Below are 144179 nucleotides of genomic sequence, written 5' to 3' on the forward strand. Positions count from 1 at the left end.
CTAGAAACACGCTGCCTCAGTCAACGGTTTTGCCTGGTATATTCTTCGCAGCGCATTCGCTCTTCCTCAAAACTAAAAACTCAAACTCACTCTTCCTCACGCCAACCTGTCTTCCTCAAAGCTCTGTCGTCGCTGCCGCCGCCGCCTGCTGCTTGCCGCCGTCGCCGCCGCCTAGTAGTTGCTGCCGCCGCGCCTCTCCTGTTCTTTATAATCACATTGCATTGTTAGTACTTCTCACTTATTTGTTTTTAAAATTTAAAAACCTAGGTTAGTTTGATAATTATATACTACATTGTTTTAATTTGATAATGTTGTTGATTATTCTAAGTTAGTTTGATGTAAATTGACAATTATGTTGATAATTCTAAGTTAGTTTGTTGTAATTTGATAATTGTCTAGTATAAAAGCCCTAAATTGATGTTAGTTTAGTAAGAAAGTTTATGATGAAATTGTGGAAATGTTTGATAAAATTGTTGAAAATGTTGATGAAATTGTTGATAATGTTGATGAAATTGTTGTTTTAATTTGATAAAGTAGCCTACATTGTTGTTTAATTACGAAAATTATGTTATGTAAAATATGTTGGTTGTTATAGTGTGAATATGTTCGTTGTGTACTTTGTTTTGGTTGTTATGTGAATTGGAACAATGATGGTTAATTATGTTTATAGTGTGAATATCTTGGTTGTTATTGTGCGAATTGGTGGAGATTGCATGCAATTAAAATGTGTTTTTGGTTGTTGTATAGAATATGGCTGCACAAAACGCAGCTTTGTTATGCCGATGGGGGGTGAATTTGTGTCTGATGGACCGAATGTCCAGTATAGTGGTGGAAATATGGAACCATTGCCACTTGGACCGGACATGACTTTCAACGATCTGATGAACGAGGTTCATAGCATTATTGGCTTAAACCCAATGAATGTACAACTTAACATTCAAATGAGGTTTGAGACTAATAATGCGGTTCAAGTGTTACCTTGTTCTAACGATAGACAATTGAAAGCTTTGAGGAGCGCTGTTTTAATGAGGGGTTATCCACATGAGATATATGTAGAAATAGTGTCTACGTGTACGCAACAAAGTACTCGACCAGATCAACAAGCTACCTATTTTTCCGGATACACAGAGTCCTTCCGAATGCCCTCACAAGACATTCCATCAACTGAATATGGGATGGGGTCCTTCAGCAGACTGCTTCATGACGATCGGTTCCAGATGTCGTTGAGTACTGCAATCAAAGGCCTACGCAAACACATACGCTCCCCAATTCTGGCCTATCCCTTGTGAGACGGCATGGAGAGAGTATGGAGGGCCTAAACTCATTCCCGACAACAGCATGGTACGAGGACAAGGACACCCTAAGTCAAGGCGCATACGCAATGAAATGGATGAGACCAACCGTCCCGTGAGCAAATGCGGCCTCTGTCACTAGCAGGGTCACAACAAGAGATCGTGTCCACCTAGATCGACCGGGCATTGAGTTTTTTTTTTTGTTATCTAGAGTGATTGGTAGTAGAATAGTACGGTGATTGTATTTCTGCATTTCAAATGATTGTAACAGTTGGATTTTTAGATTGAAGTATGAGATTTGAAATTCTGTATTTTGTTATCGCTTGTCTGTAATTGTTACTTTTTAATTGTTGGATTATAACTGTTTATGAACGGATACCATGGACACCCGAGATAGGACACCCGGACCCACCGACCCTTATGTCCTTACACTACAGGACACACATCGTAGCGTTGACATTTGGACTCAGTCGGTTGATCCGGCGGGCATACTGACATGCAGGCACTACACTATCGCGTTCCTTGGCGATTGGGTTATCGATCCCCGCATTTTGCCTTTCGTGGAGTACGCTGGCTTCATGAGTATACATCGGATGACGTTCAGAGAGGTCGACCCAGCGCTTGTTACTGCGCTTGTGGAGAGATGGAGACAGGAGATGCACTCCTTCCATCTACCTGTTGGGGAGGCGACCATGACGTTGCGAGACGTGGCGATACTCACACGGCTTCCCATTCATGGGAGTCCGGTGTCTGGATCTGCGTTGGCCGATCCCCCCGGTTATGTAGCTCAGGTTCTCGAGGTTCAGCTAGGCCCGGACGATATCAGGGGCGGCGGATTGAGGACTGGTTGGATACGCGACACTTTTCGTGTGTTGCCAGATGGTGCTGATGAGGCCACTGTTGCGAGACATGCTCGAGCGTACCTTTTTCTGCTTATCTCGGGTGTGTTGTTCGGTGGCAAGAGTGGGAGCCATTTACATATCATTTACCTGCAGCTGTTAGACCACGACTGGGAGCATATTCGTGGCTACAGCTGGGGCAGTGCTTGTCTGGCGATGTTGTATCGCCATCTGTGTAGAGCATCCCGTCGGGGTTCTCGTGAGATCAGCGGTCCGTTATTTTTGCTTCAGGTAACCTACCTATCTGTTAACAATTTAATTCGGAAAGTTCTTACTTAGTTTATAATTAACCTAGTTTTGTGTGTTTGATGTCCAGTATTGGTCTTGGGAGCACATCCATGTAGTCAGGCCAGGTAGGCCTGCTATACATCGTCAGGGGCAACAGGATCAGGACCAGCAGTATGAGAGGTACATTCCTCCACCACGGCCTTCCGCTGGCGAGGCGTACGGTTGCAGATGGGCGATCCCCAAGCTGACATATGCGCATGCGGCGAGGGGCCTTCCGTACTACCGAGACGCCCTTGATCGACTCACCGAGTATCAGGTGATAACTTTAATTTATTTAGTAAATAGTTATTTATTATGTATACTCTTAACATATTTAATATGCACTAACCTGTTTATTATATTACTTTGTATGTGTTATCGCAGATGACATGGGACCCGTATGAAGCTGATTTAGTTGCTGCCATGCCTCCACATCTGCTAGATCATCAGGCGCAGTGGCATTCTAGGGTCCCCCTGATCTGTTTTGAGGTTGTGGAGGGTCACCTACCGGATCGAGTCATGCGACAGTTTGGACTACGCCAGCCTGTCCCCCAACAGTGTGATACTAGTGCCCGGCTACACCGCATTGACCGTCGGGGAAAGAGCGACAGGAACTGGCGGACGGAGCATGCCCAGTACATTGACTTGTGGCATCGACGGTTAGAGTTCGTCGTCACTAGTGACCCCATCCATGGCGTTATGGATCCATACGATCCATACATGGAGTGGTACATGCGGATTACACGACGTTTCATCAACCCCAGCTACACGCCGCCATCCTCACATTACCATCCATCCTTTGACGTGATCAGGGGATATGTAAGTGTATTTGATTAACTTATTTTTTTCATTTTTTAATTTGTATATCATGCAACTAACTCATCCATAATTACTGCATGCGTTGGATATGACGGCGATGGTTGACGCACTGTCGGATGTCCTTCCAGGCATACCTAAGCCGCCCAGAGCACAGGTCGAGCGGGTGCGAGATATGGGCATGGCTACCTTGCAGAGATATGGTCACGCCTATCTCGTCCACCCCCGGGACGATCATGGCGGCCACTCTAGTCACTCACAGTTCGAGGCTGGCCAGAGTAGCTGTGGGGGTGATCCTGCGTCATTCACGGGCGCAGAGGAGTACGACATTCGCAGTTCCGCGCCCCTACGTCATCCTGATGACCCATCGTCCAGCCAGCTAACTCCGCTGGTGGAGGAGGAGGGTGGTGGAGGTGGTGGATGTGGAGGAGGAGGGTGGTGGAGGTGGTGGATGTGGAGGAGGAGGGTGGTGGTGGTGGTGGATGTGGAGGAGGAGGGTGGTGGAGGTGGTGGGTGTGGTGGGTGTGGAGGAGGAGGGTGGTGGTGGTGGTGCATGTGGAGGAGGAGGGTGGTGGTGTTGGTGGATGTGGAGGAGGGTGGTGGATGTGGAAGGGGGCTGCTGGGGCTGCTGTTGGGGCTGTTGTTGCTGGTTTCAGCCAGCAGATAAAACGCTGACTGAGGCAGCGTTTTATACTAAGGAATAAAACGTTGCCTCAGTCAGCGTTTTTTTTCAGTTATGCCTACACAAAAAACGCTGACTGAGTCAGCGTTTTAGTGTATTTCCATTTTTTTTAAAATTTGTATTTCACAAAATACGAATTTTAAAAAAAAAAATAACAAAACCTCAGAAGCTCAGTTTCGTAAATAGTTTGGCCACACGTCTAGATTGGTAAATTGTTTGCCAACTAAGCTTACTTTCATAAAAAATCCGGTCGCTTTTTTGTCTATACCCCATTTTATGTGAACATTCAAGGAGGAGTGTTGAGAAAATGTCAAAAGTGAAGTTCACATGAACTTGTAACACAATAATTTGTAGTTCATCACATGAACAAATTTAGGACAATAATTTGTATAAAAATACAATTATGTAAAATATTTTAATGGCAATATTTGCCTATAAATAAGTTCACTGTTTTGTGAACTAAAGAAGTAAGAAGAAAAACAATTGAATTTCCTACTTACTCTATTTACTCTCTTCTATCTCCATTTTCATAAAATATCCAATATCATTCTATAGTTAGAAAAACTTTCATCTTTAACATGTCATCAACACTAATTCCTAGTTAGGTATATTTATACCTACTTCTCAAAATAACAAATAAATACTATCTACTTCTAAATGTTTTGAGGAGTATGCTCTATAGTTGCCCATATTTTGGGATCATCTATACCGGAAACTCAAACATTTACTGTATCATATATCACAAAAAAAAAAAAAAAACGGTGAAATTTATTCTCTTACTTACTATCCTCCCTTGTTTTATTCATGTTGGTATCTTGGTTTTTTGTTTGATTCATGCATGTTGATATTACATACTCACCTTTTATGTAAAATTTAATTTTAGTTATTATAACTGCTTAGTAGTAACTTTGCATGCATTATTAACTAAATTGACAAATAGAAGCAACCTTTTTTTTTATACTTATTATTTTTTTTCTTTCTTTTACGTAGCTTTTGTGTTTCTTTCCGTTTTCAAACCCCATGATCTTTTATAGATATTAGGGCTCTCAAACCACTATGGCTTGCATTCCTAGTGTGATAACCTTTTACAATTATAAATATTTATATTTGGATCATAATTTTGCCAGTACATTAGACTATTATATGATATTTTTACAGTTGTACAGAATAGTAACGGATAAACCTACCTCTATAAAAGACAGATTCCCCCCTCCCCCCTCGATTTCACCACAAATCCCTTATCCTTTTCCATTTTTTTTATCCAAAAATCACCCAAAATTTTTCACCCCTTCTTCTCCGATATGTTCCCCGACGACGACAACCAAAACACCCACTCCTTCGCTTTTGAGGAAGATTTAAGGAAGATAAAACAATATTTTCTTCTAATTATGGCGCTTGTAGTTCTGTTAGTAGCAATATTAATTTTTATCATGATGTACAAGTGAAATTTGTTTATTTGTCGTCTTAGTAGATTACAAGCATGTTTTTGTTTTATTATGTTGTTTTGTTGTTATTAATATCATTGTATAATATTATCGTTATTATTATAATTATTGTTACTACTGTTGTTGTCATTTTGCTATTTATGCGACCAATATGATTTAATTTTGCCTATTTATTTAATTACTCACAATAATAAACCAAGGGGGAGAAAAGAACTATATTATTTATGGTTTATTATTGTTAAATAAATTAATTATCATGTGTTTCATTAACAAACTATAAATATGGAAGAATTAAACCTATGTGTTGTACATGTGATTTATTATTATAAAATAATTATCACGTAATTTGTTGTAGTTAAAATGGGAGATCTGAAAAGACAATTCAGCATCCTAGATTTATCTGGAAAGAAATTTTTGGAATGGAAAGTGGATGCCATGATGAATTTAAAAGCTCAAGGGTTGGAGCACACTATTAAAGATAATAAAAGTCCCACTGGTCAAACAACTGATACTACCACTTCTACAATGACGGTTGTAAAACCGGTTACTGAACAAGAAAAGGCAAAAGCATTAGTGTTACCAAGACATCATTTACACGAAGGCCTTAAAACTGAATACATATGGTTGAAGATCCCAAAGAATTGTGGGATTGCCTTAATGAAAGATTTGGACACCACAAAAGGGTGCTCCTTCCTAAGGCATTATTTGACTGGACAAATTTATGGTTCCAGGATTTCAAATCTGTAATCAATTACAATTCAACCATACATGAGATAGTATCTATATTGAGATACTTTGATCATCCAGTCACCGATGAACAGATGATTGAAAAAACACTCACTACCTTTCATGCAAGCAACATACTGTTGCAAGAACAATATCGTGAAAGAGGTTTCAAAAGGTTTAATGAATTAATGAGTGTATTGCTTGTTGCGGAACAAAATAGTGATCTTTTGTTGAAAAATCATAATCTTAGACCAACTGGGTCTTTGGCCACTCATCATGAGGCAAATGCAACAAGTTCTTATCCACCCGAGGCAAATGCTACACGAAGAAGTGGACGTGGAAATTATTGCGGACGAGGCCGAGGACGTGGTAGAAATAATTTTCAAAGAAACAGTAATTTCAAAAATTCTGAAAAACTGAAGGGACAGTCATCTGGAAGCCAAAAACAAACTCCTTCAAAAGGAAAAGACACATGTTACAGATGTGGCATGACAGGGCATTGGGGACGTACTTGTCGTACGACCAAACATTTGGTAGACCTTTACCAGGCATCTATAAAAGGCAAAGAGAAAAATGCAGAAGCAAATTATGATAATGAAGAAAATGCTCCATGTCCTACCCTTGATGTGTCCGATTTTTTCATGGACAATGTTGAAATTGGAAATGATTTCATCTTTGGAGAAAATAACAATGCTTAGATAACCCATCTACTAATGTAATATATACTATGTTTTAATGTTTTATCTGTTATGTACTGTATTTTAAATGTCTAGTCATGTATTTTTAATTTCTATCTTCAATAAAAGTTTGTATGATATTATTCTAAACTAATCTCATATTTATTTTATGAAGATATGGATATGCGTGAAGTTGGTTCCGAATATCAGGGCCTTTTGGACAGTGGAACAACACACACTATCTTGAAGGATAGAAAATATTTTTCACAACTAAAGTTGTTTCAGGCAAATGTAAACACTATTTTCAGGTTAGCTAATTAATTGAAGGATCTGAAAAAGCTTGTATAATGCTTCCAAATGGAACAAAATTGATAATCAATAATGCTTTATACTCGAGTAAATCTCAAAGAAATCTCATAAGCTTTAAAGATGTACGCCAAAATGACTATCATTTAGAAACATGACAACAGGTCAAAAGGAGTATTTATGCCTCACGGCAGGAAAATATGGCAAGAAACACATTTATGAGAAATTGCCAGCATATTATTCGGGGTTATATCGTATAAACATACGACCCATGGAAATCAATATGATATCTAACCAGAAGTTAGATGACAAACATTTGATTATTTTACGGCATGATCGTTTAGGACATCCAGCAACTAGGATGATGCAAAGAATAAAGCGAATTCAATTGGACATTCAATAAGAAATGTCAAAATTCCTCGATCAGATGAATTAACATGCTCTGCATGTTCACTCGGTAAATTAATAATAAGGCCATCTATGAACAAAATTGCTACTGAATCTCCAAAATTCTTAGAAAGAATTCACGGAGATATTTGTGGGCCAATTAATCCGGCATGTGGACCATTTTCTATTTTCATGGTTTTAATTGATGCTCCTACACGATGGTCACATGTCAGTCTGCTTTCAAGGTGGAATGTTGCCTTTGCAAAATTACTTGCCCAAATTATCAAATTAAGAGCACAACTCCCAGATCATACAATAAAGAAAATAAGACTCGACAATTCTGGGAAATTTACATCCCAAACATTTAATGATTATTGTATGTCAATCGGAATTGATGTTGAACACCCAGTAGCTCATGTTCATACACAAAATGGTCTAGCTGAATCACTAGTTAAGAGATTACAATTGATTGCAAGACCATTATTAATGAGGTCAAAATTGCCATCATCTGTTTGGGGAAATGCTATAATACATGCAGCAGCACTAATTAGATTGAGACCTACAACTTATCATAAATTATCACCACTACAACTTGTTTGTGGTCAAGAACCAAGTATCTCACATCTGAAAATCTTTGGTTGTGTTGTATATGTTCCCATTGCTCCACCCTAACGAACAAAAATGGGTCCACAAAGAAGGCTGGGAATTTATGTCGGGTTTGAATCCCCCTCTATAATTAAATATCTTGAACCATTGATTGGTGACTTATTTACGGCTAGATTTGCTCACTGTCACTTTAATGAAGCAGTATTCCCAGCCTTAGGGGGAGAGAAAGTGGACCCACGCAAGAAAGAAATAGAACTTATTTGGAATGCAACACAACTGTGATGTTAGACCCACGAACAAATATGTGTGAACAAGAAGTCAAGAAAATTGTTCATTTACAAAGTGTTGCAAATCAATTGCCTAATGTATTTGTAGACATAAAGAAGGTGACAAAATCACATATACCAGCAGAAAATGCCTCTGCACGTACTGAAATCTCAACTGATAATAAGGCCATTGAGACTGAATCTCAAGCACGCAGAAAGCATGGGAGACCACTTGGTTCAAAAGATTCTAAACCAAGGAAATTGAAAAGATTGGATGGAATAGAAAATGAGACTAATGATGTTCCCCCGTCAGAAGGTCAAGAAAGACCAAATGTGGATAAAAGTAAGGAAAATGATGATAATCCAAAAGGGGACGAACAAGAAGACAACCCTACGGGGAATGAACAAGATGTTCAAAACATCGATAACAATGAAATTTCAATGAATTACGTCTCTACCAAGACTCAGTGGAATAGGAAAGATGTTATCGTGGATGAGATATTTGCAAATTCCATCGCAATCGACATTGTGTCTGATGAAAATGATGTTGAACCAAGAACAGTGGAAGAATGGCTACACAGGAGTGATTGGCCAAAGTGGAAGGAGAAGTCACTTGAGAAACGAGAAGTTTTCGGAAAAATAACTCTTACACCAGCAAGTGTAAAACCCATTGGATACAAATGGGTATTTGTGAGAAAACGTAATGAGAAAAATGAGATAGTTAGATACAAGGCAAGACTTGTAGCCCAAGGATTTTCTCAAATTTCAAGGATTGATTATGAAGAAACATATTCTCCAGTAGTTGATGCAACTACATTAAGATTTCTGGTAAGTTTGACAGTCACAAAAGGACTGCAAATAAGATTAATGGATGTAGTGATTGCGTATTTGTATGGGTCACTCGATACAGACATTTACATGAAAGTCCTCGAAGGACTAAAACTACCATAATACCACAAGCCTAGACAATTACTTTCCGTAAAACTAAAAAGGTCACTTTATGGATTAAAACAATCTGGAAGGATGTGGTATAACCGTCTCAGTAAATACCTTATGAGAGAAGGGTTCAAGAATAACCAAATTAGTCCCTGTGTTTTCATAAAGCGATCACAATCAGGATTCGCTATTATTGCAGTTTATGTTGATGATTTGAATATCATCGGAACCCCAAATGAACTTGAGAAAACTGCAAAATATATACTTGATGAAAGAATTTGAGATGAAAGACCTTGGAAAAACTAAATTTTGCCTTGGATTGCAAATCGAGCACTTGAGTCATGGTATTTTTGTCCATCAATCAAACTATACAGAAAGAGTTTTGAAAAGATTCTTCATGGACAAAGCAACTCCAATAAACTTCCTAATGGTTGTTCGTTCTTTGAGTATGAAAAACGATCCATTCAGACCACAAGAAGAAAATGAAAAAATTCTAGGTCCAGAAGTACCATACTTAAGTGCAATTGGAGCCTTAATGTACTTAGCTAACAACACTAGACCCGACATAGCTTTCTCTATGAACTTGTTAGCCAGGCACAGCAATGCACCAACATATAGGCATTGGAAGGGAGTCCGATACTTACTCCGGTACCTACAAGGAACACAAGACCTTGGTTTATATTATAAACCAAAACAAGATGCTGCCCTCATTGGGTATGTCGACGCTGGATATTTATTGCATCCTCAAAATGCCAAGTCACAAAATGGATATTTGTTCACTTATGGCGGCACTGCAATTTCATGGAAATCAACAAAGCATACATTGACTGTGACATCCTCAAATCATGCGGAGTTGATAGCCCTTTATGAAGCAGGACGAGAATGTGTATGGCTGAGGTCGATGATTAGTAATATCCAAGAAGAGTGTGGAATGAAAGCAGTAACAGAAAATCCAACCACCATCTTTGAAGACAATACAACATGCATCTCTAAAGTAACTGAAGGATATATTAAGGGAGATAGGACAAAACATATATCCCCAAAACTATTCTTCACACATGATCTGCAAAAGGATGAGGAAATAGATATCCAGCAAATTCAGTCTTGTGACAACCTTGCCGACCTGTTCACCAAATCACTTCCTTCCAAGAAATTTGAGCAATTAGTTCACAAAATTGGAATGCGACATCTTCGTAAACTATGCTGAAATCAGGGGGGAGCATTATATGCACTGCACTCTTTTTTCTTTCGATCGGGTTTTTATCCCAATGGGTTTTTCCTGACAAGGTTTTTAACGAGGCAGTATATTAAAGCATATAATATTTTTCTTTAAAGCAACCCATATCCTATTTCATGTGAACATTCAAGGGGGAGTGTTGAGAAAATGCCAAAAATGAAGTTCACATGAACTTGTAACACAATAATTTGGAGCTCATCACATGAACAAATTTAGGACAATAATTTGTATAAAAGTAAAATTATGTAAAATATTTTAATGGCAATATTTGCCTATAAATAAGTTCACTGTTTTGTGAACTAAAGAAGTAAGAAGAAAAACAATCAGATTTCCTACTTGCTCTATTTACTCTAGTCTATCTCCATTTTCATAAAATATCCAATATCATTCTATAGTTAGAAAAACTTTCATCTTTAACAATATTTGATTTTTTTTGGTGAAAAATATTGATATTTGATAGTGTGTTAGAAGATATACTTGCACTAATAGAAAAAGATAAATTAGCACCGCTAAATGCCCACCGGTTTTTAAAAACCGGTGCCAAAAATAAAAAAAAAATTGAGGGAAAGAGTATTCGCACCGGTTGAAACCAAACCGGTGCGAAATGATATAATTAGCACCGGTTCAAACCGGTGCGAATTAAAAACCAAAAAAAAAATAGAGGGAAAGAGTAATCGCACCGGTTCAAATTAAACCGGTGCCAAATGTTGTTATTAGCACCGGTTCAAACCAGTGCGAATTAAAAAAAAAATGGGTTTGCTTCTCTTCTTCTTCTTTCTTTCCCCCTGCTTTTCATTTCTGTTTTCCCTCGCAATTTTTCATTTTTCATTTCTCCTTTCTCTTGAATCCACCTCCTTCTCTCTCCATAACTCTCCTCCATTGAAGCGCGTGCTCTTAATTCTCCATTGAAGGGGATTATGAGCTTTCTCACCTCCATTGAAGTAGCTTCGAGGTAAGATTTTAGGGTTTGTCGTTAATTTCATTGTCAGTATATGTAGTAATTTTAGGGTTCTTGATTAGGGGATTTTTATCCACCAATCACCGTCTGACAAGTGGACCAACCAGGTTCCGCCACGTGTCTTTCACGTAGGCCAATAGGAGCCTGCCACGTGTCAATTGCAGATTCGTCCTCTGCGGACCAATTGAGACACGCCACGTGTCCACCCATGCCAAATGGGAAAACCGGCCACCAAGGCCCAATCCTGTTTAGAGGCCCGATCAGCCCTAGGTTTACCCTAAACCTAGAGAGTGGCACGCTTCTCAAGACTATAAATACTCCTCTTAATCCTTATTAAGAGAGAGAGAGAACTCTAATAACACACGGATTATACATTAAACACTCTCACCTAGAGAGACTAAACCACTTTAATTTCCGTATTAATTACTCCTTAATCAGGTACTAACTTGACCGTTGGAGGCGGAGCTCTCAGGAGTCTCCGTTATTTTGCAGGTACAGGCGGCCGGTTCCAGTCTCGGTGTTGTAACTCTCCCGCAAGACATCAGAAAACCCCGAAACATTTGGCGCCGTCTGTGGGGAGAGTACTTCTGAGATGGCATCCAAGTCTGTACCGACTCCTGAAGAGAGGCGTCCCCTAAACGACCCTCAAGTTCAGTCGGACCATGACACCGAAAGTGAATTTGAAGTGGAAACTCATACAGCTCCAGACGGGACCCTGAGGGCCCGACGTACCCGTCATACTGAAAGGAGGGAACGGGAGCATCTTCAAACAGGAAGCGAGCCAGCAGGCGCACCGCCTGCTCGGCAACAGCCGACTGATGGGTCTGCTCCCATCACAAGGAACGAACTCATGACCTTCATGAGGGACTTCAAGGGAGAGATTCAAGAGTTGATCAACAAAAAGCCGCCTGCTTCAGTCAAAGAGCAGTCGGCCAAAAAACCTTCCACTTCACTGAAGAGGAAGCCAGTTCAAGGGCGAGAGGCGACCCCTCATCCTAAATCCAAGAAGCGGGAGCCACCTGCTCTTGATTTCACAAAATTCTGTCATCCTACGGGAAATAGGAAACCTGTTCGTCACATTCAGGCGGACGGGTCGAAGAAAACATACACAGACGCTCGTCTGCTGTTAGAACAGAAGAAGAGTGACCGACTGTCAGAGTCGGCCTCTACTTTAAATTTTCAAGAAAGTTTACAAAATACCTCGATGAGGCATACCCAGTCGTATCATGAGAGTCAGTCAGGCGGCACCTCCCGTCAGTCAGGCTTTCATAGCGACCAGGCGGTACCAAACCTACCGTTTGTACCGCAACAACAGTATTTTATGCAGCCACCTCCATTTGGTGGACCTGCAGCAAAAAACGTCCAACCTATGGACTGGCAGCTACGGTTGCTTAGACTTGGTGAACAGCCGTCGGCCTTCTCCAAGGAAATTACTGAAGCCGCTCAGCCGGCCAAAGTAAAAAATGTACTAGTAGGCGCCTATGACGGCACTACTAACCCAGAAGACCATCTGATGACATTCACCAACCTGATGTACCTTCAAGGGTTGGATGATTCCACTTGGTGCAAGTGTTTCCCAGCGACTCTCAAGGGAATCGCACAGCAATGGTTCGGCAACCTGCCGACTGGTTGTGTAAACAGCTTCAGGACGCTTGCTTACTTATTTGCCTCCAACTTCGCCATGAATATCCCTGCGAAGAAAACGACCCTTGATTTGGGAACAATTCAGCAGGGCGAGAAGGAGGGGCTTCGTTCTTACATCAGGCGGTTCAACCTGATGAGAATACAGATTCAAGGGTTACCGGATGAGGTAGCTTATACTGACTTTTTTAGAGGTCTCAAAGACGGGTCTACCTTCAAATTTGATTTAGTTCGAAAAAGGGTGGCGACTCTTCAAGAGGCCTTGATTGAAGCAGAAGCATATATACAGGCGACTGATCTGTGTACGATAAAACAGTCAGACGGGAAAAGGTTCGACAAAAGAGAAGGACGACAGAAACAGTCGTCTAACAAAGATGAGAAAAGAAAAGAGGTCTGGGCGGCTGATTCCTCTAAACAGCCGGCCCAGAAAAAGAAAAAAGAATTCAAACCATACTCCCCAAAGTATGTGTTTAACAAGGATAACCAGTTTATCCTAAAAGAAATAAAGGGACGGTTCTCAATTGAGAAGCTGGTCCCCATGAAAGGTTCTGCAAACAACCGGAACCAAGACAAAATCTGTGCTTATCATGATGACGTTGGTCATCACACCAATGACTGCATCAGTCTCATGCGGTACCTAGACCGCTTGGCTGAGCAAGGTGATCTTGACACTTATGTCAAGAAATCTACGGGGAACACTTCCTCCAAAAAGCAGTCGGCCAAAAAGAATCAACAGGCCGACAGTTCCGATACTGATGATGCAGTCGTCTACACCATTGCAGGCGGCTTCTCAGGAGGTGGCCCCACTATTAGGGGCAACAAAGATAATATAAGGCGGTTAGATGTAAATTCCGTTCACCAAGAACGGCCGTCCAAATATACATTTCCTGAGATTGCCATCACTGAAGAGGATCTAGGAGGGGTAAGGGGGCCGCATGACGACCCTCTCGTTATCGAATGTAAAGTGGCCAACCAGAGAGTCGGCCGAATCCTCATAGATACCGGGAGCTCCTCAGATCTCATCAGCAGCAAATGTCTGTCAAAACTAAAATATCAGACGGACTGCATACATCCGGCCTCCCACCCTTTAATAGGGTTTGGAGGAGGAGTCGTCCACCCACTGGGACGAGTAGATTTACCCATTCGCCTGGGCGAAAAAGGGGAAGGACGACACATGGTAGTCCGGTTCCTAGTAGTAGAGGAACTCTCGGCCTACAACTTGATTCTGGGTCGACCAACCCTGAATAATTCCAAGGCTGTTATAATCCCGTCTCTTATGCTGCTTAAGTTTGAGAGGGATAATGGAACAGTCGGCTCCCTAAGGGGAGATCAGAGGATGGCCCGAGAGTGCTATCTCTCGGATGTCAAGCCCACTGTTATGGCCACTGGGTCAAGTGGAGAAAAAACAGACCTTGACAATGACAAGGAGAGTGCGCCTGTTCAAGAAACAGGCGACAAAAAGAGAAAGGCGTCCCAGACAGAGTCCGCAAGAAAAGCAAGAAAATAGCAATCATTGGCAGAGGAGCGGCCGGATGAGTTCCGCCCTCAGCCGGCTGGTGAGCATGCGAACCTGATCTTAGACGACTCACGTCCTGACCGAACAGTCAAAGTTGGGACGACTGCTCTGAGAAACCTTGGTGACGACTTTCACAACCTATTAAAAGAATACAAGGACATCTTTGCATTTGAAGTCCATGAAATGCCAGGCATTAGTCCTGATCTGGCAGTACATAAACTCGCTGTGGATCCGAAAAAGAAGCCGGTACGGCAAAAGAAGCGGAACCATGGCGAAGAAAGAAGTCAGGCGGCAGCCGCCGAAGTTAAAAAATTACTTGACGCAGGGTTCATTCGGCAATGTTACTTCCCAGACTGGGTTGCAAATGTGGTACTTGTTAAAAAGCCGAATGGTACCTGGCGAATGTGTGTAGACTACACAGACTTGAATAAGGCGTGCCCCAAAGACAGTTACCCTCTGCCTAAAATTGATAGCCTGGTCGACTCAACAACCGGCCATGCTTTGATGAGCTTTATGGACGCCTACTCTGGTTTCCATCAAATTCCTTTGTGGAAGAAAGATCAGGAGAAGACGGCCTTCGTCACTGATCAGGGGTTATACTGTTACACTGTCATGCCGTTTGGTCTTAAGAATGCCCCGGCTACCTTCCAACGAATGATAAACACAGTGTTCTTTGATCAAATTGGGAGAAACGTCGAGGCATATATTGATGATATGATTGTCAAGACTAAACTTCAGAAAGATCATCTGACGGACCTCCGAGAAACTTTCGCCACACTCAGGCGGCACCATGTCATGCTCAATCCCAAGAAATGTGTATTTGGAGTTGAGTCTGAGAAATTTCTCGGATTCCTTATCAATCAGAGAGGAATAGAGGCGAACCCTGAGAAGGTGCAGGCGGTCATCGACATGCAGTCGCCCCGTACCGTCCGAGAGGTTCAGAAGTTAACAGGTTGTCTGGCGGCCTTGGGGAGATTCCTAAGCCGATTAGGCGACAAATGCCTATACTTTTTCCAGGCAATTAAGAAAAAGGCAAGGTTTGAATGGGGGCCGGATGCTGAGGCCGCCTTCCAGAAATTGAAAGTTCACTTGCATTCCTTGCCGAGGCTGGTCAGCCCTTTGCCCAAAGAAGTACTTTACATGTATTTGGCCGTCTCTGATCATGCGTTAAGCGCTGTGCTCCTTGCTGAAAGGGACGGCTGTCAGCTCCCGGTCTACTTTGTCAGTCACGTACTGAAAAATGCCGAGTTGAGGTATCCCCTAGTGGAGAAATTTGGTCTTGCACTCTTCATGGCTGTTAAAAAATTGAAGCCCTAGCACATGCAGTCGTCGTGTATACCGACCAACCAATCAAGCGGCCCCTTACCGTCATGGAGTCGTCAGGACGAATGATCAAATGGGCCATAGAAATTCAGAGCCTCGAAGTTACTTTCGAGCCTAGAAAAGCAGTGAAGGGGCAAGCCTTTGCTGACTCTATTGTAGAGATGACTCGTCCTCCTGACTCTCAAGTTCCAGACCAAGTCTGGAAGGTATATGTGGACGGAAGCTCTACTTCAAATGGTTGTGGAGCAGGCGTCGTATGTCAATCTCCAGAGGGCGACAGGTTCGAGTATGCTCTACGCTTCAGTTTTCAGGCTTCAAACAATGAGGCAGAATATGAAGCTTTACTAGCCGGGATCCGCATGTGCAAGGCGGCAGGGGCAAGAAAAATAGACGCCTGTTCTGATTCACAATTGATAGTGAGTCAGTACAATGGCGAATACGAAGCAACCCATCCGGCCATGATCAAGTATTTACAGGCGGTCCGACAAGCAGTCGGCTCCCTTGAGGATTTCCATCTGATCCAAGTGCCGAGATCAGAAAACAACCAGGCAGATGCACTGTCAAAATTAGCATCATCCGCCTCCTCCGATACTCCCCGAACTGTTTTTTGGGAAGTAATGGAGAAGAGAAGCATCGAGGAAAACCCTATTGGAATCCTAGACAGAAGCTCAACCTGGATGGATTCAATCAGGGCATATCTGACAAACGGTACACTGCCGGATGATCCTCAACAGGCGGCAGCACTGAAAAGACGAGCCACCAATTTTGAAATTATAAAGGGAGAACTTCACAAAAGGGGGTACCTACAACCCTTCTTAAAGTGTGTTACTCCTGAAAAGGGACGAGAGATACTAGACGATCTCCACTCTGGTTACTGTGCTTCACATATAGGTGGAAGGACGCTTGCTCAACGGGCAAGGCGCCAGGGCTACTTCTGGCCTACCTTAGAAGCGGATGCAATGGAGATGGTGAAAAAATGTGACAAGTGCCAAAGGTTTGGCAAATTAATTCACCGTCCGGCTACTGACCTCACTACCATTCATAGCCCACTACCGTTTGCTAAGTGGGGCATGGACATTCTGGGTCCATATACGCCTGCTACAGGCGGCAGAAGGTATATACTTGTTGCCGTTGACTACTTCACTAAATGGGTAGAGGCGGAGGCTGTAAAGGGAATTAAGACGAAAGATGTAATTTCATTCATTTGGAAAAACGTCATCACTCGGTTTGGGGTTCCCATGTCTATGGTTTTTGATAATGGTCCCCAATTTGAGACGCCTGTTCTCAAAAGCTGGTTGGGTGACCAAGGAATTGCAAACTACTTTGCATCTGTCGGCTGTCCACAAGCAAACGGCCAGGTAGAAGCCTTTAATAAAATCATCTCAGACGGTCTCAAGAAAAAGATTGAACGAGGAGGCGGCCTATGGGCGGATGAACTACCACATGTTCTCTGGGCCATTAGGACGACTGAAAAAGGGGCGAATGGAGAAACTCCATTCCTCCTAACTTATGGTGCGGAAGCTGTCCTTCCAATAGAACACTACGAGCCGACTCTTCTAGTAATGCTATATGACGAAGAGGCAAACTGGGAAGCCATGCGCCTGGCATTAGACTCACTTCCTGAAAAGAGGGGCAATGCTGTTTTGCGCCATGAGATCTATCGCCTGAGAATGACTAGATCATACAACAAAAAAGTACACAGGCGTCCACTCAAAGTAGGGGACTTTGTACTTAGAAAAATGGAAGCAGTTGGTAGGGCTAATGAGTCTGGCAAACTAACTCCCAACTGGGAAGGACCCTACCGAATCTATGAGGAAGTCAGGGACGGTACCTACCGTCTGGAAACACCAGACGGACAACCGTTGCCTCGAACTTGGAATGTAGATAACCTCAAAAAATATTTCTTCTGAATGATGTAAAGTAAAGAGCTACTTAATAAAGTTTGCACTTACTATTCAATTTTGTATTACGAGGGGCATGCCGTCTGTACCTTTACAGTCGGCTACTCTCCATTGAGTTTTTTCACTATCTTCAGAGGGGCATGCCGTCTGTTCCTTTACAGTCGGCTACTCCCCATTGAGTATTTTACTCACAATACTTAGCTAAAAAGAGTAGGGCCTGGCCGACCCTGTGCCTACAGGCGGCTACCTTTCTTTTACTTAGCACCTACGTTCACCAAGAACTTACCAAGGCAACCGGCCGAATGATCAGACCAGGCGCCAAGCCACCTGATCAATTTACAAAACTAATACGACCTGTCCCAACATCATAGCAGGCGTCCGACGGCATCCCTCCGGATGAAATTCGTCGCAGAGAGCAGCTCCCTTTTGGGTGGAACATTGTTCTATAAACTAATTACACGGCACCTATACGACTGTCCCCAAGGGCAACCACGTAGCCGTTTTTGAGACAAGGATAACTCTATCACTAACCAAACCAGTGGTAGCAGTTGACATCTGAGTCAGATGACCGCCTGTATTACTTGGGATAAATGCAGGGGGTACCTATTGAGTTAATAGCCAACAAACATTGGCGAATCAAGGGGTCTAGCCGGCCTACGTCGCCTGGTACCTCTACTTCTCAAACAAAAGTGGCGGCGACTGAGTAACTCCAACGTTAACTCATAGTCACTCCTTCAAACTTGGTATGGAACCTAAAAAGTTGGAGTCGTCCGCCTGTTTGAAACAAACAAGGGCACTCAAACCCCTATTCCTACTAGGTAACCTATTGAGTTAATAGCCAACAAACATTGGCAAATCAAGAGGATCAGCCGGCCTCCGCCGCCTGGTACCTCTACTACTCAATCTAGATTGTGACGAAGACTAAGTAACTCTTATGTTAACTTAATAGTCACTCAAACTTAGTATGGAGCCTAAAAGGTATGAGTCGTCCGCCTGTTTTTAACAAACAGGGGCTCTCAACCACTACTCTTGCTAGGTTAACAAATTACGAGTTAAAAGCCAACATTGGCAATAAAGGGAAACAACCGGTACCCGCCGCTTGTTATCCTACTTAATTCCTTGGCGACTAGGTAATACTATTTACTTGGTCAGACCGATTGAATAAATGGCCGACTGATCGCCCAGCTTGGAAACAGACAACCAGTCGTCCAGGGGCATAGGCGGACCATCCGTACCTGTCTACAATCGGCCATGCAAAACAGTCGATATAGTGTACAATGCAATATCAAATATTCAACACTTAGACAAATTTCAAGCAAAGAATGATTTCATTAATGAAGATAAAAATATTCAGAACCCCGGCCCCCTGGCCGGGTAAATACAATCAAACGGCACGCAGGCCGTGGAAAGAATACATAAAGCTTAAGAAGGGGGCAGTTCAGTATTAGCAGTTGCCGCCTGGTCAGCACTCTTCTTGCTGGACTCGGCTTCAGCTGCATCCTTTTTCGATGCCTTGCCCCCAAGTGGCACAAGCGCCACAACCGGCTCATCCTCAACCAAGGCCTCCTCCAACGCCTCGTCCTCAGCAGCCGCCAGGATCTCTTGATTATATATTTCAGAACACTGGCGGTACGTTTTTTCCCACGAGGCAAAGTCGGCACTGGGGAAGAGGCGGCTCCAGGTCATGCGCTGGATCTGGGAAGAGTCTTCAATCATCTCTCGGACGAGCTCTCTCTTCTCTTGCTCAGCCTTCTCCGAGAGCTCTCTCTTCTCTTGATCAGCCTTCTCCGAGAGCTCTTTGGTTAGACTCTTCTCCTGGGTCACCAGGCGTTCTTTTACGTTAGCCAAGGATTTTTCCATGGCATCGTAGGAGAGTATCTTTTGGCGGAGAGGTTTAAGCTCGGCCTTGAGGTTGGAGACGGTCGCCTCCAGCTCGCTGTTCCTCTTCTGGGCCGCCTCTAACTGAGCCCGGATAGCGGCGGCAGCCTGCGCCTGATAATAAAGAATATCAATTGTCAGAACTTCATTTTGGGCAATTAGAAACATTGCCTTATCACAGTTAGAGGCGGCCATAGCTTTTGCAGCCTTTACCTCTTTGTTTTTCCGATCAAGCGGCTTGCGAAGGCCGTTCACTCGAAGCAGGGCCTAAGTAAAAAGGGAACAGACGTCAGTTTCCAAACAAGATAACAGGCGTCCTGGAACTCAAACACAAAAAATGCTAAGTATACCTCAGCAAGGACCCCTGCAATCCTATCAAGGTCAAGGGTGCCGACACCCCTGACCGACTCCCTTTCAGATGGAGGAACTGCTTTGATCATGGACTTGGCTACCTCTACCAAGTCAGGTTCCTGAGGGCCGGCTGCATCAAGCGTAAAAAAGCAAGTTAGACCTAGTCAAGAAGAAAGCAAGTGAAAGTTTTTACAAGTAATTGTCCATACTTCTAGGCGGCCCCGCCGGAGTTTTAGAAGAAGTGGCCGCCTGCTTTTCAGCCGCCACTGTTTTCCTGGAAGACCCAAGAGAGCTTGCAACAGTCGTCCTCCGGGCCTTGGGGTCCGGCTGTTGCGAGGAAGAAGCTCTTGGAGTGCCCGACTGAAAAAAAAAAAAAAAAAAGAGTTAGTATATGCATAAGCCAACTCCTAAAAGAGGAAGAGTTTCGAGGCCTACCAAGGGTGCCCCCTTGTTGGGGGAGTCGGTACAAGACTGTTGCATGAGAGAGGCCCGCAACATGGCCGCCGCAGTCTTGGATGCTGTTATTTTACTCATGGCGTCAGCTGCAAAAAATAAACAGCAAAGTTAGTAAAAATCTCAAGTAAACAAGGCGTGAAAAACAGAGTATTTGTCAGGCCAGCTACCTCTAGAGCACCGACTGCTGAGGCCACAGGCGGACAAAAAGTACTCGTCACAGAGCCACTTAAAGCTCGGGACGCAGTTCAGGGGTACTTGCTCTCGTACCCTTGAAGTAGAGTTCACCCTAGTCTCTACTTTGAAGAGTCCTTTGTCTAGGATCTCTTTTTTAGCCTTTGGGGGAACAGGCGGCATGCTGCGGCCGCCTGCGAGAAGAGGCGGATCCCTATTCCACTTGTTAAAGCGTTTGTTCAGCTCCGTGTCTGAACCCTCGATGATAAGGAAGGTGTTCCGCCAATCCTTCCATTTGTTCGCCTTACCTCTCGTCATGAGGTAGCCCCTGTGGCTTGTTAATTGATACCAGCCGGTACCGCCCGACTTAGGGGTCCGGTTGAGATAGTTCATGTGGGCGAAAGCCTCGAAGCTTGGCTCCACCCCGTACATTTCGCACCCGGCCACATAGCCGAGTACGTTTACCCAAGAGTTGGGGGCTAACTGCCATAACCCCAAATCATACCCATCTAAAATCCGCTGAACAGCCGGATGTAATGGGAAGCGCAGTCCAGCTTTGATGGCCGCCTCATAGCAGCCAAAGCAGCTGCTATCATAGCTGGTACCAGCCGGCCAGACGACAGTGTCTTCTGGATCCGGCACGAACAGTAAAAATCCGGGGCCCATTCTGTGGTTAGCTATAAAGCTCTCCACTTTGTCTTTCATGGCCGTGATCCGGCCCCGGGGTACCGTGCAGTAGTAGGGGGTGTTTTCCTCTCTGTAAGAGGCGGACGGCTCCGCCCAATTGCTCCCCTTCTCAACTGCATGAGAAAGCCTCGCCTCTTGTAGGCGGCTGTTTCTTTCTTCTGAGCCTGGAGAAGCGTGGCCAGAAGAGCTGGACTCGGACTCGTCCTCTGACGAGTTCGAAGAGGACGACTCCTCCCCTCTCCCAGAGGGGCCCGCCTCCTCTCCCTCAGAAGGAGCAGGAGAAAAGTTGGACATATCAACGGTAAAATGGGAAGGGACCACCTTGCCCCCTCCCTCAGAATTGTCGGCTTGGCAGCCGCCTTGTTTCCTTTCTACATCTGGCGCTTGGTCAGATGTTTCACTAATGGGCACCCTTTGGGAGGAGCCGTCCGAGTTTGAGATCCTAGCAGTCTTCTTTGTTCTGGCCATCACGTTCTGCATAGACACAGATACAGTCGGACTTTGTATAAAGGGCAAAGATGGGTCCAGAAAAGGGCAGGCGGCACTCCTAGTCCTAGATTCAGCCGTCCCCGGTGACCGGCTGATCACTAACTTAGGTCGTGTCGTGTGCTTCCATGGTGCCATTTCAAAAAATAATAATAAGAAAAAAAATTAAGAATAAGAGAACCGACGGTTACCTGAACGAGTGACGACTGATGAAATTCTGAAATCCCTTGCAAACGGCTTGTCAGAGCAGGCGGTAGGCAACAAAAGTGTCAGAGCAAGTTCAGGGGTCCGAATGTTCTCTCGCAAAGTTCTCAAATGTGAAAAATGACCGAAGTCAGCACTTCCTTATATAGGCAAAGTGAGAAGGCGAAGGGTCGCTTCCAAATTCAAAATTTGGGCGGGAAAATCTCTCGGCCATTTGCAAGGTGACACCTGCAGCAGGCCGTCGCCTGTCACCATGCGACACCTGTCACAGGCGACACGTGACCAGTCACGTGCCACCTGTGAGGGGCAAATGATTAGGGGATTTTTATCCACCAATCACCGTCTGACAAGTGGACCAACCAGGTTCCGCCACGTGTCTTTCACGTAGGCCAATAGGAGCCTGCCACGTGTCAATTGCAGATTCGTCCTCTGCGGACCAATTGAGACACGCCACGTGTCCACCCATGCCAAATGGGAAAACCGGCCACCAAGGCCCAATCCTGTTTAGAGGCCCGGTCAGCCCTAGGTTTACCCTAAACCTAGAGAGTGGCACGCTTCTCAAGACTATAAATACTCCTCTTAATCCTCATTAAGAGAGAGAGAGAACTCTAATAACACACGGATTATACATTAAACACTCTCACCTAGAGAGACTAAACCACTTTAATTTCCGTATTAATTACTCCTTAATCAGGTACTAACTTGACCGTTGGAGGCGGAGCTCTCAGGAGTCTCCGTTATTTTGCAGGTACAGGCGGCCGGTTCCAGTCTCGGTGTTGTAACTCTCCCGCAGGACATCAGAAAACCCCGAAACAGTTCTTGTACTAAAAAATTGCAAATGATTATAGTGAATGCCGCCACCTGCCGCCCCCTCAACCACTGCCTCCACCTGCAACAAAACCCCTTCCACCACAGCTGCTTCTTCCAACGACCACCGCGAAGTTCTCTAGTTCTTCGTTCCCGAGGTAACTGACTAACCTATAAATCCATAATCAACAAAATTCAAGTAAAAATTGAATATTAGATTTTTTATTTTGTGAATTTAATTTTGCAGGATCAATATATATTGCATATTGCAGAAGATCAGGACATTAGGCTTCCCCGCTTGTAGGCACGATATTGTGTTTTTTTCTTTTTTCTTTTATTTTTTATTTTTTATTTTGATATCATTTACCTCCATTTTTTAGTCTAATTTGTTAATTGCTTGAATTAATAGGAAGTAGCATTGATTATTACAGTAATTCTGATGAAATGTTCCAAATTTTAGGTGTTTTTCACGAATTTTGAATAAAATTAATAAGTTATACGAAGTACTATTGTTTATAATTAGGAGCTTTCATGTGATTCTCTGGAAATGAGTGTGAAATTGTGAACTATAAGAAGCTATTAAGAAGAACATTCGGCCTAAAGTAAACATTATGAATATGATTTTGTCACAAGTACCATTCAAGTCTTATGCTTCGTAATCTAGGGTTAGTTTTAATTTTTGTTGGGCATTTTGAACAATTATTTTCAATTCTCTACCTATATTTTATTTTGCATTTTGAACAATTATTGGGCACATGAGCAAACTAAAGTTAGCTAGGGTTTCAATATAATTTAACCCCAATTTTGATTGCTACTTAAATTGTCTATATTATATGTTTCTTTTTGTGAATTTTAGGTGGTTTAATGGGAAATTTTGAATAAATTAGAGATTAGTAACTTTGTTAGTTAGTTGAATTTTGGTATGTAAAATATAATGTGGTTGAATTAGTGATTAGCAATTGTGTTATAAATTAGTGAATAAATTAGTGAAATTACATTAATTACTCTAAAATTTTTTTAAAAAATTAGTGATAAGCAATTGTTAGTTTGATTAATGATGTGTTATACTTTAGCAATGTATGTAGGTATTAATTAATTACTAACTTTTGTTTTTATGTTTTTGTTTTTTTAGATTCATATGTGAAGCACAAGTTTAGCTTGAAGACTACATATTTAGCTCAAGTGGGAAGTTAGAAAGAGTACATCCATTGTACTTGCTATATTGGTAGTATTATAAACTTTACTAAGCTATATTTCTTTCTCTTTATCCATTTGATAAAAGTTTTTTCATGCTATTACAACTTGTGTATTGTTCATTGACAAATAAATACAACAATATATAAAATGCTTGCATCATCATATGCCTAGATACCCGTTCCAGGCTTTCTCATTAGGAGAAAGTCTTGAATAGTCCCCAGTTGGGACTGTTCTTGAACGTTTACTCTCACTTAGGTGGTGAATGTATGTCTTTTTTTTTCGATTTTAAGGAACACCTTGGCTTACCATTTCCTCACCATGTTCTCTGGGTACATGTGTGGGTAAGTAATTATCTACATCGTGTACTTGGAGAACTGGAGGAAATACTGCCAGATTTTCCTTAAAATTGGAAAGTCGACATACATTCACTAGTGAGATTAGACGTTCAAGGATGGGTTAGGTTGGAGTGATAAGGACTCTTTGGAAGCATATATGCATTTTTTTACTATATGATTGGTATATGCATGGTGTGTGTTTGAATTTGATTTATATATATAATATATGTAGCAATTATACATTATTCATAATATGTTGCTATGTTTAGAGACAATTTACTAAATGGAGAAGGATCGTGGTTGGATGTATGATAGACGTGATACATTGGAATTCTTTCACGGGGTTTAAGAGTTTTGCAAGAGGGCTTCATCTTATCAGCGCAGAATGGGTGTCGATTGCCTCTATTGTCCTTGTGTTGATTGTAATAATGTGAAGATGGTCAATAGTGTGAAATCATTATGGATCATGTAATTTGTCGTGGGTTTAGGCTTAAATACCATGTGTGGATTTGGCACGCGTGAAGAAGGAGAGTATAGTGGGGATGTTGATGGGAATTATGTGCATGATAGAAGCAATGGAATTCGTGTGGACAACGAATACAGGAATGATGAATATATTATTGATAATGGTGATGAGGATGGATTTGAGGATGATCAGGTGGATGAGGTCGAGGATGAAGGGGTGGATGAGATGATGTGTGGTGTTGAAGGTGGCGTGTTTGAGTCATTATCAGAGGCTTCTAAAAAGCCTTTGTATCCTGGGTGCAAAAAATACTCCAAACTATCAGCCGTGCTATCACTTTTTAACATTAAGTCGAAGCATGGGTGGACGGACACTAGTTTTACTTCTTTGTTGACTGCGTTAAGTGAGATGTTGCCTGACAGGAATGAAATTCCTAAGTCTTACTATTATGCAAAGAAGCTCATGTGTCCATTTGGTTTGGAGTATAAGAAGATACATGCATGTCCTAATGATTGTATTCTCTTATCGAAATGAATATGAACAATTGGAGGAGTGTCCACGATGCAAGAAGTCGCGTTACAAGCACATGAGTTACAATGCTGGTACGAAGGGACCTCCTGCTAAGGTGTTGTGGTATCTTCCCATTATTCCAAGGTTTAAGCATCTATTCTCAACACCAAAAGACGCTAAAAACTTGAGGTGGCATGCAGAGGGAAGAAAGAAAAACAGAATGCTGAAGCATCCAGCCGACTCCCCGCAATGGAAGAACATTGATATGAAGTTTGGAAAATTTGGTGATGAAGTCAGAAATTTAAGGCTTGGGTTGTGCACAGACGGGATGAATCCATTTGGCACTCTTATTACCCAACACAGCACATGGCCGGTACTTTTAGTGATCTACAATTTGCCTCCTTGGTTGTGCATGAAACGTAAGTATGTAATGCTTTCACTACTAATAATAGGGCCAAGGCAACCTGGAAACGACATAGATGTTTATCTTGCACCACTTGTTGACGATTTGAGAAAGATATGGGACGAAGGGGTCTCCGTTTTTGATGCTCATAAGAATGAGATGTTCACATTGCGTGCAGCTCTTATGTGGATCGTCAATGATTTTCCTGCATATGGCAACTTGTCTGGGTACAAGAACAAAGGAAAAAAAGCATGCCCCATTTGTATTGATGACATACCAAGCATGCGCCTTGATCATTCTCACAAAGAGGTGTACGTGTGGACCCGAAGGTTGCTCAGGCGCGATCACCCGTACCGTAGGTAGAAAAAGGCTTTCGATGGGACAGCGGAAGAGGGGCTGCGCCTAGCCCATTGACTGGTGAGGAGGTTTATTCTCGAGTTAAGGGTATACGAAAAATATTTGGGAAAACGGAAAAACCTGCGGACTCAACTGATTTCTTTAAAAAAGAATCAATCTTTTAGAAGCTTCCGTACTGGAAAGAACATGACGTTAGGCACTATCTTGATGTATTGCATATAGAGAAGAATGTGTGTGATGCTCTTGTGGGAACGCTGATGAATATTCAAGGCAAAACAAAGGATGGAAAGGGTGCACGGTTAGATTTGGAAAAGGTGGGGGTTCGTCCAGAATTGTGGGCTCAGGAAAAAGTTAGAAAGGGAAAGGAACAGGAAAAGGAAAATGAATGAGTTTGAAAAAAGGAAAGGGGAAGAGAAAGGGAAAGGGAAAGGAAAAGGGAAAGGCCACGAATGCGTCGAAGAAGAAATATGAGGGAAAAGCCAAGGATGAAAAGGCTTATTTACCTCCGGCTTGCTACACATTGTCAAGGGTAGAAAAACGGATGTTTTGTGCATGTCTGTACGGCATTAAGGTTCCATCAGGCCGGGTACACATCTAACATGAAAAGATTTGTATCCTTAAATGGAGAATTGAAGCTAACAAGTATGAAATCCCATGATTGTCGCGTTATGATGCAAGTATTCCTACCAATTACAATACGTGGTATTTTACCGAAGCACGTGAGGGAGGCTATTACAAGCCTTTGTTCGTTTTTCAATACAATATACAGCAAAGTGCTTGATCCTTGTACACTTGATGCTTTGTAGGCGGATGTGGTTGTGACTTTGTGCAAATTTAAGATGTACTATGTTGAACGGAGTATCAAGGAATCAGTGCGTGCGGGAGACAAGTTCATATTCGCCCCATGTTATGAGGAGTACGTCTAACCATGTCTAATTCATTTATAAGGACGACAATATAGTTTTAGATGATAGTAGTGATGAGACTAGTGAGTAGGAGGACAATGATATTATAGTTGTATTTGAGCCATTGGAGTCAGACTTCGGATATTTTAGTAAATGTTACTGTAAAATCTAACAACTTATTATAAATGTAATTTAAATCCTTCTTTTTGCCGTTGTCGTGTAATGTTTCTTTATTTTTTTTACATGATTGAGTAATTTCATGCACTAAACTTCTTATGTAACTTCAAGTTATCGTGACATCTTTGACTTATAACTGTTTCAGGTGGTCATGGCTGGAGGTAGAAAGGGAGAAGCGGTGAGGAAGAAAATACCATTGGTCACCTCAGCTTGAAGGGCAAGTGCGAAAGGCATTTGATTCTAGGGCCGGAAATTGCCTTCGTGACATGTTTTACACTCTCACAAAGAAGATGAAAGGGGTAAAGCCACAATGTATGATAAACAAATTTCACAAGAAAATGATGGCTATTCCTAACGCCGACGATACGTGTAAGAGGAGGTCCGCACATACAAGTTGAATAAAAGAGGCAATTCCATGGACAATGTGATTGAGCCGACCCACTTTCAAGGTTCTATCTCGGCGGTACTGCATGCGAAAAGGATGGTTAGTTTGTTTAGCATAATAATAAATATACGAGACTATACTTTTAATTTATGTATTATGTAAATGTTAATTTCAAATATTAATATACTTCTTTTGTGTTTACATTCAAAGGCGGTGAAGAACCTAGATAAGCTACCATTTTCTCCTGACATTTTCTTGCAACACACTTCAAGGACGTGCCGTAGAAAGGGAAGGTGCCTGCGAATGTCAAATCTAAGGAGATTGCGGTAATACTTACAACTTATAACTTAGTTTCTTGTTACTATAAGGTATGTAGTGTTGTAAAAGGGTGTCTAAAACAATAGTCGATAGAAATAAACAAGAACAAGGGAAAAGAGGAAATTCGGTGTGGTGTGATGAATCAGTGCCTTTGAAAACGAATTACGGCGCAACCGGGGTGCACAATCGCCGCATCGTCCCCTAAGGTTACACACCACTTTTACACTAATGCACTTTAGAGTAAGAGGTGGAGTCTATGAAAACTTATGCCCAAAGAACCAATGTGTTTTTGATATTTTTCAAGTATATAATCAGAAAAAACCATCCTTCAATTTATAATGATGAAAGGAGGAAGATAGAAGATCATAGACGAAGATAGATAATCAATGGAGGAACAAAAACAGAATAAAACATGGTGATTAATCACCATAAACAACCTCTTAAATGGGGGGTTACAAGAAATCATCCAAGAAGAAGAATCCAAGGAAGCTGTTGGAGTCGAACGGACGGGCTTGCGCCCGGTTGGGCAGACTCTGCTATTTTTCCAAACGTCCCCTCGTGCCCGGTCGGGCGGAGCTTACCCGGTTGGGCGAGCTACTAGTCAAAATCTGGGTTGCTCTCGCGCCTGATTTTACGATTCCTCTCGTGCCCGGTCGGGCACCCATATCAGTCTACTTTGAATTTCCTTTCTTTATTTCAACAATCCCCCACTAAAGGAAGGGAAGAAAAGCCAACAAAAGATGAGAATAAGCAACATATTGGGCATAAGAGGAGTTTAATACATAACACTTAGATATTACATAAGTAATTTGAAATCTTAGTGCTTAGTGAAATGAGGTAATGAGCTACAAGTACAAGGGTGGATAGTACCTTGAAACCCTGAGACTCTTGATCATGGAGTGGACTAACCTTGAAACTCCAAGACTTAACTCAAGACCCCCAAAACACATACATCACTCCAAAATTTACACAGACTCCGCGAAGAGATATGCTCTTTTATAGCCAAGCATATTCACCTTAGGTCTACTGGAGGCTCTAGAAAACCGGCCAAAATTTTCATAGAAGATGGCTAGTCTTCATAACCACATAGGTGAGTCCTTTAATCGTGCGTCTCAATAGCACAAGGACCCATTAAGAGTGATTAGGGGATTTTTCCCTACCAATCATCATCTGACAAGTGAACCAATCAAGTCCTGCCATGTGTCCGCCACATGGGCCAATAGGAACCTGCCACGTGTCAGGCGTTGACCTAGGCCCAATTTATGAGGGCAGCCCAGTCAGCCCTAGATTAACCAAAACCTAGGATTTGACACGTTTCCCAAGGTTATAAATACTCTAATTAATCCTCATTAAAGGGGGATTCAACAATTAAATTACTCTCACCTAGAGAAAACCTTTACTTTTTCCGCATTTATTACTCCTAAAACAAGTACTAACTTGACCGTCGGAGGCGGAGCTCCCACCACCCGGAGTCTCCGTTGTTTTGCAGGTACAGGCGCAAGGTTCCAGTCCCGGAATTGTAACTCTCCCGCAGGACATCAGAAAACCCCGAAACATTTTGGCGCCGTCTGTGGGGAGAGTACTTTCGAGATGGAATCACAGTCTGTACCGAATCCAGAAGAGAGGCGTCCAGTGGACGAACCTCAAGTCTAATCAGACCAAGATACTGAAAATGAGGTTGAGGTTGAAGCACACACGGCCTCAGATGGGACCCTAAGGGCCCAATGCACCCGTCACACCGAAAGGATGTTGAACCAAGAATTAGGGGCTAACTGCCAAAGCCCCACCTCGTATCCATCGAGGATTTGCTGAACGAACGGATGCAAGGGAAAACGAAGCCCAGCCTTAATGGCCGCCTCAAAACAGCCAAAACAGGCGTCCCCATAGCTGGTTCCCGCGGGCCAGACGACCGTGTCCTCAGCATCCGGCACAAAAACTTGATAATCCGGACCCATCGTATGGTCCGAAAGAAAAGTGTATATTCGTTCTTTCATGGCCTTGATCCAACCCTTTGGAACATGACAGTAATAAGGAGTGTTCAACTCCCTATGAGATACGGATGGTTCCGACCAGCCGTCCCCCTTTTCAGTTGCATGAGAAGTTCTCGCCTCATACAAGCGAGCATGCCTTTTCTTTGAGATTATAGAGAGGCGGCTTGAAGAGCTAGAGTCAGACTCACTATCAGAGGAGTCCGACTCCTCCTCTCTCCCTGAGGGGGCCGACCCCTCTTCTTCTTCAGGGGTCATCTGCTGTCTGGCCAGGTCAACAGTGAAGTGGGAGGGGGCTACCTTAGCTCCCTCCTTAGAGCTCTCGGCAAAAGGGCCGCCTTGGGTCCCTGCGGTATCAGGCGGCTGGTCTGACGTTTCACTAATCGGAACCCGGAAAAAGGAGCCATCAGAGTTTTCTATTCTCTTGGTCTTTTTTGTTCTTGCCATACCGTCCTGCGTAGATACAAAGATAGTTGGATTCCAGGACTTGCGCAAAGTTTGAAGTACCGTAGGGCAGTCGGCACCCCTAGTCCTAGACTCAGCTGGCCCCGGTGACCGGCTTATTGCTAATCTAGGCCGTGCTGGATGCTTTTGAGGTCTCATTTTCAAAAAAGAAAAAAAAGTGCAAAAGCAAAATGAATAAAAGAATAGACAGTTACCTGAAACTTAAGTTCTGAAGATCTTGATCGAGTAGGCGCCTAGTAAAACAGTCGTCCTGGCAGGTCAAAAGTTGCAAAGTGTCAGAGCTCAAGTTCAGGGGTCCGAGAGTTCTCTTGAAAAAGTTCGCAAATGTGAACAAAAGACTTGGTCAACATGCCTTTATATAGGGCAAAAGAGAATGCGAAGAGTCGCCCCCAAATTAAAAAAATGAGCGGGAAAAATGCTCGGTCCGTCATAGGGCGACACTTGTAGCAGGCCGTCGCCTGTTACAGGCCGACACCTGTTACAGGTGACATGTGAACAGTCACGTGCCACCTGTGAGGGGCAAATGATTAGGGGATTTTTCCTTACCAATCATCATCTGACAAGTGGACCAATCAGGTTCTGCCATGTGTCCACCACATGGGCCAATAGGAGCCTGCCACGTGTCAGGCGTTGATCTGGTCACCTAGGCCCAATTTCCGAGGGAAGCCCAGTCAGCCCTAGATTAACCAAAACCTAGGATTTGACACGTTTCCCAAGGTTATAAATACTCTAATTAATCCTCATTAAAGGGGAATTTAGCAATTAAATTACTCTCACCTAGAGAAAACCTTTACTTTTTCTGATTTATTACTCCTAAAACAAGTACTAACTTGACCGTCGGAGGCGGAGCTCCCACCGCCCGGAGTCTCCGTTGTTTTGCAGGTACAGGCGCAAGGTTCCAGTCCCGGAATTGTAACTCTCTCGCAGGACATCAGAAAACCCCAAAACAAAGAGTTAAACAACTCAACCTCACAAACAAACAAACACTATAAACATTATCACCATAGAAACTAGGATAAATGTAGCGTATCACATGGCCTTGAGTCCTATTCCCCTCGATGATTCTTCAACTTGTTTTCTTGCTAACCCTTTCGTCAAAGGATCCGCCAAGTTCTTTTCGGACCTTACATAGCCCAATGCAATAACTCCATTCCTGAGAAATTTCCTTACAACTTTGTGTCTCATACGCATATGTCTCTTTTTGCCGTTGTAGTTGTTGTTTTTGGCAACTCCAATGGCCGCTTGAGAATCACAATGTATGGACACCGGAGATGAAGACTTCCCCCACAATGGTATGTCGGCTAGGAGATTCCTAAGCCATTCCGCTTCATGACCTGCCAACTCAAGAGCAATGAATTCAGATTCCATGGTGGAGCGAGCTAAACATGGTTGTTTTGAGGACTTCCATGAAATAGTACCTCCACCCAAAACAAAAACATACCCACGAGTAAAGACAAATTCATCATTATCGGTTACCCTTTTAGCATCACAATAGCCTTCTAAAACATTAGGAAAGCGATTAAAATGCAAGCATACTTCCATAGTACCTTTGAGATACCTTAGTAGCTGACGAAGAGCAACCCAATGATCTTGACTTGGATTGTGAGTATATCTACTAAGTCTACTTATGGCATAGGCAATGTCGGGCCGTGTACAGTTCATCAAGAACATAACACTACCGATCACCCTTGCATAGAGCTCTTGTGAAACGCCAGATCCTTTGTTTTTAACTAACTTTGTGTTGGCATCATATAACACCTTGCTAGGAACAACATCAAAAGAATCAAATTTCTTTATAATTTTTTCTACATAGTGAGATTGACTGATGGAGAAACCATTCTCCGTTTTCTTTAGACGAATTCCAAGAATAACATCGACTTCTCCCATGTCCTTCATTTCAAGTTTAGTAGAAAGCATAGCCTTGGCATCATTCACCACATCAAGGTTAGTACCAACAATAAGCATATCATCAACATATACGCAAATTATAACACATGATGATCCAAACTCTTTAGAATATAAGCATAAATCCGACGAATTAGCAACATAGCCACAACTCTTAAGAGTACTATCAAACTTTTCAAACCATTGCTTAGGAGCTTGCTTAAGACCATAAAGAGACTTTCTAAACTTACACACTTTGTGCTCTTGCCCTTTCACCACGAAACCTTCCAGTTGTGTCATATAAATTTCTTCATCAAGATCTCCATTAAGAAAAGCTGTTTTGACATCCATTTGGTGAACCACTAAGTCATGAATCGCCGCAAGGGCTACCAGGGTTCTAATGGTGGCAATCTTAGTTACGGGAGAGTAGGTGTCAAAGAAATCTATACCTTCTTTTTGAGTGAAACCTCTAATGACAAGTCTATCTTTGAACTTTTCTATGGTCCCATCCGGTCTAAGTTTCTTCTTGAAAATCCACTTACAACTTATAGGTTTAGAACCCTTAGGCAAGTCACAAAGATCCCAAGTGTGATTGGAAATAATAGAATCAAGTTCACTCTTAATGGCCTCTTTCCAAAAACTAGCATCTATGGACCTCATTTCCTCATTATAAGTCTTAGGGTCTTCCTCTAAGAGAAACAAAGACACAACATTCTCACTCAAATAATTCACATCAAAGTCTTCTACCACAAAAGAAGTAAAAAAATCCGGTCCAAAGGAAGACTCTACTCTAGGTCTCTTACTTCTCCTAGGTACAACTTCTGCCACTTTGGTAGAGGAAGAGGGGAGACTAGAACTAGGCATAGAATCAACAAAAGGCACATCCATACTTGACTTACTAGCATGCATATTAATATTAGAAGACAAAGACTTATTCATAGGAAAGATATGCTCAAAAAAATACCGCATCTCTAGCTTCACAAATTGTTCTATCACTTAACAACATGAACCTATAAGCTTCACTATTATGAGCATATCCAATGAACACACAATCAAAAGTTTTATACCCGATGGTGGTTTTCTTAAAATCTGGAAAGGCCACCTTATCCAAACATCCCCACACTTTTAAAATTTTAATATTTGGACTATATCCCTTCCAAAGTTCATAGGGGGTTTTATCCAATTTTTTATGGGGCACTCTATTGAGTACATAACAAGCGGAAAGAACCGCCTCTCCCCACAAGTTATCGGATAAACCGAAACTAAGAAGCATGGCATTCATAGTCTCTTCAAAGATTTATTTTTCCTCTCGGCAATACCATTAGATTGCGGTGTGTAAGGTGGACTTGTTTCATGTATGATGCCATTGGCCTCACAAAAATATTTTAAAGAATCTTTACCATATTCACCACATCTATCGGTTCTAACTCTTTTGATTTTTAGGTCCAATTGAATTTCAACTTCGGCTTTGTACTTTAAAAATGCACTTTTGGCTTCATATTTTGTTTTAAGAAAATAAACTTTGGTATAACGAGAAAAGTCATCAATAAAAGTAATATAATAATTTTTTCTACCCCTACAAGTGCATTTTTTAAAGTCCGCTAAATCCGAATGAATCAATTCAAGTAATTTTGTACTTCTTGAGACCACTTGCTTAAAAGGTTTCTTAGTATGTTTGGCTTCAACACTAATTTGGCATTTTTCAAGTTTGTCATCCATTGAAAAAAGTAATCAAATTCATGTCCTTTAACCTTTTTTATGAAGAAGAATTTAAATGACCCAAACGATTGTGCCAAACATCCAAAGACTCAACAATATAAGAAAAAGAAGTACTTCCATTCTCATTCATAACATTCAAAACAAACAAGCCATTATTGAGGTAACCATTCCCAACAAAGTCTCCATTCTTAGTCATTACAATCTTGTCATCCTCAAAGACAAGTTTTAGGCCGGCTTTGTTGAGAAGGGCTCCCGAAACAAGATTTCTCCTAAGAGAAGGTACATACAACACATTATTTAAAAATAAAGTTTTTCTGGAGGTAAGTTTGAGATGGACCTTTCCTTTTCCAAGGACTACGGTGGTGCTACTATTGCCCATGTAGACATGATCGCCGTCGGTTACATCTTCAAACTCAGTCATCAAACCCTTGTTTTCACATAAATGCCTTGATGCTCCGGTGTCCAAAATCCACTCAATTTTATTTTCCACCAAGTTGGCTTCAACCACCACCGCCGCTATAATATCTTCCATTTCAACAATGTTAGCTTGGGAGGTAGTGCCATCTTTCTTAGCTCCATGCCTTCGGTTGCATTGGTATGCTTTGTGTCCTATGATTCCACACACATAGCACGCCCCCTTAGGCTTTTGGATTTTGTTGTTATGCATGAGTGAAGTTTCTTTTGGACTTGTTGTTTCCCTTCTTCTTGAAGTTTTTCCTGTTTTTAGACACATTTAAAGGAGACTCAACATGATTAGCTTTAGAAGAATTAAGAGATAAATTTTCAAACTTATCCTTAAGGCGATTAGCCTCTTCGGTTCTCATGTGACTAATGAGTTCTTGGAGGGTCATGTCCTTCTTCTTGTGATTCAAGGAATTACGGTAGTCATTCCAAGAGGGAGGGAATTTCTCCAAGAGGACATTGGCTTGAAGAGTCTCACACATCTTCATGCCTTCACTAAGGATTTCGGTCACCAAGTTCTCATAGTCATGGACTTGAGTCATGATAGGCTTCTCATCATCCATTTTGAATTTGATCCACTTGCCCACCACGTACTTCTTTTTCCCAGCATCATTCGCTCCATATTTCTTTTCCAAAGAAGCTCATATCATCTTGCTTGACCTGAAATTGACAAATAATAAATCAAACAAAGAGTTGTTCATGTGGTTGAGTAGATGGCCACAAACAAGCTTGTTGTCCTTGTCCTTCTTCTTCAAGGCTTCCGTTGTGGCCGCCGGGATTACGGCTGTAGCGGTTTTAGCCGCTTCTTCCACATTCTTGAGAGTCTCAATAACATCTTCATTCAAAACATAGTCTACTTCCAATTGTTCAAAGAAGATTAGTAACTTTTGACCATCTCTTATAGTTGTTACCATCAATAGGTTCCAACTTAGAGAGGTCGGGAAGGGTGTTGTAAAAGGAAAAAGAGGAAATTCTGTGTGGCATGATGAATCACTGCCTTTGAAAACAAATTCCAGCGCAACCGGGGTGCACAATTGTAATCGCCGAATCGTTCCCTAAGGTTACACACTACTCTTACACTAAGACACTTTAGAGTAAGAGGTGAAGTCTATGAAAACTTATGCCCAAAGAACCAATGTGTTTTTGATATTTTTAAAGTATATAATCAGAAAAAAACCATCCTTCAATTTATAATGATGAAAGGAGGAAGATAGAAGATCATAGAGGAAGATAGATAATCAATAGAGGAACAAAAACAGAATAAAACATGGTGATTAATCACCATAAACAACCTCTTAAATGGGGGGTTACAAGAAATCATCCAAGAAGAAGAATCCAAGGAAGCTGTTGGAGTCCAACGAACGGGCTCGCTCCCGGTCGGGCGAGCACCCTGATAAAATCTGGGTTGCTCTCGCGCCCGGTCGGGTAGACTCTGCTATTTTCCAAACGTCCCCTCGCGCCCGGTTGGGCGGAGCTTGCCCGGTCGGGCAAGCACCCAGTCAAAATCTGGGTTGCTCTCGCGCCCGGTCGGGCGACGGAACTCCATATTTTATGACTCCTCTTGCGCCCGGTCGGGCGGTGCTCACCCGGTCGGGCGCCCGTATCAGTCTACTTTGAATTTCCTTTCTTTATTCCAACATGTAGTTGGAGGAGAAATGTGGAAAATAGTTGTGTTAGAACTCATTTTGGCCTTTTTCACTTGTTTTTCACGCATATGGACCTATAACTTAGTTTCTTCATACTTAGGTGCAATTTGAAAGCATAAACACTTGTGAGTAGGTGATATAGGTATGTTATGACCAATTATAAGGTAGTTTGAGGAGAATTATGGAAAATAGGCGTGTTAGAACTCATTTTGGCATTTTTCACTTGTTTTTTTCATGCATATAGACCTATAACTTAGTTTCTTCATACTTAGGTGCAGTTTGAAAGAATAAACACTTATGAGTAGGTGATATAGGTATGTTATGACCAATTACATGGTACTTTGAGGAGAAATGTGGAAAGTATGCGTATTATAACTCATTTTGGCCTTTTCCCTTGTTTTTAACGAATATGAACTCATATGCGTGAGTTGTTATTTCATAGCTGCTTATTACATCTCGTGTATCTGTTGCAAGGTACCTACTAAAAGAAGTGTGATGAAGCACGCACTCAAGGGCTTCAAAAGAGTCCGGATGAGTTGTACTGGGAGATAATTGGCGGGCGTAGTAAGAAGGGCCGAGTTAGGGGACTTGGCCGAGGTATAGAGTTGTACTACGGTTCCTTTCAGGGTCGAGGATCCGGTGCATCCCAGCAATACACGCCGTCGATTATTTCTCATTTGCAAGATCATTTCGAGAAATAAAAGAGTGCAAGCTATACAAACTTCAATGAAGGCAGAGATCGAGTCTCGAGTGGCGGCTCAAATGGCACAAATAGAGAGGAGGAACAAGGAGTTAATGGATGAGATGTTGAGTCGCATGTTTGGATTCAGCACCAAGGACACTTGTTCTACAATTCAGCCACTGCCACGAGACCCTCGAGACGACCTAGATTGTGGTGGAGGCCAGGATTCCCAAGCTTGCGTCTAGCTTAGCATTTCCATTGTTATGTTGTCTGTAGTTTTTGGTACTAGTAGCATCAATGCACAGTTTAATTGTATATACTTGTTCTACATATTAATTAAAGTTCCATGATTTTGCTTGTAAATAGTTCGATTTTATATAACAATTGTAAATATATTGTACCTTACACAAATTGCATTGGTGGAAAATAGGTTATTTGCAAGATTAAATAATAAATAACAAACATTGGAAATAGATGCTTGACATGTATTTCGACGGAAATTATCCATTGGTAGGTTGGATATTTTTGACTGATAAATGTTCCGTCGCAAATTTCCGACAAAATATTCCGTCGAAAAGCTGGAATATTCCGTCGGAAAGTTGGAATATTCCGTCGGAAATTTAGAATATTCCGTCGAAAAGTTGGAATATTCCATCGGAAAGTTGGAATGTTCCATCCGAAATTTGCGATATTTCCATTGAAAATTTGGAATATTTCGTCGGAAATTTTCGAAGGAAAATTATACTGCCGAAAAAGATCCAACTTTCCAACGGATAAATTCCATCGGAAATAGGGTAATTTCCGAAGGAATTTCTTTCCGTCGAAAAATTTCAGACGAAATATTCCATCGGAAACAGAAGCCAGGACGACACATTTCATTTGATGAAAATCGCCGTTTCGACGAAAATTCCGTCGGAAGTTTGTCAGTTTTCGACAAACAATTTCCGACTGAAATCCGTCGAAAATCGCATTTCAGATGGATTTTCCCTGTTTTCCGATGGAAATATTCCATCAAAACTTCTTATTTCTTGTAGTGGTCCATGAGCACAAATTCATCCTTTGAAACCCTAGAAATCAAATCGCACTGTTGGTTACCCCCGGCGTCATTCCCATAACAACCACTATAGCAGCTCAAAGCACTGAGATTAAGTACCACAGAAACACTAACCTCAAATTTCTGAAATTTGGTTCGAAATTGATTCGATTTTGTTGTTGTTGGGAAAGCACATCGTATATTGAATTATATATGGGCTTGAAATTAAAGCTAATATTTATCGATTTGCATGAATTAAGGCTGTAATTTTTTTGATCTTGAGAAAATACGAACAAATTTCGTTCGAACTTGCAGCCCTAAAAGGAATTACAAATGACGCTGCTACAGGAAAGACAAAGACGATGAAGAAGAGCCACCATAGGAGAGACATTGACGATGGAGAAGAGCCGCCATAGGAGAGAGAACGATGGTGGAGAAAAGCTGCCTAGGAGAGGATGATCGATTGATTATTTTTGGGGAATAAAAGATAAAGGGTGGGTGTTTTTGTTTGGAATTAGATAAGGTAGCGTTGTATATTTAAATCGGTACCTTTCAAAGTTATGGGTACCGGTTTTTGTAAACCGGTACCTTTTAAGGGCCTTTTTTTATTTTTATTTTATTTTAGCCTCTAGATGAGCATTTTAGGTAGTTAAAAATTTCTGCCTTTCTTTTGTTATCTTTTTTCTTTTTTCTACTAGTGAGTTTGACCGGCACATTTGCTGAGACGTAACTTTGACCATTAATATCTTTAATTTTCTAATAGTAAAAATTGTAGCAAAATTAAAATTATGAAAATCGACACTGTAATTAATCTAATGATATATTATATATATGATAACATATATTTATTTTATAATACTACCTCCATTTCATTTCTGTGCAACATTTACTAGAAAGGGTTGCTACACAATAAGTGCAATAAATGTTTTCTATAAGTGATGTATGTAAATAGTGCAAAAGTCGAATTGGTTCAATTACAAAATTGAAAAAGTGATATAAGATGTTTTATCAAATATTATGTTAAACTAATTATGAAAAACTTTAAGAATAAACGTGCGTAACATGAGACCTAAAATAGTAGTCCACTAAGGCGTTAACCACTGTTTTTTGCTTTTTTCCCTTTTGTGTTGTATATATATTCTATAACAGAGTAGGTAATTTGACATTAAACTCCACAATAATACCTTGGTGGGTTAGTGAGTACATACAAGTATTTATTTATTGTTGATTTGTTCCCGTTTGACAGCGCTCAACAGCAGTAGTTGGTCTCTCTCTTCGCTTGTTGCTGCTCATCCTCCCTTTCTCTCGCCTGAATACAACCGCCGACCAAAATTGAGCTAGACTACACCGTAACCAAGGTAAACCCACATTGACACCTCCTTCACTATAACTCCTGAATTTTGTAAAAGAGTCCTCTTTTATACATTAAATAAAAAAAATAAAAATTGTCTCCGTATGTATTGATTTGGAATCTTTTATGTATGATATGATTTTTGTGAATGATTATATACTTCATTTTATATACCTTCAAATTCAATCGTGTATCTTGATTTGGATTGTTTTATGTAGGCTATGTTAAACAACGTCCTAAAATTATCTGGTAATACCCGAAAATAAAAAAACAAAAGTATAAAAATAACCCTAATATAAAAAACGGGTTTTTACCCACTTACTCCATCTACCTCTCATATACACTTCACTCCTTCACATCAAACACCACGACACTTCAAGCATCACTTCAATTCTAAATTATCACCACCATCACTTTAATCCTTCTCCATATCAAACACCACCACCACCACTTCAATCTTTCACCATTTGAAGATGAACAAAGGGAAGGCGCCTATGGAATTGCAGGTAATTTTTTTTAATTCGGATTAATCTGGAAACGATCAGAAAGTCATTTCTCCCATGAAGAAACGACTACCTGGGTCGTATCTCATGATTCCAGATCTTCGGTTTTTTTTTTTTTTTTTTTTTTTTTTTTTTTTTTTTTTCTATTATTATTGTTTTTCGTAATGACATTTTGGAAAATAATTTGATGTTTTTCCTTGATGGGACCGCGTATGTGTCATAAGTGGGAGCCTCATATCTTGACACATATTCCTTGAGTAACAAAACTTGTTTCTCACAACGAGAAACAGAGAATTATCCATTTTTTATTATTATCTTTCTTGTTGTTTTTGTTGTTAGTGCGGTTAATAACAATAACAATAATAATGAAAAAATAATAAAAAACAAAAAAAAAAAAAGAGCTGAAAACGATCCCAAGATAAGAAACTGGAGAAACGATTTATCAGGTCGTTTCTCCCATGATACGAAATTTTTGTAAAAAATATAGGGTCTGTACGCTCCGTCATATGCAACATTTGGGTTCCGTCATCGTCGCCCATATCCAGTAAATGTCAAGGTTTTTTATTTGCAATGGGTACATACAGTTGTGGTAATTTAAGTCAAAGTTTTTGATTTACAATGGATACAGTTGTGATAATTTGTCAAGATTTAAAAATCGTAGTCAATTTTCTCAATGAAAATGTCAGGTAAATGAGGTAAATGTCAAATAAGCTACCAATATAGGGGATAGGTTTGTCTTTCCATAATTTTAATTTTTTTTTTGACATTACTTGGTAAAACACGGACTTTGTTTATATTTTCAAGTCATTAGAAAACATGGAATGAAAATATGATAATGATTCCCAAACACGACTTTGATTGATTTATATGGTTTGAGTAATTGAATTTATGAAAATGATGATTGAACTTCATTTGGAATAAATCACGTGAGAATGTTTTGACGACGGTGTTTAAAGTTGTTAATAATTCTAAATTATTGTCTAGGGATATAATTACCTCTGTTTTACATTATATACAACAACGGAGTATTTATTGTGAGATTTATAAAATTCTATTGTTGCACGTGACGTGAAACTAACGTGGTAAGTTAAAATTTCCATGCTTCTAAAACTTAGAAAAAAAAAAAAAAATATCATCTGACCTATGAAACAATGAAATCATTTTCCAGATGTCTTACGCGGATGCATGCAGGAAGAAACCCGGGCCTTCACCGGCAGCACCCAGAAAATCTTCAAATTCCGAAGCTCCTTTGCCTCCTTACTATGTATTTATCCTGACGGTACTTATAATCAAACTTTTTACAAAATAATTATTTTAATTACTACAATGTTGTAGTCTATAGGTTTATAATTTAACTATTGTGCAGAATGCAAAAACATTCAATATATTAAATGGAAATTATAACGGCGAACATAAGAAGTTTGTGCTTCATTCATTACGTCTTTTTAAAGAACCCGAAAGCAGCAAGGATAGTGAACAAACATATAATGAAGAAGTAAGTTATATATTGCTGTGTTTTTTTTTTTTTTGATGATAATTTGCAAAAGCAGAGTTGTATAATAATTTCAATTTTTTGTTCATGGATAAATTGTTATATTTATCTTTTTTTTTTTTTTTATCAATAGGTGGATACAAAATACGGAGAGCGGTTTGAAAAAATTTCTCCTGGTTTGAAACGCAATCAAAGGGGTATTGAGCATCGGAAACATCAGTACCTTAATCACGGTTATCATCTTCAACTTCATGGTTTAGATCAGCGAAAATATTTTGAGAAAATGATTGAACTATATAACGATTTCAAATTTAATCAGAAGCTGAGTGAAGTTGCTAATATTCTCGGCCTCCCTAAATCTGGTGTTCCAATTTCAAATCAAAATTGGAAAATTGCTGATATAAAAAGTCATGATAGCATACTAAAAAGTAAGTTAGATGGCTGTGATCCTGGCATATGCTATGCACAAGACCAGCGTGGAAAGAAGTTTGTTTATGAGTATAGACTCTATTTAGACCAGAATTTTAAGATCGTGGATGCGCCTGTTGGTTTTAAGGTTGAATTCCTGCCATGCGTACTCCAACTGGAAGATTACGATTTTGAAATCGGTATGAACGAAAAGGCATGAGTAGCATTGCTAAGGCTTTGAGGACTGCGCTCGGGTGAAGGTTTGCTAAATTGTGTTTATTTCATGTCATATATGTAATATTATGTACTTGTATTGCTGTAAGATTTGGGTGAAGGTTTGCTAAATTGTGTTTATTTCATGTCATATATGTAATATTATGTAATTTTATTGCTGTAAGATTTTGGTGAAGGTTTGCTAAATTGTTTTTATTTCATGTCATATATGTAATATTATGTACTTGTATTGCTGTAAGATTTTGGTGAAGGTTTTCTAAAGGCTAACAGTGCCAGAGCCTAAACTTAGTTAATGAGCATTCTTTTAAGCTAATGGCAATGTCATATGGTCATGTAAATGCAAGAGCAAAATAGGATCATATCTAAATGAGAAGGAACAATGCATCATATGCTTTGATTCTGCAAGTTACTCCCTCCGTTTTTTTAAATGCAACACTTGTGTATGCACGGGATTTTAAAAAACAATAATTTGTTTTAATATCATATTAGGCTAATGGAAAAGTGGATGATTAATTTATTTGGATAAAGTACAATGGGACCATCTAAAGATAGTATGTGAGAGAATAGTTTTTTGAATGAGAATCATGAAAGAGAGATAAATAATAAAATATTTTGAGTGTGGCTTTATAGAGGAGAGAAATAATAAAATATAATATAAAGTTACCAAAAATAAAAGTAATACAAAAAAAAAAAAAAAATCCTTAAATGATAGGTGATGTATTTAAAAAAACAGAGGGAGTAATAAGTAAACAATGAAACCAAATGCATTTTAATACCTACCGAAAGTAAATAAATAAAGACTTAGACATTTACTAATAAATTGGAAACAAAGACAAATATATGCTCACCCACTAGTTAACAAGATGTTAGCTTAACAAATATATAAAATAACAATTGCATTTCATTGGCTGCACATACATTGCCTGTTTTGATCGATGTTTGAGAGTAAAGGGGAGGGTATGTGAACTCCGGATTCAATATAGTAGATTTAATTATGGGCAGCCCGGTCCAACCTGCTGGCCCAACCCTACTCGGCCTGAGTTTGGACAAGTTTAGGCAGCGTTTTTCTGGCCTAAATTTTTTTGGGCAGATTTAAATATGTATTTTTTTTTTTTACGATTTTTAGTTATTTTTTTAGCCCGATCCAACCCATACTTTGATCACCTCTATTATATAGCGAGTTCCCCACCATCCATAACAAACAAGCTTGGTTATGTTATATTATCTATCTACTAAAAAATTGGTTACACATGATAAATACTGAGTGATGTACTTGATACGCACATACATTATACATATGATTTACATATATGAGTCTCCTTTTATTATTGAAGGACTCTTGGCATTCAAAATAAAAAACTGGATGATTTTATAAGGCCCACCTAATTTATTTGATTAGATTATATGGGTCTTTGTATAAATTGTCATATGAATATATGGATCACCTTTTAAATACAATCTTTTAAGAAAATAAAAATAAAACAAATTAATTGCAAATAAATAATTAAATGAAGTGTGACAAAACACAACAGTAGTAGAATTGAAGAAACATGCAATTTTTACTTGATTTTCACAGTAGATGCTGCACCAAATGGACACACACATTCAAAATAAAAATTAAAATAAAAAAATAGTACATAGATATGTGAGGGTAATGATAAGGATGCACCCCAATTCTTAATCTGATGTTGTTCATCTTCAGTAAGGACTAACCGAGGTAGAAGAAGTTGATCGTTAAGCCAATTGTTTTTATCTTCACCTGCATCAGGAATAAGGGAGCCTGGTAGTGAAACTTGATCGATATCATCCTTAAAATGACGAGCATTATCTTCAAGGTCGCTCCTTTTTCTTTTCAGTTTCAACTGGTTCTGATTATGTATCCCCCGAATAGTTGTGTTGTAAGAGCACCCACAACTCCGGGTTGTCAGACTCTGAGGGGAGATTTAAACAACCATCCACGTTGAGATACCTTAGAGAAGTACTGAGGAGTAGCCCTCTATGTATGCTACTCAGATTCGGAAGCCTCAACAATTTTAGCCTCCAGAAATTAGGGAGAGCAAGTATGGATTCGGGTGCTTTGAATATCTGCTCTATCTTTGGGCAATCCACCACTTCTAGCTGTTGCAAAGAAGAAGAGAGGTGCAGGTCCTTATCAATGCTTCCCAACTAGGGTAAATTTCCCAAACTTATATCCTGCAATTTAGAATGAGCCAATATGGGATTGGGTTGTGGATTGAAAGCATTCATGGGATCAACTACTAGTGAAACTGTCTCATCCTGTGAAGTTGAATCTCTCTCGAATATCTCTTCTAACTCTTCACAGTCCCATACACAAAGCTTTTCTAGCTTAGTACAGAGATGCAGGTTCATGTCAAGTCTTGTAACTTCGGTAGATAACCTATGTTTAAATAAACCAAATTAGGAAGAGCAGGAACGGAGTTGGATTGACAGCCGTTGTTTGATACAAATATCTCCTCCAACTCCTCACAATTTGACAACACAAAATATTCCAAGTTTGGAAGAGAAAGATGTTTCTCCACGAGGGGAAAGGTCACTTTTATTTTTGGACAAAATTCTATTACCAGACGGCGAAGCTTGGAAAAAGTGCATCCCTCGAATTCTATTATCCCTCTTAAATCAGGCAGATCACGCATATTTATGTCCTTTGCTATCAATGATGATGGTGATGATATGTATTTTAAACCTTTGCAAGAACTTACAGACAACACCCTCAAGTCTATTGCCACACCCAAGGTGGGAAAAGCATCTCCCAGGTTTCTTCTGCTCACATTACATTCAAGTATCTCCAGCTTTTCAATTGTTGTAGGGAGCAAATAAGTGGTTTATCATCTCCTTCTGCCCAAGCTACAAACACTATATTCTCATCCTCCCAAAAATATTCATGGATCCAATTCTTTAGACAATCATAAATTGTTTTGAACAATTTCGGGTCATGAAGCCAAAATCTGTAGCAACTTAATGAAGATGGTAAAGATTGAAAAAGCTTATTAACTCCAGTGATGTCTGACACATCCCAAGGACAATAGCTTACCTTTTCTAAACATTTCAATCTTTCTATCCCCTTTGGTGCTTCTTCAAGCTTTAAATCATATATTAGATCGATCCAGCACCCTCAATTTTGAAAGCTTTGCTAAAGATGGCACATATGTTAACTCGTCACAGAACCAAGTAATAGCGCCCTTAGATTTTCCAAATCAGATACATTCTCTAGTAACCTCTCAATATTAGTTCTAGATAAATCAAGAACTGAGAGGGCTTGCATGTGTAGAAAGAATGATTTTGGGATCACTGTCAGAGGATTTTTATTGAGCTTGAGCAATGTAAGTTTAGTGTCGGAGGTGCCACACCACATGGGATATCATTGATTCTATTTTGACTCAATGACGCCTTTACCAGATCCTTGCTCCACTGCTCTTCTTCTGGTACTTACTTCAGTCGAAGTCTAGATTTTGTCATAAAACCAAGGATATCTTTTTGTGATCATAATAGACAGATCTCTCATCAAATCATGCATCTTAACACATTCATATCCACCATAACCCGTGCATGCTTCCAACAAGCCCAAGTTTATTAGTCTATTCAAGATTGTATGGCCCTTTTTCAATTGTTTTGATCTGCTCCCTACATCATCCAGCAATCCCTCTATAATCCATCCATGTATTAGCTCCTCCCTTTTAATCTCATAGTCTTCAGGATAAAGTATGCAACTTAAGAAGCAATTCTGCAGCATCCAGTCATTCAGGCGATTGTAACTGTACTTTAATACTGAAAACACGTAGTCTACCATATCACCCTGCTCACAAGCAGATTGTCTCAGCTCATTTAAAGCATCATTCCATACACGGACATCAACCACCTGAGTCATACTGCGAGCCATTGTAGCAATTGCAAGTGGCAAACCACCACTCTTTGGCAATTGATCTTGCGATTCCTTTTACTTCCTCTGTAAGTCTGTCATAGTGCCCAAGCTTGTCAGCAAACAAATTCCAAGCTTCACCTTCTGGGAGAACTTTAACCTCAATGAGAAAGTCTTTGCATCCCATTTCTTGACACACTTTAGATGAACGACTACTTAAAATGATCTTGCAACTGCTGCCTTCAATAGGAAAGTCGATATCCATTCCTGAGAATGGATTCCATTTCCACATGTCATCTAAGACAAGTACAGTCGAGCCCATTGTGGATAATCTTTTGTGTAAAATAGCTGCTCTCTTCCTATCATCACCTTCTTCAGAAAGATCAACACCAAGCTCTTTAGCAATTTCATCTTGCAGTTTGAGCTTATCACAATTTTGCGAGACAGTTACCCAATAAGGACGTCCAAAGATGTCTGCTAGAAATTAGTATGGAAACATCAAGTAAGAAAGCTAGAGAGGAAGAACAATGGCAGCCTAGGGAATAATAGTAGTATTATCAAACAGAGTGTTTAACAATACAGGCCTCTTTCGAGAGGAAGAAGCTCTCCAAGTACGACAACTTAATTAATTTCTTCCTTCCATTCCCCTTTTTACAATCCCCTATTAATACCCCAAAATTACTCCCTAAAATAGACTTAACACACCTTAAGCATGCCAGCTAAGAAAAATAACAAACTCATAACAAACTTATCTAGAGATTACTATTTTACCCTTCTCACCAAACTGAATTTAACAACCTTACAACTTAGCATTCTTCCAACTAATTCTTGGGCCTTCTAGCATAAGTGAAGCGAATATCAGGTCTAGGTTGGTTCCTTGCAATACCTCCCACCCAAAGTTTCACCTTGTCCTCAAGGTGGAAGCTAGGAAACCTGAGGTTAACCTCCTCAAAATGCTCCCAAGTGGCTTCAAACTCCTGCAATCCTTTCCAATGAATCAAGACCTCCATTGCAGCCTGTGAATTCCTCACACCCAGCACTGCTTCCGGCTCAACCTCCAGTACCAAGTCAGCTGACAACTCGCAGGGAGGCTGGTTGGACAATGTCCAGCACCCACGGCTTTCTTCAGTTGAGAAACGTGGAAGACTGGGTGTATTTTGGACCCTGGTGGCAGCTGCAGTTTGTAAGCCACCTTGCCAATCCTCTGAACAACCGGATAAGGCCCATAGAAACGAGGAGCCAGCTTGGTATTAGACCTTCTCACCAATGACCCGTGTCTGTACGGTTGTAGCTTGAGGTACACCAAGTCACCAACCTGAAAATCACCCTCACGCCTTCCCTTATTCTCATATTGCTGCATATACACCTGTGCTTGCACCAAATTAAACTTTAAGTCATCTAGAATAGCATCCCGTTCCTGCAGCTGTTCTTCTACCGAGGACACAACTGTAGTCAGCGGCGGAGTCAGGATTTTCAACTTGGGGGGACAAAATGCTTAACTTACGAAAAGTTTAACAAAAAAAAAAAAAAAAAAAAAAAAACTCACACACAAATTGGTTAATACTTAATATTAAAATTTCAAAATACAAATAAATACTTAGTCATACAATTCAAAATAATGAAAAAATTTACATAAACATTACATTAAAATTACAAGTTCATTCTTCGAGTCTTCATACTTTGAAATCGATCAATAATTTTTTCGTCGGAAACTCGTAAGAAGACATCCTTCTCAATAAAAGTGACCAAACAATCATTCATAAGTTGATCACCCATGCTATTTCGCAACTTGTTTTTAACACATGTCATTGCGGAAAACACTCTTTCAACACTTGCCGTGGCAACGGGAAGAATCAACATCAACATAACTTGATAAGCAAATGAATAAGAGGAAAAGTCTTATGCTTATTGGTTTTAACAAGCATCATAGAAAGAGAATTAAGGTCATTTAAACCTTGAAATCTTTCATCATTTAGCATATTCTCCATGAATACATCAAGTTGACATTCAAGAGCCATCAAATCAAACCTTGAAAATTCTTCGGGATAAAAAGAGGCAAGTTTAAGTACCTTATCTTTATCATAGAATGAGAAGTTATCTTTAGGACTTAAACAAGCCATACATGTTAGTAACTCCATATTCCTCTCATTAAATCGTTCATCAAGTTCTTTAAGATGCAAATCAATAAGAGGCAAGAAAATTCCAACCCGAAAATGATGTTCATTTGTTGCTTCTTCAACAAAACGTCTTGATCTTCCATGAGGAACATAAAGAGAATCCATAGTGGGAATAACAATACCATGTTTAGTGCAAAATGAAGTTACCTTGTTTAAGAGAGTATCCCATCCTCGCTCCCTCATTTTGTGCAACACCGTTTTTGTATAAGTAACAAGTTCCATGGCATTTACAATATCTTGCTCCTTTCTTTGCAAAGCAACACACAAATCATTAGTGTATCCAAAAATAGTCAACATCAAGTGAGCAACAAAAATAAAGTCAAATGACTCTAATTGTCCTAAAACAATTTGAGCTTTGAACTTATCTTCCGACGCACCATGCTTCCCAATTTGTACAAGCACCTTAACAATTGTAGGAAATAAGAGGATGACATTTAAAAGTGACTTGTAATGAGAACTCCAACGAGTATCCCCGGGCCTACTCAAACCAAGTTCTTGATTTAAACCCGATCCACTCACAATATCCCCAACATCCAAGGCTCGAGCAACTTCTTGAGCTTGATCTTGACGAATCATTTCTCTTCTCTTGCAAGAAACTCCAACCACATTCAATAAATTTCCAAGTATCTCGAAAAGCCAACCACAACTATCATTCTTTTTAGCAACGGCAACTAATGTTAGTTGAAGTTCATGAGCAAAACAATGTATATAGTAGGCACGTGGAGTATCATTCATAATCAAAGTTTTAAGGCCATTTATTTCACCCTTCATGTTGCTAGCTCCATCATACCCTTGCCCTCTTATCATATATGGGCTCAATGAATGTTCAACAAGTAAAGACATGATTGCATCTTTAAGAGTTAAAGCGGTAGTATTAGCAACATGAACAATGCCTAAAAATCGCTCCATTACCTTTCCACTGTCTCTATCAACAAAACGCAAAACAAGAGCTAGTTGTTCTTTTTGGGACACATCACTTGACTCATCGGCCAATATAGCAAAGTAATCATCACCAACTTCTTCTATTATGCACCTAGTTGTTTCTTTGGCACAACAATTAATAATGTCCTTTTAAATAGGAGGGGAAGTCATTTAACAATTTTTAGGTGCATTTTCAAGAGTATGTATCCTTACTTCCTCAACCTTTTCTCCTAACCACTTCAAAAGCTCAAGGAAATTACCCCTATTGTATGACTCCCCACTTTCATCATGTCCACGAAATGCCAAACCTTGCCCCAAAAGAAATCTTAAACAAGATAAAGATGCTTTCAAGCGGATAAAATATTCACTTTTAATCACATCACTTGCATTGTCAATCACATTCAAGATTGATTTTTTTTTTCATCTCTTAAATTCACATATTTCTCATAAGCAAGATTATGAGCACTTTTAATTCCACCAACATGCTTCTCAAATCTTTCCGGTTTATTCCATGCCCTAAACCCTCCATCAACAAATGCATCACCCCCCGGTTTAATACCAACTTCATTCTTGAACAAGTAACATACAAAACAAAATGCAGCATCTTTTTCAATACTATATTCAAGCCAATCCCATTTGTTGAACCAATGAACACTAAAGCGACGCAAACCAGACACTTGTCTTGTAGGGAAGTCATGAGTTTTTGGTTGGCAAGGTTTTTTAAGAATATAACCCCTCCTAACAGCATTTCGTTCATTTGCGGGGTAATCCATAATGTTTATTCTTTTTCCCGGATCATGAGGAAGAAGTTCAACATCATACACAGAATCTTCCTCTAATGGTACATTACTATTACTTGAACCACCCATTTCCATACTATTTTCTTGACTTTGAGGGGAGCTAAATGAAGGTGAGTTATTGGACTCATTTTCATTGGACTCATTTTCATTGAGTCTTGTTCTTTTAAACAAGAATTGTCGAAGATCGGGTTGTTTAGTTGTCTTGGATTTGTTTGAACTTGGTGAATCTTTTGATATATCCTAGTTAAATCGAAAATTATATATCAATTTCCACAAGACCACAATCCACATCATTACATAATAACAAAACCTAAGATTTTAAATTTCTAATTCAACTACACATTTCAATAATTTACAATAATTAATAATTTAAATTCACATTTCACAAAAACAACCAAACACTCAAACAGGGGAAACATTCAAACAATCAAACAAATATAAATCAATAATCATTTATCAATTCAATAATCAATACCCACAAGGCCACAAATGACAAATTCACAATAAAAATATAAATTATAAAACAATTAAACATTTAAACAAGTAATGAAATTCACTTAATTCAGATTTACATAATTACATAATCAATTAATCATACCTCCATTGAAATTCACAGTAAATCTATAAATGCGAAGTTGCCGACTTGCGAACTGCTGCTGCAAACACTTTACACTTGAACACCAAACGTCCAAACTGCTGGCTGTGCTGCGGTGGCGCGGTGCTGGGCTGCTGGCTTGCTACTGCAAACAGCAAACACGAACTCACGATTCACGAAGACACGATTCACACGAATTGAAGGCTCAAGGCTGTCCGCTGTCGTCTGTCGAACCTCGTCACTGGCCTCACTGCAGCGAACTGCCGGAGAACGGTGGACAGCGTCAGGCGACTCCGGCGAGGTGAGGGCGAATCGAAGAGAGAGAAATTAAAAATTGAAAGACTTAGGGTTTGGCTGCAAATGTCGCACAGAGCACTCAGTAATTGCGTTTTTTTGTTTTTTTTTTTTAAAATTTTTTTTTTAATTTTTTTTTTGAAAATGGGGGACAAGTGTCCCTACTCGTCCCCTTCTAGCTCCGCCCCTGACTGTAGTACCAGCTGAAAATCGCAGCAAGTGAGGAGGATCCCGTCCATACACAGCCTTGAAAGGGGTGTAATTAGTGGCGGTGTGAAAAGAAGTATTGTACCAGTATTCAGCCCATGGAAGCCAGCGAGCCCAAGTGTGGGGTTTCCCGTTCACAAAACACCTCAAATACGACTCCACTCCCTTATTGACAACCTCTGTATGGCCGTCAGTCTGGGGGTGATATGCTGTACTTCGCATCAACTGAGTACCCTGAAGTTTAAACAATTCAGTCCAGAAAATGCTCAAAAAAACCTTGTCACGATCAGACACAATAGACCCTCATATACCATGCAGCCTTACCACCTCACTTACGAAGCTATGAGCCACGCTCTGAGCAGTATAAGGGTGTTTAAGAGGGATAAAGTGCCCATACTTGGTGAGTCTGTCTACCACCACAAGTATGGTATCCCAACCCAAAGATTTGGGTAAACCCTCTACGAAGTCCATTGAAATGTCCTCCCATACTTGTTCCGGAATTGGTAATGGTTGGAGAAGCCCCAAAGGAGACAGGGTTGAATTTTTATTTTGCTGACAAACGTGGCAATGTTGCACATACTTAGTTACATCTTTATGCATCCCAAACCAAAACCACTCACTAGCCAGCCTGTGATAAGTTTTAAGATCACCCGCATGCCCTCCCACTAGAGAGTCATGGTATTCTTTCAGCAATTTGGTGGTCTAACTCACAATTGCCTCGGAATTACTACCCGGCCTTTGTACCTCAACACCCCATTCTCAAAGGTGAACTACTTGGGAGTATTTTCCTTGTTGTTAAGCTGAGAAATCAAGCGTTGCAGCACCTCATCCTTCTGTATAAACGATTATACGTAGTCCCAACGCAGGCCACATGAAGTGACCATAGAATAACACTCCATAACCGAGCTAAATTGGCGGGATAAGGCATCCGCCACCTTGTTGGCAAGACCCGATTTGTAGTGTATCTCAAAAGTATACCCCAACAGCTTGCTTATCCATGTTTGGTAAGCTTGACCCACTTCCCTCTGTTCCAGCACGTACTTGAGGCTCCTCTCATCAGTACGAACAATGAAGTGACGGCCTAATAAGTATGTCTCCATTTCTCTACGACAAACACTATAGCCATCAACTCCATTTCATATATAGGCTTGCCACGATTTCTCTCTTGCTGAAGTAAGCTATCGGATGGTCTGCTTGCAACAAAACTGCACCCAACCCATGCCCTGAAGCATCGGTTTCCACTACGAAGGGTAAGGAAAAATTTGGAGCAACCAGAATCGGGGCACTCACCATAGCAGACTTGAGGGCTGTGAAAGCTGTGCTAGCAGCCTCGCTCCATCCAAAATTGTCCTTGCGTAATTGATCAGTCAAGGGTTGCGCAATCATCGCATAGCCTTGTATAAACTTGCGATAATAGCCTGTAAGACCAAGAAAGCCTCGGAGCTCTCTCAAATTCGAAGGAGGGGGCTACTCTAACATTGCTTGGACTTTAGAAAAATCCACTTCCACCCCGGCTGCTGAGATAACATGGCCCAAGTACGCCACCTTAGCCTTTCCTACTTCACATTTTTTGAAGTTGGCATACAGTTAATGGTTTGCAAGAGTCTGCAACACCTGTCTCAAGTGTGTTATATGAGTATCCCCAAAAGGGCTGTAAACCAGAATGTCGTCAAAGAAGACGAGAACAAATTTCCGCAAGAATGGCTTGAATATCTCATTCATAAGTGACTGAAAAGTAGCAGGGGCGTTGGTCAGCCCAAACGGCATTACGAGAAACTCATAATGGCCCTCGTGGGTGCGAAAAGCTGTTTTATGGACATCCTTAGGTCGAACTCGAATCTGATGGTACCCAGATTTCAGGTCAAGTTTCATGAATACAGCCGAGCCACCCAATTCATCTAACAGTTCATCAATGATAGGGATTGGAAATTTTTCTGGAATTGTTTCTTTATTTAATGCCCTATAGTCCAAGCAGAATCGCCATGACCCATCCTTTTTCTTCACTAGCAATACGGGACTAGAGTAAGCACTGGTTGACGGTTGAATGATCCTAGCACGAAGCATGTCCGAGACTAACTTCTCGATCTCATCTTTCTGTGATTGCGGGTACCGGTATGGCCTGACACTAACTGGGTTAGTGCCACTACGGAGCACAATAGCGTGCTCAATCTGACGGTGCGGGGGAAGTCCCTCAGGCATGTTGAAGAGATGGCTGAACTCCTGAATTAAGGGCTGGAAGGCCACTGGGACATCTGGTACTAACTCCTCTGATTCCTCAAACATATTCAATTCAATTAATTACCCCTGACCTTCCGAACATGGCTTTCAGAGTGATCCCCGTCCTTCCCAAGTGAGGATCACCCTTCAAGGTGACCATATCACCCCCTAGTTGGAATTTCAGAGTTCGTGTCTTCCAATTGGTGGTGATTGTACCCAATTTTTCCAACTATTGAATGCCAAGGATGAGATCCGAACTACCCAGAGGAAGAATGAGAAAATCCTCTAAGATCATTACACCCTGAAGGTCTAACAACACCCCTTTACACACGCCCTCGCTTTGCACCGCCTCACCGGTCCCAAGTGTAACCCCGAAACTCTTCGATTCCGTAGATTGAATACCCAAATTCTGTGCTGCTAAAGTGGAAATGAAGTTGTGGGTCGCCTCGGGATCTATCATTACCACCACAGATTTTCCGTTCACAACACCGGCTAACCGCATTGTTTTTGGGCTCGTCAGTCCCATGACCGAGCTCAGGGATACTTCTGGAGTCGATTGCGGTTCTGGTTGAGGTGGAATGAGGATCCCGTCTTCATCATCCTCCAAGAGCAACACGCTCAAGCCGCGGCGATGACAACGGTGGTTCACCGACCACTTTTCATCACAACGGATGCCCAAACCCTGCTCCCACTTTTGTTGAAGCTCCTTCTCAGTCAACCGCCTTATTTCGTCGGTGTTTTTTTTGGTTGTTGAAGGTGTTTCGGTTCGGAAAAGGGTGGTAGGTGGAAGTCCGGGGGTTCGGGTTTGTGTTTAGGGTTGTGGTGGTTGAGGTTGGAGTGTTTGGGTTGGATCGAAGGTTTGGGAAGGGGGTACGCCAATTGGGCATGTTTCCAGTAAGTTTGGGCCGTGGGAGAAAAGGTATAATTGATTCAATTGTCAAATTAGGCTCATAATTTTCTATTCCAGCATCATAACCTAATAAAAATGACCCTCTTAATAATGGGATCAATACTGAGTAGTTGTTGCTGCTTTATAAAGTATATAACCCCAATAATAGGCTATCAAAAAAAGACACACTGTAGAACAGAATGATCCACTTCTTTGGTTCATCTTACACTAACTTGCACTCACAGGATCACACAACCAAATCTATATCTGCTACTTAAGGTAGACCGAAACTAATGATATCATGATTATCATCCTCCTGTATGCAAAGCTCTGCATCACCTTAGTCCTCTAACTAAGGCCATCAAAGAGCCCCTAGACCTTCAAAATCCAATAAAATTAAACGGAAACCATAATCATCTATGACATCTTCATCATCACTACTCTAATTGAATTATCAATCAAAATAATTGAAATTAAAGGTAGAATTTTTACACCAGCTAAAAAAATTGCAACCTTAATATGCCGAATTATTGCCAGGAGGAAGACGAACAGAGTCCTACTCGATTTAGGTGAGGTCCATAGTGAGGAATCCTCCCATATAGTTTGCTTCTAATCTACAACCACAAATTATAAAAAGTCTTTTACCCAAAAACAAAAGATAAAATCAATAATTGAAATCAGAACAAAGAAATTACACCAAAAATCAATAGAAAAGAATAAAGAAATTACACCAAAGATCAACATCAATCCGACTTCTAACTAACGAATATTCAAAGCTACAAATCTCTAAAAAAAAAATTTTAAGTGTGCTAAAACAAACGATGACTATAAAAAGTATAACTGTATAACAGTTGAATAACCGAACCTGTGCAGCCATTTGCTCAGAATCAGAATTTGCAGAGTCACCTGAATTCTCTCAATTCTTCAACAAACCCTGTAGTTAATTAAATCACAATAAGTACAATTTCAGCAATAAATAACTCAAAATTCAGCCCAAAATTACCAAAATACCAAAAAAAATAAAATCAAAATACCTGAAGCTCGCCAATTATGTTAGCTAATTTTCCGTTTTTGACAAGGACAGGTCCAGTATAACCTGCAAAAGAAAAATGTGTGATCAGAATTAAAATTAAAATTAAAAGCAAAATTGAAGAGGGATGAGAGAGAAAGAGTACCAGCTCCGATAATGAGGAGAAACGCCCATTCCAGATTGAACGCCATTATAAATTTGTAATGGAGGAATTTACCCCTTTCGCCGCTTCAACAAAATCCCCATTTTTCATCAACTCCTTCACATTCCCTAAATTCCCACTCAATTTCACAATCGAAGCTTTCTTCATTTTGACGGAATAGTTGAGAGGAAAAAAGATAACCTGGTCGTGGCTGGGTGGTCGCCGACGATTCACCACCAGAACTCTTGAGAAACTCTCGGAAAAATGGGTTGAAATTACTGAAAATAGAGAGAGTAGAATCCAGCAGCAAGATAGAGGTAAAGTAGAAAATGAAGGGCAAAGGAAAAGGTGAAAAAGGGGGCAAAGTGAGAAAATATAAGGGCAAAGCTGTAATTGAACATTTTGAAGGGGTAAAAGGATCCGCACACTGTTCATATGGGACTCTCGAAAAAGCGGAAACCATTTTGAATGAATTTGGCTTTTAAAGGTTATGGATTTTTCCAATTATATTCTATTGCAAGTATTGTACTTCCCTTTGTGTTTAATAAATGAAATGTTTCACCTCAATGTGAAATTTTTATTGATAATATTTTTAATTATCAATTTGTAAAAATTATAATAATAAAGTATTAATAAATTATTTATTGAGATGATTCTAACAAATACCTACAACACTATATTTATTTTTATGCATAAATCACAACAATAAGTCAAAATAAATTAGATAAATTTTGCAAAAAGTCAAAACGTTTCATTTATTTAAACACGAAGGGAGTAACATTTTCATTCTATGGTGTGTCGTAGTGGGGAGTATAGTTTTGTTATTCTTTCTGACTGGACTCGACAAGTCCTCACCAATCCTGGGTTTGGAACCGGGTACCCGGTTTTTTTATGCTAATTTTTCGTTGGAGGAGGCGCCAAAATATCCGATGGGCCTCACTCCAAAAACGTAAAAGAGGATAAGAAAACCAACATTCGTTCTTTCTTCCTCTTCCATTTTCTCTCCCCCTCCGTCCTTCCTTGAGCTGCTGCTGCTGCTGTCGTCTTCTCCTCCAAACCACCTGCAAAAATGGCGATTGGAGCCGCAAGCTGCTGCTGGCTTAACGGAACTACTTCTGTAGATGTTGCTCGCGCTTCTCTCGTCTCCCACTCTTTTTTCCCTTCGCCGCATCCTACATTTCGTGCACTCATTTCAATGGCCGCCAATTGCAAGAGTAATGGTGATTCTTCTTCAAGAAGAAGTGCTACTAATTCTTCCTGTAATAGGAATTCTGCTAAAGAGGTGTAAATCTAACCTATATTTTTAGAATTTCCATTTTTAATTGTTGTACGATGTTGCAGAATACTAGAATGTTATATTGTTAGTGAATTGTGTGTGTGTTTTGCTTGTTTTTAGCTTATAATGCTGGAAAATTTGGACAATTGAGTTAAGTATTATAGGCAGTAGTTGACTCGGTGCAATATGTTTATATATGCCTGGAACAATTTATAATTGCTTGGATATCATAATTAAGAGTTAGGTCTTATCATGAAATTGAGCTCCTTTGAAGTTGTTTATAAGATGTGAAAGATTTTAACTGAAATAGTTGATTGATACTCCGTACTAAGTTTGCTAGCATGGTGGCCATAGCTTGAAATCGATCTTCTTAGAAGAGTGCTGCCTGGTTTTTATCTTTGGTCTTTCAAGGAACTAGTACTTCAAAATGAGAATTGTCATGTAAGGGTACAACTTTAAGTGACTCGTCCAACTATTGATAGGTGTACGATTAGTCGATTGCAAGTAGTGACTAGCGCTCGGTGTGAGTCCTGAGTTTGGATTACCTTAAGATAGCAGATTAGCAATGGAAATGTATAACAGGTTAGCAGCATCTTAGTATTCTTGCCGAACAGGGTGAGTTATTACTCATATGATGAAACGACGGATGTAAAATTTTGGTTCATTTAGTAAGCTCTACTGCTCTTGTATATGAAAATGAAAAGTTCCATTTTACTCACAAAAAAACTCCTTATCCCGTGGAAAACATGCTCCTTTAATGCCCTAGTGCTGGACCCAAATCTTTTATATCAGACTAATGGTGTAATAGTTTTTAACTTAACTATGGAATTATTTTTGGCAGAAACTAGATGATCCATATGAACTTTGATTTCCATTAAAATACTAAATTTTTCATTCAGTAAAAAGGGTGGTCAACCTTATGTCAAGCAAAAGAAAATCCCATGGAGTTGAAAAATGTTATATAATGAATTTCAATTTACTTACATCATCCATTTATAAGTTTGTATAAGCAACTTATCTCATCCTGGTATTTATGCCTTTTCGTCAAAGTCACATAAAGAAATGCATGTATGATATGGGTGCCAACGTTCCATTCATTGGTTATTAATACCTATTTAATTATTTTATTTAGTCTATCTCTGTTTGTTCAATATAATACCTGTGGTGGGCTCATTGGTTGGTACTGTTGTAGATTTTGAATTTCTGTTATCATCATTCAGGCAGATGTTATTACGCATAAATTCTTTTTTGGGAAGCCGAAAGATAAAAAACATTCCTTCTATAGACATCATGATGACAGAAATAAAGACATGGGGCGGTCGCAATCATCAGGCATTCAGTCATTTGTCATGCAAAGGAAAGACAGGAAAGGCTCTGCCTTCGAATTGAAGGAGCAGCAGGTATTTATTCTTCTTTGACTGTTTTTTAGCAACTTCTAGTTATAATTCTCATGGTAACATTGCTGCCTTTGAGCGTTTCTAGCTTGGCACTGGATTATTATTTGCCTTCACTATCTGCCAAAAATTAGCTGCCTAATTTGTCTTATTCATTTGTTTTCCTTCATTATTTGTCTTATATGCATGATAGTATACCTCCTCATTCATCTTAGTTACTGTCAATCATGCTTCAAATCTGTTCAATTTCAATTACCAAGCTCTAAAAGCCAATGATAATTCATTGAGGATCATGGTGTGGTAACCGTAGTTTCATGATCCAATTCTTGAGTTAGGTGTAATGCATATTTCTCTCTCCCTAAAATTCCTTTTGTTTCTAGCTTCATTTGTCTTTGACAATTCTAATATTGATTCTCTTACAAAATTTACCATCTAGAGTTCCATCCAATAAGAATGGAATGAAAATAATTAATGTAATACATAAATTTATATAGTGGAGGTACTTTTCCACCCCAGCTTGTATAACTGTTAATAAATTAAACCATAATCAATTATATATATAATAAAAGCATATGCATGGAAAAAACACAGTCAATCTAAATCAACCAATTAAAAAGTCTAAACCCTCACATTAGGTATTTCACCCTTGAGCCACCGGAACATTGTGTCTCACCCTTAACCTACCCCACAGCCCATACACACCTGTATTTAATTAAAAAAGGTTATCCTTAATTCCTAATTATACTCAAACTGTATATATCCTTCATACATCCTTATATATCTACTATAAATAATGGAAATCCTGATGCTGCACAAGAAGCTAATGTAGTAGTTTTGTAGAACAATTGTTCAAATATGCCTTTGACGCACACTTTGAGATACCAGGGCTCATGATTTCAAAGGAGAACACCAGGGATGAGCCGGGTGACTATTTCGCAGAATAGAAGCAAGCTGTGTATGAGGAGTCATGGGTCTCCGGTGTTCCCTTTACTGTTTTGGAACTGCTGCAGATTCGTTTTGTGAGCTTTGGAAGGGCAAAAGCCAAAAGAGAATCAAATGTTTAGTATAATTTATGGTGTTTTGTGGTGTCTGTGGTCAGAAGACTCAGAGAAGGATAGCATAATTTATCAAGAACATAGGGTATAATTTCTTAATTACATCCTTTGTAGCCTAAGGCAGCTGGGGCTCTCGCACTTAATGTGTTGGAGAAATTCAATGAAATTGAGTTAATTTGTATTTTTGTTTCCTGGTTCTTTGAGGACCATTTTTCCTTTATTTTAAGGTCCATGATATCCACAATGCTTCTATCTAGGTCTCACACGAGCCACCAGCTCCTTTCATTCTTTCAAGCAACGTATCACATCTGAAAAAGATGCTTAACAGTTTACATGCAACAGAGCTTCCCAATGCTACTGCAATTCCGCATTCCATAGCAGCCCACCCACAGAACTTGGATTCTCCAAATTATCTTTCTCAAAACCTCCAAAACACCACAACTATATTGCACTTATTGTGCTCGTGCCCTAACAGATGCAGATAATAGAGACCTAAAAAGGAGTAGAAGATCCATAATATATGGTTTTAATTATAGATTTAAAATGTGGAGTGGAATTAAGTTTTGAGGAATCTTTCAGTAGGAAAGTTTATCCATATACTCTTGCAACAACAAAAACAACAGTGTAAGAATCTTGCTTAGTATATATTTATGTTGCCTATAGCCTTTATATGCTGATTTTTCCATGAGAACCCTATATATTAGAGACCCATAGTTAGTCCTTATCTAGCAGGAACATTTTGGGGATCTTATAAATTGTAATCTTCTAACTGTAACAGTCTGTTGGAAACAAAAGACCTTATTGGGTCTGGTATTGTTGTTCACTTTATCTAATAACTGTGGCTCATCCATTATTACATGCTTTGATGTGTTCTATCTAAGGAATAACTGGAAGCTGTATGTGGGAGAACAGGGGTGCAAATATATGTTTAGTATTGGTTGGTAACTGGAACTCCGCCAGTGGGTTTTCCACTACCAGTTCCTGGATAAAGGAGGAGGGTTACGGTAGTCCCTGTATAAAGGAGGAGGATTACGGTAGGCTGGTGACAGCCAGTGTAAAACTTTGTCACATCGCTTGAAATGAGCCACAATGATTGAGAGTAGTACTAGGATGGGCTACCTCCTGGGAAGTCCTCATATTGGTTCATGTAGCCGACCCCACTAATGGGATTAAGGCGTTCAAGCAGAAGAAAAAGAAGATTGGTTGGTAACTGGAAGGAAGTGGTAATTTTTTGCATGAAAAGTTAAATGCTACACCATTACTTGATTTATCTGGTTTGATCGTAGTGCCAAAAATTGGAGGTTTAGAAGTATTGTGATTTGAGGTGCATGAATTCAGCGAAAATAGGCTATTGCATGTTTTTTGTGTGCTATCTCTATTAGCCTCATTGTTCAAGGAATATACTCAATTGTGATTTGAGTTTGGCCCTTTGAAACCATTTTAAAGATGGAGACTGTGTAACTCCGAAATCCTCTGGAATATCAGCAAGTGCATTGAATTACTTAAAGAGGCAAAATGGTAGGAAAGCCTTGTGAGCTGGGACTGGTTGTTTGTATGGTTATCCCTTAGGCTATGTGGATGGAAAGGAATGGATGCATCTTTCTGACCAGGTATTGATGTTGGGAGTCTTTACCGAAATGAGTGGTGTTCTCTCTCTCTCTCTCTCTCATAAGCACAATTTATCTTATTTGAATCGAAAAACTAAAGATAATTTTTATATTTTCAAACTACAAAAGGATATCGTGTTTAAACACGTCGCTTTGAAGAGTTAGGAAACCCGCTAACATATCTTGGAACCCAACAGTAAGATTTGGTCCCAAGTCCCTAATCATTATTTTATGACAAGACTAGTACTAACAATTTGGATTTTGGAAACCCTTTAAAGAATTATAGAGAAATTATCAGTGCACTAACAACCACTTAACATAAAATGGTAATATTTGAAGAGTCTAATGAGGATCAAATTCCTATTAAACATCTGTGCAAGTAACTGAAGTTCTATTGTTGATTTGGGATTGATTTTATTGCAGGCTGAGGCAGCAAATCTTCAGAATGCAGCTTTTCTGAATGCTGTTGTAAAGGTATGATAGATTTTTGTTTTATTTTCACAATTTTCATTGTCATATTACCTATTACTATGCTCATGAACAAACTGGCTTTGCTCTAAGGAATCCTGTTAGATTGTTTATTCTTTGAGTAACTGTTGCAATTTGAATAGCTTCTTATGCTCTTTCTGCAGATATTCTGGAAAATACTTATAATTAAAGTAAATTTCCCTTTCCATTTACGTTAAAGACTTTCTTTTTACTAAATATTACAACATGCTTTTTACTGGTGAATTTGGAATAGAAGTCGTATGCTTTAACTTGTTACTCTTTTGCTGTTTTATGTTTGTTATGTGTTCTGTACTCATACTACATCCAATTATTAAGTCGTATGCTTTAACTTGCAACTCTTTTGATGCTTTATGTTCGTTAGGTGTACTGTACTCATACTGCACCTGATTATTCTCTTCCCTGGCAAAAGCAAAGACAATATACTAGTACTGGAAGGTATCTTTTCTGCTATTGGTACCCCTTTTCGCCTTCCTCCCAATTAAAATTTTAATGATATGAACTTAGAAAGTTAGAAGACTGTATGCAGTGCTTTCATGATAGGGGATGGAAAGCTCTTGACAAATGCGCATTGTGTTGAACATTACACACAGGTGAGCTCAGTTTATAACTTTATATGATTTTTAAAAAGTCCTTTATCTTTCATCAACTCTTCCGGTTTTATCTTAAAAAGATGCAGCTTTTTATGTCTTCTTGCTATCTTAGTTTTTTTTTTTTTTGAAGGGAAGACCATGTAAGCTTGACATTGACTTAATTGTATTTTTTACCAGAATTGGGTAGAGTTGCAATAAGAGAGCATATGTTGCAATTTGACTAAATATTGTATCTGACCTGGTTATGTTCTTATTTTGTGGTTAATGAATCTCACAAAGAGCTATACTTGAAAGCTTTGGAACATGATGATGTCTCTTTGGATCAATCTGGTGGCAGCAATGAAATGCTTGCATGTCATTGTTTGTTAAGTATCTTGATCATATTCTGATTGATATCCCCACCTTTTCCTTATCTATAGCCAGGTTTCCATTTGCCTAAATTATTCAGTTTGGATTATCCATGAGCTGTGAATAATACTTAGGTCATTGTTTGTTAAGTACAGTACCTTAATCATCTGTTCTGGCACTTCAGGTTTCCGAGAGCTTTAGTTTATTGCATGACTAAATGATTGAGAAAGAGAATGAAGACAGTTTGTGTTTAGTTTTGAAGAGGCAGAGATTTTCAAACTAATTGAGTTTTAAGAAATCACCAGACTAAAACAATAGACATTCATTGTGCTTTAATCATGCATGGAACTAAGGATGATAAAAGAAAGAAATGAGATTGACCTGGATGAAATGGCAAGTAGTGCACGTGTAAGCTACTACTCTTTTACATAATAACCTTATATCCTGTCTTTATCTGAATTTTATCGCCTCCTAAGCCCCTTTCACATGCATCACACGTGTGCGCATTTTTAAATTTAGCCTGCTTTATTAGACGGCCAACAACTTTTTGGGGTTTGTTTTAGCATTTTTAGAATATTTGTTGATTATTGATATTGATATCATTTGTCGCAAGTAATATTATAAAAGTAATCTACTAATTAGTCTTTCTAATTTTGTAATTATGTGTGTATGTGTTTTTTTCCTTTATTTTTAAATTTTTTTTAACATCAACCTACAGAATGAAATAGCTGCATCTTGTGGTTACTTTTAAATTTTAAGTAAGTATCTATTCAAGAGAGTTTATAATAGCTGTATTTGTGGAGGCGTGTGTATTTGCTAATCCTTGTTCATGACTCCTCTGTCTATTCTATATTCTTCCTTTATTTTTTAAACACTTTTGGCTGTTCATTCCCATTTCTCATTCACTCTTTTGGTTTCTTCTTCCTTCCTAAATTCCAGAGTCTTGTTGCGTGTGCAATGATCTCATTTACTTGTTGCCAAAATAATTTTCATTTCATATATTACCTTTGTTTTTAAAATGTGGTTTTAAACTTGTTTTGAAATCTTTCATGCTGTGGACATTTATTATTTTTCTTGTTGAGACAGAGCTACATCTTTGTTGGCTTAGATCTCATGTATATAGAAGGAACATTTATATATTCCTGCATTGCTTGCTGGGTATTGTCATGCACTCTGTGTAACTGATGAAATGCATCATTCTAGCATGTGTAACTTAATAACTTGACAAACAGACAAATTACTTCTTTTGGCTTTCGCTTGAGGGAATATTATTGCAGGCTTCATCCATTTTGTGTTTGGTTGCCATCCTCCTTGATGCTACTTGACCAATTAAAAGATAATACCTTGAAATTATGTGTCATTCCATGACAGTATGCAACATACTTGCAGCATGTTAACTGAAACTGTCAAGAGGTGTTGCATAATCTGGGGATGTAAATCGAGGCATGAGATGCAATCATTATGTGGGGATTTGCATGTATAGTTTCTTAATATGCTTTCTGACAATTCTGCATTGTTATCTTATAGCACTAATTTAGAAGCTCATAGAATAAGCAAATTCATAAGAAGTCTTTGACTGCGCCGTCCACATGTAGAATCCACTTTTCTGTCATACTGCTTATACAATTTTCACATCTGTACTGCTTTCTATGTAATGCAGGTGAAATTGAAGAGGAGAGGAGATGATACAAAATATGTTGCAAAGGTACAAATTTATTAGCTTGAGATCCTCTTTTATCGGTATTATAATCTCAAATTTTATGTTGTTGCTTAGTGTGTTTCTTCGTGGTCCACTCTAAGAATCAGATAGCATTTCAGCCATTACAATGATATGGCATATAGAGCAACAGCAGTGACCCACCTAAATTTTGTAGTTTCCATATATTCTTTTGAAATGCCTTATAAAGAACTCATTAAGGGCTCTACTTCCGTAGCTTGTAAAAATGGGATAAACCTGTTACTGAATGAATCCAAATAATTTTTTTCCTCCCCCATTGTGGTTGTTTCTTTGGAGCTAAATTATGAAAATATGTTTTGGGAAACTTAACTTTTGACTAGGGCCAGGAAATTTTAGATGAGTTGTCCCTGTTTATTTTAACTTTAAGACACTTCAACAACTTACTTTCCTCTCAGTTCATTTGTACAGGTTTTAGCCAGAGGTATTGACTGTGACATAGCTCTGCTTTCTGTGGAAAATGAGAAGTTTTGGAAAGGAGCTGAGCCACTTCTTTTGGGTCGGCTACCGCATCTGCAGGTGCAATTTTTTCTCCCCTTAACAATGTAACACAATCCTTTTTTAAATACTTTCTGTGGGAGATCCATGTATAAACTTTTCTCAATGGTTGTAAACTTAAAAAGCTATGCTGGATCTTCATTCCAGTGCAAACAACACTTAAAATTACGTATTTTTGGCCTATAACTACTTATAAGAAAGCAAATGGACTCCTTTTGAAAGCCAGATCCGACTTTTTGATCAACCTTATAATCTGTCTGACTATGTGACTCAGTATGATACCTTTATTTTAGGTCCCAAGGCTTGTTGATGTGTTTGTGAGTTCTTTGGACTTATATATATTTATATAACAAATACCTATTGGATGAAATAATTAAAAATGGGTGTCTAAATTATAGAAAGTATTTGGTTTGAAATGAATGTAATATGTAATTACTATTTCAGATAATTATACTCTATCCTTTCTATAGAATGGGGGCAAGAATTTTTGGTTTGAATTTATTTGTTTAGTTCAACTGATAAATAGGGTTTAAAATGCGCTGATATAAGTGAGATATTAGTGTAACATCTTGCAGAGGAGCAACCTTCTGAGGATTGGCTGAAAATATTCCATAGCTACTGAAGTAAAAACAAGGACACCATCTATATCTTTTCTTTTTTAAAAAAAGAAAACTGTGTTGACCACGTAGCACCTTTCCTAGTGCAATGGCCTTCACTTCAAAGTTACTAACTTTGGCAACACAAAGCCTGAAACCTGTGACATCAAGTATAAATTGCAGAGACTTATCGACTACAATCTTATGGCTTCTCTTCTCATATATGAAAATGATATTATTGGGTCTTAATGTACTCTATAGATTACATGTTCAATTTACACTGATAATAAGTACTCCCTCCGTCCCTTTAAGTTTGACCCTTATGGCCAAAATTTAGTCCCAAAATGATCATCCCATTTGCATTAAAATACTCTACAATTTGCAACAATATTAATGCAAAATTAGGTTCCTCATGTAAATTTTTCTTTCCCATGTACTTTTATTACTTCCTCTTTCTACTTTTTTGCAAACCCCATGTATATTTCACTTTCCAATGTACTTTAGCTACTTCTTCTTTCACTTTCTTAATTCCCATGAAAATTGCCCATAAGGTCGAACTTAAAGGGACAGAGGGAGTACAAGATACCTTATTTCATTCTCTTTACTAACATATTTCCACACCAAATTGACACTAGTCATAAATGAACACGATAATTGTCCACCACTTACCAAATGTAGGGCATGCATGCTTGAGGTATTTCCCAAACCAGCCATAGTGTGTGTGTGTGCTTTTTTTTTTTTTTTTTTTTTTTTGTTTCGATGACAAAACCAGTCACTAGTTAGTCTTGAATATATCGACTTTTCTACACATTGTAATTCAAGACAACATTATATGTGTGCAACAAGACACAGACAAGTTTTTTGTTTCGCTTGCATGTAAAGGACACAAAGAAAGAATTTCATAGATGTGTAGGAACTACTTTCTAAATAATAAATTATCTTTAATGCTTACCTTTCATATTATCGCTTTTAAAAGTAACAATAACTGCAACTGTACATTAGGCTTGATTTCAAAGGCTTGGGAGAAGATAAATTAAAGTCAATGTTATTATTATTGTAATAAATCACAGTTATCAAATTTATTCAACTGTAAGTTTAAGTCTTGTGTTTGGTACTTTCCAACCTGTATGTTGGTCATTTGGTTCCATGGGGTTTCAAGAGCCAGTTGTGAACTGCTTCTGCTTGTTTGTGTGTTGGAAATGAACAAGTGACCCGGTATGCAAAGATTTAAGCGCTTAACTCATACTTGAGTGTCCCAATGCTGTTCTTATTTTTAAATAACCATTGAAAATCCTTCCCAAATCTATCAAGTGTATATAATTATTTTGGGAGTATAAGAATCAAGTGTTTATAAAGTTACAAAGAAATAACCAAAAAAAAAAAAAAAAAAATCCTAGTCCAATTAGTGAGGTTATTGTACAAATAGCTATAATTGTGAGCAAATTGTTTCATTTGCACTTTTAGTGGTGTAAACAAATAATTATAAGATGATGAGATGATCTGATGAAAATTCTGCATTGACTGTTGAGCCTTGTTGTAAATGGTTGAGCAACTCACCCAGAAGGATTAAATACTTGATGAGCAAGAATGTGTGAATAGTTTGATATATAGTCTAAGGAATTCGAGATATAATGTCTGAATTTCCATTTGAATGGATGGCTATAAATTTAGGTGAAAAAATTTGGTATTTCTTGCTGTCAATAGAATTATGATAGTATCTAGAAATAGCATCTTAAAAAGCATGGTAAAGAAATATAATCTATCAATTTATTTTTCCTTTAGATTATTGCAAACTAATTATGATGTGGCCATTTTCATGGGCAGGATTCAGTCACTGTTGTAGGATATCCCCTTGGAGGAGATACAATTTCTGTGACAAAGGGGGTGGTTTCACGAATAGAGGTTTGCCTTTACTTTGAAGTATTAAACAAAATATTTTGCTGATGTCTCTCATGTACATCAGTACATATGAAACCTGTTATTATATACTTGCTGATAATCAAAGCATTTCTGTAAAAATCAGTGATTTATATATGCATCTGAATTCTCTTTTTCTATTATGTTTCTAGTTTTACATTCCTTAAGTTCCCACTTTATTACTACCTCCGTTCCATTATGCTGTTCTGAGTATCTGTAACCACACACACCAAATGCTAGAGGGTCCTTTAGTGGACCCATGTGGTGTTGTAAAGGAAAGTAAAATGAAAAGATTTTTCTTTGCCATTAAAAAAATAATGTGAAATTAGAAAACTTTATGGAATCGGCTAAAAGCCTTGAGCAGATAGAGGGAAGAAATTTATGGAATGATGTATGATTTAGATTCTAAAAGTTTTGACGTGCATAATGGAGATAAGTTCTACCTTTTATGAGATATATCATGAACATCTTAAATTTACTCCCCTTGTCTGTATCCTGGTTCAGTATTACTATTACTAAATTCATTATTAATGTATCGCTTCCTTGAAATAATATAGGTTTTGGTTGTATCCTATATACTTAATTGAGCAAGGGAGAGATGATAGGGATGTAAACTTATGTAAGAATGCACTTCCTTTATTTTGAGTGAGTAAGAAGATGTAATTATTGTTATTGGATGGTTGAGTTTATTCTTTGCTTTGCAACCTTATTACTGAAAAGTTGAAATGATTATTATATATCTGGTAAACATTGCTGTCTTTGTACAATGTAGATGGAACACCTCCAGCATAATGTTTCGGTTTATGTCTAGAGTCAAAACTTGCAAGAAAGTAAAATGCTAAATCATTGAGCTTCGTCATATAATTGTTATTATATATCTATATACTGTTATTTCAGATTAGCTTGGTTTCTCAATATCTGCAAGGAGTTTTATTTTCAAATTTGTGAATGTGGCTGCCGAGGAATGAATTCTGCTTGCAATGTGCTACATAATGCTACTGTTTTTCTGTCCTACTTGATGTATGTGAAGGCTTCGAATTTCTTATCTGTTTGTGTTCCAGGTTACATCATATGCACATGGGTCGTCTGATTTGTTAGGTATCCAAATTGATGCTGCTATAAATCCTGGTCAGTAACCTTTTTTTTTTTCTTTATTCCCAAAGCATTTTATACTATTTATAAGTGACGTCAATTATGCATTAAAATCCTTGTACTATTTTACTATTCTCTTGCACTATTCTGTTTCAGGTAATAGTGGAGGCCCTGCATTCAATGACCAAGGGGAGTGCATTGGTGTGGCATTTCAGGTATGGTCTATATAGTTCTTGTGCTTTTCTCATATGATACTATTATTGAGAAGTACAATTACTTTCAATTTAGCAGTGAACATGCATTGACATGTGTTTGGAATTTGGTTAGAGGTGAAGTGCAAAAATCTCAAGTATTGAATTCCGAAGCTGCATGAAAATTTGTATTGACCCATCTTTCTTATGCATGCAACAGTCATGCATTGTTGTTGATTTGATATTTATTAGTCTCTTATATCAGGTACTCAGATCAGATGATACTGAGAACATAGGATATGTGATTCCAACTACTGTGGTCTCTCATTTCTTGGAAGACTATGAGAGGAACGGGAAGTACACAGGTAAGGAAACCTTTTTTTTTGGTTTTCAAATAACAGTTTAAATTTTAGATTTGCATCTGATATTTAGAAATTATGCTTGGTCTGTTATTGGAACCCAAGTCCAAAATATTGTGGCAGTGAACCATTTATTTAAGCCTATTTGTTTCCCTAAAATGACTGGGAATGTAGAGAGGAGTAAACATGGAGAGAAAAGGAGAAAGAAGAGAAGGGAAATTGTATTTCTGGTTGGTTACTATGCGGAAAGTGAAATATAAGTACTAAAGTCCTTCCTGTTTGGATGATGCATAAGAAAACGACTAGGGTACTTTTAAATTTTTGTAGTTTTGAGGTTATTCCTGTCCAAATCTAAATCTGACCAATTAAATGATGGCAATATCAGAGTTTTGTGAACTTTCCCATCAGTTCTATTGCTTTCACTCTTTATTAACATAAACTATATTAAACTGGCCAATTCCATCAGTTTCATTGCTTTCATCATGCCAGAAGGATAGGAAATTTGTGTATCAACTGTCTGTCTTCCTCTCTTTTGCAGTATTACTTGGATAAGGAGTAGCTTTCATGTGAATATTAATTGTTCAGGTTTACAAAAATTATCTTAATCAACTTTGATTCGAGCTGGATCTATTTAATGAATTATTGCATACAATTTCAGGTTTCCCTTGCCTTGGTGTATTGCTGCAGAAGTTGGAGAATCCAGCTCTACGCTCCTGCTTGAAAGTGACGTCTAATGAGGTTGATCTTTCCACCAAGCTATAAGCAATCACTTTTGCTAAGATTTTACACCAAGTGTAGTTTTGTATTATAAATTTAAGATATTTCCTTTCGGAATGACCCCATCCCTCATAGATTCTGCTTTCACCGTGTTGTACATTTGTCATAGAGAAGAAAATAAAACTGTATAGTGCTAGCACTAGTGCAGATATAGTGTTTCTGGTTGCATAATCCTAGTATGACATTTGCACGACATTCAACAGATTATGTGTTTGACATTTACAATTAAATCCCAATTTTCAGGGAGTTCTAGTGCGGCGAGTTGAACCCACTTCTGATGCACATAATGTTTTGAAGGAGGTAAGCTAACTCTTATTTCGAAGGCTGCATTTTCCTGTGGAATTGATTTTTTGCATGAAGTGAAAATGGTTAAAAAAAATATTATTTTAGCCTTAGACATGATCCTGAATGGGTTGTGAGTGAAGATTAGAGTATTGCTATGAGATGGATATGGACTACTTGTTGGTACTCATACTTATTACTGAGTAATTTTAAAGTTGGACATTGGTTTAGGTCTGGGAAGCATTTGCAAGCTGTAATTTAAGGTTGTTTTACCACTAATCTTTTATTAGATTCACTTTTGGATTTTGCTTACTTTAGTGTCAGAGAAAGCAGGAGAATAGGAGATGCAAGAGTGAACAGGGAGAGAACCCTTTAGTTTGTCATCTAGACCATAATTGTAGAGAAATTTCAACATTTTTATACATTGACAATGAGCCTCATAGTGTACTTTCACTTTATAAACCTTGTGTAGGGTTCTCTCAAGAGATAAAACTAAACCTAAACCAATTGGTACTGAATTCGACCTTCCTATCCACACACTGTATATATACAAAACAAAACATTTGAATTTGAGCTTTATATCGTTGTGTATTCAACATGTCTTTGTAGATTACAGCACATTTTTGCTATTAGCTGCTTGTGCTCATGTGTTGAATTTGCTGCTGATCATGGTAGAGTAATGTTTACGAAGAGCTCAACGACAAAAAAACCTTAAAACTGTCAAAACTACAACTATGATGCTAAAAGGAAATGCTATATTACAGGGCGACGTGATTGTGAATTTTGACGGAGTCCATGTTGGCTGTGAAGGAACTGTGCCTTTCCGATCAACTGAGCGTATTGCATTCCGCTATCTCATTAGTCAGAAGTAATTTCACTTTTCCTCTTCTCTATTTTGTTAAACAAATGGATTGCTGGTTTAAGCTTCTTGCAAGTCCTATTTGGCAGAATCATATATCAGAGACTAGCACCTTGCAATTTAGGAAGGTTTCATTTCAATTTGCATTACTCAGTTTCCAGTTCCATTTAGTCACCTTTTTGTATAATATAAATTCTTAATTCCATAAATGTTCAAATTTTGTTATTTAAAAATTTACAGAAAAGTAATATACAGTGTAGTTCTGGTCCTCCACAAAAACCATCAGGGGAGAATTATTGAATCATTGAAAACCAGCTTGAATTAGCTGTTGCCTCATATTGAGACTGTTTGCAGTTAATCTTATAAGTATCTTGGTATAGATTTTCAGGTGATTCTGTAGAGCTTGGCATCATTAGGAATGGGGTTCATATGAAAGTTCAGACAATTTTGAATCCACGTGTCCATTTGGTATGTCTTTATTCGATTTCTTGCCAATGATTTTGAGCAACTTTAATTTATATACTTGTATATATTTTGTTTCATTTGATTTTAATTCCTATACTTCTGATCTTGAAGGTACCATTCCACATTGAAGGAGGCCAACCTGCATATTTGATAGTTGCTGGATTGGTGTTCACCCCACTTTCTGAACCACTTATAGAGTACTATTCTGCTAACTTTACGCTCCATTAGCTTATATTTGATGGCTCAACTTTTAAATGCTAACGAACTGTTTTTTTTTTTTTTTTTTTTCCTTCTTTCTGCATAGAGAGGAATGTGAAGAAGCTATGGGGGTGAGTTAACCCAAGAGAAAAAAATTGCTTTATAAGTATTGTTTAAAAAGTGCATGTTTTCTGTTACTGCGTTTTGGATGTTGAAAGTAGCTAACATCTCCTTTGGTCATTTTGTCAGCTGAAACTAGTGGCAAAGGCAAGATATTCTTTGGCACGATTCAAAGGAGAACAAATTGTGATCCTATCACAGGTAGCTACATTATACAGTATATGTCAATTAATTTTGTGCCGAAGTCTTGCAAAAAAGATAATTAATTCAAGTACCATGTAAGATGACACCAAGAAAATAATTATATTCACAGAAATGGTATTGATCTAATTATATTCTTTCTGCTCAAGGGTTTCCTTTTGGTGCCCTCAGTTTCCAAGTAGAAGATATTAAGTTAATATGCTACATGTAATTAAACATAATAATACTTTACAACAGAGAGTGCAAAGTATTTTAAAAAGCTTTTTTTATGCTTATTGGGAGATTGTGGTGTTAGGTCTTGGCAAATGAAGTGAATATTGGATATGAAGATATGGGAAATCAACAGGTAAGCTCTATCATACGTCCAACAGTCCCTTATTTGTTTTGGGTTTGTATACATAATTTAAGAGTCTGAGATTTACCAACTGCAGGTCTTGAAGTTAAATGGCAAACACATCAGAAACATTCATCATCTAGCTCATCTTGTCGATTGTAAGGACTCAAATTTCTTTCTTAACATTTTGATGCTAGCTAACCTTAAATCTTACATATCTCTATTGTCTATTTCCCAGCTTGCAAGGATAAGTATCTAGTTTTCGAGTTTGAAGATAATTACCTTGTTGTATTGGAGCGAGAAGTAGCTGCAGCTGCCTCAACTTGCATCCTGAAAGATTATGGGATTCCTTCTGAAAGATCTTCTGATCTAATGGAGCCTTATTTGGATAATTTCACAGATAATAGCGCTGTAGATCAGGATATTGGGGATAGTCCTGTATCAAACGAGGAAATCGGATTCGATGGGCTTCTTTGGGCATAATTAGTTTATTCTAGGTTCAAGTTTCAGATATTATCCAATCCCATATGCTCTGATTTTGCCATATATTCATCAATTAGATTTTCCAGTCTTCCAGAGCCCTCTTCCTATTTTTTGAGAGCACAAGGGCAGAGAGGCAAAGGCGAGGTTATTTAGATCATCCTTGTAAATTATTGCTGTAACATTATAATCACCATAATAATAGTAATAGAATGCATTCTTTTTTAGTGGATTGATCTACAATACCAATACGATGCAATGCATGAGACTGTCACAACAATGGAGATAGACGCGGATCAGAAGACGGAAGCTGCTGTTTCAAGGGAGAAAAAACAGGCTCTTGAATGTTGTTGTAATTTGTGCTGTTGTTTTCCTAAGTAGGCTAAGTTTGTATTCAACGATATCAGATACTAAACTCTACAAGTAGTAAATGTTCTGATGTATACCTTAGAGCTCCTTGTACTGGTCTTATAGTACCAATTTTTTGAGCAAGTTCCTTTAAAAAACAATAATTTAGTGTACTGATTTTAAAGTAGAAAGTTAGACACCAATTTTACAATTATACAAGTTGGAGAAGTATTGGCGTATAGGCCCTATGCGTTTTTCATGCAAATAGGATGACATTTTTGTAAATAATGGGAACCCGAGAAAAAGCATTGGTGGAAAATATGATGGCAAAAAGTACCACTACATGCATAATATTATACAAAAAGTACTATTCAGACAACTTATACTATAATGTTACATTTATACATGTATAATAGTACACAAAAATGTACCACTGTACCATTAAGAGAGAGAAAATGCACCGTCGAACTCCAAATTGCCCTCCTATGTGCCTACGAAATACATAGGACTTATGCATCAAGATGCACTCATACAAGTTGGGAAACTTACTTAATCAATCTCTGAAACACCTCCCTCTCTTTCTGCAATGAAGAGTAATTTGGGAAGGTGGGATGTGGATTGATACCTTTAGTGATCTATGCCAATTTCAAGGGGAAGATTTACAACACCTGTTCAAATTTTGCACATCTGCTAGGGAAGCTTGGAGGGGTGAAATTTTACAAATACAAGGGAAATAATTGCATACCGGTCAAAAATTGACTGAATTCTGTACTATGTCTGGCTATTTCAATCCAATCAATTTTTAAGTCAGGATAGAATTAGTGGTCGTAGGACTACTTTCTTTATTATCACACTCTAACAGTTGTGGGTCACTAGGAATAATACGTAGTAGAATTTTTGGGGAGCTAACTAGCAGTCACGTGTCAATGCCGGCTAATATTTTAGAAGGATTAAGGCAACAAAGCTTGTTACTAGCGGACTCAGGGGATAACCTACGATGTCTACATCCTCCAGAGCAAGGCTTGAATCATCCCCCGAGATTTATGCGGGCTATTTTACTAAATATTGGTGGTGCTTTTACAATGCCAATGTTGGTAGACGGTCGTGGAATAATAAACATACACATGGGTCCGGATTGGGGTAATGCCCGAAAACTTTGGAATTTGATATTCAAGGTATGTTTGGGGGAGTGACCCACGGTTGACTCAATCGCCCTTACCTGCAGAGATGAATGCATGTCTTGAAGGTCTTTGGTGGGGAGCAAAATGTTTATTGTAGGTTGCTACAATTTACATGGATTATGTTTTTTTGGTTAGGATGCTTCAAGATAAAATGGTCACAGATGTTAGTTTTGGATAAACGATGGATACTATTCGCCAAACTAAAAGCATCTACAAGGTTCAAAGGTAACGAGTAGACAAGCACAAGGCGCATATCCTCAACCACGACTAATTGTAAATTCTCTTTTTTTAATTATGTGGTTTGTTTGTTTGTTAAGGCTCCTGTTTAAAAAAAAATAAAAAAATAAAAAAAATAAAGCAATTGCAATATTTGTAGAAATGTTTTCACCAAATCCCTTGTTTATTCTTGTAGTTGGGTATTCCCTCCTACTTGGAAAAACAGCCTACTTTATTTATATGAGCTATGTTCAATCGAATTGTATTTTCCATGCGGGTCTTGTTCTTTTGGGCCCATGTGAAAACTTATTGCATTTGGTGTTATAAGGGGCTGACTTTGTTAGAAATAGCTATTGGAGAACCTTCTTAAATCAATATACACACTCACAAACAAAGAATAAAAGGCAGAGAGTGAAGTTATAGTTTTTCTCTTGGAGCTGTCAACGTTTTTTTGCTTGATCGGATGGTTAAAGTTTTCCCAAAAGACTCCAAATTTTGCCACAATGGTCCTGCCATCCCAACCTTTTTATCCAATAGTTAGATTGTTGTTTTGTGCTATCTAAATTAGTATTTTACCTATAGCCCTAAACCCCATTATTTGGTACTTTTACCACTTATTAATGATGTTTACGGAGTTGTATTGCGCCAAGCTTGTTGCTTGATGATTGTATGTGTCCTAAGTGTTAATTAGGGAAGACAATTGTGTTTAGTACCTATAGGCATCGACTGAAGCGCGCTTACTTAAGCATGTTGTGAATATGCTTGACAATCATAGGAATTGGGATTTGATATTATACGATAAGGGATAAAAAGTAGGGAGCCGCCAACAAGTTTTTTAAGGAAATTGTAAACCGTTCACGGATCATTAAAGGCAACCACGAAAAGGGACCATACGAAAGGCAACAATGCATGATTTGATCCATGAAGGTTACACCTATTCATAATCCATGAGACTACTAACTCCATATGTTACAAATCATGAATGAAGGATCGGGGATGATGGTACAACGTTGAGTCATGGAAGTCAGCTTCGCCCGTATTGGCCTCTACTTGATTCTTTTATAGTGAAAAATATTTCTTGCAATTTCAAAGGCATACAAATAAAGATTATATTTGCTCCAAACTAGATTTGGCTAAATTGGTTAAATATTAATGCGCACATAATTCAAAATACTAGTGATCACTTCCATTAAAAATAAGGTAAAGGTACCTAAACCAATTGTCCAATTTATCTTATTAGTCATGATTTCAATTACATTTTTCCATTAAACTTGCAAAAGGTGATAAAAAATACAATAGAATAGACCATAATATTGGAAGCAATTTAGCTATAAAGCATAACAATTAAAATATCAAAATCATGATAAAAAGTGTATAATCTATGTTACTCTTTAAAGGGAACACCCTTTTTTAGTTGGGAATTTTTCCTTTCCAAAAATAACCTTCTACAAAATCTTATTTCCCAGAAAAAAAAAACTTTCATCATAAAAATTTGGTTGTTTTTTTATTTTTTTTATTTTATTATTATTATTATTATTATTATTATTTTTAATTTAACATTTTTTTCTCCCTCTAAAATCTAAAACTGATTATTTATTTTAAAAAAACCCAAACCTTCAACCAGTATATATATATATATATATATATATATATATATATATATATATATATATATATATATATATATATATATATATATATATATATATATATATATATATATATATATATATATATAAAACAACAACTGCCTTAAACAGAATAAATCACCTTATATTTACGATTATCAATTGAAAAGGAGTAGTCAATTCCCTTGATTGTATATATTTCGATAAGTTCCTACTCATTTTTCTCAATAATCTATGTAAAAGGAAAAAAAAAATATACCAACCCCTGATTTCCATATGCACGTTTATCCCTACTCAAAGGAAAAATATATTATCTTTCATTGAATTGAATTTGGTTTATAATCATCCTATCCATTATCTACAAGAAGATTGCAGAAGAATCTAAAGTAAGTACAAGGTATTTACATACATTTTGGATTCAATATATAAGAGAAGTTTTTGCTTGAATAATGATTTCGTGCTTTGTATCGGTGATTGCACACAAGTACCACCCTTTTTCTCCCAAGTGCCATTGTCAAGGTGATTTATAATTTATTTGAATTTAGAAAGTAACTATAAATTTTGGCTACTTTAAACTGTACTTTTTGGCTAACGTCATAGGAATTTTAGTAACAACATTATAAAAAATAAAAAAAAACCCTTTTGTATGGTTACTTTGTATCAATCACGGATTTCGAATCCTTTTAAGTTCCTCTTTTCTCAAAAAATTACTCTGTATGTAGAATATCAATATATCATGTCCTAATATAATTATCTTCTCATGTCCCAATATAAGAGGGGCACCCTCCGTATCTTACTGTTAAAAAAATAAAAATATAGTACTACGCATATTGACATTTTCTTTTAATTCTCCCTCTATTTTAGGTCTTTATTATGTAATTTCTTGGTGTTGATTGAATTTTAACAGGGAGTAATATTTAAAAGTTATTTTTATTGAATTATATTTGGTATTGTTGCCATTAGTTTACACTATAGCCAATTCCATTAGAAGTCTTTTGGGGTTATTTTACGATTGTGAATAAATTGTGAGTTGCTCCCACCTTTTATATCATGTAATTCATGTTATATTCTTCGAAAACCTATATTATTAATCAAACTTTTGTGCAAAGACTATAAGTACATCTTTAAATATTATATTGCTATAAAGAAGGGAGTGTAATAAATGATAATTTGGCAAATAGAGAAGGGATAACTAATTTCAATGTCATAGTGTTTTTTTTTAATCAATATAGTACTTCATATATATAACGTCGTGATAATTTTTTTTTTTCTTATAATTAATATAGTATTCCATTTTACTAAATTTCTTTATTAGTGTCATAAATATTTTAAATGATGTAATATACAAAGAGGAAATATTATTTCTTATATTCAACAAAGCTAATTGAATCAAATCGAAGTCAAACACATTCAAACAAAGCTTTAGAAATCAAATTAAAGTCTTCACATTCAACAAATTTAATTAAATAAAATGAAGGTCAAACACACATTCAAACAAAGCTTTTTAAATCAAATGAAAGCAAAATGCATTCAACAAAGCTAATTGAATCAAATCAAAGTCAAACACATTCAAACAAAGCTTTTGAATCAAAAGAAAGTCAAATGCATTCAACAAAGCTAACTGAATCAAATCAAAGTCAAACACGTTCAAACAAAGCTTTTTGAATCAAATGAAAGTAAAATACATTCAACAAAGCTAATTGAATCAAATGAAAGTCATATAAACATCATCATCAAGTAAATGCAATTAGAGAGAGAAAGTCTAGAGAGAGAAAGTTTGCGTAAACACATTTTGCGTGGGTTTTAAGCTTGTCTTAGAGCTCTCTCCCATGGCGAAGGCCAAGAAGTGGGGCAAAAAGGTTTCCAACTCAAAATCAAAGAAGAAAAAGAAGAAAGACTCCTCGAATTCGAAGAATTTTTCAAAGAAGGAGAGGGATGATGGTGCCCCTATTGATGGCTCTGTCCAGAGTTGGCTGGAGGATATGCTAGTTGATGAAATCCCAGTTAAGGAGGTGTTAGAGGAGGAAAAGGAGCTTCATAAGACTCAATTTCAGCAATGGTTGGAGGTAATTCACTACAACTCCCCCATTATTGGTAGCAGGGAATTGCAGGATGAGAATGCTAATGGTGATTGCTCTGTCAATCGCAATACTTCGAATTCTGCTAATCCAACCCCAATCATGATGGTATGTGATAATCTTGATGATAATCTCGATAACAATTTGGATCCTATTTCTGTAATTGGTGATGTTATTCAAACCCCCAATTTGAGATGCCTTGTTTTTGGTGAAAAAAGTAATGAGAGTTTTCTGGGTCATTCTTGGAGAGATAAGGTCCGAAACTTTTCAGATGATCAATTAAGCTTTAACTGTGATGGAAATCATTCGAATCTTGATAATAGGGAGAGTAAAGGGTCTGGTGTTTTGAAATTGAGTATGGAGGATGTAAGCCGTGAAATTGATTACTGGAATTCTGCGATTGTTTGTTATGTGTTGTGTGATAAACCATCTCTATATGTCTTTTCTGGATTTTCTCGAAGAATGTGGGGAAGATTTGGGATAGAGAAGGTTTGTGCGATGAATAATGGTATTTTCATGGTGCGATTTAAAGATGTTGAAGGGATGGAGAGAGCTATGTTAGCTGGGCCTGTTGAATTTGATAGGAAGCCAGTAATTATGAAGAAATGGACTCCTGGTTTGAATTTGAAAGAAGAGAAGATAGACTCAGTGCCTGTTTGGATTCGATTGCATGATCTGAATCTGAAATTTTGGGGGCATTCGACATTAATGAAAATAGGTGGCCTTGTGGGTAAGCCTGTTAAAATGGACAGGGCTACTGCTATGAGGGAACTGATTGATTATGCAAGGCTCCTAGTTAAAGTCAAGATTGATGGAGATTTGGTTGAGAAGATAACTTTCCTGGATGAAAATGGGGTCCTGATTCAACAATCTGTGAGTTATGAATGGAAGCCAATAACATGCGTGAAATGCAAAGGAATGGGGCACATGGCTGACCAGTGTCAAGGTAATAGGAAGTTTGGGGCCAAGGCTAAGAGCATACCTGCTCAGGGGAAGAATGATGGGAGACAAGAAGTGAGGCAAGAGGTAAGGAAAGTATGGAGGCCAGTTGTGAAGACTAGTGTAATATCAGATAAGCATCCTGATAGTAATCATACCTCTGGCTTTGTTAATCCAAGGCTTACTTCTTTTACCAAACCAAATGATAGGAATGATAATAGGGGTGTTGGCATTATGGGAGGGAGATTCTCTCCACTTACTGGGATTGATGAGGAGATTTAGAATAACTGTGAGGACATGGAGAAAGAAGATCAGTCTGAGATAGAGGAATGACAGATGAAGGACAGAAATTGGATGACTATGAGGAATGGTAAGGTGCTATGTGGCAGTGTGGGGGAGGGTGTTTTTAACACTCCCCATGGATAACTTTGGTTTCTGGAATGTAAGGGGCCTGAATCAATATGACAGGATTTGTGATGTTCTATGGTTCCTAGGACATCATAAGATTGGTTTATTTGGGCTCCTTGAGACTAAAATAAAGGCTGCTAAGTTTGGTACAGTCTTTGCAAAGTTTGGTAATGATTGGTCAGTCACTTCTAACCACTCTCAGCATAAGGGGGGTAGAATTTGTGTGATCTGGAGGCCTTCAGTTTTCTATGTAGTAGTTGAGGTTGTTGACAGTCAGTTTATTCATTTGTCAATCCTGCATAAATCCTCAGGGAAACAGTTCCACTACACTGTGATCTATGGTTTCAATGAGGCTAGTAGAAGAGATGACCTATGGGATAAGTTGGTTGTGTTAGGTAGGGGAATAAAGGGAGCTTGGATTGTAGGTGGGGATTTCAATAATGTGCTGAACTTGGATGATAGAATTGGTTCCAGCGTAACTTTGTCTGAAGTTGAGAAATTCAGGTTGTGTATCAGGCAGAGTTAACTGAGAGAGTTAAAATGTGGAGGTCAGTTCTACACTTGGAGCAATAAACAGGATGGGGCTGATAGAGTTTGTTCAAAAATTGATAGAGTTGTTGGGAATGATTTCTGGATTAATAATTTTCAGAATAGCAAAGTTGATTTTTTACCTGAAGGCTTAATGGATCACTGTCCATGTGTGATCAACTTTCTTGATCAAGTTGGTAGTGGGAAGAAGCCTTTTAAATTCTTTAATGTCTGGCAGATTGTGCTGATTTTAGTAGGATTGTGAGGGATTCCTGGCAACAGCCAAGACAAGGAACAACTATGTTTCGAGTTGTGCAGAAACTGAAGGATGTTAAGAAGGAGCTCAAAGTTTTAAACTATCAACTCTTTCCTACTGTTGAAGATGATGATACTAAGGCTGCTCTAGGTTTACAGGAGATCCAAATCAAGCTTAATGCAGATCCTCAAAATGAAGCTTTGATTTCTCAGGAAGCTGAAGCTAGGATACAGTTCAATTTAGCTCACAATAAAAAACTTAAGTTCCTGAGACAGAAGGCAAAAGCTCTGTGGCTTAAGGAGGGGGATATGAATTCAGCATATTTTCATGCTTGCATAAGAAAACGAAGAGTACAGAATAGTATTTTTAGCATTCAGAAAAATTCAGGAGAGGTTGTTTAGGAGCCTGCTGCTATTGCTGATGCTTTTGTTGAGTTTTACAAAAACATGTTGGGTTCTGCTTCTGTACCAGATAGAACTATTCATATGAGTGTGATTGTTGAGGGACTTGTTCTTCTCTCTAAGAAGAAAGTTCACTTATGCAGAAGTTTTAGTAGAGATGATGTACAGAAAGCTTTGTGGAGCATTGATGAGGACAAGGCTCCAGGGCCTGATGGTTTTTCTAGTAAATTCTTCAAAGCAGCCTGGAATTTTGTAGGAAATGATGTGACTGATGCTGTGTTGGATTTTTTTACAACAGGGAAATTACTAAAACAGGTTAATGCTACTTAGCTCACTCTGATTCCTATGATTGAAAATGCTTCTCATGTGAGTCAATTTAGACCAATTGCTTGCTGTAATGTGATATACAAGATTATTTCTAAGATGTTATGTGAGAGGTTGAAGGAGGTTCTGCCTGGGATTATTGATGGGGTACAGGGACCTTTTATTAAAGGGAGGTCCATTCTTGATAATATTCTGGTATGTTAGGAGATGTTAAAGGACTATAATAGCAAGAGGAAATCTCTTAGATGTACTATGAAGATTGACCTAAGGAAAGCTTATGATTCAGTCCATTAGATTTTTATTGAGGACATGCTTGTGGGGCTTGGTTTTCCTGATAGATTTGTACAATGGATCATGTGCTGTGTTAGCACACCAGCTTTCTCTATTATGTTGAATGTTGGAATACATGGTTTCTTTCAAGGGAAAAGGGGAATTAGACAAGGTGACCCTGTTTCCCCATTATTATTTGTGATTGTGATGGAATATCTCACCAGATTGCTGAAGAAGATTGGTAAAATGAGAGGTTTCAGGTTTCATTCCAGATGTAAGAGTATTGGGCTGAATCATTTAGTCTTTGCTGATGATTTGATGTTGTTCTGCTATGGGGATCATAAATCAGTTGAATTGTTGATTAGAGGCCTCAAAACTTTTGAGAAATGTTCAGGTCTGATGGCTAATACAGACAAATCAGCTATTTACTTTGGTAATGTCCCTGCTCCTGTTCAGACTCAAATCACCAGGACCTCTGGTTTCTCTGTAGGCAAGTTTCCTTTCAGGTACCTGGGTATTCCTCTTAATGCAAGATACTTAAAAATTGCAGATTTTGATAGCCTAATTGACAAGATGCTTGCTAAAATCTCATGCTGGTCAAGTAGACATCTCTCATATTCTGCAAGAACATTACTTGTTAACTCTATGCTACTAAGTTTGCACACTTACTGGGCTCAGTGTTTGCTTCTCCCTTCTGGTGTTATGCATAGAATAGTTCAATTATGTAGAGCTTTTTTGTGGAGTGGTGATGCAGTACTAAAGAAGACCCCCCTCTAGCTTGGGACTGGATTTTTAAACCCAAAAAGTATGGTGGCCTGGGCATTAGAAATTGTATCAACTGGAACAAAGCTGCAATGGGTAAATATGTATGGAAGATTGCAATGAAGGAAGAATATCTTTGGGTTCATGCAGTTTATATCAAGGATTAGGATTGGCGGAGTTATTCTCCAAAGAAATCAGGTGGTTGGGCCTGGAAGAAACTATGTGTTGTGAAGGAGGAATTGAAGTTTGGCTTTGAAGAAAAGGGGTGGCTTGATAGCAGCTATAGAATTTCAGCAGCTTATGTTTGGCTGCAGGGAAGTATGACTGAAGTTGGCTGGCATAAGTGGATTTGGAATTCTTATAATGTTCCAAAGCATACTTTTATTTCTTGGCTAGCTGTTTTGAACAGGTTGAGGAATAGAAGTATCTTAGCATATATAGGGGTCTGTGATGACCCAATCTGTTTGCTGTGTGGTCAGGAAGAAGAAACCAGAGATCACCTGTTTTTCAAGTTCCCCTACAGCAGGAAATGTCTGTCTATGATTAGCTCGTGGCTTGGAATTCAAGAACAGCTATTCTCCATTGATGATACTTGGATCAGTTTGAGGGAACAGGTTGAAGACTCTATAAAAAAGAGATGTGTTCTGGCTGTTCTAGTTGCTGTAGTATATCATATCTGGATGGCTAGGAACATTGCATACTAGAATCAAGTACTAATTCATCCTAGGTTTATTTGTAAAGCTATACAGTTAGAGATAGTCAATAGAATCAGGAAATTTGTAGATAGCCATTGGATTAGAGAGCATTGTAAATGGTTACACCATTTAAGTTGTAATCCGTTTTACTTAGTTTAGCTAGTCTAGGTTTTTTTTTTTCTTAGACTAGTTTGGAGTTAGTTTGACCTGTGGGCTCTGTGTAGTTGTATTTGGAGTCAGGGTTTACCCTCTGTTTGGTTTTTTTTTTTGCCGGCTTTTGTGTCTTTTCCCCGCTTCCTTTGAGGAACCCTTCCTAGAAGGTGGCCTCTTTCAGGATAGGGGTGAGAGTTTTTGTACTTTTGAGGGCTTGCCCTCTCCCTTTTTGGTATTAATAATACTTTGCTTACTTACCAAAAAAAAAACGAATCAAGTGAAAGTCAAACACATTTAAACAAAGCCTTTTGAATTAAATGAAAGTCAAATGCATTCAACAAAACTAATTGAATCAAATGAAAGTCAAACGCATTCAACAAAGCTAATTGAATTAAATGAAAGTCAAATGCTTCAAAAAAGATAATTGATCAAATCAAAGTCAAACACATTCAAACAAAGCATTTTGAATCAAAAGAAAGTCAATGCATTCAATAAAGCTAATTGAATCAAATGAAAGTCAAATGCATTCAACAAAAAAGCTAATTGAATAAAATGAAAGTCAAACACATTCAAACATATTTTTTTGAATAAAATGAAAGTCAGATGCATTTTACAAAGCTAGTTAAATAAGATGAAAGTCTAATGCATTCAACAAAGCTAATTGAATCGTATGAAAGTCAAACACATTCAAACAAAGCCTTTTAAATGAAATGAAAGAAGAATGCATTCAACAAAGCTAATTGAATCAAATTAAAGTCAAACACGTTCAAACAAAGTTTTTTTAAATCTAATGAAAGTCAAGTGCATTAACAAAGCTAATTGAATCAAATGAAAATCAAACACATTAAAATAAAGCTTTTTAAATAAAGTGAAAGTCATTTGCATTCAAGAAAGCTAATTTAATCACATGAAAGTCAAACACATTCAAACAAAGCTTTTTAATTTAATGAAAGTCAAATGCATTCGACAAAGCTAATTGAATCAAATGAAAGTCAAATGCATTCAACTAAGCTGATTGAATCAAATAAAAGTTAAATGTATTCAACAAAGCTTATTAAATCAAATGAAAATCACACATTCAAACAAAGCTTTTGAATTTATTCAATGTCAAATTCATTCAACAAAGCTAGTTAAATCAAATGAAAGTCAAATGCATTTAACAAATCTAATTGAATCAAATGAAAGTCAAACACATTCAAACAAAGCTTTTGAAATCATATAAAAGTCAAATGCATTCAACAAAGCTTATTGAATCAAATCAAAGTCAAACACATTCAAACAAAGCTTTTTGACTCAAATGAAAGTCAAGTGCATTCAAAAAAGCTAATTGAATCAAATCGAAGTCAAACCCATTCAAACAAAGCTAATTGAATTAAATAAAAGTCAAACACATTTAAATAAAGCTTTTTGAATTAAATAAAAGTCAAGCACATTTCAACAAACCTAATTGAATCAATTGAAAGTCAGGCTTGGTGTGCTCCTGTTGTTGGGACCGAGATGTTTAAGGTAGTGAAAAGGCTTCAAAAGGTGAAGGGGGCTTTGAAAAATCTGAATGTGAGCCAATTTTCTTCAGTTGAGACTGATGATGTTGAGACAACTGCTGCTTTGACTGAGATTCAGATGAAGCTAAATGTTGATCCGTGCAATAAATAACTTATAGCTGATGAAAAGGCTGCTAGGGACAGGTACACCAAAGCTCATGCTGCTAGATTCTCTTTCCTTAAACAGAAAGCTAAGCTACATTGGCTTAAGGAGGGAGACTTAAATTCTGCCTATTTTCATGCATGCTTAAGACAGTGAAGAGCCCATAACAGGATTAGTGGAATCCAAGTTCATGATGGCAGTGTTGTTCAGGACCCTGATAGTGTAGCTGACTTGTTCATTTCTTTTTATAAGGGCCTTCTTGGAACTCAAAAACCAGTTGAATGTTGTTTTCACCCTGCTGTCATCTCTGAGGGGCCTGTTTTGACTGATGATCAGAAGTCCAGTATTTGTAGAAGTTTTGAGGTGGATGATGTGAAGAGAGCACTTTGGGAGATTGATGATAATAAAGCACCTGGTCCGGATGGATTTTCTAGCAAGTTTTTCAAGGCTACTTGGAGCATAGTTGGGTCTGATATTTGCAAGGCTATTCTAGGGTTCTTTGATCATGGTCAGCTTTTGAAACAGGTAGGAGCTTCTACCCTAACTCTTGTCCCTAAAGTTGAAAGTGCTTATCAGGTGGCTCACTTTAGGCCTATTGCATGTTGCAATGTAATCTACAAAATCATTTCTAAAATGATTTGTTCAAGGCTAAAGGAAGTACTCCCTAGTGTGATTGATGATGTTCAGGGGGCCTTTGTTTCGGGCAGATCTATCTTGGACAATGTCCTTATCTGCCAAGATATGTTGAAAGACTATGGAAATAAGAGGAAATCCTCGAGATGTACTATAAAGGTTGATATTAGTAAAGCTTATGACTCAGTTAGTTGGAGCTTCATCAAGGATATGCTGGTCTGTTTGGGGTTCCCCGCTGAGTTTGTGCATTGGGTTATGGCTTGTGTTACTTCTCCTGTTTATTCCATTTTGATGAATGGGGGAATGTATGGCTTTTTTAAAGGTGAACGAGGTGTGAGACAGGGGAATCCTATGTCACCTTTACTTTTTGTCAATGTCATGGAGTACCTTTCTCGATTATTAAAGAAGGTGGGTGAAAAGAAAGGGTTTAAGTATCATTACAGGTGTAAACAGCTGAAATTGAATCATCTAATCTTTGCTGATGATTTGATGATGTTTTCTCACGGGGATATGCTTTCAATTTCTTACTTGACTAGGGCTCTTGTAATGTTTGGTAAGGTTTATGGTTTGCAAGCTAACCTAGACAAAACTGCAATCTACTTTGGAAATGTAAGGGATGAAGTGAGACATACTGTTTTGAGCTCTTCTAGTTTTACAGAGGGTCTATGCCTTTTAGATACTTAGGCATTCCCTTGAATGACAAGTACTTAAAAGTTGGTGACTTTGATAGGTTAGTGGATCAGATGTTGGCTAGGCTTACCAGATGGTCTAGCAGGAACCTATCTTATGCAGCTAGAGCCCTCTTGATTAACTCTATCTTAATGAGCCTTCACACCTATTAGGCTCAGTGTGTTTTGTTTCCTAAAACTGTCATTCACAGAATAAACCAACTGTGTAGGGCATTTTTATGGTGTGGATCTGCTACTTTTTCCAAACAGCCCCCTATTGCCTGGAACTGGGTGTGTAAGCCCAAGAATTGTGGAGGCTTGGGAATTAGAGATGTGGAACAGTGGAATAAAGCAGCCATTGGAAAACTGATTTGGAGGATTGCTGGAAATAAAGAATCTTTATGGGTTAAATGGGTTCACAATGTGTATCTCAAGAATGAGGATTGGTGGACCTACACTCCTAAGAAGGCTGATGGTCATACTTGGAGAAAAATCTGTGCAATCAGATGAGTTAAGGGAGGGGTTCTCAGCTGAGAACTGGCAGAGTCTGGGTTACAAAATCTCAGATGGTTATAGATAGCTGAAAAGAAATTATGTGAAGGTTGTGTGGGATGACTGGATCTGGAATAAATACAATATTCCCAAACACTCATTTATCACCTGGTTGGCTATTATGAATAGGCTAAGAACAAGAGACGGGGTTAAAAAATTTTATGCTTGTGATACAGCAAATTGTCTGCTATGTGGTGACCACATTGAAGACCAGAAATATCTCTTCTTCAAATGTTCTTATAGCAGGAAGTGTATCCAAATTGTCAGTAACTAGCTACATATAAATGAGACCTGGTTTGATATTGACGCTTCATGGAAGCATTGGAGAAGAGCTAATAAAGACCCTGTTAAACAGAAGGTGAGTCTTGCTATTTTGTCACCTTGGTATATGGAATTTGGGCTGCAAAGAACTTTGTGTTCTGGAATAAAGTTGTTATCATGCCTAACAGATTATGCACCAACTTATGTGTGGAGGTGGTAAATAGAGTCCAACAGCTTATTAGTAGTAAATGGAAAAGGTCTCAGTGTAAATGGTTGTATGTAATTAGGAATAGTATTCCTAAGTAATTCTTTGTTGTTTGTTGGGTTGTTTTGAACTTTTGGTGTTGGTTTGGCCCTGTTTTAGGGTTGTGTAGTTTTGTTGCGAGGGCTTGCCCTCCTTTTGGTAATAAAATTTACTTACTTACCAAAAAAAAAAGAATCAAATGAAAGTTAAACGCATTCAACAAAGTTAATTGAGTCAAATGAAAGTCAAATGCATTCAAAAAAGCTTACTGAATCAAATCAAAGTCAAAAACATTCAAACAAAGCATTTTAAATCAAATGAAAGTCAAATGCATTAAACAAAGCTAATTGAATCAAATGAAAGTAAAATGCATTCAACAAAGCTAATTGAATCAAATCAAAGTCAAATACATTCAAACAAAGCTTTTTGAATCAAAAGAAAGTCAAATGCATTCTTCAACAGAGCTAATTGAATAAAATGAAAGTCAAACACATTCAAACATAACTTTTTGAATCAAATGAAAGTCAAATGCATTTTACAAAGCTAGTTAAATCAAATGAAAGTCTAATGTATTCAAAAAATCTAATTGAATCATATGAAAGGCAAACATATTCAAACAAAGCTTTTTAAATCAAATGAAAGTAAAATGCATTCAACAAAGCTAATAGAATCAAATCAAATTGAAACACATTCAAACAAAGATTTTTTAATCAAATGAAAGTCATTTGGATTCAACAAAGTTCATTGAATCAAATGAAAGTCAAACAATTCAAACAAAGCTTTTGGAATTAAAGAAAGTCAAATGCATTTAACAAAGCTAATTGAATCAAATAAAAGTCAAATTCATTCAACAAAGCTAATTAAATCAAATAAAAGTAAATTGCATTCAAAAAAGCTAATTGAATCAAATCAAAGACAATCACATTCTAACAATTCTTTGAATCAAATGAAAGTCAAATGTATTCAACAAAGCTAATTTAATCAAATGAAAGTCAAACGCATTCAAACAAAACTTTTTAAATCAAATGAAAGTCTAATGCATTCAACAAAGCTAATTGAATCAAATTAAAGTCAAATACATTCAAACAAAGCTTTTGAAATCATATAAAAGGCAAATGCATTCAACAAAGCTCAATTAATCATATCAAAGTCTAAAACTTTCAAACAAAGTTTTTTGACTAAACTATAAGTCTAATGCATTCAACAAACCTAATTGAATCAAAATCAAAGTCAAACACATTCATAGAAAGCTTTTTAAATCAAATGAAAGTAAAATGCATTCAGCAAAGCTAATAGAATCAAATCAAAGTCAAACACATTCAAACAAAGCTTTTTAAAATAAATGAAAGTCCTTTAAATTCAACAAAGTTAATTGAATCAAATGAAAGTCAAACACATTCAAACAAAGCTTTTTGAATCAAATAAAGTCAAATGCATTCGACAAAGCTAATTGAATCAAATAAAAGAAAAATGCATTGCACAAAGTAAAATAAATCAAATAATAGTTAAATGCATTCAAAAAAGCTAATTGAATCAAATAAAAGTCAAACACATTCTAACAGAGCTTTTTGAAACAAATGAAAGTCAAATGCATTCAACAAAGCTAATTTAATCAAATCAAAGTCAAACACATTCAAACAAAGCTTATTTAATCAAATGTAACTCTAATACATTCAACAAAGCTAATTGAATTAAATGAAAGTTAAACGCATTCAACAAAGTTAATTGAGTCAAATGAAAGTCAAATGCATTCAAAAAAGCTTACTGAATCAAATCAAAGTCAAAAACATTCAAACAAAGCATTTTAAATCAAATGAAAGTCAAATGCATTCAACAAAGCTAATTGAATCAAATGAAAGTCAAATGCATTCAACAAAGCTAATTGAATCAAATCAAAGTCAAATACATTCAAACAAAGCTTTTTGAATCAAAAGAAAGTCAAATGCATTCAACAAAGCTAATTAAATCAAATGAAAGTCAAACACATTCAAACAAAGCTTTTTAAATCAAATGAAAATAAATTGCATTCAACAAAGCTAATTAAATCAAATAAAAGTCAAACACATTCAAACAAAGCATTTTGAATCAAATGAAAGTCAAATGCATTCAACAAAACTAATGGAATCAAATGAAAGTCAAATGCATTCAACAAAGCTAATTGAATTAAATCAAAGTCAAACACATTCAAAAAGTTTTTTGAATCAAATGAAAGTCAAACACATTCTAACAAAGTTTTTTATATTAAATGAAAAGCAAAGCTAATAAAATTAAATCAAACTCAAACACATTCAAACAATGATTTTTAAATCAAATGAAAGTCATTTGAATTCAACAACGCTAAATGAATCAAACGAAAGTCAAACACCTTCAAATAAAGCTTTTTAATTAAAGAAAGTCAATCAACAAATGTAATTGAATCACATAAAAGTCAAATGCATTCAACAAAGATAATTTAATCAAATAAAAGTCAAATGCATTCAAAAAAGCTAATTGAATCAAATAAAAGTCAAACACATTCTAACAAAGCTTTTTGTATCAAATTAAAGTCAAATGCATTCAACAAAGCTAATTTAATCAAATCAAAGAAAAAAAACATTGAAACAAAGCTTTTTAAATCAAATGAAATTCTAATGCATTAAAAAAAGCTAATTGAATAAAATGAAAGTCAAACACTTTAAAACAAAGCTTTTGAAATCCTATAAAAGTCAAATGCATTCAACAAAGTTTATTGAATCAAATCAAAGTCAAACACATTCAAACAAAGCTTTTTGACTCAAATGAAAGTCAAGTGCATTCAAAAAAGCTAATTGAATTAAATCGAAGTCAAACACATTCTAACAAAGCTTTTTAAATCAAATGAAAGTAAAATGCATTCAATAAAGCGAATTTAACCAAATGAATGTCAAACACATTTAAACAAAGCTTTTTGAATTAAATGAAAGTCAAATGCATTCAACAAAGCTAATTAAATCATATGAAAGTCAAACGCATTCAACAAAGCTAATCGAACAAAATGAAAGTCAAATGGATTCAAAAAAACTAATTGATCAAATCAAAGTCAAACCCATTCAAACAAAGCATTTTGAATCAAATGAAAGTCAAATGCATTCAAAAAAGCTAATTAAATCAAAAAAATGTCAAATGCATTCAACAAAGCTAATTGAATCAAATCAAAGTCAATTACATTCAAAAAACGTTTTTTGAATCTAATGAAAGTCAAATGCATTCAACAAAGTTAATTGATTCAAATTAAAGTCAAACATATTCAAACCAAGCTTTTTGAATCAAATGAAAGTTAAAGGCATTCAACAAAGCTTATTGAATCAAATGAAAGTCAAACACTTTCAAACAAAGCTTTTTGAATCAAATGAAAGTCAAATGCATTCAACATAGCTAATTGAATAATATGAAAGTCAAATGCATTCAACAAAGCTAATTGAATTAAATCAAAGTAAAAAACATTCAAAAAGTTTTTTGAATCAAATGAAAGTCAAATGCATTCAACAAAGCTAATTAAATCAAATGAAAGTCAAGCATATTCAAGCAAAGCTTTTTGAATCAAATGAAAGTTAAATGCATTCAACAAAGCTAATTGAATCAAATCAAAGTCAAATGCATTTTTCAAAAAAGCTAATTGAATAAAATGAAAGTAAAACATATTCAAACATAGCTTTTTGAATGAAATGAAAGTCAAATGCATTTTACAGAGCTAGTTAAATCAAATGAATATCTAATGCATTCAACAAAGCTAATTGAATCATACGAAAGTTAAACACATTCAAACAAAGCATTTTAAATCAAATGAAAGTAAAATGCATTCAGCAAAGCTAATAGAATCCAATCAAAGTGAAACACATTAAAACAAAGATTTTTAAATCAAATGAAAGTCATTTGAATTCAACAAAGCTAATTGAATAAAATAAAATTCAAACACATTCAAACAAAGCTTTTTGAATTAAAGAAAGTCAAATAAATTCAACAAAGAAAATTGAATCAAATAAATGTCAAATGCATTTAACAAAGCTAATTGAATGAAATCTAAGTCAAACACATTCTAACAAAGCTTTTTGAATCAAATGAAAGTCAATTTCATTCAACAAAGCTAATCATATCAAATGAAAGTCAAACACATTCAAACAAAGCTTTTTAAATCAAATGAAAGTAAAATGCATTCAACAAGGCTAATTGAATCAAATAAAAGTTAAACACATTTAAACAAGGCTTTTTCAATTAAAAGAAAATAAAATGCATTCAACAAAGCCAATTGAATCAAATGAAAGTCAAACGCATTCAACATAGTTAATTGAATAAAATGAAAGTCAAATGCATTCAAAAAAGCTAATTGATCAAATCAAAGTCAAACACATTGAAACAAAGCATATTGAATCAAATGAAAGTCAAATGCATTCAACAAAGATAATTGAATAAAATGAAAGTCAAATGCATTCAACAAAGCTAATTGAATTAAATCAAAGTCAAACACATTCAAAAAGTTTTTTGAATCAAATGAAAGTCAAACACATTCAAACAAAGCTTTTTAAATCAAATGAATGTAAAATGCATTCAGCAAAGCTAATAGAATTAAATCAAACTCAAACACATTCAAACAATGCTTTTTAAATCAAATGAAAGTTATTTGAATTCAACAAAGCTAATTGAACCAAACGAAAGTCAAACACATTTAAACAAAGCATTTTGAATTATAGAAAGTCAATCAACAAAGCTAATTGAATCAAATAAAAGTCAAATGCATTCAACAAGGATAATTAAATAAAATAAAAGTCAAATGCATTTAAAAAAGCAAATTGAATCAAATAAAAGTAAAACACATTCTAACGAATCTTTTTGAATCAAATGAAAGTCAAATGCATTCGACAAAGCTAATTTAATCAAATCAAAGTAAAAAACATTGAAACAAAGCTTTTTAAATCAAATGAAAGTCTAATGCATTTAAAAAAGCTAATTGAATCAAATGAAATTCAAACACATTGAAACAAAGCTTTTGAAATCATATAAAAGTCAAATGCATTCAATAAAGTTTATTGAATTAAATCAAAGTCAATCACATTCAAAAAGCATTTTAAATCAAAGTGAATTCAAATACCTTCAAACAAAGCTTTTTAAATCAAATGAAAGTAAAATGCACTCAATAAAGCTAATTGTATCAAATGAAAGTCAAACACATTTAAGCAAAGCTTTTTGAATTAATTGAAAGTCAAAGGCATTCAAAAAAGCTAATTAAATCAAATGAAAGTCAAACGCATTCAACAAAGCTAATTGAATAAAATGAAAGTCAAATGCATTCAAAAAAACTAGTTGATCAAATCAAAGTCATCAAACACATTTAAACAAAGCATTTTGAATCAAAAGAAAGTTAAATGCATTCAACAAAGCTAATTGAATCAAAAGAATGTCAAATGCATTCAACAAAGCTAATTGAATCAAATCAAAGTCAAATACATTCAAAAAAAGTTTTTTGAATCTAATGAAAGTCAAATGCATTCAACAAAGCTAATTGATTCAAATGAAAGTCAAACACATTTAAACCAAGCTTTTTGAATCAATAGAAAGTTAAAGGCATTCAACAAAGCTTATTGAATCAAATGAAAGTCAAACACTTTCAAACAAAGCTTTTTGAATCAAATGAAAGTCAAATATATTCAAAATAGATAATTGAATCAAATAAAAGTCAAACACATTTAAACAAGGCTTTTTGAATTAAATGAAAGTCAAATGGATTCAACAAAGCTAATTGAATCAAATGAAATTTAAATGCATTCAACAAAGTTAATTGAATAAAATGAAAGTCAAATGCATTCAAAAAAGCTAATTGATCAAATCAAAGTCAAACACATTCAAACAAAGCATTTTAAATGAAATGAAAGTCAAATGCATTCAACAAAGCTAATTGAATCAAATGAAAGTCAAACACATTCAAACAAATCTTTTTGAATCAAATGAAAATTAAATGCATTCAACAAAGCTAATTAAATCAAATGAAAGTCAAACACATTCAAACAAAGCTTTTTGAATCAAATGAAAGTCAAATGCATTCTTCAACAAAGCTAATTGAATAAAATGAAAGTCAAACACATTAAACATAGTTTTTGGAATCAAATGGAAGTCAAATGAATTTTATAAAGCTAGTTAAATCAAATCAAAGTTTAATGCATTCAACAAAGATAAGAGAATTATATGAAAATCAAACACATTCAAACAAAGCTTTTTAAATCAAATGAAAGTAAAATGCATTCAGCAAAGCTAATAGAATTAAATCAAACTCCAACACATTCAAACAATGCTTTTTAAATTAAATGAAAGTCATTTGAATTCAACAAAGCTAATGAATAAAACGAAAGTTGAACACATTCAAACAAAGCTTTTTGTATTAAAGAAAGTTAAATGCAATCAACAAAGCTAATTGAATCAAATAAATGTTGAATCAAATGTAAGTAGAGAGAAAGTCTAGAGAGAGAAAGTCTTCGTGCCACCATTTTTTACACTCAAAGCTCATGCTTAGGCCATGGCCAATTATAAAAAAGGGAAAGCGAAGAAGAATTTTGGCTCTAAATCCTCCTCTAAAGCAAATAAAAAGCAGAGATATAAGCTTAGATCATGCAAGAAACCGATTGAGGATCAAGAAATTGTGTCGGATGTGGGTTCGGCTCGAAGTTGGTTGGATGGTGCAACTATTGATGAAATCCCCATTAAAGAAGACTCTGAAGAAATCAAAGCGATGCTGAGCTTTGATTTTAATTAATGGCTGTAGGTAATTGACTCTACCCCTTCAATGGTGAATGACTCTGTTTCGGGTTATGGGGAAAAATCCCTTAACCCATCACCATTGATGATGATTGCTGATTCAAATCAAGTGTTTCTTGAGGATGATGGTAGTGGTTTTAATTGTTCACCGAACTTGAATTTTGAGGGTGTTTCTAGCCCGAAACCATTTTCCCCCAATTGCTCGTCCTCTGTTTTGCGTTCTTCCCCTGTTGAGGGTAATTAGTGTATTCATGGTGGAAAATTGTGGGGTGGTTTGTTTAGGAGTATGACTGATGAGGGAATGAATCTTAATGACCTAAATAATAACCTCAATGCTATCAATGATGATGGAATTCTTCAATTGACTAAACAGGATGTTCAACCTGAAATTGATTTTTGGGATTCTACTGTTGTCTGCTATGTCCTGAGAACCCAATCCCTTTATTCTGTGATGAATGGTTTTTTAAGAAGGGTTTGGGGAAAATATGGAATTGATAGAGTATTTTCTTGTGATAATGGAGTTTTTTTGGTTCGGTTTCGAACTAGGGATGCTAGAGAACGGGCGTCGGCTACTAGACGTATTCTCTTTAACAGAAAACTGGTGATTACCAAGAGATGGCAACCTGATTTGAAGATTCGAGAGGAAAAAGTGTCTGTTGTTCATGTTTGGGTCAAACTCCCAAATCTAGATTTGAAGTTTTGGGGAAGGGAGGCTCTAATGAAGATTGCAGGGTTGATTGGAAAACCAATTAAAACTGATAAGATCACTGCCTTAAAGAAAAGAATTGCTTATGCTCGTATTATGATTGAAGTGGCTGTCAATGGGGAATTTCCTGAGTTCATTGAGTTCTTTGATGAGAATGGTAACAGGATTAAGCAAGCTGTTCAGTTTGAATGGAAACCAGTGGAATGCCATATGTGTAAGGGTATGGGACATGTGGAGCAAGATTTTCCTAATCAGTTTGTTAAAGTCAGGAAAAATCAACCAAGACAGCAGAAGTCTGTTATGAATCAAAAGAGGTGGAGACCTATGCAGAAACCTGTGCAGGGAAAGGCTCATGAACATGTTGTGAAGCCTGTGCATGAAACTAAATAGTTTCCTGTGCAAAAGCCTATGTAAGGAACTGGACAAGGTTTGGTTCTAACAGGTGCTACTCTACAGGAAGAGGGTAGTGGTGCTAAGGGTATGCAAACTAGTAACAGGTTTGAGAGGTTGTAGGATACAGATCAAGATGTCAGTGTTATTGCTGAGGTGATGAAGAAGCAGCCTCTGAGATTAAAATAGGGAATGGTTATGAGAAATGAGAAGGTACTGGAAGGTGTGTGGGAAAGAGGTGAATGCTCATACAAATGTAATGGATAAGTGGGGTTTCTGGAATATAAGAGGCTTGAACCAACCTAGTAAAATCTGTGATGTCCTTTGGTTTCTGAAGCATCATAATATGGGTTTGTTTGGGCTCATTGAGACTAAAGTAAAGGCTAAGAAGTTTGGGGAGATTTTTGAGAGTTTTAAAGGTCAGTGGTCTGCTATTACTAATTACAGTAAGGTAGATAAAGGTAGAATATGGGTGATTTGGCAACCTTCTGTTTATATAGTGCAGGCTATGAGAATTGAAATTCAATGGATTCACACCTATGTCACTCACAGGGCTTCTGGTGTTTCTTTTTGGTGTACTATGGTGTATGGGGTGAATGTGGCTATTGGTAGAGAAAATCTTTGGAAACAATTGCTAGAGATCAGGCCTACAGTTTCTAGCCCCTGGGTTGTGTGTGGAGATTTTAATAACATTCTGAACATGGAAGATAGGGTAGGTTCTCCTTGTTTTTTACATGAAGTAGAGAATTTCATAGAATGCTCGAGGCATTGTGAGTTGATTGATTTTAAAACAGGAGGCTCTTTTTTACTTATACAAATAAGCAACAAGGTAGTGATAGAGTGTGTACTAAGATTGATAGAATGTTGGTGAATGAGAAGTGGTTTGAGATTTTTAAGAATACAAATGTTGTGTTCCTCCCTGAAGGGCTTATGGATCATTGTCCTTATACTGTGTCAATGTTTGGTGAAGCTGAGGGTCTTAAAAAGCCTTTTAGATTCTTCAATATTTGGACAAATTTTCCAGGATATAATGATATTGTTAAGCAGGCCTGGAATACTGAGATTCAAGGTACTGATATGTTTGTCTTAATCAAAAAGTTACAAGCTGTTAAAGGCTGTCTTAAAAAGATAAACCTGTCCCAGTACTCAAATGTTGAAACAGCTGATGATGTGGCTGCTAGTGAATTGCTGAAGTGTCAGGAAAATCTTAATTTGGACCCCAAAAATGAGGATCTCATTCAAGCTGAAAGTGTGGCTAGAGACAGGTATGCTAATGCTTACAAAGCTAAGTTTCAATTCCTAAGACAAAAGGCCAAGCTTCATTGGCTTAGAGATGGGAATATAAACTCTGCTTATTTTCATGCTTGTTTGAGGAGTAGAAGAGTTCATAATAGGATTGTGAGTATTTCATTGGATAATGGAGAAGTTTCTCAGGACCCTGTTGTCATAGCTGATGCTTTTATCAAGTATTATATTAGGTTGCTGGGTACCTCTTCTGTGCCTCAAAAGAAGATTCATCCTGAGGTTATAATGGAAGTTGTTGTTCTCAATGCTGCTCAGAAGGTGGCTCTTTGTAGAAAATTTGAAGAGAAGGATGTTAAAGGTTCTTTATGGAGTATTGATGAGGACAAAGCTCCTGGGGCCAGATGGTTTCTCTAGCAGATTCTTCAAGAATTCTTGGAACTTAGTGAAAGATGATTTATGTAAAGTTGTGCTGGGTTTCTTTGAGCATGGTAAGCTGCTGAAACAGGTGTCCACTACTACTTTCACCTTGATTCCAAAAATTGAAAATGCAAGTGTGGTAACTCAGTTTAGACCTATAGCTTGTTGTAATGTGATTTACAAGATTATCTCTAAAATGATCTGTTCTTGATTGAAAGAAGTGTTTCCTGCTATTATTGATGATTTCCAGGGGGCTTTTGTAGCTGGTAGGTCAATTATGGGCAATATTTTGATTTGTCAAGATATGCTTAAAGACTATAATAATAAGAGGAAATCCCCTAGATGTACTATTAAGGTGGATGTGAGGAAAGCTTATGATTCAATGCACTGGGATTTTATTAAGGATATGCTTATGTCACTTGGCTTTCCTAAGCAATTTGTCCAGTGGATTATGGTGTGTGTGTCTTCTCCCACTTATTCCCTGTTATTAAATGAGGGGCTTCATGGCTTTTTTCAAGGTAAAAGGGGAGTTAGACAAGGAGGTCCCATGTCCCCTTTATTGTTTGTGATAGTTATGGAGTACCTTATAAGGTTGCTCAGGAAGGTGGGAAAACTCAGGAAATTTAAATTCCATTACAGATGCAAAGGCCTCCAGCTTAATCATTTGATTTTTGCAGATGATCTGATGCTATTCACTTATGGTGATAGGAAATCAGTGGATTTGATTTTTAGGGCCCTGAATATGTTTGAGAAGGTTTCAGGTTTGAAAGCCAACCCTGAAAAAACAGCAATTTACTTTGGTAATGTTGATGAAAGAACTAAAATGAGTATCTTGAGGCTCACTGGTTTTGCTGAAGGGTCAACCCCTTTTCGATATCTTGGAATTCCCCTTAACTCAAAGTACTTTAGAGTTTCTGATTTTGATATGCTTATTGTTAAAATGCTGCATAAGCTGATGTGTTGGTCAAGCAGAAATCTATCATATTCAGCAATATTCATCTTGATTAACTCAGTCCTGATCAGTTTACACTCCTACTGGGCTCAATGTGTTCTTTTACCCAAGACTGTTATTCACAGAATCAATCAGCTATGCAGAGCTTTTTTGTGGAGTGGGTCTGCTATCTTATCTAAAACTCCTCCTCTGGCTTGGACCTAGGTTTGCAAGGCTAAAAAAGCTGGTGGTTTTGGCATAAGAGACTGTGAAAGGTGGAATAAGGCAGCACTTGGCAAATATGTGTGGCAAATTGCTAAGAAAAAGGACTCACTATGGGTCAAATGGGTGCATGATGTGTACATTAAGACTCAGGATTGGTGGTCTTACAAGCCAAAGAAGGCTGATGGGTGGGCCTGAAAATAGGTTTGCAAAGTTAAGGATGAGCTTCAAGTGGGCTTTAAGGATGGTAATTGGACTGAGAATAAGTACTCTATAGCTTTTGTGTATGATTGGTTGCAGGAGAGTGCTGAAAAGGTGGATTGGACATACTGGATTTGGAATAGATACAACATACCTAAAACTTCCTTCATAGCCTGGTTAGCAATCCTCAATAAACTAAGAACCAGAGATGTCTTGTTTAAACATGGAATTAGCAATTCTGACAGGTGTTTACTGTGTGATGATGGTATTGAAAGTCAGCAAAATCTGTTTTTTGACTGTAAGTATAGTAGAAGATGTTTGTTGATGATCTGTAATTGGCTTGGAATTCAAGAGGTTCATTTCAATATTCTGAACACTTAGAAGCATTGGAAAAGAGTAGTCAAGGATCCAATTTTCAGAAAGATTGGATATGCCAGCCTTGCAGCTCTAGTTTATTATCTCTGGTCTGCCAGGAATTCAGCTTTCTGGAACCATGCTATTCAAATCCCTAGGGTTCTCTATCAGAGGGTGTGTTCAGCAGTGGTGGAACATTCCCAGCAGCTTATTAACTGTAAATGGAAAAGGAAACATTGTCAGTGGTTTGTGTCTCTAAGAAACATTATTCCTTCCTGAGAGTATTGTTTCTTTGTCTTTTTCTGCCTGTTTTTGGAGTAGGTTTGTGTATAGTGATGCTTGTCCTAGTCCTTATGTTAAGTACCCTTCCTAGAAGGTGCCTTAACACTTGAGGCTAGGTTAGGTGTGTTGTTTCCCCTTTTCTGGTTTGATACCCTTCCTAGAAGATGATCATTTCAGATTGGGGAGGTGGGGGTTTGTCTGCCCTCTGGGGCTTGTGTAGTTTGGAGGTTGCATTTTGCTTTTCTATAAGGTGTAACTTTTTCTATTCTGGTAATAAAATTGCTTATTTACCAAAAAAAAAAAAGAATCAAATAAAAGTATAATGCATTCAACAAAGCTAATTAAATCAAATAAAAGTCAAATGCATTCAAAAAAGCAAATTGAATTAAATCAAAGTCAAACCTATTCTAACAAAGCTTTTAGAATCAAATGAAAGTCAAATGCATTCAACAAAGCTAATTTAATCAAATCAAAGTAAAAAACATTGAAACAAAGCTTTTTAAATCAAATGAAAGTCTAATGCATTCAACAAAGCTAATTGAATCAAATGAAAGTCAAACACATTTAAACAAAGCTTTTGAAATCATATAAAAGTCAAATGCATTAAACAAAGCTAATTGAATCAAATGAAAGTCAAACACATTCAAACAAAGCTTTTTGAATCAAATGAAAGTCAAGTGCATTCAACAAAGCTAATTGAATCAAATGAAAGTCAAACACATTCAAACAAAGCTTTTTGAATCAAATGAAAGTCAAGTGCATTCAACAAAGCTAATTGAATCAAATGAAAGTCAAACACATTCAAACAAAGCTTTTTGAATCAAATGAAAGTCAAATGCATTCTTCAACAAAGCTAATTGAATAAAATGGAAATCAAACACATTCAAACATAGCTTATTGAATAAAATGAAAGTCAAATGCATTTTACAAAGCTAGTTAAATCAAATGAAAGTCTAATGCATTCAACAAAGCTAATAGAATCATATGAAAGTCAAACACATTCAAACAAAGCTTTTTAAATCAAATGAAAGTAAAATGCATTCAGCAAAGTTAATAGAATAAAAAAAAATTCAAACACATTTAAACAAAGCTTTTTAAATCAAATGAAAGTCATTTGAATTCAACAAAGCTTATTGAATCAAATTAAAGTCAAACACATTCAAACAACGCTTTTTGAATTAAAGATAGTCAAATGAATGTAACAAAACTAATTGAATAAAATGAAATTCAAATGCATTCAACAAAGCTAATTGAATCAAATGAAACTCAAATGCATTAAAAAAAACTAATTGAATCAAATCAAAGTCAAACACGTTCTAACAAAGCTTTTTGAATCAAATGAAAATCAAAAGCATTCAACAAAGCTAACTAAATAAAATGAAAGTCAAACTAATTCTAACAAAGTTTTTTGAATCAAATGAAAGATAAATGCATTTAACAAAGCTAATTATATCAAATGAAAGTTAAATGCATTCCACAAAGCTAATTGAATTGAATGAAAGTCAAACACATTCAAACAATGATTTTGAAATCATATAAAATTCAAATGCATTCAACAAAGCTTATTGAATCAAATCAAAGTCAAACACAAACAAACAAAACATTTTGTCTCAAATGGAATTCAAGTGCATTAAAAAAAGCTAATTGCATCAAATCGAAGTCAAACACATTCAAACAAAGCTTTTTGAACCTAATAAAAGTAAAATGCATTCAATAAAGCTAACAGAATCAAATGAAAGTCAAACACATTTAAAACAAAGCTTTTTGAATTAAATGAAAGTCAAATACACTCAAAACAGCTAATTGAATCAAATTAAAGTCAAATGCATTCAACAAAGATTATTGAATCAAATGAATGTCAAATGCATTCACAAAAGCTAATTGATCAAATCCAAGTCAAACACATTCAAAAAAAGCATTTTGAATCAAAAGAAAGTCAAATGCATTCAACAAAGCTAATTGTATCAAATGAAAGTCAAATGTATTCAACAAAGCTAATTAAATCAAATCAAAGTCAAACACATTCCAACAAAGCATTTTGAATCAAAAGAAAGTCAAATGCATTCAACAAAGCTAATTGAATCAAATGAAAGTCAAACACATTCTAACAAAGCTTTTTGAATCAAATGAAAGTTAAATGCATTCAACAAAGGTAATTGAATCAAATGAAAGTCAAACACATTCAAACATAGCTTTTTGAATCAAATGAAATCCAAATGCATTCTTCAACAAAGCTAATTGAATAAAATGGAAATCAAACACATTCAAACATAGCTTATTGAATAAAATGAAAGTCAAATGCATTTTACAAAGCTAGTTAAATCAAATGAAAGTCTAATGCATTGAACAAAGCTAATAGAATCATATAAAAGTCAAACACATTCAAACAAAGCTTTTTATATAAAATGAAAGTAAAATGCATTTAGCAAAGCTAATAGAATCAAATAAAAGTCAAACACATTTAAACAAAGCTTTTGAAATCAAATGAAAGTTATTTGAATTCAACAAAGCTTATAGAATCAAATTAAAGTCAAACACATTCAAACAACGCTTTTTGAATTAAAGAAAGTCAAATGCATTCAACAAAGTTAATTGAATCAAATGTAAGTCAAATGTATTCAACAAAGCTAATTGAATCAAATGAAAGTCAAATGCATTCAAAAAAGCTAATTGAATCAAATCAAAGTCAAACACATTCTAACAAAGCTTTTTGAATCAAATGAAAGTCAAATGCATTCAACAAAGCTAATTGAATCAAATGAAAGTCAAACAAATTCTAACATAGTTTTTTTGAATCAAATGAAAGATAAATGCATTCAACAAAGCGAGTTATATCAAATGAAAGTTAAATGCATTCCACAAAGCTAATTGAATGAATGAAAGTCAAACACATTCAAACAAAGCTTTTGTAATCTATAAAAGTAAAATGCATTCAACAAATCTTATTGAATCAAATCAAAGTCATACACATTTAAACTAAGATTTTTGACTCAAATGAAAGTCAAATGCATGCAACAAAGCTAATTGAATCAAATCGAAGTCAAACACATTCAAACAAAGCTTTCTAAAACAAATGAAAGTAAAATGCATTTAACAAAGCTAGTTGAATCAAATCAAAGTTAAACACATTCAAACAAAGCTTTAGAAATCATATAAAAGTCAAATGCATTCTATTTCCCGCCAGCTCTTCCTACATAACAACAGAAGCTCTGGGTGTTCGGAGTTTTGCCTCCAACGATCAAGTTAGAAAGTGTTCGGAGTGATGTAAAATTGCGGAAAACAAAATGAGATCTTCTCGGATTCTGAGATCAGGTGATTTCTCTGTTTTCGAGAGAATTGATTGTGTGTAATTATTGAACGTGTCCCTAAAGTGGGGGAAATCTCCCTATTTATAGGGTCGTTGGTAAATGTGCCCTTACCTAGGTCAGAATGACCTAGGTTTGGTGGGTTGCGCCGTTTTACGGCTTTCTTGGGAATTAGGCTCTGAAGGCCGTCTTTTTCCCTAATATATGGGAGTGCCACGTGTCAACTAGGGATTGGTCCATTTTGGACTTCTCCTAGGGTGACACGTGTCACCTTCTGATAGTGCCACGTGGCCCGGGTATTTTAACCCAAATCATTTGCCCCTAACAGGTGTCACGTAGCGTGCCATATGGCATTTGTGACACTTATCACTCAATCATTGGTGAAACTGTTCACCTTCCGGGGGAAATTACAGGGATGCCCTTGAATTTACCCTTCTTAAAATAGAGTTTTACCCCCCCTCATTTTGGACGTTTGTGTAAAAGTCTAGAGAGAGAGAGAGAGAGAGTCTGCCACCGTCTATGTATCTTGTAAACAACTGCTTGATTTCTACCTGCCTGTTACAGCCGGTCAGCGCTTGACACCCCTTTCAGAAACAAATCTTTGAGGTACCGTCTCTCCCCTTCTCAACTCTTTCATACTTTTTTCTGTTTGTGTACATATCAATCGATAAATTGATTCACCATCAGCACACACAGCACAACCTAGGTCAGTAGTTAGCCGGTCTCCTGGTATGGCTGAGTCTAGGACTAGGGGTGCCATCTCTGGGTGTTTGGATCACACTTGTTCATCTCCAAATTCGACCGTCTCTGTGCCTGTGTGCAGGACACTATGGCTCGGATGATGTGGACGACACCTGATTCGGAATATAAGGTAGAAGGCACATAAGGTATGCCGCCTGAGGAAGAGACGGCTGAGGTGGTGGCATCGGCTGAAGAAGAGGGAGAATCTCCTCCGGGTGCACCCATCAGTCTTAGTGATGTGAGATGTAGGGCCTCCATTCTGGCTGGGAGGCTTTTTCCCATATGCACTACCTTAGTCGTAGCCCAAGCGGCTGGCGGGCGTGGTACACATTGACTACTTACCCTAATTATCTGATGAACTTAGACAAACCGTCTAAGTGGTGTAACTGGAAGAACATGTTTTACCTGGTTTTTGCCCCCAAACAGCAAGATAACTTCGAATATCGCTATTACAATAAGAAGCCAGATCTATTGGGTCAGAAGTGTGCTCTCCTAAAGATTCCGAATGAGGATTTTGAGAAATTAATAGAGTCGGGGTTCTTTGAGCTTATAACCACCCCCCTCCCAACCGGCGAGTTAATAAGTGTACCCAAGAACTGGGTACCCAAACATGAGTGGCTAAGAGACGAGGCATTCTTGTCCACCTGCGGTCTAAGCACCATGTTCGATAGACGTGCGTAGAGCATGCATCCGACAATCTTTATGTCGTCTTTATTGTTTTTAACTTGTGAACTCTCGTTTGTTTGATGATCTGACAGACGATTCTTTTTGCAGAAACCGGAAAAAGCATGATTCCTTAAGATAAGATGCATGCCCGCTCTGCAGCTCAAATAAGAAAAGAGAATGCAGAGAAAAAGAAGGCCCAACTGGTGGCCAAGGGTTAGGTAGGAACCGCATGTACTAGTCTTTCTTCTCTCTCTTTACATATAGAGACGGCTATGACCGATTGTATACTTATTGTTTGCATTTTCCTATCCAGGATGGAGACAAGGGGGCTCCTAGATCCCTTACCAAGCTAATCAAACGGAAGCCGGATGACAAGGTCACATGCTCGGCTAAGTCTAGAAAGGTGTCTGCTGTTCAGACGGCTCCTGAGTTTCTACTTGAGAAAGGCCGTTTGACCATCGGCGGGAAGAGTATCAGGAACCTTGGTCTGGGGATAGACCTCTCCAACAAGCCGGGTGCCCTTGAGGTGCCGAAGGGTGGCGAGCCACCCAAAGCTGCAAGCGGTTCTACAGCGGTTGTGGGCAACCTAAGCCTTCAGCAACATCCTTAAGGTACGGATGACCCCTTCGACTCCCCCTTTGAGCTTGGTTGGCCCATGCGGGTCAAGTCTGGTTCTCAGCTACAGTCGGAGGGTTCCTCAGGCAGCCGACAGTCTGCTTGTGGCGCCTATGTAGCTTTGTCACCAAATCTACCTTCTGCTACAGATCAATCCCCTAGTGGCCGAATATACAACAATTCTCCAAGACCATGCTGAGGTCTATTCCCAAGGAGGATAAAGAGGCCATCCCTGGGATTCAGACGTTCAATGTCGAACGCATCCTCACCCAGCTGTCAAAGGTATAATGTCGGTTGTGTTTCTAACATACCGTTCGCATGTATATAGGCGATGCTGAGAGTTGATGGGCTGAAGAAGCCATATGCTCGCAAGTAGGAAGAGGTAAGGAGGGCCAATAAATGAGCGAATGAATCCGCTGACTTTTCCAAGTATCAGAATACCATAAATGATCTTGAGACTAAAGTTGAGCTAATGATGCAGGCGGAATCCATCAGGCGTCTGGCGGCTGCTTTTGATGAGGCTAACCTGAAAGCCACCAATTTTGAGGCGGTGCTCAAGAACGCCCAGGTGGACCTCAAAACTTTTGAGGGTGCCGACAAGGAAAACACCACCCTCCGAGCAGACGTCAATTGTCTGAAGGATGAGATGGCTGCTTCCCAGGCCAACTTCAGGGTAACTCTTGAGGCTGAGCAAAGCTATCTAATTGAGGAGAATGACCAAGACTGCAAGGACCGCATGAGGATGGCATGGAACCTTGTGCATCAGGGTGCTGATTATGGCGTCTGGGCCTTGGCCAACCAGTACGCAGATCTTATTCATACTACAAGGGCTGAAAGGAAGCCGAAGCCTGAACCGTTTAAGGAATGGGTAAACAAGGAGGCCTCAGACGGTGAGGAGCCAGCTCAGGTTGTAGGGGAAGGAGAGGAGCAAGAGCAATAGGCAGAGGATGCACCGGTGAACTCTGTTCCACCTCCGCCTGGGAAGGATGCGTCGGTGGCCCCGCCTCAGCAAAACTAGCTTTTGTTTCTTTCTTTTCGGCCTTTGGCCGTCTGTATTTCCGGCCTGCGTGCCGAGTATTTCCGATGTATTATTTGACAATCTCTTTCAGTTCCCCAGACGTAGATCCGGTTTGAGAATCACTCTCCCAGGCTTTTGGTCAGGTTTTATTTATGAAATGGCTGACTGAGTCAGTTTTGTTAAATTTTTCAATTCTTGCAATTAATGACTTTTTCTATATGTATGCTTCGATTTTTCCCAACTTATTAATTGCATGAGGCAACTAATAAACCGGCTAGCCTCTTGCCCCTAGGCGACTGTGTGGTTGGTTTAAAAAGGTTGATTGATTGGCTTAATAACTTTTGATACTTTTAAGAGTATGGAAAGTTTCTTAGTCAATCAATCACTACTGTGATTTCCCCAAACCAAGTACACAATCGTCCAAGATTAAGGCGGTATAATTTTTAACACCCAAACGGTGCTAAAGATTACCTAGTTTGCTAAGCTAGGAAAGATATTCTTCCCCGTCTAGGTTGTCTGTAATGAAAATACTCTTACATCCTTTTACCCCATTGGGGGATTTCTTGAGTTATGAAAACATTATGTTTTTAATCTAAGTTGAAATGACGACCGGTAAACGGCTGGTGTCAATAAGACATGCGGTCATATTATGTCGTTTAGGTTCCAACTTAGATTGTTCAGTTCAAACAGCTATGAGTTAGCCCTTATTGGGTTAATCAATTTTGGCCGCTTGTTTTTGAGTTTATAGAGCAATGTGTCACCCAAATGGGAGATGCTCTCTGCGACAAAATCACCCGTATGGATGTCGCCGGATGTCGTACTCATGTTGGAGCAGATGGTTGATTTAGATTTAGCCGTCTGCACATTGCACAGGCGGTGTTCCCATTGGGAGACATCTAATAAAGAATAAATAATCAAAAGTGAAAACAAAAAGCAATTTTCATTGATAGGATTTTCATTTACAAAAAATTTACAAGTCTCAGAAGTAGTACATCTTTAGATTGTATAAATTCCAAGTTCTGGCTAGCTTCCTGCTTTCTAGAGTTTCCAGGCGGTAGGTGCCGCCTTTTACTTCTTCAGAGATCCGGTAGGGGCCTTCTTAATTGGGTGTCAACTTGCCTTGCTCATTGGCCCTACCGGTTGCCTCCATTTTCCGTAACACAAAGTCCTCTACTTTCAAGGGTCGTTTGTGCACTTGTAGGCTCTTATCATTCTAAACGGTATAACTCATGACGCAAGGCGGTATTTCCCCTGCGTTCTAAAAGTGAGTCTAATGCCAACCGCATGGCCTCCCAGTTTGCCTCTTCATCATACAACATGACTCGAAGAGTCGGCTCATACTGTTCAATGGTGAAAGGAATGGTGTCCTTCCAACAAGTGTATTATTTATGATAGAGGGTTCAGAATTATTACAGAGCTAATTCTTCAGTAAGGTCAAGTAATCAGAATGCCTAGGTGGAGGCCGCTTCCGATCAGTAATATTAAGGTACAATTAATATTACAGCTTAATCTTAACTGAACCCTTCGGGTCGAACCCAATCGAACAACCGATCCGAGACGACGAATTAATCCGAAGGATTTAATGAGTCGACAAAGTTTTACGAGTATAGACGTCGGATATCGAGCCTAGAGTGTCGAGACCGAGCGTCGCAAAATCACAAGTGACAAGTACGAGCATAGCCGTAGCTAGGCTAGGCTAGCTCATCACAAGCCCAGGCGCACCATGTTTGTGCTAGGCGCACCATGGTGTGCTAGGCGAGGCATGAGTGCCTAGGCGCCATCGCAACCCTAGCATGATGCTTAGGCACCATCGTAGCACTAGCACCACGCACAGCACCATCACAGTGCTAGGCACATGCGTGTGCGTGTACACTATCACCAAGCATCGCCCAGCAGCCTCGCAATGCAGCACCGAGCCTTCGCATAGCTGTGTGCTTACGTGCGTGCCTTCGCATGGCAGCACCAAGCACAGCAAGCTAGCAAGCAGCACCAGCCTCGCTCAGTGCGTGTGCATGTGCACCATCGCCCAGCACCAGCCCAACATGCGTGGCTTGCTAGCAGCACACATGCTAGGCCTTGCGTGCGTGAGGGGCTGGGTGGCATGGCTTTGCGTAGCAGCTTGTGTGTGGGAGGGATTGCGTGGGAGTGTTGGGCCAGCGCCAGCATGCTAGCACAGCCTAGCACTAGCACGCACCAGCGCCTAGCATCGCCCAGCACCAGCACGCATTGCCTGGCTGGTGCTAGCTGGCAGCGCTAGCTAGCAGCCAACACAGCCCTCCTTGAGGCGGTTTGTGTGTGGTTGTGGGGACCAAGCAAAGCCTTGGGGAGCAAGCCTATGGTCCCCCCACCTAACCTTGGGCATCACTCATTAGCATGTAATTGTGCCACTTGTCGCGTTGTGATTGATCTTAATTATTTATTTAATTTGGAATTAAATAAATTATTGATTTTTACCAACTCTCCCACATTGGTGGGATATTGGAAATCAAGGGTGCATTTCCCTATAAATACCAAAGGCTTGGGTATTTGGGAATACACAACCTTGAGTGGAATTAAAAGGCAACTCTTGATTTTAGTAAACCTTGATTCGTAAAACTCATAGTTTTATTTGTCCGGGTCTCGACTAACATTCGAGACTTAGGACGCTCGGGTCGGGTTCGAGGGTACGATCCCGTTGGAGACCTCGTATATTTAGGGTTCAGGTAAGAGCTCATAGTAGAGCGAAGCACGCGTCAAAGGTATAATCTTTTATCCTTAATGATGTTTAATTATGTTTTGCTTGTTAATTGCATTTATTATGGGGGCGGGTCTTGGCGGGTTTCTTTCCGCGTAGTGAGGGTCACTACGAAACCCAACAGCGGTATCGGAGCCACGCTCCTTTTAATTTTTGCAATTATTGATTAATTAAGGTGTTTTAAAGTAAGATTTAATTTCTGGTTTTGCTTTTCTAATTAGATTAGAAGCTCGTTTTAATTATTTTAAAACTCGTATTTTTATCGATTTGGCTGTCGAACCCAGATTTTGGCTCAAAAATAGTGATTTTTGGCTGGAATCGACATTCTGAAACAGAATTAACCCTCTTCGAGAACTGTCCAGAAGCCAAATTCGAACTAGAAACCCAAGTTTTTGGGGTTTTTTCATTTTTCAACGAAAATGTTAAATCTTTTCAAGCCTTGATTAATGCAAGCATTACAAGGTTAGATTAAATGCATTATTGCATCCCTAATCTACTGCTATTTTAAATATCCTTAAGCATAATTATGGAGTTTTAATTAGTGCTTGAGTTGATATGCCTTTTTCACATAAACTTGTTTTTCACAAATTTTGCAAATTAATTGCAAGAATGTGTGGATGTTTGATGTGAATGTGTAATTTTAAGTTCCTAATATGTTAAAGTTCTAATCCTTAAAGATTTAAATGATTTGAACTCTAACCCTAAATTCCATATTGAACAAAGTTTGGATATTTCATTTTGGTTGATTAAAATCCATGAAGTTCAAATACTTGTGAGTAAAATTTTGATTAATCTTCATATTGGAAGATTTAATCTTGTTCTTTTACACAAGTAGGAAAGTTGGAAATTTTTTATCATTAGATGGTTAATTTATTTTTCCAACTCCCATTTGTCAAATCCATTATTAATTTACATATTGGCTAAATCAATTATGGACATAGCTCATTTAATTTTAAGCATAAAGAAAGACCTAAATTTGTTCAAAATAAATTTTTGGATGATTTAGGCTTGTGCACCATTAAAATTAAATTTATTTAAGTTAGAATTATTTTATTTTATTTTTCCTCAAATTGATTCTAAAATGTAATTTAGAATTAATTTATGCCACACATAAATCGGGATCAAAATCCCGAGTAAAATGCACGTAAATCGATGCAAAACCGCCAGCGTCACCAAGGCTAGCCGGGCTGCCTAGCAGCCCACATGTAGGCTGCCTATGGTGCGCGCATGGCTGAGCATCAATGTTGTGTGGCTGTGTGGCGAGGGGGGCTAAGGTGCTGGGCTTGGGTAGTGGCATTGGCTGCTGGCTGCTTGGGGCGCTGCTGGGCAGCGTGGTAGCAAGCACCAATCAGCCCCCACTTACTGGCAGGCGCCAGCATGCGAGCAGGCATGCGCGGTGTTGGCCAGCGTAGTGTGTTGTGCTGGGCGCAACATGCTAGCACCAAGTGCCAGCACAACCCTTGATGCTGCTGGTGTTGTGTGGCATAGGCTGCTGGCAGACTTGTGCTGCTGCTGGGCAGCGAGGCAGCAAGCCCCAAACAGTTCGTATTCGTAAAACTTTGTCGAATTATTAAATCCTTTGGAGTGATTCGTTGTCTCAGATCAGTTGTTCGATTGGGTTCGACCCGAAGGGTTCAGTTAAGATTAAGCTGTAATATTAATTGTACCTTAATATTACTGATCGGAAGCGGCCTCCACCTAGGCATTCCGATCACTTGACCTTACTGAAGAATTAGCTCTGTAATAATTCTGAACCTTCTATCAGAATAATACACTTGTTGGAAGGACACCATTCCTTTCAATCCAAACAGTCTCCTTAGCAGCTTCTGAAGCAGCCAAGTATTCGGCTTTAGTTGTAGAGTCTGCGGTTGTGCTCTGCTTGGCACTCTTCTAGCTAAACGCTCCTCCATTCAGACTGTGACTTGAAGTCGTCTCTGTCAGTCTGGAAGCTAGCGTCGGTGTAACCTTCAACAACCAGGTCTTTATGGCAACCATAAACCAGGAATTTATCCTTGTTCCTTTTCAAGTACTTCAGAATATTCTTGGCCGCAGTTCAATGCGCCTCTCTTGGGTTTGATTGGTATCGGCTCATAGCACTCAAGGCATACGAGACATCCGGCTTGGTACATATCATGGCATACATGATCGACCCAATTAGCGAAGCATATGGAATCTGATCCATTCTCTCTCGCTCAATAGGTGTTTGTGGACACTGTTTCTTGTTGATAGTTACGCCATGGGACATGGGTAGATGCCCTCTCTTGGCATTCTCCATGTTGAATCGTGCCAGTACTTTATTAATGTAAGTACTTTGGCTCAATCTAATCATCCTCTTAGATCTATCCATGTAGATCTTGATGCCCAATATGTAATGTGCCTCTCCTAAGTCCTTCATTGAAAAGCACTTTCCCAACCAACCCTTTACGGACTCTAGTAATTTTGTGCTATTTCCAATGAGCAGTATGTCATCGACATATAGGACTAGGAATGCGATATCACTCCCACTGACCTTCTTGTATACACAACATTCATCTGGATTCTTGATTAAGCCAAACTTGCTGATGGCTATGCTCGTATTTGTTGCTTGTGATTTTGCGACGTTCGGTCTCGACACCCTAGGCTCGATATCCGACATCTGTGTTCGTAAAACTCCTACGACTCATTAAATCCTTCAGATTGATTCGTCGTCTCGGATCGATTGTTCGATTGGGTTCTACTCGAAGGGTTCAGTTAATATTAAGCTGTATTATTAATTATACCTTAATATTACTGATCGGAAGCGGCCTCCACCTAGGCATTCCGATTACTTGACCTTATTGAAGAATTGGCTCTGTAATAATTCTGAACCCTCTATCAGAATAATACACTTGTTGGAAGGACACCATTCCTTTCAAACCCTTCAGGTCGCACCCCAATCAAATAACTAATTCGAGACGACGAACCAATCTGAAGGATTAGATGAGTCATTAGAGTATTACGAACAAAGACGTCGGATATCAAGCTTAGAGCATCGAAACCGAGCGTCTCAAGTCAAGTCGAATTTAGAATTCGACGAGATGTGGAATCAACCAAGCGACAAGTACGAGCCAAGTCGTAGCCTCGCATTGGCCTAGCTATGCAAGTTCTAGGCTAGACGAGGTAACTAACCGCATGCATGCTAGCGTGCCAAGCATTGCCCAGCACTCGCACATCGCACAGCAAGCTGCGTGCCATGCGTGTGTGTGTTGTAGCTATGCGTGCATGGGTGTGCGTACTTGCTAGCATAACAGCACCAACCACTTGCAGCGTGCTGGGCATCACATAACACTCGCACAGCACAAGCATCGCAAGCAGCGTGCTATGTGTGCGTGTGTTGTGGTTGTGCGTGCTTGCTAGCATAGCAGCACCAGCCACAAGTAACAACAGCTGGACTTCGCTAGCACACGCAACGCAGTAGCAATAGCAGCCCGCAATGCATTTGTGGCTTGCTTGCTGCGCGCATGCGATGTGCAAGCTGGCAGCTAGCCCAGCCTTAGTGCTAGGCGCCAGCTGGGCAGGCTTAGCAGCCAAGGTGGTCAGCCAGCCAGCTTTGCTTTGGAGGCCAGCTCACGATTTTGGTGGGGACCGGTTCTTAGGGATTGCTTGGGGAGCAAGGGGCTTTGCCCCCCCCCCTTTGATGGTCCTCACCTACCCATGCTCACCATTTGCCACTTTTGGCGCTTGTTGATTCATTTGCATTTTAATTTGTATTTAGATTAAAAAAAATTGAGCAAAATGCAATTCTCCCACATTGATAGGGAATGGGAAATCAAGGCTTCCTTCCCTATAAATACCCATGTTTTGGGTTTGGGAAGAAGCACTTGAGTTGAACTCAATAAGGCATCTCATTATTAGTGAGAAAACCTTTAAGTTCGTAATACTCTAGTTGTTCTTTGGTCTAGCCCCGACTAACCTTTGGGGTAGAGGCCGCTTGGGTCGAGTCATGGGTGCGAGCCGTCAGAGGCCCATGCACTTGCGAGGCTAGAGCATTCAAGTAAGAGCTCGTAAGCGAGCGAAGCACTCATCGAGGGTAAGATTATCATTTCTCTTTCTCTTTTCCTTTTGTTGTTTAATTATGTGATTGCATGTTTAGTTGCATTAATTAGTGTGCGGGTCTTAGGCGGGTTTCATTTCGCGTAGTGTCGGACACTACGAAACCTAACAGGTTGAATACTCAGATTTGCAAGTATGCCTGCCGGCACTCCCCATACTACCACTTCTAGATTCATCCTCCCCATTTCTTTACATAACTCATCAGCCAATATCAAAGTGTTTAATCCATGACTGGTCTTACGACTTAGAGCATCTGTGACTACATTTGCTTTCCCTTCATGATATTGTATGTCTAAGTCATAATCCGTCATATACTCTAACGATCTCCTTTGGCGTGAGTATAAATCCCTTTGAGTGAAAATGTATTTCAAACTCTTACGGTCTGTGTAAATCCTACATTTCACTCCATACAAGTAGTGCCTCCAAATCTTTAGCATAAAAATGATTGCAGCTAGTTCTAAGTCATGAGTAGGGTAATTTACTTCATGAGTCTTTAATTGTCTTGATGCATACACAATTACCTTTCCATATTGCATAAGTACACATCCTAGACCATTATTAGATGCGTCACTATATACATCATAAACTCCACTATCGTTTGGCATTGTAAGCACTGGCGTTGTGATCAGCTTTTGTTTCAAGAGTTGGAATGCTTCCTCGCACTTGTCATCCCATTCAAACTTCTTGTCCTTTTTCATTACAAAGGTCATTGGTTTAGCAATTTTCGAGAAATCTTTCAAAAAAACGTCTATAATACCCTGCTAAACCTAAGAAACTCCTAACGTCAGACACTGTTTTTGGCGTAGAAAACCCTTCACTGCCTCAATCTTTGTTGGATCTACTTCTACCCCATTTTTGGACACAAAATGACCCATAAATGCCAATTTCTCCAACCCAAAATTAACACTTAGAGAACTTCGCGTAAAGCTTGTTTTCCCTTTATGTTTGCAGAATTACTCTCAGATGTTCTACATGTTCTTCTTTACTCTTCGAATACACCCGTATATCATCTATGAACACTACCACAAACTTGTCCATAAATGGATGAAACACCCTATTCATTGAATCCATAAAAATTGCTAGAGCATTCGTCAATCCAAATGGCATTATTGTGAACTCATAATGTCCATACCTTGTTCAAAATGCAGTCTTGGGAATATCCTCATCTGGAATTCTAAGTTGATGGTATCCAGACCTTAAATCGATCTTAGAAAACACAGTTGCGCCTCTTAACTGGTCAAATAGGTCATCAATCCTTGGTAATGGGTACTTGTTCTTTTTGGTGACCTTATTTAACTCCCTATAATCAATACATAACCTCATACTTCCATCTTTCTTCTTCACAAATAACAGTGGCGCTCCCCAAGGTGATGCACTTGATCTTATATAACCCTTTTCTAACAAATCCTGCAATTGCTCCTTTAACTCACTCATCTCTGCAGGTGCCATTCGATATGGTGCCTTGGAAATTGGTGTCATTCTTGGAACCAACTCTGATCTATTGTGATATTAATTTCCCTTTTGGGTGGCATTCCAGGTATCTCTTCTGGAAACACATCCAGAAACTCATTTACTACTTCCATATCCTCAGGCTTAGTTGTCTCTTCATGCTCCATATTCCTCACACTACAAAAATACACTGGATGCCCCTTCTTAATGTACTTCGCCAATTTTAGCACAAATATGATCCTTGGGCACTTGGTTTCACCATGCATCCAATATGTCACCAACTCATTATCAGCTGTAGTCATTTTTACTTTATGTAATCTACAACTAATCTCGGCACTGTACTTGCTCAAACAATCCATTCCCAAAATGACATCGAAGTCACTCAATCCTAAGTCAATGAGATCCGACAAAAACACTTTTCCTTCGATTTCTAAAGGTACACCTCTAAAGGTCTTGTTACACTTTACTACCCCACCCGTAGGAATAACTATAGGCAAATCTACTTCATCTACAGTTTTCAAACAGTTTGATAATTTTGAAACAATGGCCTTTGAAATGAAAGAAAAAGTTGCACAAGAATCAAATAAGACTTTAATAGGGATAGAGTTAATAGAAGGTACCAGTGATAACATTTTTCGTGGAATCAGCCTCATGCCTACTCATAACATTTAACTTTCCTGCAGCTCCACCTTTCTGCTGGTTGTTCCCATTACTATTGTTGGTTTTTGCCGCATTCTGTTGTGCCCCCTTGCTCCCAGAATATTTGTTACTTCCCTGAAAGTTCCTTTGAGCCCCACCTTGATTATTTCCCTACCTGTTTCTATTAGGGTCCTTGAGAAACATTCATAATCCCTGTGTCCTAGCTTGTTGCACGCACGACAGGTGACCAAATTCCCATCACAATCCCTACCAGGGTGGTTATTCTTACACCTTCTGCAAAAATAGCGCCTTCCATCCTTATTAAGTCCCTGGTTTGAGTTCTTAGCTCCACCATTAAAGTTTCGTCCTCCATGACGATTGTTGCCTTGGAAAATTATTGTTGTTATGGAAGTTGTTATTATTATGGTGGTAATTTTGCTTTTTAAAGTTGTTCTAGTTACCTTGCGGGTTTCCAAAATTCCGTCCCACCTCTTTTCTCTTTTCTTTCCCTTCTAGTTCAACTAACTCCTCTCTTTTCTTCAACTCCAATGCATAAAGATGTGCAGCTCTCCCATACACTTCATCCAAGGTTTCAAATACTTGTCCACACAGCTTTAACTGCAAATCAGTAGTCAGTCCACTCTCAAACTTCCTGGCCTTAGACTTTTCTGTAGAAACAGACTCCGTAGAAAAATGTGACAGCTCAATAAACTTGGTGTAATATTCAGTAACTGACATATTCCCCATAGCAAGATTAGAAAATTCCTCAGCTTTTTGTTTCTGTAAGAAGCTAGGGTAAAACTTGTCCCTAATCTTCTCCTGAAACATAGTCCAATTAAATTCAGGTAATGCCCTAATGGTAGCTTCGTTTAGCTGCCACCAAAGGTCAGCTTCACCCCTCAGATAATATATAGCACAACCCACTTTTGAATTCTCTGGACACCCTACTACCCCAAACAATTTCTCAAACTCCCTCAACTAGTTTTCCAGTATAGTTGGATTAGGCTCTCCTTGATAGGTTGGTGGCTTACTCTACGCCACCTTCTTAAACAGTTCTCCCTGAGCATCTCCATTATTGGTTGAGTTCCTTGCCAACTGTTGAGCAACAGCTGCCAATTGCCGCACAACTTCACTTAACTCTCCACCATCATTGTTGTTACCACTCCCTCCTACCATTCTTCTTCGTCTGAATTAACACAAAGGGGTCTTTATTAAAAACGGTCTAGGATAGCTCTCAAGTTAAACACTCACGACCTAACTACTTAACACCCTTGAAGCATACACATTAAATTTTAAGATAACAAATTGGAATTTAAAAGTCCCAAAACTTGTAACTTTTCAACCAAATATTGATTGCTAACCAGCCACACATTTAATAAAGCATCACATTAATAAATAAAAATAATCCCCATGGATTCCCAGAGTATAGAAATAAATCATTGGAATATTTTTGAGTAAGAAATGGCTTTTTGGAGTAGTGATACGAAATAAATGATTTGGGCACTAAATAAATGATTTGAGAACGAAATGAATGATTTGTCAATAAAATGAATTAATTGACATAGAAATAAATGAAATTTTATTGCTGAGTAGGAAAATGAATGAAATACTGAAATAAAATAAGTTTAAGTAACTTATGCAACTACATAAGTTTACTGGCTCACTGTGGACATGCCACTTATTGCTTTACTGGAACTGAAATAATTAAAATACGGAAACGAATCTAAGAATCCTAAAAGAAATGAAACTACAAAAATCTAGTCCTTTCAAACTTTATACCCCTTGTAGGTAGATTGTTTGTAGCTTACATGATCGAATTCAGGGTCATCTTCTTCCTCCATAGGTTCAAGTGACTCTGGTTCTTGCACTACTTGAACAAACTCTTCATCTTCCTCATCATCAGATGAAATATCAATTATAATTGGAGTTGGAGGTGGATTTGGATTTGGATTTGGATTTGGAATTTCCATAATGGAACTATCAACAGTCTAGTTAATCTCATCCATCATCTCTCCTCCTTCTTTCCCTCCACCTGTCCCTGTGTGATTACCCTGAGTGGGAGATGAACTTCCTGACTGATGACTAGTGGATGGGGAATTATTCCCTGCCGGAATATTATAGTAATAGTTGGGATATGGAATATTTAAGCGCTGACAATGATCTTTCTCAACTTTAACAAGGTAAGAAATCAAGTATCTGTAATCAGGGTACCACTGTCCATAAATTTTTTTATATCTAGAGTAGTTTGGAATGTCCCCTTGTAAATAGAAATCAGAGAACTTTGATTTAACAGCAAGATATGGAGGTTCATCTGGAAGACAATGAATAATCATAGTAGAAGCACGATCATGAAGATCATAATGCTTGTCTCCTAGGACATTGCTCATGTGGGAACAATAGAATTGCATTTTGTTGACATAGTCAAACGGATGTTCATAGTCATTCTTGATTAGTGTACCAATTTGGGAAAGATTGCTAGGAAGAATTGGCATCCTGTAAAGGAAAAGGTTTAAAAAAGAATTCCTTTCCCCCAAAAATAAAAACAATAAAGTTCTTGCATGAATTAGGTTCAATGTTCAATCAAACAATTTCAATTATTCTAATCATATAATCACATGCTTTCAACTAATCATCCACATGATCAAACATCACAACCTAAAATTTAATGCATACAAGAACATGATTATTTCTAACTTATATGCCCAAATGCTTTCCTACCCAAGCTCACCAACATGCTTTTTAAAGGCTTTTAACACATAATACTTACCTCAATCCTTGCTTTCCTGCAAAATGAACAAACTAAAAATATTTTTGACTCCTTATTTTTAAAATCAATTTTCGAAAATAATTTTCCCAAAAAGACAAAATATTCGGCCACTTATTAAAAAAAAATCGGACACCTCTAATAAATTAAAAAAAAATATTGGATGTCCTAAAAAATATAAATTCGAATTTTCCAAAATAAATAAAAATTTTCGGACCTCTTTTTTTTAAAAAAAAATAAATAAATTATTCAGGTTTCCAAAAATTTAAAATAAGTTAAAATAACTCACTTTTAAAATAATTTAATTAAATAAGCACTTGGCCAAGTTTAAAACAAAATACTTTAAAACACGTTTTTGGCTTTAGTGGTAATAAAAATCTCAACCAAAGCTCCCAGATACCACTTTGTAACACCTTAGAAATTCCTTTCCTTTGAAATACCTATTTTGCCCTTTTAAAATACGAAATAGGAAAAAATAAGACATTACCGCCACCGTGAAAACGGCTAAGGCAAATATCAAAGATTCACACAGCGGAAGACTATCTTTAAAACCATTTAAAAACAAGTCAACTTGAAAAAGTCAAACCAAAAGAAAGTAAAAGTCAAACTAAGTCAACCTACAACTTGGAACCATTATAGGCCCTTAAAACCAAATGATATTAAAAACCTTCGCGTTAGTCTCATAATCATAATAAAATAAACAATATTCAAGCAAATAAAACACATCATATTCCTATGGAAACTAAGCATGATTCGCTCTTCACTCCAGCCCATCATGAATATGCTTCATCACCTGAAAAGCTTCTCTCTACTTGTCCCCACTACTCGCTATTGAAAATGGGTTGTCGTAGGGCCAAGGTAAAGGCAAGGCCAAACAAACATACAAACACACAATCAGCAATGCTGAGTACATAAGCGTAATAAAGACACACTAACATGCTTTCATCCTATCATCACAAAACTTACCCTGTTGCACCTGTTTACAAGCATACAAGACACTCAACACTTAACTAGACCATCACCAATGTCCATTTAATTTTGATTACGCATCGAACGGGTTTCCCCCTAACCTGCCCCGCCCAATAAAGGGGTACTAACATGGGAGCTAACCGTGCCAGTATAAAATAAACCACTCATAAGTGGCGGAATTCCTGCGCATAATAAAAAAGGAAAATTCAGTGTCCAGTACTCCCAGTAGAAGTTATGGTCAAATATAAAGTTGCATAACTCCCCCCATACGTTCATACTCAAGGTATATACGTTCCAAGAGTTTTGGTGCGTAATATCTTTCACTTTACGTGGTTTACATATTTTTAGACTTGGTGATGACTCTCAAACCACAATACAATCAATCATTATAACTCATTCAAGCAACCAAACATACCAATTTAATTCTTGAATAATTAGTGACCACATAAATTAAATGTTGAATCCTTTTTAAACTACCTCGGTGTTAAATAACACCTTAAGCACATAAAGCACCACAAATCCTATCCCTCGGTGTTTAGAACACCTTAAGTGAACTTGGGCACCAAAATATAATTTAATCCTCGTGTACATAGACACTTAAATAGCTCCTTCCTTATGCTTATAGCATCAATAAAAATTATATGAACCATAATAAAATTCCTTTTCAATATTCCAAACCAAATTAAACACTTAATTTAATTCAACATGCTCTCTATCATGCCAATAATAAAAGTGTGGTTCATATCAACATGCCAACATAATTAATTCCAATCACCAATTCATCACAAATAATTCACTCATCACAAATCATTTACCAACATCAATCCGATCAACAATTTCCAACCAAACCTATCATGATACTACTTGGAATTAATTAAACAAAGCCTAGCATGCTTCTACGTATTCAAATAATTACCAAGTACGCGAACGTACCTTGAATGTGATCTCAAAATCATCATGAAAATAAAATCACTCACTTGAAAGTCTCCTATAAACCAAAAAGAAGTATTAATATCTCTTCCACACAAATTTCAAGCACTATATACTCTCTTTAAATCACTCATAAACCCTCTAAAATAATCTGAAATTTAATTTAAAACCCTTACTTTTATTCCCAATTACTGGGTAATTAAAAATCCTTTCAAGAATCTTAATTATAGCTTATATATAAAAATTCCAGCATTATTAAAACTCATAAAATTGCTGTATATATTTTTTAAAACACATATTTTAATAATTTAAATCACCCACGATCAAATTCCATCAATATACATTAATTTAGAAACCTAGGGTTTTCAATTTGGGGCTTTTTAATTTAAAACCAAATCTTATAATTTATATACAAATACTTATTATTAAACATCCTAAAATCATCATGAAACCCAAAAACGACAATTAGATTAAGGCTATATTGAATTAAAAACAAAAACAATAATAATAATTTTTTTTAAAACCACCGGCGCACACAACCACCATGGCTGGCTGCTGTCGCGCCGCCTGGTGGCTGCTGCTGCCGGCGATGGCTGGTGGTGGTGGCCGCCGGCCGGTGGTGGCCCCCAATATTTTTAAATCATGAAATACAATATTTTCAAGATTATTAAATAATTAAAAATAAACTTTTAATTAAAATAATTCTTTTTAAATTAATAAAAACACCATAAACAATTCATTTCGAATCATTTAAATACTTAGGAAATACTTATTTAAATCAAAATTCGTATAAAAAAAGGGGTATTACACGTGTCACCCCAGGACAAGTTCAATAAAGGCCCCTCAACAGTTGACACATGACACTCCAAATCAGCAAGGGGAAAAGACGGCCTTTAGGGCCCAATTCCCTAGATTGCCAAAAAGCGGCGCAACCCATTAGTCCTAGGTTTTCGTAACCTAGGACGGGGGCACAAATCCCAATGACTCTATAAATAGGGAGATTTACCCCACTTTGGGAAGCAGAATTCAAGTGTCAAAAACACTGAATTCTCTCACATCAGAGAAAACACCTGATCTCGGAATCTGAGAAGAACTCGCTTTCATTTCCGCACCTTTGTACATTCTCCGTACACGTTCTAACTTGATCGTCAGAGGCGGAACTCCACCCTACTGGAGTGTCCGTTGTTTTGCAGGTACAGGCGCCCGAAGTCCAGACTTAGTGACGTAACTCTCCCGAGGGACAAAGAAAACCCCGAAACAAATGTGGTTGACTTTCATTTGATTCAATTAGCTTTGTTGAATGCATTTGACTTTTATTTGATGCAATTAGCTTTGTTGACTGCATTTGACTTTCATTTCATTTAAAAAGCTTTGTTTGTATGTGTATGACTTTCATATGATTCAATTAGCTTTGTTGAATTCATTTGGCTTTCATTTGATTCAAAAATCTTTGTTAGAATGTGTTTAACTTTCATTTGATTCAATTAGCATTGTTGAATGCATTTGACTTTCATTTGATTCAATTAGCTTTGTTGAATGCATTTGACTTTCATTTGATTCAATTAGCTTTGTTGAATGCATTTGACTTTTAATTAATGCAATTAAGTTTGTTGAATGCATTTGAATTTCATTTGATTCAAAAAGCTTTGTTTGAATGTGTTTGACTTTCATTTGATTCAATTAGCTTTGTTGAATGCATTTGACTTTCATTTGATTTAAAAAACTTTGTTTGAATGTGTATGACTTTGATTTGAGTCAATTAGCTTAATTGAATTCATTTTACTTTCATTTTATTTAAAAAGCTTTGTTTAAATGTGTTTGACTTTGATTTGATTCAATTCACTTTGTTGAATGTATTTGACTTTCATTTGATTCAATAAGATTTGTTTGAATGTGTTACACTTTCATTTGATTCAATCAGCTTTTTTGAATGCATTTGACTTTTATTTGATGCAATTAACTTTGTTGAATGCATTTAACTTTCATTTGATTTAAAAAGCTTTGTTTGAATGTGTATGACTGTCATATGATTCAATTAGCTTTGTTGAATTCATTGGCTTTCATTTGATTCAAAAAGCTTTTTTTAAATAAGTTAGATTTCCATTTGATTCAATTAACTTTGTTGAATGCATTTAACTTTTATTTAAACGTTCTAGAGAGAGAAAATTTGACAACCGCCTGTGTACTTCTTAGACAGCTACATTGTGTACTTTCTAGACGATTGTCGCCTATCTTGTCCAACTGGTTACAGCCGGTCAACTGTCTATGCATCTCACAAACAACTACTTGATTCCTGCCCGCCTGTTACAGCCGGTTAGCGCTTGACACCACTCTCAGAAACAAATCATTGAGGTACCGTCTCTCCCCTTCTCAGCTCTTTCATACGTTTTCCATTTGTATACATATCTTTCAATAAATGGATCCACCAACAGCACACACAGCACAACCTAGGTCAATAGTCAGTCAGTCCCCTGGTACGGCTGAGTCTAGGACTGGGGGTTCCGTCTATGGGTGTTTGGATCACCCTTGTTCATCTCCAAATCCGATCGTTTCTGTGTCTGTGCAGGACACTATGGCTCGGACGAGGTGGACGACACTTGTTTCAGACCATAGGAAAAAGGCACAAAAGGTGTGTCGCCTGGGGAAGTACCGGCTGAAGAGGGAAGAGGATCTCCTCCGGGTGCACCCAACACTCCTAGTGATGGGAACCTTGAATCAAAAGAGGGAGACAGTGAAGAAGCCGCCTCTGTATCTGGCTTTGAGGAAGATTTTGAAGCTGTCTTTGAGAGAGACGAGGGAGAGACCGCCTTTGGGTCCAGCTCTCGGGAGAGCAGTAGTGGCTCACTATCGCCGGTTGAGGATAGTGAGGCTGAAGAGAGAAAAAGTGGAGAAACGAGGGGGATTCATTCCGAATCCATGTATCTTCTAGAGACAGGGAAAACATAGAAAATAACCTGGCGGACTTTAAATTAAAACGTCCTCTTGGCAAGGGATATGATATCCGGGTGCCGCCTGCTTTAGGTACCATTGCCTGGAAGGATGACCAACCGAATGCCAACAATTTCTTTAGCTGCTATGAGGCGGCCTTCCTAGCCGGCCTCCGCTTCCCCCTCCATGATGCAATTAAGGCTATCCTACGAGGATATGGCCTGAGTGTATGGCAGTTAACCTCAATTTCTAGGGTTAACATTCTAGGCTACAATGCCGCCTGCGAGATGCAGAGCCTCCATCCCGGCTGGGAGGCTTTTGCCCACATGCACTATCTCAGTCGTAGCCCAGGCGGCTGGCGGGCGTGGTACACCTTGACCACTTACCCCAATTATTTGATAACCTTAGGCAAGCCGTCTAAGTGGTCTGACTGGAAGAACAGGTTTTACCTGGTTTCTGCCCCCAAACAGCGAGATAACTTTGAGTATCGCTGTTACAATAAAAAGTTGGATTTATTGGGCCAGAAGTGTGCTCTCTCAAAGGTTCCGGATGAGGATTATGAGAGAATAATAGAGCCGGGGTTCTTTAAGCTTACAACCACCCCCTTCTCAACCAGCGAGTTAATAAGTGTACCAAAGAACAAGGTACCCAAACATGAGTGGCTGAGGGACGAGGCGTTCTTGTCTGCCTGCGGTCTGAGCACCATGTTTGACAGACGTAGTGGAGCATGCATCCAGCAATTTTATGCCGTCTCTATTGTTTATAACTTAGGAATTATGTTTTGAATGATCTGACAAACGGTTCTTTTTATAGAAACCGGCAGAAGCATGCTTCACCAAGATAAGACGCCTGCCCGCTCTGCAGCTCAAATCCGCAAGGATAATGTGGAGAAGAAGAAAGCCGAATTGGCGGCTAAGGGCCAGGTAAAAACCGGCTGCCCTAGCTTTTCCCATTTCTTGCTTATTTATACAGACAGCTATAAGCCGACTGTATGCCTAATGTCTGAATTATTTTTCAAGGTGGAGACAAGGGGGCTCCCAGATCCCTTACCAAGCTGATCAAGCGGAAGCCGGATGATGAAGTCATCAGCTCAGCTTAATCTAGGAAGGTATCTTCTGCTCAGACGACTCTTGAGCTTCCTCTTGGTAAAGGCCGTCTGACCATCGGAGCGAAGAGTATAAGGAATGCTGGTCTGAGGATAGACCTTTCAAACAAGCCGGGTGCCTCTAAGGTGCCGAAGGGTGGCGAGCCACCCAAAGATGCAAGCGATTCTGCAGCGAATGCAGGCGATCTAAGCCTTCAGCCTCATCCCCAAGGTACGGATGACCCCTTTGACTCCCCCTTTGAGCTTGGTTGGCCCATGTGGGTCAAGTCACATTCTCAGCTACAGTCGGAGGGTTCCTCAGGTAGCCGGCAATTTGTTGGTGGCGCTTATGTAGCTTTCTCACCAAATCTAGCTTTTGCTGCATATCTCTCCCTCTAGTGGCCGGATGTGCAACAGTTCTCCAAGACCATGCTGAGGTCTATACCCAAGGAGGACAAGGAGGCCATCCTTAGGATTCAGTCATTCAATGTTGACTGTATTCTTTCCCTATTGTCTGAGGTATAATAACTTTTTTTCTCATTCTTTCAAGTATAATGCTGGTTGTTTTCTTAACACGCCGATCGCATGTATGCAGGCAATGCTGAGAGTTGATGGGCTGAAGAAGTGGTATGCTCGGAAGCATGAAGAGGTAAGGCGAGCCAATAAACAGGCGACTGAGTCCGCTGACGTTGCTCAGTATTAGAATATAATAACTGAACTTGAGACTAAAGCTGAGTTAATGTCGTAGGCAGAGTGCATCAGGCAGCTAATGGCTGCTCTTGCTGAGGCTAACATGAAGGCCACCAATCTTGAGGCGGCTCTCGAGAACGCTCAGGCGGACAAGGAGAATGCCACTCTCCGAGCAGACGTCAATCGTCTGAAGGGTGAGATGGCTGCTTCCCAGGGCAACTTCACATCAACTCTAGAGGCTGAGCAAAGCCGCCTCATTGTGGAAAATGAAAAAGACTGCGATGACCGGATGAGGAAGGCATGGGACCTTGTGCATCAGGATGTTGATTATGGCGTTTGGGCCTTGGCCTACAAGTACGCAGATCTTGTTCTCTCTGCAAGGGCTGAGGGGGAACCGGAGCCGGAACCATTTAAGGAGTGGGCAAACAAGGAGGCCTCAGACGGGGAAAAGCCAGCCCAAGTTGCAGGGGAGAGAGAGGAGCAAGAGCAACTGGAAAACGAAGCACATGTGAACTTTGCTCTACCTCCACCTGGGAAGGATGCGCCGGTTGCCCCGCCTTAGTAAAATTAGCTTTCGTTATTTGGCCTGCGTATCGAGTATATGTTGTACTTGTAAACAATCTTTCAATTTCCCGAACGTAGATCCGATTTAACAATTACTCTCCTGGCCTTTTGGTCGGGCTTTATTTATGAATTGATCGACTGAGTCGATTTTGTCAAATTCGCTTCAATTTTTGCAATTTTTGATTTGTTGTGATGTGTTGTATATTTATGCTTGAATTTCGCCTACCTTGTTAATTGCATGCGGCAACTAACAAACCGACTGGCTCTTTTGCCCCAGGGCGACTGTGTGGTTGATTTCAAGAACTTGATTGATTGACTTGGGGACTCCTGGTACTTTTAGTATGATAGATTTCCGAGGTGAATCAATCACAGCCGTGATTGCCCCAAACCAAGCATACAGCCGTCCAAGATTCAGGCGGTTTGGGCTGGGAACCAAGGCGGTCCCTGGAGATTACTTAGTCTATTGGACTAAGATTGTTATAACCGTCTGGGTAATTGTAACCCATTGGGAGGACTTTTAAAAGTATATGAATCTTAATGCACTCTAAATTGGAATAACGGTGGGTTACCGGTTGATGTCTGCGGACACGCGGTTTTAGTACACCGTTTAGGTTTCCTTTAGATTACTTGTGTGAAACGGCTATGAGTGCGCCTCATTGGGCTAATTAATCTTTTTTGTTTGCAATAAGTTTATAGAGCAATGTACCACCCGGATGAGAGATGCTCTCTGCGACAAATTCACCCGGATAGGCGACGCCGGATGTCTACTCATGTTGGAGCAGACAATTGGTTTAAATAAGGCCGTCTGCACATTGCACAGATGGTATTCCCATTGAGATATGTATGTAATTAAATCAATAAATAAATAGGGTTGAAAATAAAAACCAATTTTTTCATTGATAGACTTTTTATTTACAAAAATTTACAAGTCTCAGAAGTAGTACTTTTTTAGGTTGTCTACATTCCAAGTTATGGCTAGCTTCCTGCCGTCTAGGATTTCCAGGCGGTAGGTGCCGCCTCTTACTTCTTCGTAGATCCGGTAGGGACCTTCCCCATTGGGTGTCAGCTTGCCCTGCTCATTAGTCTTATTGGTTACCTCCATTTTCCGTAACACAAAGTCCCCTACTTTCAAGGGTCGTTTGTGCACTCTTTTGTTATAAGCTCTTGTCATTCTCAGAAGTTAAATCTCATGATACAAGGCGGCATTGCCCCTGCGTTCCGGGAGTGTGTCCAGTGCTAGCTGCATGGCCTCCTAGTTTGCCTCTTCATCGTGTAACATGACTCGAAGAGTCAGCTCATAGTGCTCAATAGGCAAGATGGCCTCAGCACCGTATGCCATGAGAAACGGAGTTTCACCGGTTTCCCCTTTTGCTATTGTTTTCATGGCCCAAAGGACATGAGGCAACTCATCCGCCCATAGACCACCAGATCTTTTAATTTTCTTTTTAATGTCGTCTGTGAATAGCTTGTTAAAAGCTTCAACCTGGCCGTTTTCTTGGGGACGACCGACTGATACAAAACAGTGGGAAATCCCTTGGTCTCCTAGCCAATTTTTGAGGGTAGACGTCTCAAACCGAGGGCCATTGTCAAAAACCATAAACATAGGTACCCCAAACTTGGTGATGATATTCTTCTAGATGAAGGAAATGACATCCTTTGTCTTAATGTATCTCACCACCTCTGCCTCCACCCACTTGGTGAAATAGTCCACGACAACTAGAATATACCTCCGTCCGCCTGGAGCAGGCGTATACGGACCCAGGATGTCCATGCCTTATTTGGTGAATGGTACTGGTCTGTGAATGGCCGTCAGATTTGTGGCCGGATGGTGTATGAGTCTGCCGAATCTTTAACACTTATCACACTTTTTCACCATTTCCATGGCGTCTGCCTCATGAGTGGGCCAAAAGTAGCCTTGCTGCCTAGCCTTAGCCGCTAGTGCCCTACCGCCTATGTGAAAGGCGCAATAGCCCGAATGCAATTCCTCCAGAATTTCTTTCCCCTTTTTAGGGGTGATGCATTTCAAAAGAGGTTGCAAAAAACCCTTCTTGAAAAGCTCTCGATTATCTTAAAGTTGGCCGCACATTTTTTCATTGCAGCCATTTCTGGATACGTATCCGGCAAAGTGTCGTTTAGCAGATAGGGCCGGATGCTGTCCATCTAGGTTGAGCTTCGGTCCAATATTCCAATGGGATCTTCCTCAATACTTTGTTTTTCCATTACTTCCCAGAAGACTGACCGAGGCGTATCACATGAGGCGGATGAAGCCAATTTGAACAGACCATCCGCCTGATTGTTTTCCGATTTAGGCACCTGACTTAAGTGAAATTCATCAAGTGTCCTAGGTTCAGCTTTGTCCGCCTGCAAATATTTGATCATGGTCGGATGGGTGGCCTCATAGTCACCATGGTACTTGCTAACGACCAATTGTGAATCAGAGCAGGTGTCAATTTTTCTTGCCCCCGCCGCCTTGCACATGCGGATACCGACTAGCAGGGCTTCATATTCCGCCTCGTTATTTAAGGCTTGAAACTTAAACCGTAGTGCATATTCATACTTGTATCCTTCAGGGGATTAACATATAACCCCTGCACCACAGCCGTTCATAGTAGAGCTCCCGTCTACATACACTTTTCAAACCTGGTCAAGATTCTCCGGCTCAGCCGGCCTTGTCATTTGGATAATGAAGTCTATGAGAGAGGCGCATCTCAATAGCCCATTTGAGCATCCTACCGGATGACTCCAAGGTTGTCATTGGCTTCTTAAGGGTTTCGTCTGTGTAGACCACAACCGGATGTGCCAAGAAGTAAGGTTTCAACTTCTTGACTGCCATGAAAAGAGCCAAGCTAAAATTTTCAACCATTGGGTACCGTAGTTCAGCGTTTTGAAGAACATGGATGATGAAATAGACCAGAGCTAGATACCGTCTCTCTCAGCAAGGAGAACAACACTGAGAGCATGGTCTAAGACGGCTAAGTACATGTAAAGGGCCTCCTTTGGCAGAGGGCTAACAAGCCTCGGCAAAGAGTGCAAGTGTTCTTTCAATTTCCAAAAGGCCACCTCAACATCATCCCCCCATTCAAACCTAGTCTTCTTTTTGATAGCTTGGAAAAAATAGAGGCACTTGTCACCTGACCGGCTGAGGAATCTCCCCTATGCCGCCAGACAACCTGTTAGCTTCTGAACTTCTTTGACAGTGCGGGGTGACTTCATGTCAATGACCGCCTGTATCTTATCTGGATTGGCCTCTATCCCCCTTTGATCAATTAAAAATCTGAGAAACTTCCCAGAATCAACACCAAAGACACACTTCTTGGGATTGAGCATGACCTTATGCCGCCTGAGTGTGGTGAATGTTTCTCGGAGATAAGCAAGGTCATCCGCCTGTAGCTTGGATTTGACTATCATGTCATCAATGTACGCCTCTACATTCCTCCCAATTTGATTAATGAAGACTGTATTAATCATTCGTTAAAAAGTAGCAGACGCATTTTTCAAGCCAAACGACATCACAGTATAGCAGGATAACCCCTGATTAGTGACAAATGTCGTCTTCCCTTGATCTTTTTTCCACAAGGTATCTGGTGAAAGCCTGAATAGGCGTCCATAAAGCTCATCAAAGCATGTCCGGCCGTAGAGTCGACCAGACTGTCGATCTTTGGAAGTCGATAACTATCCTTTGGACATGCCTTGTTCAAGTAAGTGTAATCAACACACATGCGCCAGGTATCATTCGACTTCTTTACAAGCACAACGTTAGCAACCCAGTTTGGGAAGTGACATTGCCGAACGAACCCGGCGTCTAACACCTTTTTCATTTCGGCGGCTGGCACCTAACTTCTCTCCTTTCCGTGGTTTCTTTTCTTTTGCCTAACCGGCTTCTTTTTGGGATCCACGGCAAGCTTGTGGGCAGCTAGATCCGGGCTGATGCCTAGCATCTCTTCCAGTTCAAAGGCAAAGATGTCTTTGAATTTCTTCAACAGATTGTGCAAGTGTGCACCCAATTTTGCAAAAGCAACCGGCCCCACCTTAATAGTAGCTCCGGACGTGTGTTGTCCAGAGCAATATCAATGTGTTCACCAGTCGACTGGGGACGGAGTTCATCCGACGGTTCCCGGTCAGTGATTGCTATTGCTTTTCCGTCTTCAAGGCCTTCAGCTAGTCGGCCTTTCTCTTCTTGCCGGCTGCTATTGGAGCAGGCTCGGCTTCCTTGACATCGTCAAGGTCTATTGGCTCCTCACTCTGGCCGGCTGCGACCACTATGGGCTTGACGTCTGAGAGGTAGCACTCTCTAGCCGTCTTCTAATCCCCGTTTACGGAGCCAACGGACCCATCATCCTTCTCAAATTTCAACAGCATGAGGGATGGAATAATGACGGCCTTGGATTCGTTTAGAGTCGGACGGCCCAATATCAGATTTTAGGCAGTCAGCTCTTCTACGACCACGGACAACCATGTGGCGTCCCGCTCTTTTCTCCCCCAGCCAGATGGGTAGGTCAATCCGTCCGACTAGGTGTACAACCCCAACCCCAAAGCCAACCAAGGGGTGAGACACCTTGTGCATGTTGTCGAGCTTGTACTTCATCTTTGACAAGCACTTGTAGCTGATGATGTCTGACGACCTTCCGGTGTCAATGAGGATACGGCCGACCTTCTGGTCGACCACTTTGCACTCAATGACGATGGGGTCATCATGCGGTCGACGGACCTTTCCCCTGTCCTTTTCAGTGATGATGACCTTAGGGAAGGTGTCAGTAGACGTCTGGCCCTCATCAATTGAACTGACATCCAACCGTCTGACATGGTCCTTAGTGCCCCTAATGGTTGGGCCCCCTCCAACAAAAGTCGCCTGCTATTGTTTAGACCGGCTCTTTGTCAGTGTCCAAACTGCTAGCAGGTTGGGCATCCCTTTTGGACGACTGCCCGGGGTTTGTCCTCAGGGTCACCTTAGTCTTCAGGATGTAAGACTTTAACACCCCCTTATCAGCCAGACGGTCCAACAGCCGCTTGAGACTATAGCAGTCGTTGATGTCGTGGCCAATATCCTCATGTGAATGGCAGTACTTGTTTTTGTTCCGATTTTTGGCAGAAACTTTCATAGCAGCCGGCTTCTCTATGGTTACCCGGTCCTTTATCTCCATGAGTATGGAGTAGTAGTGTTTGTTAAACTCGTACTTTGGGACGTACGGTTTAAAGTTTTTCTTTTTCTTCTGGGACGGCTGATAAGAGTCGTCAACTGCCCAAATCTCTTTTCTCTTCTTACTCTCTTCAGCTTTCTTAGCCGGCTGAGCTTGCTGACTCTCTTTTTTGTCAGAATTCTTGGAGTCCGACTGCTTGCTGATGGAGCAGAGCTCGGTCGCCTGTATATAGGCTTCTGCCTCCATCAGCACTTCCTGGAAGGTGGCAACCCTCTTTCTGACGAGGTCAAACTTAAAAGTCGACCCATCCTTCAGACCCTTGAAGAAGTCTGTATAAGCCACATCGTTAGACAACCCTTGAATCTGGATTCTCACCAAATTGAACCGCCTGGCGTATGACCGCAGCCCTTCTCTATCCCCTTGATGCACTACACCCAAGTCAAGACTTGTTTTCTTAGCATGGATATTCATAGAGAAGTTTGAAGAAAACAAGAAAGGAAGCGTCTTGAAGCTGTTGATGCAGTCGGTTGGCAAATTGTCAAACCATTGTTGGGCAATGCCCTTCAATGTAGCCGGGAAGCATCGGCATCAGGTGGCGTCATTCAACCCCAACAAGTACATGAGGTTGGTGTAAGCCATGAGGTGGTCTTCTTGGTGGTACCATCATAAATACCCACCATGACATTCTTAACCTTGGCCAGCTGTGCCGCCTCAGTTATTTCCCTAGAGAACGCAGAAGGTTGTTCCCCAAGTTTTAGCAGACGGAGCTGCCAGCCCAAAGGTTGGACGTTTTGTGCCGCCTGACCCCCAAAGAGGGCCGGTTGCTTGTAAGGTTTTCCATACGACATGTATGACTGCTGAGGCACATACGGGACCGAATGGATCATCAGAGGGCCAGTGTGGACGGACGAGCCGCCTGACTGACTCTCTCGTAAATATTGAAAATATCTCATTGAGGTATTCTAGAAGCTGTCTGGGTAGGTCGACGTTAAAGTAAACTCAGACAGTTGCTGGTTTCTCTTCTGCTCGATTAGGAACCGGGCATCAGAGTATGTCTTCTTTAAGGCATCCGGCTGGACATGCTGGATGGCCTCTTCCTCTTTCCTATCTCAGGGAATCGGATCTTGATAAGATCGATCAAGGGCCGCTTCCCCTCCTTTGATTTAGGATGCGGAGTGGGCTCTCGGTCCCTGCTCGGTTTGTTCTTCTCAGAGGGAGAAGGTTTCTTAACCGACTGACCCCTGTTGGAGCAAGTCGTCCTCTTGTTGATCAGGTCCTTTATCTCCCCCTTGAAACTTGTCATGAATTTCATGAGCTTGTCTCGAGTGACTGGGACTGTGCCTTCCGCCGCCTGGTGTTGTCCAGACGGCTGTCCGGATGACTTACTTGGACCAGCTTGATCATCGCCCCGTTCTCTTCTTTCCTTGGGACGAGTACGTCTGATTCTGAGTGACCCATCAGCGGCCACATACGTTTCGACTTCAAAGTCGTCATCACTAACATGGTCCGAATAGACCTCAACTTCAGCCGTAGGCCATTTCTCATTAGGAGGCGGTACAGACTGTTGTGAAGCCATCTTAGAGGTACTTTCCCCACAGACGGCGCCAAATGTTTCGGGGTTTTCTGTGTCCCTTGGGAGAGTTACGTCACTAAGTCTAGACTCTTTGCGCCTGTACCTGCAAAACAACGGAGACTCCGATTGGGTGGAGTTCCGCCTCCGGCGATCAAGTTAGAAGGTGTACTGAGAATGTAAAAAAGTGCGGAAAGTAAAGTGGGATCTTCTCGGATTCTAAGATCAGGTGTTTTTCTCTATTTTCGAGAGAATTAAGTGTTTTCAACTATTGAATGTTTCAAAGTGGAGTAAATCTCCCTATTTATAGGGTCATTGGGATTTTTGCCCCCGTCCTAGGTTACGGAAACCTATAACTAATGGGCTGCGCCGTTTTAAGGTTTTCCTCGAGAATGGGGCCCTGAAGGCCGTCTTTTTCCTCATCGATTGGGAGTGCCACGTGTCAGCTAAGGGTTGGTTCATGTTGAACCTTTCCTAGGGTGACACATGTCATCTTATGATTGGACCACGTGTCCTGGGTATTTTTTACCCAAAACAATACCTAATCTACAACCAGATAATTTACAAAAACCCTATGTTCAACTATTACAATCAATAATAATCGAGAATTTTAGGGTTTACATCAAATTTCTCACAAAAACAACATGAAATTGCAGAAATGAAAGAAAAAATGATAGATCTAGAAAGAGAAAGCAAGAAATACATGGATACCGAGCTCCCAAGAAGCACTTCCAACTATGAGGTACCATGATCAACCTGTACCTTGTTGGCTTTGTGCACGAGCATTGATCGAACGTTGTACTTGCTTCAGAGGTTGCCGAAGAGTGGAGCACTCATAATCACACGGTGAACGCTCGACGGCGTGGTGAAGTGAGCCTTACGACATTTTCAACAAGAGCTGAACACTCTGGGGTTATGTTTCATTTTCTCTTTCTCCTTTACTCTCTGGGTTTTTCTAGGGTAAGGGTTTTCTGCAAGGGGGCAGAAAAGATGCAGTCATGTGTTCTAAAAATGAAATAAAGGAATGAATAAAAGTTTATATATTAATTTACTATTTTTGTAAAATATTATTTGCAGCAGCGCTCTATATGGGAAACATTGCAAATAAGTTTTTCGCAACGTTCAGAAGTAGGGAACGCTGCAATAATGTGCTTCACTTGGGAGAAGTGCAAATAATTCACTTAAAAAATTTCCCTATTTTTTACGCTGCTATTAATTCAGTAAAGGGTTGACCCACCTTGAATAACTACTAATTGCAACATTCTATACATAGGTTTTGCTGTAAATAGTGTGCTGCAAATGACGTTTTTTCCACTAGTGATGGTACTGAGACGGTCCTGCTCACTACAAGAAAACGCGATTTTAGTGACTGCCAAAAATTTCGTCTCTAAAATCAAGATTTAGTGATGGTTTATGAAAACTGTCACTATTTAGTGACGGTTTTTGAAATTCGTCACTATTTAGTGACAGATGAAGCAGTCACTAAATTTTCCCCAATTTAGTTCCCAAATAACACCAGGCAGTCACTCGAATTGCAAAAAAAAAGAAGAAAAAAAAAACAGAGAGACATTCCATCCCCTGCTTCTCCACCATGACTGAACGACTCCTGACCCAGCGACTCCACTGCATGCCACCGGAAAAGCCACGCCAAACGCCGTCAGATGGCCCATGCCAGACGCCTCCGACCCACCCTGCGCGCCAATAAGCAGCTTTCTTCAATTTTCGTTTCGTTTTTTTTTTTGTTTTTTTTGCAATTGTGATAAACTTATTAACTGAGTAATGTCTCCTCCAAACGACGAATTCCAACCGAAAGTTATACACATCGACCACCGGTATCGTACCTTCTGTCCCGCCAGTAATGTTCTCTTCCCTTTAATTATTTTTTTTAATTAGCCCTATTATTTAAACCCTAACCCTAAATTATTTAAATTGAATTGGGGAAAAATTATATGAAGTAATTTTCGTTCAATTATTTTTGTAGATTTAATTGAGGAATTTGCTAATTATTGAAGAGAATACTCCAATGTAATTAGTGGTAAGGAAAATTTTTCATTTGATTATACCCTTTATTAGTTTAATTGTATTAGCAAAGTGATTTTTTATACATGGTTTGCTTACAATAATGTGTAGTGTTGTAATTTTGGTCATTAATTTAAAACTAAGTTGTGTAGTGCCGTATGGTTTTCTATATGTGTTGTTTAATTTGAGTAATAATTTGTTGGTTTGTTTCGTTTACATTTATTGTTGAGTTATTTGATTGAAATAGATAGAAAGGTTAGATGACATTTTGGCAAAGTTTGTTCCTTCTTGGTTCAATATTTCCCAAATTGAAACATTCTTTGTTGTTTCTATTATTAGAAACTTAAAACTTAGTACATTTGTCGTTCTTTTGAGTATTAGTTGACTACTTTGATTAAATTATGAAAAATAAGAGTACTAGAAATTATTATGGACGTATTTAGTCCTTTTTGTTTTCTGATGCCCCAAATTGATTTTAACTTGACATTTTTATGTTGTTTTAGTCTCACAAACTTACAACTAATTACATTTGTCGTTTTTTGGGTATTATTTGATTACTTTGATTAAAAATATGGAAAGTAGGAACACTTTTAGTTAATATGGTCATATTTGGTTCTTTCTGGTTTTATATGTTGTTTAAATGATGTAAAATACATTTTTTGTATGTTGTTCCAAGTGTTACAAACTTATAATTACATTCATTTGTCGTGTGGCAATTATTAGTTGACTAATTTGTTTTGAAATATGGTAAATAGGAATGTTATAAACTAAACTATTATGACCATCTTTGGTTTTATATGCTTCCAAAATGATGGAACTTGTCATTTCCTTATAGTGTTTAGATATAGAATGTTGTAACTTAGTATATTTACCTTGTTTTCATTAATATGTTTGTGTGAGATGTTTAGAACTTGTTATAATGAAACAGAGGGAACGAAGTTGGATGTATGATATACTTGACAGGCGTAATTTAAAGCCGGGGTTATTAAACATAGTTGAAGATTTCATTGAATTTTGTAAACAAAATCCGGAGAATAAAAATCCTAGAGAAATTAGATTTCCTTGTCCTAAATGTAAGCACAAATGTCTCTTGGACGAGGATACAGTCAGAGTTCACTTGTACAAGAAGGGATTTGTTCCTAATTACTACTACTGGTTGTTTCGTGGCGAAAGAACACATGAGTCAACTTCATTTGAAGGAAATCCTTATCGAGAAATGGTGGTTGATGCACTTGAGAATAATAATAATAATAATAATAATAATAATAATAATAATAATAATAATAATAATAATAATATATTTTAATACGGCAGGATCCAAATATAATTTTGTTTAAGTTAAAGATTCACTCAGAACACAATCGAACCCTAATACTTTTACACCTTATTACCTCTGTAATCCCTTCCTCTCTCACATCTTTTTTTCATTCCATCACTTTGATTTGTTGTTGTCACATCTTCGCGCCCTACGGTTTGGTGTTGGTCGATTAATGTACTTTTGTGAATTATATATACCTTTTTTTTTTTTTTTTTTTTTTTTTTTTTTTTTTTTTTTTTTATCATGAATTATATATACTTCGTGCATGGTTGTTTATCAGTCCATAACTGAATTGGAACAAGAATTATTATTTTTCCACGGGTTGGATTTCGAATCTGAATTATTATCAGTCCATAGCTTCTAGTGTAACCGTTGGCTACAATAAACAGCCGATTATAATACAGTAAATGAGTTTAGACCTTTGATGTATTTATTTTCTTTAGTAGGGGGTAAAATTTTATTATCTATTATTTAATTTTTTTTGAAGCAATTTTATTATCTATTATAACACCCATTAAAACAAGTATCTTATATAAAATTATTAATCTAACTTGAAAATAGGTGAAACTGATTGTTTTGTTTACAAATGTTCTTACAGTATGAACAAACGATTGCACTTGAAGGTCATAATACTTCGGATTACCATTAGCAACACCCAAAAATACATCTTAAAGTAAAATTGAAAGCAAGGCAAGCTTTTCAAATACCTTAATCTGGCAGACATGATGTTACTAATGCTGCTAGGCTTCACAGTTTCTTTGAGTCCTTAGCGCCATATGAGCAAACAATTGCACTTGAAGGTCATGTTCCTGATACTATAATATATCAGAACATTGCACATTTAATTTATAAAATAAATGTTCCAGCAAAATAATAGTATTAATATTATTATCTCATCTGAAAAACATCTAAAAAGGTGAAGTGAGAATCAAGATAAATATATAGAAAAGATTGTATGACTACAATGTCCATTAGTTTCCACAATGACACAAAATTTAAATCCAGAAGTTAAATTGTAAATATGTTCAGCTAGATCAAGTTTTCTGTCCCACCACTATTATTTGACTAATTTAAGAAAAAAAAAACATTGTTATAATGTTCCTCCACTTTTCTACAACTCTATACTAATCGTCTGTATGAGAATACAAAATAAAAGAACGCAAAAAGGCAATACAATGAAAGTAGATTTATAAAGTTCTGGTCTTACAGATTTTTCATGCTCTTAGAATTCCTAAACAACATATATATTAACCAAGACATTGAAATTTTATGATCAGCCTAGTTTAAGTATCACGCCACTGCATGGAATATCTGAAAATAATAATCAGTCAAAGAAAACATCTGAAGTTAGGATTGTAAATATGTTCAGCTAGATCAATTTCTCTGTTCCACCACTATTATTTGACAAATTTAGGAAAAAAAAACATTGTTATAAAAGAACGCAAAAAGGCAATACCATTGATTGTTAGGATTGTTGTATCAACATGCTGTGAGATGTGAGATGTACTAAAATGTAAGTTGATGTAAAAATTGCAAAATTTATTAAACTTACTTGGATGGGCTGAGCTTGGTTGACTTTTAGACTAAGGTAGCGAGAATTTTCCATTCTCTGTTTCTATAATGCCATTGGGATCACTTCTCAACTTTTGTTCTATTATATTACACTGTTTGATAGAAATGACACAGAGGCGTGGAGGATAGCCATTGTCACCAAAGGATTCAAATTTAGGGCAATCTTCAATTGATAATTCTACAAGTGAGGTAAAATTGCTAAGGAAGAATATGGTTCTCAAGTTTTGGAGACCCTGGATATATAATTGAGACAAGGAAGAGGGAAGAGAAAGATATGGGCACGGTATACACTCTACTGAGTCTACAGAGTGAGGTGAAATTGCTAAGCAGTGTATTTTAGGGCATTCTTCAATATCTAATCGTTGGAGGGAGGTGAAATTGTACAATTGAGCCGGAAGCCTTTCCATATTCTTGCAATCAACAAAGCGAAGATATTTTAAAGCTGGGAGAAGCAGGCTTTGTTGTTCACAAGTAAAGACGATAGAGTCACATCCTTCAACATGGAGTTTTTCAAGACAAGTTGAGGAAGAACTCTTCAATTCCAAGTTTTGTAGTTGCCTGCATTCAATGATTTCCAATTCTCTAAGAGAAGGCAAATGAGGAGGTAGATTGCCTTGCAATGACGGACATTCATTAATATGAAGCTCTTCAAGGATGGGGAATGCCTTATTGTCAACTGGTGGGTGCACCCACTTCTCCCAGGATATCACACCATAAAAAGATAGTCTTCAAAGATGGAAAAGGATTTGAGCAATGCCCATAAAATTCAAGACCCACCTCCTTAATACCATCCATATCTTGAATCCAAAAACCCTTCAACGAGGGTAGCTGCCCCAGTGGAGGCAAGCATTCACATTTCTGACACTCCCACAACGTTATGTCCACCATGTTACTGAAAGAGGTATCTCCCAGCCAACTTGGTAATGTCGTGCCCATGTACCCCTCCAACTTACATTTTTTGATGGAAGTGTGAGGCTGCAACTTCTCAATCACATCTCTCTTAGTCATGTCACCAACCTCATCTACACAAGTTCCCCAGTTCATATACAACTCATCTAAACCCTCTTTTTTATGCAATTGGGCTTCCTCTGCATCTGCAACCTCTGTCACATTTTCTAGCCCAAGTAAGCATAAACTTCCACGGAGATGATTCAACATCCCCAACTCCCTTACCCTAGACCCACCTCCGGGTGCCAACACAAATTCACCCAAAGTTTGCAAGTTTGTTAATCTCCCAATTCCAAGCGGCATATCCTTAGTTGGACGTAGTGGAGAATATATGTGGCGAAGTTTCTCCAGCGATCCGATATATGGAACCTTCTCAAGGTTGAGACAGAAGTTCAAGCCCAGTGTTTGAAGATTCCAGAGATTGTTGATTGAATGTGGCAACACTTGTATGTTTCTGAAATTGAGAATAAGATAACACAAGTGTTTTAAATCACCAATATATTCTGGGACAACTTTAATTATATTTGAAGCTAGGTATAGAGCTCGTATGTAATGCATACTTTGGATGGTGTCCAAATTATCAACTCTCAAATAATTGTTGCGGCATAGAAATGATCGCAGCTGAGGAACTCTTTCAAGATCATCTCCCAATGTATGAACATGACGATTGACAAATAAATGGCGAACTCTTTCAAGATCATCTCTCTTGGAATCCATTATATAACAGACATCACCTGCAGCCAATTGAGCCACATCATGGATGAGGTCATGCATGATGAACGTATCGTCTTTAACTGAAGATGGGGGTTTTTCAAATAATGACCTTGATACAAGATCATTGAAGTACTTGTGGCCCATATCTTCCATTCTTTCATTTTGGGTTTCTGGTAGGAAGCCTTGAGCCATCCATAGTAAGACAAGTTCCGTCTCCTCGAACACGTAGTCTTTTGGAAATACTGAACAGTAAGCAAATACACGCTTCAAATGAGAAGGCATATGATGGTAACTTAGCCTTAGAACTGGTAAAACACTGCTCTTCTCAGCCCAAATATTGCTCTCTAGTATCTTTCGGCGTTGGCTCTTGTCTGGAATACTTTTAAGGAGACCTCCTAAAGCTTTAGCGGCCAAAGCCAATCCATTGATCTTTTCTACAATATTATCTCGCATCTCAGCAAGATCAGAATCTTCATTTGCATGCTGCTGAAATATAAGCCAACTGTCAACGTTTGACAACCTTTCTAACTTGATGATATCGCGTTGAGTTGGATTAGTAACCATCATCATTGCAATACTCTTAGTTCTGGTTGTCAGTATCACTCTGCTTCCTTTTGCACCGTGTCGGAAAGGTTCCTGCAGCTTGTCCCAATCACCATATTCCTCACTCCAGATATCATCAAGAACAATAAAGAATTTTTTGCCTTTTAGCACTTCCTGCAATTTCAATTGTGCCTGATCCAAGTTGCTACAGTTGAAATCATTGCTGCGGGTGGCCGAGTTAATTATATCTATTGTGACTCGTTTGACATCGAACACATCTGAGACGCACACCCATGCCTTGCTATCAAAATTAGACTTCTGCTGCTCACCATTGTGAGCATAGAGTTGCTCACCTCTGTATACATACATCTGTTCATCGTTGTATACATACTGAGCAAGGGTCGTCTTTCCAATGCCACCCGTTCCAACAATAGGAATCACAACATAACCTACAGCATTCTGATCATCTTTCAGTAGCATTGTAATTATCTCTTCTTTCATGTCATCCCTTCCAAAAACCTGGCCAACCAAAGAAGTGGATTCTCTCTGGCTTCGAAGAGTTTCTGTTTGGAGAGTCTGCTGCTGCATCATGTGTGCCGCAGTCAGACTCAAACTCTGTGTCTGGTCCTGAATATCTTGCAAGCGCTCTGTAATGTCATCAATCTTGTCTTGAATGCGTTGATCAACAGGTTTGAGAAAGGTGGAGAGACTATCTGCAGCTCTTGAACCACTTACACAAATGGTTTGCGCCTGATCAATGAATTCAATACAAGTGTTAGCATATCATATCATTATTTAAGTAAAGTACAGGTTTTGGGTTAGTTTTATCATGTCTAGTCCTACAGTTTAACTAGCTAGCATTATTATGGCAAAAACTAACAAAAATAGGAAGAAGTTAATTAGTACGGAGTTAATAGAAAGATGGGAGCACAAACCATTCTGTCTAGAATCCCAGCGTTTGAGTGATCAATTACTGCATAAGCTTCATCTTCTTCCGCCTTTTTCAACTGGTAACCTAAAGCTTCGGTGGCAAAATGATCCAAGAGATCCTCAATGTCGTAAGCTAAATCTTGGAGATCATTCAGCCACAACTTGACAGGTTTACTGTGAAACTGCTGCAACTCAGCATCATCCAAGAGAGCTTCCAACCTGGTAAATTGTATCTTCCATTTCTTTATTGTTTTCGGCAGATCAACTCCGCCAATCAACTTCAAGAACTGCCTCCCTCCACTTGACAGCATCTGCTCAAATAACACCTCCAGAAACGCTGAAAGAATTGTCTCGCCTACTGCCATCCTTGATCAGCTACTACTTGCAATTTTATTTTATTTTTTAAATTTATGATTTAGCAAAAACTAGTGATTGTGAATGAAAAGACTGGTTTATCTTAGTCTGGGGTTTTAACGATAACAAGTTTGGGAAAATGAATTATTGCAATCCATAACTTTCTTTCTTCTTTTTTTTTTTTTTTTTTTTGACAAAACACTCCATACTTTTCTTGAAAGGCCTTCTTTTTCAGTTTTTTTTTTTTACTGTTCAAACATTATTTTGTTTATTTATTTTACAAAGAAAATATCGTATAGTCGTATTCAAAGTTATGAAAATTAATCTAATTTATCTTTCAAAAAAAAAAAATTAATCTAATTTATCTGAAGAAATCTAAAAATATACTTGCATAATATACTAACAAAAGGGTAAATAAGTCTAATAAGTCTATGTTCTATTCATCTACCCTTTTTTCTCTCTTCTCTCTGTTCCCCCTCAAAAACCTAAAAAAACAACCCTAAATTTTTCAAGGGGCTACCACCAACCTTTTGGTTGATGGTAAGCCCCTAATTTTTAGTTTCACTAGTTTTATTTATGCTTACAATAATTAGTCTCTCTTTATTTGAGAGTTTTCTACCCGTATATCAGATTATTTCTACCTGTATATCACGTTAATTTCACTCTTTGTGAAATGATGTATCAAACAGCGGTGTGAAAGAGGGCATTTAGAAATGTCAAATCTTATTTACAACGATAGTAGTTTTGTCCAATTAGAATACATTTGATTCAATTTGTATTGTATTTGCTAGTTTTGATCTATATTGTTGATGTAATATGACTCTTCTACTAATGAATAATTCTTTTCAAAAAAAAAAAAAAAAAAAAAAAAGCAACAAAGGATTTACTCCATAATACTTCCTCCGTTTTTTAATAGTACTATTTTGGGTTGCGAATAAAGATTAAGAAAAAAAGTTAATAACAAATATAACCATGTGATTATTGATTACAAACAAAAGCATGCAAGAGAGTAAACGTGAGGTAGTAAGGTTAAATATCACATATAAGTAAGCTAAGGGCTGAGATGGATGAGTATTATATATTTGGTCTGTAAACACAAATAAAAAGTACATACTCAAAATAAAAATTGTGCAATTAATATAAACCTTCTAAAAAACAAAATGATGCAATTACAAAAATGGAGGAAGTATCTTAATGAGGTTGTAGATAATCGATTAAAATTGCATGCAATATAATCTACCAAGTCCAAAAATTGCATATGAAGTTATTGAAGGTAGACGATATACACTGAAAAACCACAAAGCAATGGGAGAAACAACTTAGAATGATCGAGGCAGTACTAAGTGATGCCGAGCAGAAGCAACTTGATAGCAATGATAATGGTGTAAAGTCATGGATGTAGGATCTTCAAGACTTGGCTTATGACTTAGAGGATGTGTTAGATGCATTTGCCACACAAGCTCAAATTTACGAGTTGATGATCAAGGAAGATGTGCACGACCGTTTTTTGAAGAATAACAACCCCAAGTTTGTTGGTTCACCAAACAATAACAATAATATACTCCCTCCGTCTCTTATTTTTTTTGTCAACAATAACAACCCCAAGTTTGTTGCCAAAAATAGTGGGGTTAATGGGGGTGGTTGTGACTTGTGAGAGTAAAAGTATGGCCCTATATGTCATTAAATAGAATGGGGCAAAATTAAAGAGATTGCTTAAAATGAAAATTGGGGTAAAAATTAAGAGTATGAGGGAGTATGGTTCGTTAATTCCTCCGTTTTTAATTTGTAGAAATGTCGTTCAGCTTAGCTTCCTTACTAGTTTTTTCCATCCACAATAATCTATCTGTATTTCTTGTAAATAATGTGTCCACAAATTTTTTTCATTACTAAACTTAAAATAGATAATGAGGCAACCCTTCAAATATTAAAAGATAATTTTTTTTTTAAATGGTGTAAAGATATTTTTACAACCACATTAACCTTGATAGGATTAGGTTATGGAGCCAATTAGCTCAATATAATAGGATACTTATATAAACATTATTCAAAACTGAGTTGCTCTTTTAAATAAATATTAATCCATTTATTAACTATAAATGGATTAATATTATAACAATGTAAATATAATTATTTTAATTATATTTTAGATATAATAATAATTTGGAATAAATTTTAATTTTCTAAATAACTAATTTGATTATTAATTAAAATAATGTTTATATATAATATATTAAGTTAATATATAATATAAATAATTATTAAAGTTATAAATATTAATATTATTATAACATATTAAATAATGTGTATATATATTAATTATTATTATAATTACATTTATGATATTATATAGGAAAAATTCATGGAAATAATCCGACCTTTAGGCCATTCTTTTTTAATAATCCCACCTTTGGATTATTATTTAATAATCCGACCTTTGGGTGCCTTTAATTTTTATTGGTCCCATTTGACCAGAAACCGGTTGAAGAGGTAATTTTTTTTGTTTAAAATACACGTGTCATTACATAATTGGTAAAAAAAACAAAAAAAAATAGAAAACCCAAATCCATTTCAGCCACCAGCCCACCACCATCCCCACCACCACCCAAACCCAAACCCTAGGACCATCCCACCAAACCCGAACCCCAAAACCACCCCACCAGCCTCCCCCCCTTCCCCCGCCCCGATTCCGACCACCACCGAAGAGAAGGTTGCCGTCTCGATTGTACGTTCTCTCACTCTGTCCTCCATTGAAGCGGGTTCTGAGCTTTCTCTCTCCTCCATTAAAGAAATTTCTGAGCTTTCTCTCCCCTCCATTAAAGCATCATCTAAGGTAAGAAAGGGGAGGGAGGTCGCGATCGGGACAGGGAATGGTTTCGAAGGTGTTTGGTGGTTCATGGGGAGGGATACGGTGGTCGGCGCGTACAGGGGGATCAAAGGTGGTGGGATTTCGGGGCTGGAAAAGGGGAGGTGGTGGGATTTCGGGACTTAGGAAGGGCAGTAGGTGGGCTTCTTACGGTTGGGCTAGGTAGGAGAAGTGGTTTCGGTGGTGGGCTAGGGAAGGGGGGTGGGCGAAATCGGGGAGGAAAAGGGATGGGGTGACCGGAAACGGGGAGGGAAATGGAGGGGATGGCCGGAATCGGGAAGAGGAAGGGAGTTGATGGACGGAATCGGGGAGGTAGAATGTGGCTGGGTAGGAGGGAGGCCGGTGGTAGGGGCTGCCGGAATCTGGGTTGGGGTTTTTTTTAATTTAATTTAATTTAATTTTTTTAAATATTATCAAATTTTTTTTGACCAATCACATGCCGCCACGTGTCATGTAACCTGTTATAACAGGTTACATGACCGGTTGGGACCAATAAAAATTAAAGGCACCCAAAGGTCGAATTATTAGATAATAATCCAAAGGTGGGATTATTAAAAAAGAATGGCTTAAAAGTCGGATTATTCCCATGAATTTTTCCTATTATATATTATAACATAATATTGATAATATTAATTATTAATACTTTATATTATAATTAGCCATTATATAATTATAAATATAAACATTATATATGTTAATTAAATTATACTGACAATATAATTATCAGTTATTAATTAGTTAATGTATTAATAATATAATAACTGATAATCAACTATAAACTTTCTATAGTTTAATTAGCTATAATAACTAATTATAACTATAAACAATGTACTATAAATAACCCCATTTTCCATTAGCAAAACCGTATTATCAGACTGAAAATCAACGTGGGAAGGATAGTATTATGGGATCTCCATTCGCCTGCTGATCAAGTTAGACACGGAAAACGAGGTGAAAGCACGGAAGTGCGAAAGAAAGCACGAAAGGATTAGGTGTTTAGGTGTTTTAGAGTAATTGCTCCGGTAATCGGGGATTAGTTATTCATCCTCTATGATTATGATTATTCAATTGTGAACTGTGTATTCTAAATTTTGTATTTATAGTGTATGGGATGCGTGCCAATTAGGGTTTATAACCTATTCTGTTGGGCTTTGTACCGCCTTATCCATACCTCGGGAGATAAGTCGTTAGACCTATCATTGGGCATCACGTGTTAGCTCTTCATTTGCCGGTACAAGCTGACTAGTCTGACACGTGTCAGTGCGTGACTGGATTATCGCAAGACGATAGTCCCTGTCGCGCGGCGCGCGGCGATGGACTTTGTCGCGCCGCGTCAAACCCACATGGCAACCTATGATTGGTCCACGTGGCAAAGGGAATTTTTCCCTGAACATTTTCCTCCTCATGGAGGTGACGTGGCTTTCCACATGGCCTACCAAGACACGTTGGTGCCAAATCAACCCTAAAAATGGGCGGTTAAAATGTGAATTTTTAGAAAGTTTTTACTTTCCCAATAAATAGAGACTTAGCCCCTTCTCTCTCTTCACTTTCCAATCTCAGATTTATTGCTTTTAGAGGGAGAAAACATTTCTAGAGAGAGAAAGAGCGAGAAAGAATTTTCAGAGAAAAAGTGAGAAAGAACTTCCTACCGTTTCATGAATCAACCGGTTAGAACCGTCTCCTCAAGAAGAACTAAAGGTACCGTCCTTCTCCCCTCTTTGATTTTTTGGTTTTTCTTTTTAAGTTTCAAAAAATATCTTCAAACACCAATGACTCGGCCTCCAAATTAGATCTAACCACCTCTTTAGAAGCTGGCCGGTCTCCTGGAATCGAGGAGTCAAGGACTCAAGGGTTGGTTGCTTTTTTAGAGGCTAACCTTTTTTCTACATCTCCATATTCCTAGAGTCTGACCGGTTCTTCTGTGTATGTGCAGGACACCATGCCTAAGATTAAGAAAGCGGCCTTTATAGACGAGGAAGAGGAGGTCAGTACACTTAGAGTGGTGGCCCATGAAAATACAGAAGTATCTCAAAGCTCTCCAGCTGAGAATGAAGAAAGTATGTCGGGGGTTGAAGAATATGCCCCTGAGAAGAACTGAGATTCTGAGTTAGGGCTATCTTGGACGCAGGAAGAGGAAGAGGTTACCAATACCGAGCCATCGGCTCGTGGAAGTCCTGACAAGGGTGACAGAGACGATCCTCTATGAGACTGACATGGACAAGCCTCCGGCTCCTGTAAGTCCTAATGAGAATGATAAGAGTGATGGTCGGGAACCGTTTGCTCCTACATCAAGTAAAGGGAGAGACGTCGGCATCAAGCCGGCTCTGTCTAAGGTGATCTGTGGGGGTGGTTATCACCACCCTTATGCCTGTATAGTAACTAATAAACATCTGGGCCAAATGAAGTCCAAGATCATTAAGTTTAGAGCCGAACACCTAATGGGTGACGGCTATGAAATAAAGACGGCTCCATGAAGCGGCACTGTTGTTTGTAGCCATGATCTAGAACATGCCGACCAATTCTTTGGCTGTTACGAATCGGTAATAAATGTCGGCCTCACGTTTCCACTCCATCCGGCAGTGGACCAAATCCTGAGGGGCTTTAATCTGGGCTTATGGCAGCTGACTCCCAACTCATGGTTGAACATTATGGGGTATGTTGCATTCTGCGAAATGAGGGGGGTTAGGCCAGGATTCAGTGTCTTCAACATAATGCATTATCTCATGAAGGCACCGAAAGGAGACGGCTGGTATACCATCGAAACAAAGCTTGAATACATGATGGTTCTATCCAAGATGTCTAAGTGGAGGGACTGGAGGCACCAGCTCTACTATGTTTAATCCCTCAACAAGGAGATGAACTAGAGGTACAACTCCTAGAATAGTAAGTTGTACCTGTTAGGGAAGAGTCCGGAGTTAGACTTGTTGCCCATCCTAAGGACCAATATGATGACATCATCGAGCAAGACCTATTTGGGGTGAAAACCAAATAGGTCGACGGTCATGATGTGATCGTCCCAAAGCATTGGATCCCTCGATACGAATTGCTGATCGACCCCATGTTCTTGTCAGCCTGTGGCCTAGGCCACCAATATGAGAGGGGTGAGCCACTTTTTAATAGCAACCGACAATTGTTTGTTAGCTTTTAATATTTTTCTAATTGTGTAACTTGTTTTTGCAGAGTACGCCTTGTCGAACCTACTCTCTAATCAAACTCCCTCCGCCTCTACTGCCGCACTTTGGCTGGAGATGTTTGCTGCAAAGCAAAAGCAGTTTGGGGAGAACAGGAAGAAGGCGGTAAGGCTTTCAATCTGCCTATAACTTTTTAATATTTGTTTAAGGGTGGATAGATGGACGGTCTTTTTCCGTCTAGTTATTCCCTATTTAGGTTGTTTTTCAAAGCCTTTTTAGTGAGGGGTTGAATGGTACTCTGTCGTTTAGTCCATTGTTTAAGAACTCTCTTTTTTCAAAAAT

At 38.4% G+C, this 144179-nt stretch overlaps 9 protein-coding genes, 1 long non-coding RNA gene and 1 pseudogene across 13 annotated transcripts; 8 read left to right on the top strand and 3 right to left on the bottom strand.

Annotated features, from left to right (window-relative positions):
- The first annotated feature begins 6021 nt into the window (after window positions 1–6021).
- Window positions 6022–6825, top strand: LOC110697907. Its single transcript, XM_021875310.1, has one exon. The coding sequence runs from the start codon at window positions 6022–6024 to the stop codon at window positions 6823–6825; it is 804 nt and encodes a 267-aa protein (XP_021731002.1).
- A 32183-nt stretch (window positions 6826–39008) lies between these two features.
- LOC110697815 lies at window positions 39009–42164 on the top strand. 2 transcript variants are annotated; one of them, XM_021875210.1, is made up of 5 exons: window positions 39010–39208; window positions 39420–39707; window positions 40873–40983; window positions 41071–41199; window positions 41330–42162. In XM_021875210.1, the coding sequence occupies exons 2-5, from the start codon at window positions 39675–39677 to the stop codon at window positions 41822–41824; spliced, it is 768 nt and encodes a 255-aa protein (XP_021730902.1). In that variant the 5' UTR covers window positions 39010–39208; window positions 39420–39674; the 3' UTR covers window positions 41825–42162. The 2 variants fall into 2 exon arrangements, with proteins under 2 accessions (XP_021730903.1, XP_021730902.1); XM_021875211.1 differs by lacking the exon at window positions 39420–39707 and having other exon boundaries at window positions 39009–39208; window positions 41330–42164.
- Window positions 42165–42531: 367 nt separating this feature from the next.
- LOC110697910 lies at window positions 42532–47524 on the bottom strand (annotated as a pseudogene).
- Window positions 47325–55515, bottom strand: LOC110697816 (zinc finger MYM-type protein 1-like). Its single transcript, XM_021875212.1, has 4 exons — window positions 54991–55515; window positions 54850–54911; window positions 54681–54749; window positions 47325–54429 (listed from the first exon to the last, which is right to left on the bottom strand). Exon 4 carries the CDS (start codon window positions 48799–48801, stop codon window positions 47575–47577), a length of 1227 nt encoding a protein of 408 aa, XP_021730904.1. The 5' UTR covers window positions 48802–54429; window positions 54681–54749; window positions 54850–54911; window positions 54991–55515; the 3' UTR covers window positions 47325–47574.
- A 282-nt stretch (window positions 55516–55797) lies between these two features.
- Window positions 55798–72380, top strand: LOC110697817 (protease Do-like 2, chloroplastic). Its single transcript, XM_021875213.1, has 21 exons — window positions 55798–56269; window positions 57484–57663; window positions 60743–60793; window positions 61191–61264; window positions 61356–61419; window positions 63428–63472; window positions 63914–64021; window positions 66421–66498; window positions 67575–67641; window positions 67762–67820; window positions 68062–68161; window positions 68814–68893; window positions 69176–69232; window positions 69979–70082; window positions 70454–70541; window positions 70650–70735; window positions 70843–70867; window positions 70986–71057; window positions 71353–71403; window positions 71489–71549; window positions 71630–72380. The coding sequence occupies exons 1-21, from the start codon at window positions 56057–56059 to the stop codon at window positions 71872–71874; spliced, it is 1908 nt and encodes a 635-aa protein (XP_021730905.1). The 5' UTR covers window positions 55798–56056; the 3' UTR covers window positions 71875–72380.
- Window positions 72381–78590: 6210 nt separating this feature from the next.
- LOC110697911 lies at window positions 78591–79854 on the top strand. The gene is made up of 4 exons (XM_021875311.1): window positions 78591–78631; window positions 78730–79173; window positions 79282–79394; window positions 79436–79854. Exons 1-4 carry the CDS (start codon window positions 78591–78593, stop codon window positions 79852–79854), a joined length of 1017 nt encoding a protein of 338 aa, XP_021731003.1.
- Window positions 79855–79899: 45 nt separating this feature from the next.
- LOC110697912 lies at window positions 79900–81914 on the top strand. The gene is made up of 4 exons (XM_021875313.1): window positions 79900–80169; window positions 80278–80373; window positions 80473–81201; window positions 81378–81914. The coding sequence occupies exons 1-4, from the start codon at window positions 79900–79902 to the stop codon at window positions 81912–81914; spliced, it is 1632 nt and encodes a 543-aa protein (XP_021731005.1).
- Window positions 81915–93108: 11194 nt separating this feature from the next.
- LOC110697913 lies at window positions 93109–93918 on the top strand. The gene has a single exon (XM_021875314.1). It carries the CDS (start codon window positions 93109–93111, stop codon window positions 93916–93918), a length of 810 nt encoding a protein of 269 aa, XP_021731006.1.
- Window positions 93919–94123: 205 nt separating this feature from the next.
- Window positions 94124–95577, top strand: LOC110697914. Its single transcript, XM_021875315.1, has 2 exons — window positions 94124–94630; window positions 94741–95577. The coding sequence occupies exons 1-2, from the start codon at window positions 94124–94126 to the stop codon at window positions 95575–95577; spliced, it is 1344 nt and encodes a 447-aa protein (XP_021731007.1).
- Window positions 95578–129530: 33953 nt separating this feature from the next.
- Window positions 129531–138432, bottom strand: LOC110697819 (putative disease resistance RPP13-like protein 1). Of its 3 annotated transcripts, XM_021875215.1 has the most exons (4): window positions 137495–138432; window positions 134335–137309; window positions 133490–133591; window positions 129531–131136 (listed from the first exon to the last, which is right to left on the bottom strand). In XM_021875215.1, the coding sequence occupies exons 1-2, from the start codon at window positions 137852–137854 to the stop codon at window positions 135027–135029; spliced, it is 2643 nt and encodes an 880-aa protein (XP_021730907.1). In that variant the 5' UTR covers window positions 137855–138432; the 3' UTR covers window positions 129531–131136; window positions 133490–133591; window positions 134335–135026. The 3 variants fall into 3 exon arrangements, with proteins under 3 accessions (XP_021730907.1, XP_021730906.1, XP_021730908.1); XM_021875214.1 differs by lacking the exon at window positions 129531–131136 and having other exon boundaries at window positions 132981–133591; XM_021875216.1 differs by lacking the exons at window positions 129531–131136; window positions 133490–133591 and having other exon boundaries at window positions 135588–135756; window positions 135863–137309; window positions 137495–138431.
- On the top strand, window positions 131207–131619 carry LOC110697820. Its single transcript, XR_002506576.1, has 2 exons — window positions 131207–131300; window positions 131427–131619. It is a non-coding gene; the product is annotated as an uncharacterized LOC110697820 (long non-coding RNA).
- Window positions 138433–144179: the final 5747 nt, after the last annotated feature.

Source organism: Chenopodium quinoa, unplaced genomic scaffold (genome assembly GCF_001683475.1).
Source record: "Chenopodium quinoa cultivar QQ74 unplaced genomic scaffold, ASM168347v1, whole genome shotgun sequence".
Classification (NCBI taxonomy): domain Eukaryota; kingdom Viridiplantae; phylum Streptophyta; class Magnoliopsida; order Caryophyllales; family Amaranthaceae; genus Chenopodium; species Chenopodium quinoa.

Excerpts from the sequence above, each read along its gene's own strand:
- LOC110697819 (XM_021875215.1), bottom strand. The coding sequence starts at position 137,854 with ATGGCAGTAGGCGAGACAATTCTTTCAGCGTTTCTGGAGGTGTTATTT. Across the intron at positions 137,310-137,494 it reads CTGGGATTCTAGACAGAATG|GCGCAAACCATTTGTGTAAG; the intron begins GTTTGTGCTCCC and ends TTCATTGATCAG.
- LOC110697816 (XM_021875212.1), bottom strand. The coding sequence starts at position 48,801 with ATGGAGCGATTTTTAGGCATTGTTCATGTTGCTAATACTACCGCTTTA.
- LOC110697914 (XM_021875315.1), top strand. The coding sequence starts at position 94,124 with ATGAGAAGGTACTGGAAGGTGTGTGGGAAAGAGGTGAATGCTCATACA. Across the intron at positions 94,631-94,740 it reads TTCTGAACATGGAAGATAGG|CAACAAGGTAGTGATAGAGT; the intron begins GTAGGTTCTCCT and ends TATACAAATAAG.
- LOC110697815 (XM_021875210.1), top strand. The coding sequence starts at position 39,675 with ATGAACAAAGGGAAGGCGCCTATGGAATTGCAG. Across the intron at positions 39,708-40,872 it reads AGGCGCCTATGGAATTGCAG|ATGTCTTACGCGGATGCATG; the intron begins GTAATTTTTTTT and ends ATCATTTTCCAG. Across the intron at positions 41,200-41,329 it reads AACAAACATATAATGAAGAA|GTGGATACAAAATACGGAGA; the intron begins GTAAGTTATATA and ends TTTTATCAATAG.
- LOC110697907 (XM_021875310.1), top strand. The coding sequence starts at position 6,022 with ATGGTTGAAGATCCCAAAGAATTGTGGGATTGCCTTAATGAAAGATTT.
- LOC110697911 (XM_021875311.1), top strand. The coding sequence starts at position 78,591 with ATGACAGATGAAGGACAGAAATTGGATGACTATGAGGAATG. Across the intron at positions 78,632-78,729 it reads TTGGATGACTATGAGGAATG|GATTTGTGATGTTCTATGGT; the intron begins GTAAGGTGCTAT and ends TCAATATGACAG. Across the intron at positions 79,174-79,281 it reads TCTGAAGTTGAGAAATTCAG|AGTTGTTGGGAATGATTTCT; the intron begins GTTGTGTATCAG and ends AAAAATTGATAG.
- LOC110697912 (XM_021875313.1), top strand. The coding sequence starts at position 79,900 with ATGTTGGGTTCTGCTTCTGTACCAGATAGAACTATTCATATGAGTGTG. Across the intron at positions 80,170-80,277 it reads CAGGGAAATTACTAAAACAG|ATGTTATGTGAGAGGTTGAA; the intron begins GTTAATGCTACT and ends ATTATTTCTAAG. Across the intron at positions 80,374-80,472 it reads CCATTCTTGATAATATTCTG|ATTTTTATTGAGGACATGCT; the intron begins GTATGTTAGGAG and ends TCAGTCCATTAG.
- LOC110697817 (XM_021875213.1), top strand. The coding sequence starts at position 56,057 with ATGGCGATTGGAGCCGCAAGCTGCTGCTGGCTTAACGGAACTACTTCT. Across the intron at positions 60,794-61,190 it reads TTCTGAATGCTGTTGTAAAG|GTGTACTGTACTCATACTGC; the intron begins GTATGATAGATT and ends TATGTTCGTTAG. Across the intron at positions 66,499-67,574 it reads GGGTGGTTTCACGAATAGAG|GTTACATCATATGCACATGG; the intron begins GTTTGCCTTTAC and ends TTTGTGTTCCAG.
- LOC110697913 (XM_021875314.1), top strand. The coding sequence starts at position 93,109 with ATGACTGATGAGGGAATGAATCTTAATGACCTAAATAATAACCTCAAT.